This window comes from Hemitrygon akajei, chromosome 15 (genome assembly GCF_048418815.1).
Source record: "Hemitrygon akajei chromosome 15, sHemAka1.3, whole genome shotgun sequence".
NCBI classification, from domain to species: Eukaryota; Metazoa; Chordata; class Chondrichthyes; order Myliobatiformes; family Dasyatidae; genus Hemitrygon; species Hemitrygon akajei.
In genome coordinates this window covers 42,735,553-42,879,731 of record NC_133138.1, presented here as the reverse complement: position 1 = coordinate 42,879,731, position 144,179 = coordinate 42,735,553, and the positions used below count along the sequence as shown (strand labels likewise).

Genomic DNA, 144,179 nt, shown 5'->3' with positions numbered 1-144,179 from the left:
GAGAAAGTTTAGAAGAATGTTGCTGAGACTGGAGAACTAGAGTTATAGTGAAAGATCAAACAGGTTAGGACTTTATTCCTTGGAACATAGAACCCTGAACAGAGATTTGACAGAGGTACACACAATTCTGAGGGGTATAGATAAGGTTAATGGAAGCAGGCTTTTTCCACTGAGGTTGGATGGGACTACATTAAAGGTCATGGGTTAAGAGTGAAAGGTGTAAAGCTTGAGGGGAAACTTCTTCACTCAGAGGGAAACTTCATTATTCAGAGGGTCATGAGAATGTGGAATGAACTGCCTGCACAAGTTTCAATGTTTAAGGGAAGTTTTGATAGGTACATGGATGATAGGGGTAAGGGGGGGGGCTATGGTCTGGGTACAGGTCATTGGGACTAGGCAGTTTAAATAGGGCGGCATGGACTAGATAGGCTAAAGGGCCTATTCTTGTGCTGTACTTGTCTCTGGCTCGATGACTCTATGTCTCTGTTAGGACCAGATGTGGTTGGGTTGCAGAACTTTATCTGATCTGTTGATCGTGAGATCCCAGACTGATTTTCACAGTATTTTATTACATACATTCTGTCTGTTGTTTTGGTGTACCTCTAAATCAGTATGCTTTGAGTTCAAGTCATGGACCCTGACTAGGTTTCTCTTTTCCTCAGTGAAGCAGCTGACACATCATACTCAAGAACAGCTTCTATCCCACTGTTATAAGACTATGGAGTGGAATTCTTTCACAATTAGATAGAGCCTGGACCACACAATCTACCACGTCATGGCCTTGCATCTTATTTTCCTGTTTGCACTGCACTTTTCCTGTACACTTCACTTAAAATTGTATTCTCCATTCATGTGCTGCTTTACCCTTATACCACCTCAATGTACTAATGTGATAGAATAATCTACATGGTTGTAATGCAAAACAAAGTGTTTGACTGGACCTCAGTGCATGTGACAATAATAAAGCAATTTACCAATTTAATTTTGTATCTAGAAGTTTATCTATTTCCTTCTGAGAGAGAAAAGGAACTAGCAACTTGACCTCTACGGCCCACTGTGGTAGCATATTCCACTGGTTCACCACCATCTGGGTGATGCAATTTCTCTTCCTTTCTGTCCTCAGTGTCTTGGCCCATTTTTTCCGACTGTGTCCTCTCTTTCTAAATAATCAGGCAAAATACTGCCTTGATATTAAGCCTGACTATCCATACCAGAAATCTGTAAATTTTAGCTAAATTCCTTCTTATTTTTAAAAACTGGAATGAACAAAACATTATTAGATTAAATCACTCCTTAAATGTCAGCCCCTCCATTCAAGTTTGGTAAGTTTTAACCACCCTCTTATGTCAAATATATCTTTTCAAGAGATCAGTACTTCAGATGAGATCACACCAAACTGCTGTATAATTGTAGCAGGACATCCTTGCTCCTGCATTTAGAACTTGTTGCTACAAAGCCCAATATTTCATTTGCTTTCTTATCTGCTTGCTGCAGTTACATTTGCTTTCAGTGACTCATCAACAAAGATACACCATTTGAATGCCTTTCTATGTTTTCTAAGTAAATAACTTCACATTTGTCCTTAATATACCACATCTGCCTGTTAGTCAATTTTCAATCCATGCCAATATACTACTCTCAATACTATCTGCTTTATCAAACGATTCCTGAAAATCCAAGTACCACCACGACTACTGGTTCTGTCAATGGCATTCTCAGAAAGTGCTAGTCGGTGTGTCAAACATAATTTCCCTTTCAGGAATCCATGTTAATTTTATGTATCATCGCAGGTGGTCATGCATTTTCAACCTCTTCCATCCTGCTACCATTTCCATCCATTCCAGGGCTGTCAAAGTACACTAGATATTAAGCTTACAATTAGGTTGAACAAGTTAGGTCTTTATTCTTTGGAGCATAGAAGGTTGACGGGGGACTTGATAGAGGTATTTAAAATAATGAGGGGGATAGATTGATTTGACGTGGATAGGCTTTTTCCATTGAGAGTAAGGGAGATTCAAACAAGAGGACATGATTTGAGAGTTAGGGGGCAAAAGTTTAAGGGTAACACGAGGGGGTATTTCTTTACTCAGAGAGTGGTAGCTGTGTGGATTGAGCTTCCAGTAGAAGTGGTAGAGGCAGGTTCGGTATTGTCACTTAAAGTAAAATTGGATAGGTATATGGACAGGAAAGGAATGGAGGGTTATGGGCTGAGTGCGGGCCAGTGGGACTAGGTGAAAGTAAGCGTCGGCATGGACTAGAAGGGCCAAGATGGCCTGTTTCCGTGCTGTTATATGGTTATAATTGTGCCTGCAGCACAATTTCTAGGAGAAACAAAATATAGGACTGGCTAACTGCAGAGATTTGCAGGTAAGTCAGAGGTCACACTAAACAGAATGTAAAATCTGGGCTTCCAGTCCATCTGGGAATCAAATAAATGCTCTTCAGACTCCATTCTTGTAATTGAGAGCTCATTATTATGAGAAATTAGATAAGTGGTTGTTTGAGAATTTGATGAAAGAAATTGTAAGGGTCTGAAATTTAAAAATTCAAAGTAAATTTATTATTATGATGCGTATGTGTTACCATATAGTATCTTGAGATTCTTTTTCTTGCTGGCATTTCAATTGATTAGAGATTCTGTCAGTATCTATCAGATTAGAGAATTTGACAGAATAAATACAGTCCCATCCCCCACCAGGAAGGCCTCAAAGCTCTTTGTTTCTTTCTGGACAAGACCCAGCTAGTTCCCCTCCAGCACCGCTCTCCCCCGTCTAGCAGAACTTGTCCTCACCTTTAGTAATTTCTCCTTTGGTTTCTCCCACTTCCTTCATACAAAAGCTATAACCATGGGCATTCACATGGGTCCCAGCTATGCCTGCCTTTTTGTCAGCTTCATGGAACAATCTATGTTCCAAGCCTACACTGGTGTCCGCCCCCCACTTTTCCTACACTACATCGACAACTGCATTGGTGCTGCTTCCTGCACCCATAATGAGCTTGTCGACTTCATCAACCTTGCCTCCAACTTCCACCCTGTCCTCAAATTTACCTGGTCCATTTCTAACACCTCCCTCCCCTTTCTCGATCTCACTGTCTCTGTCTCTGGAGAAAGCATATTTACTGATGTCTATTATAAACCCACAGACTCTCACAACTGTCTGAACTATACCTCTTCCCACGTGTTACTTGTAAAAATGCCATCCCCTTCTCTCAATTCCTCCATCTCCACAGCATCTGCTCTCAAGATGAGGCTTTTCATTCTAGAACAAAGGAGATGTCCTCCTTTTTCGAAGAAAAAAGCTTCCCTTCCTCCCCCATCAATGCTGCCCTCAACCGCATCTCTTCCATTTTGCACACGTCTGCTCTTTTCCTCATCCTCCCAACCACCCTACCAGGGATAGGGTTCCTTTTGTCCACACCTAACGGCCCACCAGCCTCTGCATCCAGCACATAATTGTCCAGAACTTCAACAATCTCCAATGGGATCCCACCACCAAACACATCTGTCCTTCCCCCTTCACCCCCACTTTCAGCTTTCCACAGGGATTCCTCTCAATACGACTCCCTTGTCCATTCATCCCTCCCCACTAATCTCCCTCTTGGCCCTTATTCTTGCAAGCGGAACAAGTGCTACACCTGCCACTACACATTCTCCCTCACTACCATTCAGAGCCCCATATAGAACTTCCAGGTGAGGTGACACTTCACCTGTGAGTCTGTTGGGGTCATATACTGCATCTGGTGCTCCTGGTGTTGCCTCCTGTATATTGATGAGACCGGACAGAGATTGGGAGACTGTTTCACCAATCACCTATGGTCCGCCCGCCAGAAGAAGTGGGATCCGCCAGTGGCCACCCATTTTAATTCCACTTCCCATGCCCATTCTTCTATATCAATCCATGGATTCCACTATTGTCGTGATGTGGCCACACTCAGGTTGGAGGAACAACACCTTACATTCCGTCTAGGTCACCTCCCACCTGATGGTATGAAGTTCCATTTCTCAAACTTTCGGTAATGCCAACACCACCCCCTTTCACAATTCCCCATCTGCTTTTCCCTCTCTCACCTTCTTGCCTAACCATCACCTCCCTCCTTTTCTTTCTTCCATGGCCTTCTGTTCTCTCCCATCGGATTCCATCTTCTCCAACCCTGTATCTCTTTCACCAATCAATTTCCCAGCTCTTTACTTTTTCCCTCCACCTCCCAGTTTCACCTATCACCTTGTGTTTCTCTCTTCCCTATCCTCACCTTTTAAATCTACTCCTCATCTTTTTTTCTCCAGTCTTGCCGAAGGGTCTCAGCCCAAAATGTGGACAGTACTTTTTTCCATAGACGCTGTCTGGCCTGTTGAGTTCCTCGAGCATTTTGTGCGTGTTGCTTGGATTTCCAGCATCTGCAGATTTTCCCTAGTTTGAGATTAGGGATTGAAGTTATTGTCACATGTACATTGAAACATACAGTGAAATGTGTTTCTAGCATCAAATCAAATCATCAAGGATTGTGCAAGTCAGCCCAGAAGTGTTTCCACACTTCAGGCGACATCATAGCATGCCGCAACTCACTAACCTTAACCGTACATCTTTTGAATGTGGGAGAAAACCAGAGCACTGGAGGAAACAAAAGCAGCTACAGGGAGAACTTATAAACACCTTTCAGACTCAGGCAGGAATTGAACGCCAATGCTGACTGCTATGCTAACCTGCCACCCTGTATGAAAAACTCTACATAAGGAAAGACTGACAAACAACCAATGTGCAAAAGAAGACAAAGTGTGCCAAGAAAAAATAATACTGAGAATATTAGTTGTAAAAAGTCCTTGAAATTGAGTCTGTAGTGAGTCTGGAGGGAAGGTTTGCTGGAGCATAAATGCTGACAGTGACATAGAGTAAAGACAACTTGAGCCTGTGGTGCAAGTTCTATGGAATTCTAGAGAAGAAAGAAGGACTCTGTTTATGCTACGTAAGGTTTTACATGTCAACCAGGATGCTAAAGATGGGCTTCCTATTTTACGCCAAGGTCTTCATGAGTTCTGATTTCTTCAACAAGAGAACAGAGAGTTTTGTCTTATTCATAGTGCAACATGTCCTTCCTTTTATGTTGAAGAGTCTCTCTAAAATTTCATGGTCAAATTATTGACAAAGGAATTGAATCCAGAGCGTTCTGAATGGATGATCAAAGTGCTGAATTCAAACAGCAGCTCTCACTTCCATAGTCAAGGACTCTAATAAGAGTAAGAAGAACTGTATTCTTGTCTATCACTTTGAACTGTTAGTGGTTCCATCCCCAAGTCAACGAGGAATTTATCTGTATTATCAAAGCAGGCATATGCAATGGTAGAATTGAACAGGAGTATATAATCCCATTGGAAAAGCAGATCATATGTAAGATCTGAACGAACTGGGTGGCCAAAGTCTTCTACATCTTCTTGAGAACAAATATGAATTAGAATGAAGTGATGTTTTTGCCAGCAATATATACTATCTACGAATGAGTAAATGTCTTGCAGAAGAATTATTCTGTGTACTGGCTGAAGCTTTCAGGACTGAAAGTAGATGGATCTACTGAATTATGTAATGAAAGTATAATTAGTATTCATAACACTGCAGCTTGCTCTGGCCTCTAACTCTGGATCGGTATATTTGAATTAAGTACTTTCCAAAAACAATGATTGAAATTAATATTCTAGTGCAGCACTAAGGTAGAGCTACAATGTTCAAGGTGCACTCCTTCAAGAGGAATGTTGAGCCTAAGTTCCACCTACATAAAATAAAAGATCATCTGTGGCACTCTTTCAAAAGGTAGCTCGGGTTTTATCTCTGGTGTACAGATCAATGATTATCCTTTATCCTTCAATCAATATCACCAAAACAGGTTAGTCATCCCTGATGTCATTAAAATATTGGTTACAATCAATACGGATGTATTAGTGGATGGAAAAAGAGTTTATTCATTTGATTAAACTCATTAATTTTACTTTATTGAGATATAGAGCCGAATAGGCCCTTCTCACCCTTGGAGCCATGCCACCCAGCAATCCCTGATTTAATCCTACCCTCATTACAGAGCAATTCACAATGACCAATTAATCTACAAACCAGTACATCTTTGGACTGTGGGAGGAAACCGGAGCACCTGGGGTGGAACCCACATGTTCACGAGGAGAACGTATAAACTCCTTACAGACAGTGTGATGCACCATCAATAACTCTCTCTGAGATGTGAAGGCGAGATATCGGCTTTTATTGACTGGAAGAAAGAACAAGCAGTAGTTGACCACCATACTACATCCTGGAGACTGAGGGCCGGGCTCAGGCCTCAATCACCTTTATACCGGGGTCTGTGGGAGGAGCCACGGTCAGTGGGAGGCGCCCGCAGGAGCAGTCAGCAGGGGGCGTGTCCAGACAGGTATATGTAGTTCACCACACAGTGACAGGAATAGAACCTGGGGTCGCCTGTAGCGTAAAGCATTGTGCTAATCACTACACTACCACGTATCTCATTGCTTTTAGTGAGAGTTTATAGCACACAAATGTGATAGTGCATTTCATTTATCACAAGAGCAAGTGCATATCAAACAGCACATCATATAGTATGAAATGGTTTGGGGTGCGGGGTAAGGTGTTGTATAAATACTATTTTTTTACATTTATTACAATGTTTTTGTTTTAGAGATTCCAACTAGATGCATCATCATACGATGACACATCTAGTAGGAATCTCTAATAGAGAAAAATGTGCTCGTAGAGCATAGACCATTGAACAGTGCACCACTATGTTCTGCTAACCAATTCAACCTCCCCTCCCACATAGTTCTCCACTTTTCTTTTATCCATGTGCCTAATTAAGAGTTCCTTAAATGGCCCTAAAGTACCTAACACTACCATCTCTCCTGGCAGCGTACCCACCACTCTGTGTAAAAACCTGCCCTATACTTTTCTCCAATTTCATTAACATTATGCCCTCTCATATTAGCCATTTCTGGCCCAGGGACAAAAGAGCTGGATGTCTGCTCTGTCGGGGTCTCTTATCATCCTATTCCTCACTACAGCATGGATCAAGCAGTGGCTGATTGGCAGGAGGCAAAGTAGGGGAATAAAGGGAGCCTTTTCTGGTTGGCTGCCCATGACTAGTGGTGTTCCACAGGGGTCTGTGGTGGGACTACTTCTTTTTTACATTATATGTCACTGATTAGGATGACAGAATTGATGGCTTTGAGGCCAAGTTTGCTGATGATATGAAGATAAGTGGAAGGGCAGGTAGTGTTGAGGAAGCAGAACGGCTGCGAAAGGACTCAGACAGATTGGGAGAATGGGCAAAGAAATGGCAGATAGAATACAGTGTCAGGAAGTGTATGGTCATGCACTTTAGTAGAAGAAATAGAATTTGTAGTCTATCTTCTGAATGGTGAGAGAATTCAAAAATCTGTGGTGCAAAGAGACTTAGGAGTCTTCATGCAGGATTCTCTAAAACTAAATTTGCAGGTCAGGTCAGTGGTGAGGATGGAAAATGTGATGTTAGCACTCATTTCAAGGGGACTAGGATATTAAATCAACAATGTAATGCTGAGGCTTTATAAAGCTCTGGTGAAGCCTCACATGGAGGATTGTGAGCAGCTTTTGGCCTGTTATCTAGAAAGGATGTGCCGACATTGGAGAGGGTTCAAAAGAAGTTCAAGAAAATTACTCTAGCGTTGAAAGACTTATCATATGAAGAGCATTTGATGGCTCTGAGCCTGTACTCCCTGAAATTCGGAAGATTGAGGGGAATTTCTTTTCTTTTTTCTTTTCAAATCTTTTTATTATATTATTCAAAAATAACACAAGTACATTGAAGTAACAACACTTACAATGCATCAAGGAAAAAAATTATCTTGAAGATTGAAAATTTTGTGAATTAAAAAAAACCCTACTAAGCAAAAAAGTGGGGAAAAAAACCATTAGGGGTACAACCCTGGAGCCATGCATCATACAAAAAGCTTCTAAAAATAAACATCAAACCGCCAGCAAGAAAGAAAAATATATCAAAAAAATTTACAATTAGATCGTGGAGAAAATCTATCAATTAGCTCAAATGATAATAGCGAGCAAATGAGCCCCATGTTTTCTCAAAATCAAATAAAGGTTCAAAGGTTCGACTTCTAATTTTCTCCAAACTAAGACACAGCATCACTTGAGAGAACCATTGTGACAAAGTAGGAGCTGGTATATCCTTCAACTTCAACAAAATGGCCCCAGAATGAGAGGGATTTCATTGAAACCTATCAAAGCTTTCAACATTTAACAGAGTGTATGTGAAGATCATGTTTCATATTGTGGGGGGAATCTAAGACCAGAAAACACAGCTTCAGAATAGAGGAACATCCATTAGAATGGAAATGAGGAGGAATTCCATTTGCCAGAGAATGATGAATCTGTGGAACTTGTTGCCACAGGCAGCAGTGGAGATCAAGTCATTGGGTGTATTTAAGGCCCAGATCAATAGATTCTTGATTAGTCAGTGCATGAAGAATTACAGAAAGAAAGGAGGAGATTGGGACTGAGAAGGAAATAGATCAGCCATGATGAAATAGCAGATGGACTCAATCGGCAAATAGCCTAATTCTGCTCTTATATCTTACGATCTTATGGTCTATCAAGTCACCGCTACTAAAAGAAAAGACCCAGCTCGCTCAACCTTTTCTCAAAAACTATGTTCTCTATTCCAGCTACACCCTGGTAAATCTCTACTACGTTACAGTATCCTTTGCTCACTAGGGGCTCGGTGATCTTCCTTCAACTGGGAGTAAAGGATCTGTTTGTGAAGATGTGAGTTAAGCATTCGAATGACATGATCAATCCATTGGGGTTGGTGTTGTTTTATCATGATGGAAATGCTCTTCATGTTGACCTCTTCCAGTACACTGGTGTTAGTGGATCTATTCAATCCAGCTGATCTTCAAAATCTTTCATAAGGCTATTTAGTGGTATTATTCCAGGGCTTTCAGGTGTCTACTGTGGGGTGTCCATTATTCAGCTCCATACATTAACATAGGAAGTCCTTCCTATAATGAGGTGACTAGAACTGAACGCAATACTCCAAATGTGATCTAACCAGGTTTTATATGAACTTAATCCCTGAATTATGAACTCCATCTGGCATTTCTCAGCCCAGCTTATCTCAATCTTCTGTTGTAAACAATGACAACATTCTAAACTATGCACAACATCACCAATTTATGTGTCATCTGCATACTTACTAAGTAAGTATGGATAGATTCAAAGTTTGTGTGCAGTGTACAACCCTGAGCTGCTTCTTCCCATAGACAGCGACAAAACAAAGAAACACCATGGAACCCTTTCAAAGAAAACATCAAACACCCAACACACAAAAGAAAGAACAAATTGTGGAAACAGCAAAAAAAGATGAAAAACACAGAATATAAAACACCAAACCACAGAGTCATTGAAGCAGGCACATTCCTCCAACAGCAGCGAGGAAGAGGGAGAGAGAGAGACAGGTTAAATGCAAGCAGATGACACATCCACTTCCTCATCCAAGTCATTTATAAAAATCACAAAGAGCAGACATCCCAGAACAGATTCTAGTGGAATGCTTGAATGGTTGGCAAAAGAATACGCTTATTCTTTTGCCATCTTCTGCTTTCTGTTGGCTAGCCTATTCTGAATCCATGCAGCCGAGTTTTCTTGGATCCCATTTCTCCTCACTTTCTGAATGAGCCTACCTGGTAAATTTCTTACGAAAATCCATACACACTATACCGACTGCTCTATCTTCATCAATTTGTTCTGTTACTTATTTGTAGAATTCATTCAAGCTCGTGAGGCAAGACCTGTACCTCACAAAGTCCTGCTGACTATTCCTAATCAGACCATGCTTCTCCAAATATTCATAAATTCTGTTTAAAAATTCTCTCTAATAGTTTGCACACCACTGATGTAAGACCATAAGACATAGGAGTAGAATTAGGTCATTTGGCCTATCGAATCTGATCTGCCATTTAGTGATGGTTGATCCCTTTTTCCTCTCCTCAATCCCCCTCCCTGACTTTCTTCCTGTAATCTTTGATGCCGTGTCCAATCAAGAACCTATCAATCTCTGCCTTAATTACACCCAACAACTTGTCTTCCACAGCTGCCTGTGGTAATAAATTCCACAAGTTCACCACCCTCTGGCTAAAGAAATTACTCCACATCTCTGTTTTAAATGGATGCCCCCCTACCCTCTTGTCCTAAACTCCTCCACCATCCTTTCCACATCTACTCTGACTAGGCCTTTCAACATTCAAAATGTTTCAATGAGATTCCCCCTCATCCTTCTAAATTCTAGTGAATGCAGACACAGAACTATCAAACTTTACTCGTATGATAACCATTTCATTCCCAGAAGTATCCTTGTGAACCTCCTCTGGACCGTCTCCAATGCCAGCACATCTTTTCTTAGATCAGGAGCCCTGAACTGTTCACAGTACTCAAGATGAGGCCTCACCAGTGCCTTGTAAAGCTGCAGCATCACATCCTTGCTCTTGTATTCCAGACCTCTTGAAATGAATGTTAACACTGTATTTGCCTTCCTCACCACCAACTCTACCTGCATATTAACCTTTAGGGTGTTCTGTACAAGGACTCCAAAGTCCCTTTGCATCTTAGATTTTTGGATATTCTTCCCATTTAGGAAATAGTTATTTATTTCTTCTATCAAAGTGCATGATCTTGCATTTTCCAACATTGTATTTCATTTGTCACTTTCTTGCGCATTCTCCTAATCTAAGTCCTTCTGCAGCCTTCCTGTTTCCTCAACACTACCTGCCCCTCCACCAGTCTTCACATCATCTGCAAACTTGGCAACTGATCCATCTATTCCATCATCTAAATCATTGATATACAGCATAAAAAGAAGTGGTCCCAACACCGACCCCTGTGGAACACCACTAGTCACTGGCAGCCAGCCAGAAAGGATCATTTTATTCCCATTCATTGACTCCTGTCAATCAGCCAATGCTCTAACCATGCCAGTAAGTTTCCTGAAATACCATTAGCTCTTAACATGCTAAGCAGCCTCATTTGTGGCACCTTGTCAAAGGCCATCTGAAAGTCCAAATATACAACATCCACTGCATCCCCTTTATCTCTCCTACTTGTAATCTCCTCAAAGAATTCCAACAGGTTCGTTAGACAGGATTTTCCCTTAAGGAAACCATGCTGACTTTGTCCTATCTTGTCCTGTGTCACCAAGTTCTCCTTCACCTCATCCTTAACAATTGACTCCAACATCTTCCCAATGACTAAGGTCAGGCAAACTGATCTATAATTTCCTTTATGCTGCCTTTCTTCTTTCTTAAAGAGTGGAATAACATTTGCAATTTTCTAGTCCTCTGGCACAATGCCAGAGTCCAATGATTTTTGAAGGATCATTACTAATGTCTCCACACTATCTAACACTATCTCTTTCAGAGTGGTAGGTAGGGTGCAGTTCATCTGGTCCGGGTGACTTATGTACCCTTAGGCCTTTCAGCTTTTTGAGCACCTTCCCCCTTGTAATACAGTAATAACTGCACTTACCTTTCTTTCCTCACACCTTCAATATCTGGCACCCTGCTAGAGTCTTCCACAGTGAAGACTGACGCAAAATACTCATTTAGTTCATCTGCCATCTCGTTATTATTTCTCCACCCTCATTTTCTAATGGCCCTATACCCACTCACATCTCTCTTTTATTGTTTACATACTTATGAAAGCTTTGACTATCCACTTTGATATTGTTTGGTAGCTTGCTTTCATATTTTATCTTTTCCCTCCTAATGATTCTTTTAGTTGCTCTCTTTAGGTTTTAAAAAGCTTCCGAATCTTCTATGTTCCCAATATTTTTTGAGTTGTTGCATGCCCTTTCTTTTGCTTTTACCTTAGCTTTGACTTCCTTTGTCAGTCATGGTTGCCATTTGAGTATTTCTTTGATTTTGGAATACATCTATCCTGCACCTTCCTCATTTTTACCAGAAACTCACACCATTGCTGCTCTGCTGTCATCCCCGCCAGCATCTCTTTCCAATTTACTTTGGCCAACTCCTCTCTCATACCACTGTAATTTCCTTTATTCCACTGTAGTACTGCTATGGCAGACTTGACTTTCTCCCTAAGAAATTTCAAGTTAAACTCAATCATATTGTGACCACTGCCTGCTAAATGTTCATTTACCCTTAAGCTCCCTAATCACCTCCAGTTCATTACATAACACCCAATCCAGTATAGCTGATCCCCTAGTAGGCGCAATGACAAATTGCACTAAAAAAACATCTCATAGGTATTCAACAAACTCAATCTCCATTACCAATGTGGTTTTCCAAATCATGCTGCATGTTGAAATCTCTCATGACTATCATAACATTGCCTTTTTGACACAGCTTTTCTATTTTCTGTTGTAATCTTGTGATCCACATCGCAGCTACTGTTGGGAGGCCTGTATATAACTGCCATCAGGGTCCTTTTACCCTTGCAGTTTCTTAACTCAACCCACAAGGATTCAACATCTTCTGATCTTATGCCACATCTTTCTAATGATTTGATGTTATTCTTTACCAGCATAGATGTGCCACCCCCTCTGCCTACCTTCCTATCCCTCCAATACAATGTGTAACCTTGGACATTCAGCTCCCAACTACAACCATCCTTCAGCCACGATTCAGTGATGGCCACAACATCGTACCTGACAATCTGTAAAAGTGCAACAAGATCTTCCACCTTATTTCTTATACTCTGTGCATTGAGATATAACACTTAGAGTACTGTATTTGCTAACCTTTAAGATTCAACATCCTTAATGCACTGATATTCATCCTGCTGGCTACAATTTTGTCCTATCACCTGCCTGCTTTTCCTGACAGTCTGACTGAATGCTATCTTTGCTTTTTTTACCATCTGTCCTGTCCTGAGTCCCTTCACTCTGGTTCCCACCCCACAGTGAAATTCGTTTAAACTCCCCCCAACAGCTCTAACAAACCTGCTTGTGAGAATATTGGAATATTGGTCCCTCTCTGGTTCGGGTGCAAGCTGTCACTGTTGAACAGGTCATACCTCTCCCAGAAGAGATCCCAATGCTTCAAGAACCTGAAGCCCTGCCCCTTGCACCAGCTTCTCAGGCACACATTAACCTGTCAAATCATCCCATTTCTACCCTCACTGGCACTTCTAATCGATGCCAAATAATTTAAGCTGCCTAGTCCCATTTATCTGCACCCATGCTCACTGATCTATAATTCCCAGGATTATTTGTACTACCTTTCTTGAACAAAGGGATAACATTTGGCACCCTCCAATTTCTAGTACTGCTGTTGTGGCCAGTGAGGATGCAAAAATCATCAGAAAAGGCACAAAGTCTCAGTCCTAGCTGCCCATGGTACCCTACTGTTTATCCCTTTTGGCCTCCATCTTCATATTTTTCAAAAGTTCCAGCACACTCTCCTTCTCAGCATCAAAATATTCCAGCATATTAGACTATTCTACACTGTCCTCACATTCATCATGAACCCTCTCACTGTTGAGAACTTAAGCAAAGTATTCATTAATGCTCCACTGACTCCAGGCATATGTTTCCTCTTTTATACCTGATCGGCCCTAACCACACTACAGTCAGAGAATCAGAGTCATAGAAAAGGACAGCACAGAAAGAGGCCCTTCTCATCCATGCTGAACCAGTTAAGCTGCCTAGTCCCATCAACCTGCACCCAGACAATAGCCCTCCATGTGCCTATCTAAACTTGTCTTAAGCATTGAAATTAAGCTCACATGCCCCACTTGCACTGGCAGTTTGTTCTGCACTGTTAATGACCCCGAGTCAAGAAATTTCTCCTCAGGTTCCCCTTAAACTTCTCACTTTCCACCCTACACCCATGATCTCTAGCTGTATTTCCTCCCAAACTCAGTGGAAAAATCATGTTTGCATTAACGCTATCTATACCCATCATAATTTTGTAAACCTCTATTAAACCTCCCCTCAATCGTCTATGTTCAAAGGAATTAAATCCTAACTTATTCAATCTTTCTTTGTACCTCAGGTCCTCCAGTCTCAGCAACATCCTTGTAAATTTTCTCTGTACTCATTCAACCTTATTTATTCCTTTCTGCTGAGTAGGTGACCAAAACTGCACACAATACTCCAAATTAGGCCTCAGCAATGTCTTATACAAATTCAACATAACATCCCATCTCCTGTATTCAATATTTTGATTTATGAAGGCCAATGTGTCAAAAGCTTTCTTTAGGACCCCATCTACCTGTGCCATCACTTTTAATGAATTATGGACCTGCATTCCCACATCCCTTTGTTCTTCCACATTCCTCAGTGCCCTACCATTCACTGGGTAAGACCTACCCTGGTTAGACTTGCTGAAGTACAAAACCTCACCTTTGTCTGGATTAAATTCCATCTGCCATTTTTCAGCCTATTTTTCCAGCTGGTCCAGATCCTGCTGCTGGTAGTCTTCTTCGCTGAGCACTACATCCCCAAAGTTGGAGCGATCCACAAATTTGCTGTTCCAATTAATCACATTGTCATCCAGACAAACAACAATGGACCCAGCATCAATCCCTGTGGCAATCTACTAGTCACAGTCTTCCAGTCAGAGAGACAAATATTCTACTACCACTCTCTGGCTTCTTTCACAAAGCCAATATCTAATCCAATTTACTACCTCATATTGAATGTCAAGCGACTGAACATTCTTGACCAACGTCCCATGCAGGACCTTGTCATATGCCTTGCTGAAGTCCACGTAGACAACATCCATTGCCTTGACTTCATCAAATTTCCTGGTAACTTCCTCAAAAGTCTCTGAAAGATTGGTTAGACATGACCTACCACATACAAAGCCATGGTGACAATCTCAAATACATTTGTCTATCCAAATATATATCCAATCCCTTAGAATATATTCCAAAAACTTTTGTACTACTGATATCAAGCTCAACAGCATATAATGTTCTGGTTTATTTTTAGAGCGTTTCTTAAACAGTGGAACAGCATTAGCTGTCCTCCAACCCTCCAGTACAACACCTGTTGCTAAGGATTTTAAATATCTCAGCTGGGATCCTTGCAATTTCTGCACTTGCCTCCCACAGAATCTGAGGGAACACCTTGTCAGCCCTTACGGGTTTATCCACCCGAATTTGCTTCAAAACAGCAAACACCTCATCTTCTGTAATCTGTGTAGGGTCCATAACCTCAGTGTTGCTTTGCCTCTCTTCTATGGTTTCTGTGTCCATCTCCTGAGTAAGTACAGGTACAAAAATCCATTCAAGATCTCCCTCATAGATTCCTACTCTGATCTTCCAGAAAATCAATTTTGTCCCTTGCTCTCCTTTTGCTTTAATATATCTGTAGAAGCTCTTAAGATTCTCTTTACCTGATGCCTTCTTCTAGCCCTCCTGATTTTTTTCTTAAGCATTCTCTTACATTTCTTATCCTCCAGAAGAACCTCATTTGTTCCTCTCTGCCTATACCTGCTATGTACCTCCTTTTTTTTCTTAACCAGGGCCTCAAAATCTCTTGAAAACCAAGATTCCCTAAAGCTGTTATATTTACCTTTTATTCTGACAGGCACATGCAAGCTTTGTACTCTCAAAATTTCTCTTTTGAAGGCATCCCACTTACCAAATATATTTTTGCCAGAAAACAGCCTGTTCCAAACCACACTTGCCAGACCCTTCCTGGTACCATCAAAGTTGGGCTTTCTCCAATTTAGAATTTCAGCCTGAGAAACTGACCTAAATTTTTCCATAATTACTTTGGAACTAATGGCATTATTATCTCTATATGCAAAGTGTTCCCCAACATAAACTTTTGTCACCTGCCTTCTCTCATTCCCTAATAGGAGATCAAGAAATGCACACTCTCTAGTTGTACCTTCTATGTATTGATGAAGGAAACTTTCCTAAACACATTTGACAAACTCTATCCCATCTAGTCCTTTTACAGTATGTGAGTTCCAGTAATATATGGAAAATTAAAATCACCTACTATATCTTTCTTACAACAGTTTTTGATATTTCTACAAATTTGTAGCTCTAAATCCCTTGGACTGTTGGATGTTCTATAATATAGCCCCACTAACATGGTCATATCTTTATCATCTTTCTGTTCTTCACGTATGAGTAGAACACCCTGGGGTTTTCCTTAATCCTACTCATCAAGGTCTTCTCATGACCCCTTCTAGATCTTCTAAGTTCATTCTTAAAATCCTTCTAGGTTAACTTTGAACTCTCAAGAGCCTTGCCCGATCTTTGCTTCTGAAACCTTGCTTCTTTCTTCCACTTGACTATATGTTCCTCATCCCTTGTCAACTATGATTCCTTCATCCTATCATCCTTTCCCTGCCTCAATGGGTCAAACCTATCCAGACTCCATGCAAGTGCTCCCTAAGCAATCATCACATTTCTGTTAGCAACACACACAAACCGCTGGAGGAACTCAGCAGGCCAGGCAGTATCTATGGAAAAGAGTAAACAGTTGATGTTTTGAGCCAAGACCCTTCATCAGAACTGGAGAAAAAAGATGAGAAAGAAACTGGGGGGAGGGGAGGAAGAAATACAAGGTGGTAGGTGATAAGTGAAACTGGAAGGGTGGCAGGGGTGAAGTGAAGAGCTGGGAAGTCAATTGGTGAAAGAAATAAAGGGCTGGAGAAGAGAAAATATGATAGGAGAGAACAGAGGTCATGGAAGAAAGGGAAGGAGGAGGAGCACCATTCAGGGCCCCCAACAGTTCTTTCAGTTAAGGAAATAAGGTGAGAGCAAGAAATGGGAATGGGGAGCAGTGAGGGAGAGGGCAGGGCCCATTACCAGAAGTTTGAGAAACCAATGTTTATGCCATCAGGTTGGAGGCTACCCAGACAGAATATAAGGTGTTCCTCCATCCTGACTGTGGTCTAATCACTGCAGTAGAGGAGGCCATGGACTAACATGTTGGAATGGGAAGTAGAATTAAAATGGATGGCCATTGGGAGATCGCGGAGCATAGGTGCTTGGTGAAGTAGTCTCCCAATCTACATCAGGTCTCACCAATATACAGGAGGCCACACCAAGAAAACCAGATAGAGGATGACCCCAACAGACTCTCAGGTGAAGTGTCACCTCACCTGGAAGGACTGTTTAGGGCCCTGAATGGTAGTGAGGGAGGAGGTGTAGCACATGTTCTGCTTGCAAGGATAAGTACCAGGAAGGCGATTGGTAGGGAGGGATGAATGAACAAGGGAGTGATCACTGCAGAAAGTAGAAAATGTGTGGGGGGAGGGAAAGGTGTGCTTGGTGATAGGATCCCATTAGAGATAACAGAATTTACAGAGAATTATGTGCTGGGTATGTTGGCTAGTGGGGTGGTTGGTGAGGACAAGAGAAACCCTATCCTTCGTGGGGTGGAGGATGGGGTGAGGGTAGACATGCACAAAATGGAAGAGGCATGGTTGAGGGCAGCGGTGATGATAGAGGATAGCCTCCATCTGGGTAGCCTCCAACCTGATGGCATGAACATCGATTTCTCAAACTTCCAGTAATGACTCCCCCCCCCCCCCCCACCATTCCCCATTCCCTTGTCCCTCTCTCACCTTATCTCCTTACCTGTCCGTCACCTTCCTCTGGTGCTCTTCCCCCTTCCCTTTCTTCCATGGCCTTCTACCCTCCCCAGCAGATTCCCCCTTCTCAGCCCTTTTTCTCTTCCACCATTCGCTTTCCCAGCTCTTTACTTCATCCTTCCCGGTTTCACCTATCACCTACTACCTAATATTTCTTCCCCTCCTCCCCCACCTGACTTTTCATCATTTTCCTTCAGTTCTGACGAAGGGTCTTGGCCTGAAACATCGACAGATGCTGCCTGGCCTGCTGAGTTCCTTTAGTATTTTGTGTGTGTTGCTTGGATTTCCAGCATCTGCAGATTTTCTCTTGTTCAGATTTATATTACTCATTTCCTTGAGTATATCCATTCCCAATTTAGCTCCCAAGTTCCTGCTGATGTTATCATAATATAGCAAACACTCAAGTCAAGTAAAATGTTTTCTCAGCAGTTGTCTATTCAAAGTTCAAGGTAAATTTATTATCAAAGTACATATATGTCACCATATACTATCCAGAGATTCCTTTCCTTGTGGGCATTCACAGTAAATTCAAGCAACATGGCAGAATCAATGAAAGACCACAGCAAACGGGGTGGACAACAACCAATGTGCAAAACAAAAACAACAAACTGCAAATACAAAAATAAACTAATAATAATAAGTAAATAAGCAATACATATTGAAAACATGAGATGGAGACATCTTGAAAATGTGTCCAGTTCAGTGGGAACAGTTCTCTGATGGGATGACTGAAGTTGAGTGAAGTTATCCTCTCTGGTTCAAGAACCTGATGATTGAGGGGTAATAACATTTCCTGGACATAGTTGGGTGGTCCTGAGGCTCCTGATGACACCAGTGTGAAGAGAGCATAGTCTGGATGGTGGGGTCTTTGATGATGGATGCTGCTTTCCTGTGTAGATGCGTTCAATGATGGGGTGTACTTTACCTGTTATAGACTGGGTTATACTGACTACCTTTTGTAGGCTTTTCCATGCAAGAACATTGGTGTATCCATACCAGGCCATGATGCAACCAGTCAATATACTCGCCAGCAAACATCTATAGCAGTCTGTTAAAGTTTTTATGTCATGCCAAATCTTCGCAACTTCTCTGAAGGTAGAGGTGTTGCTGGACCTTTATCAAAGTGGTACTTACGTATTGGACCCAGGACAGATCCTCTGAAATGATAACTGGTGAGTTTATTGTTGCTGCCTCTCTCCATCTCTGATTCCCCTGTGAGAACTGGCTCATGGACCTCCAATTTCCTCCTCCTGAAGTCAATAAGCATCCTCTTGGTCTTGCTGACATTGAGTAAGAGGTTGTTGTGGTGTCACCACTCAGCCAGATTTTCAGTCTCCCTCCTATATGCAGATTCATCACAACAGTGCAAATTGGCAAAATTAAATATGACATTGAAGCTGTGTTTAGCTTTACAGTCATAAGTGTAAAGTGAGTGGAGTCAGGGGCTAAGCACACAGCCTTGTAGTGCACCAGTGCTGAGGGAGATTGGTGGGTCCACAGTCTGTAGAGGCTGATCCGGGGTCCACATATTCTGGTGTAGAGTGGATACGAATAAATGTTGGCTGTGGTTAGTGGCTTGGTCTTTTGCTTGTTCATTCTCACTTTTCACAGTTGCCACTTGTCCTCTGTGGCATCATCATCATCAGCAATCACTCGTAGTCGAGTATGATTCTTCCCCTTGGTGGTTGATCTGGTCACTTGTGGGTCTTGAAATGATTGAAGAGGCCGATCTGTGATCCTATTGTAGTGTTGGTAGATGTCAGTCATTGAAGTGGTGGTGGATGTAGCTGGCTGGCCTTTCCCAGTCTCTCCTTACATGGAAACCTCTTAGTCTCAGCGGCACTGTGGAGGTATTCTTCAAGCTGTACCATCCCCTCAGAGACAGTCCTTATTTAGCTTTTCCTATCCTGTGCTAATTTCTCCCATCCATTCATATTGATTTGGCACTTTCTTGGGTGGGTCTTGATATTGTCCTTGAACCACTTTTTCTGCTGTCCAGGAGTGTGTTTTGCATTCTTGAGTTGGCTGAACATGAGTTGATTAGGGAGGTGAGAGTCAGGGGTACAGATGATGTGGCCAACCCATCGCAACTAGTGCTGAGTCGTAATTGTGGTCATGGAGTTAATGTTAGCTTCTTCCAAGATGCTGGAGTTAGTACACCTGTTCTTCCAGCTAACTCTCAGACTCTTTTGAAGGCATCTTTGATGGTAAGTTTCTAGGGATTTTATGTGCCTGCTGTATGTTGTCGATGACTCTGCTCCATATAGTAAGGAGGGGAGGACTATAGCTTTATAGATCAGAAGTTTAGTGTTGGTCTTGAAATCCCAATCTTCAAAAAATCTTTCTTAGCCTGGCAAAAGCTCCGCTCATACAGCCTATTATATGATTTACTTCAAGTTCAATGTTGGCCTTTGAAGAAAGAAGGCTGCCAAGATATGGGTAATAATCAGTGTTCTCCAGAGAGATGTTGTCAGCTTTGATGGTTAGAGGTTTAGGAGCTTGATCTGGAGGAGGTTGGTGCAGGACTTGGGTTTTTTTTAATGTTTAGATCAAGTCCCAGGAACTTCTATGTTCTGGCAAAAGCATCCATTATGCACTGCAGATCCTCCTCAGAGTGAGTTATGATGGTGTTGCATATTGGAGCTCCATGATGGAAGTCGTTGACACCTTGCTCTTTGCCTTGAACTTGTTAAGGTTAAAGAGCCCTACCCCCCATCTATCCTATAGAGAATCTGAACTCTTTGTGGGAGGTCTTGGCCTGTGAGGTGAAGAATGGTTGCAATGAAAATGGCAAACAGTGTTGGGGCAAAGATTCATCCCTGTTTGATCTCTGTCTCAACTTTAAAAGATGCTGTTGCACTCATATCATTGTGTGAGAGCTGCAGAATCTTGAGGTATTTCTCCAGGCGCCCAATTTTGGACAGTACCTGCCCAAGGGCAGGATGATTTATAGAGTCAAATGCTTTTGTATGGTCTACGAAGGCCATATAAAATGGAATATTTTGTTCCTGGGCTTTCTCCTGCAATCGATATGCTGTAAGAATCATGTCAGATGTTCCTTTGGCTGGACAGAAGCCACACTGAGACTCAGGCAGGAGACCTTCTGCCAGACACGAAAACTGGTCACATAAAATTCAAGTGAGTAGCTTTCCTGTTGTAGAGAGGAGGCAGATGTTTTCTGTGGCACAACAGAAGTCGCTGTCCTGTCGCACAGTTCTCTCTTGAATAGACTTCCTCCAGGTGTAGCTATTGGGTGCAATGTCTTCCCAGTTTTTAGATACTGTGTTGAATTTCTTCAGGCTGATTTTGATGCTATTTTGAAGTGTTTCCTTTGCCCACCAGGGGCTCGGTCACCTTCTTTCAACTGGAAGTAAAGAATCTGTTTTGGGAGTTGTGAGTTAGCTATACGAATTATACGACCTATCCATCGGAGTTGGTGTTGTTTTATTGTAGCAGAAGTGCTGTTCATGTTGCCACCTTCCAGTATGCTGGTGTGTCAGTTCTTCCAGCTGATCCTAAACATTTTTTGTAAGGTTCTTTGCTGGTATTGTCCCAGGGCTTTCAGGTGTTTACTGTAGGTGATCCATGATTCAGCTCCATGCAGTAATATAGGTAGGGTAACTGCTCTGTAGACAAGAGGTCCTGTAGGTCACAGTCTTCAAAGAACTTTCTTTAATCTCGTATCGGCTCTGCTAGCACTAATCAGGCAGTGATTGAACTGAGTCAATGTCTACTTTTGAGGAGAGAATGCTGCCAAGGTCGGGAAGATAGTGTACATTTTCGAGGGCAATATCATCAACTTTTCTGGAGGGTTGGATAAAAGGCAGGTTGAGAGGTTGCTCATAAAAGACAGCTGTCTTTTTTATATTTGTGGAAGAAATTATAAAGTTAAGAATAATTTTGAATTAAGTGTTGTTGTCAAGTTTGACTAGCTAGATATTGCTCAGGACCTGGGTCATGAGATTGACAAGATAAGAGGCAGGCGCTGCCTTGCTTGTGTGAGCTAAAAATAGTCAGATATAGCTCATGCTAGCAGTGAGGTATTTTTCTGAGATTGTCTGGCAAGTAGCAAATAGAGGAACTAACTGTAGACATGTATCTGTGATTTTGTGCATTGTGCCAGAACATTAGTAAACTTGCTGATACCTAACAAGTGCTTTGAAAATTCTGACAAAGTATGTTTAGCTGTTGGCTATTGCCCAAAATTTACTGTGTAAATCTAAAATGTAACCTGACATTGTCAGAGTCATTAGACAATGGCTCCCTGTGATCACGTTTTTAAAGCACTAACTGTCTGCCGAGATCTGTGTCTTTATTTCTGTTCCCTAACAGAGTAAGGTCTCTCAAAATAAGATCCAGGGCTCTATATGCCTTGGCGAAGGCATTCGGAATAGACTAGAGGTCTTCTTCAGAGTGTGCTGTGATGGTGTTATCTTCCCATGATAGTGGTGTTGCTGACCTTGTTCTTGGGCTTGAACTGGTTGAGGTTGAAAAGCCTGCAGTACATTCTATACACGGGGATTCCCTGTGACAGGTCTTGGCAGATGATGTGAAAGGCTGGCAGGATTGAAGATGGAAAATAGAGTGGGCACCATGATACACCACTGTTTGGCAATGAAGGTTTCCAATTCAGCATCACTATTGCTGCACACTGTGGCTGACAAGCCATCATGCGGTTAGCAGCTTTATTTGTAGGTTCTTGTCAGGACAGCCTCATCTTGATTTATACATCAGAGAGCTTGCTCGTTTATTGTATCAAATGCCCATGAAATCCAAGTACAAGGGTTCCTTTTGTTCATGGTATTTTTCCTGTAATTCACATGCTGTGTCTGTGGTATCAGTCGATGGGTAGAAACCACTCTGTGATTCAGGAGACAGCAGAAGGAGTCAGTTGATAAAGAATGTCTGCAAGCACCTTGATTGTTGTTGACAGGAGGGAGTAGCTCTGTAATTGTCACAATTTTCCTTGTTTCGTTTCTTGAATATGATCACTATTAGAGTACCTCTGTGGGCAGTTGCTCCTTTTCCCAGACCTTTAGGAGCAAGGAGTGCTGGTCCACCTTCCTTAAGGATCTCTGCTGGGATCCTGTCAGTATCAGTGGGTTTGTTGTTTTTCAGGCTCCTGGTAGCATCGTGGATCTCTTTCATACTGGGAGGTCCCCTCATTTCTTTTCTCAATGGTCTCTGGAGGATTTAATTAGTAGCCTTTGATTCAGCAATGCTGTTGTGGTTTACAAGGTTTTAAAACTGCTCTCTCCATTGATTGTTGATATCCTTCTGATCCTTTATCAAGGCCTTCCAATCCGTTGAGTGTTGGGGGTTTAATCTGAAGTAACTTGGACTATAGGCTGCTTTTGTGGCAGTGAAGAAGCCCCTTGTGACACCAGTCTTTAGATTTCCAAGGCTTCCTCAGTCCCCCTAGAATTCTTTAGCTCCCTCGCCCTGCACTGGATATTTGCCTTGGCTCTGGAGTAAGCTTCCTTTTTCTGGCCTTGTTGCTAATGTTGTTCCGCCAAGCACACAGGCTTTCCTTTTCTTGGAGATAAGTTGTCCTATCTCAATGTGATTATCATTAAACTAACCCTGATGTTTTATAACCATATAACATATAATAATCACAGCACGGAAACAGGCCATTCCGGCCCTCCTAGTCCGTGCCGAACTCTTAATCTCACCTAGTCCCACCTACCCGCGCTCAGCCCATAACCCTCCACTCCTTTCCTGTCCATATACCTATCCAATTTTACCTTAAATGACACAACTGAACTGGCCTCTACTACTTCTACAGGAAGCTCATTCCACACAGCTATCACTCTCTGAGTAAAGAAATACCCCCTCGTGTTTCCCTTAAACTTTTACCCCCTAACTCTCAAATCATGTCCTCTCGTTTGAATCTCCCCTACTCTCAATGGAAACAGCCTATTCACGTCAACTCTATCTATCCCTCTCAAAATTTTAAATACCTCGATCAAATCCCCCCTCAACCTTCTACGCTCCAATGAATAGAGACCTAACTTGTTCAACCTTTCTCTGTAACTTAAGTGCTGAAACCCAGGTAACATCCTAGTAAGTCGTCTCTGCACTCTCTCTAATGTATTGATTTTTCTGGACTTGTATCCAAGAATGTTCTTGCATGTATCAAGGATAGTAGAATTAAGCAAATACCAGTGTTCTTTGGTATCCTCTGGATATGCCTGTTGGAGGTTTTCCCCAGATAAGGCCTGAAGGTGCTGTTGCGTGGTAGTGTCAAGCAGGCTCTCAAGTTTTAGTCTTGGCCTGGTCTACTTATTATGGAACTTCCCCTTTTCCATGAGCCTGATGAACATGGTGGAGGGGATTAGGTGATGATCTGTCAAACAGTCACCTGTGCCAATCACTGGGCTTGTGATATTCACATCATGGTGACCCCTAGCTCAAACAATGACATAGTCAATCAGATGCCACTGTTTAGATTGGAGATGCTGCCAAGATGCCTTGAATTTGTTTTTCTGGTGAAAGGGAGTCTTTGTGATAAGATTGTGTGCAACACATATGATGGGAAGTAGTATTCCATTTGAGTTGATGTTGCCAATGCCTTCCTTTCCTATTGTACTCTTCCAAAGGTTGAAGACATGACCAACCATGGTACTGAAGTCCCCTTGGAGAATTATATAATCCCCTTGGGGATGCTCAAAAGTGGGCAAGGGTAGAAGGCATCTTTTTTCCATACTCATGAGCCCAGAGTTGGTGCATAAGCAGTCACAAAGATTACCATCTGGATGTTGGCAAGCACCAAACAGATCATCAAGAGACATTCACTAATCCCCACGGGAAGTTCAAAGAGTTGACTGATAAGTTGGTTCCTTATTGCAAACCCAGCACCATGGATTCTGGGCTCATCAGCTGTCTCCCCTTTCAAGAAGAAGGTGTAACCACCCTTCTCTTGCCTCAGTTGCACTTTGTCCATCAGACAGGTTTCAGAGAGAGCAGCTAAGTCATACTCCTCAGACATCTGGTGATGATCACAGTTTTCCTCTCCAGTCAATCACTGGTTGCACTATTTATCGAGCGCGCACATTCCAGGCTCCAAAAGTCATGTTTCCTTGTTTCTGACTGCATATGGTGGTCCCTTTGGACATGATAATCAGCAGAATCTGAGGCAGGCTAATGTTAGGGCACAACTTCCAGTCCCTTCCCTGAGTGGGGTGAGCATGGTGGAATCATAAACTGGGCTGCTCAGTTGTGGGAGCAACTGCTGAAGTGCTCTTTCTGCCTCGGTGCAAGAGCCCAATGACTGAATCAAACGCACACGGTTCAGTGTGCCAGCTCATGACGAGGGGCTTCCAGACCTTACCATTCTGCCCCCTTCACCACTTGCTGATTGCCATGGGATGTGACAGAGGATTCCCTTAATGGAAAAAGCCTATGAGTGACTTTGTTTAATGTGGTGAGACCAATGCTTGGGCAGCCACCACACGTTCCTTGGCAGATTGGGGTCAGGGTCCAGTGGTATGGAATGCAAGATGATTGGGGACCCTTCACTACCACAGCCTTCCTCTGCCTTCATTGCCATTGTGATGTGTCATCATTTTCCATGAGCTCTACCATTGTGGTCTTGGTTGGATTGCTCTTTGGCTGGAACCTCACCCTTGACCTGCTGCCCTTGGTGACCCTATCGGAGCTAAACCCCAGACGACATCGCTCTCAGGATCTCTGGAACTCGCAAGCACCTCCACCACAACAAGGTGATGATCCTTGGAGGAGGGCATCATTATTCATCATCTCAAATAAATACTTTTCTATATCCTTTTCTAAAATGATAGTAAAGGTCAGGGAGTTGTGGTCACTGTCTCTGAAATGCTCACCCACTAAGATATCTATCACCTGACCAAGTTTATTGACCAGTACCATATCCTATGTGGTTTCTCCTCTAATTGGCCTCTCTACACATTGTGAAGAAGTCCTTCCCAGACACACTTAACAAATTCTGCTCCATCTAACCCTTTTTTCACAAAGGAGGTGCCAATCAATATTAGGGAAGTTGAAGTCACCCATGATAACAACCTTGTTTCCTTAGCACCTTTCCAAAATGTGCCTCCTGATCTGCACTTCAGTGTCTCTGTGGCTATTGGGGGTGATAGGTGCCTGTGGAATACTTCCAACGGAGCGATTGCTCCCTCCTGTTTCTGACTTGCACACACACTGATTCAGTAGATGCTTCCACCATGACAACCTCCCTTCGCAGCTGCAGTACTATCCCATATTAGCAATGCCACTCCCCCACCTCCTTTACCTCCCATCCTGTTCCTTGTATTCATGGTTTACCTTATTATTAGGTGAATATCTTGTCATAATCCATGCTTTTAACCCTTTCGTAACTTAATATATAGTTTACCTTGATAATGCTTGTTTTGCAGGTGTTTGCAATTCTTTGTGTGGTTTGTCGAGGCTTTAGTTGGCAAATCGTGCATGACAGCTGTGTCAGTTAAGTACCAAGCAAAGACCTTCTCCAGCAAAAGATATTCTAACCGCTTCTTCCTTAAAGCTGGTTTGAATATTAAATCATTTATAATCAATGTTACAATATTGCAGGAACTTATTTATGTGGAATGGCAACATAAATATTGTGACAACCAGAGCAGTTCATATACCATGCATTTTGTGACTCATCTCTTGATTCTTATTCACTTTGTACAAGGCATGGTAGGATACGACATGTTTACTTACATGGGTGACTCTAATAGCAAAGATACTTAAGGAGGTTAAAGCTATTTTAGACAATATAAAAAGTATGTTAGATTCTCAAGGATAGTCATTAACATTCACTTCTCAGCCTGCAATTTGGAACGTTGATTGACATACAGCTCCAAAAGACAGAAGCTGGAGGTATATTTAAGTACATCATCTTTAAATACTTTACAAATGTCAAGGATGAGTGTGTAAATCAACGAGATGGGGGAATGAAATGATGTGATAAAAATCCATATGTAATCCATGTCATTGTGGACTTTTATAAGCTATGTGGTTGAATTTGTTTGTTGTATAAATCTTGTATGCCTGTGCCAGTGGTGTAGTGGCATCCGCACCAAACTTTGGATAAAGAGGTGCCTGGTTTAAATCCAGTCGGCTCCTTGCACAGCTCTATGTGTGCTTCGTTAAGCGTTGAGCAAGCAACTCATCCTCATAATATAGACAAACACTAAACAAATGGCAAGATTATCACCCTATGTGCTGAAAGGCATGGGGAGGATAAAAAAAATAAATCTTGTTTCAGCTAAAAATTAGGTAGGCATTGTAGTTATATCTTGTTGAAAAAGAATTTCCTGAATGTTTCAACAATTGCACCAATTGAAAATTACATGATGATTGATATTCCCATATGTGCCAAAATTGAATCAAAAGATAAAGCTGGCAGCAGAAGTCCTACACAGGGATGTTCACAATTTTCAACAAATAAAAAAACTTTTAAAATACATAACAAACTCTACAGCTGCTGAAAATCCAAAGCAATGCACACAAAATGTTAGAAGAGCGCAGTAGGTCAGGCTATCTAAATAGATAGTCTATGTTTTAGGCTGAGACCCTTCTTCAGGACTGAGAAGAAAGGGGGAAGATGCCAGAATAAAAATGGTGAGGGGTGGGGAAGGAGGCTAGCTGAAAGGTGATAGGTGAAGCAGGAAAAGTCAAGGGCTGGAAAAGAAGGAATCTGATAGGAGAGGAGAGTGGACCATAGGAGAAAGGGAAGGAGGAGGGGACCTAGGGGGAAGTAATAGGCAGGTGAGAAGAGGTATGAGGAAGGGTGGGGGTATTTTTTTTTACTGGAAGGAGAAATTGATGCTATCAGGTTGGAGGCTATCCAGATGGAATATAAGGCATTGCTCCTCCACCCTGAGGTAGGCCTCATCTTGACACAAGAATAGGCCATGGACTGTCACATTGGAAAGGGAATGGGAATCGGAATTAAAACGTTTGGCCACTGGGAGGTCCTGCTTGTGGCAGGTGATGCAGAGGTGCATGATGAAGCACCCAGTTTATGAAGGGTCTCACCAATGTAGAGGAGGCCGCCCCGTACAAAAGAAATGACCCCAGCAGATTTGCAGGTGAAGTGTTGTCTCACCTGGAAGGACTGCCTGGGGCCCTGAATGGAGATGAGGGAGGAGGTGTATGGACAGGTGTAGCACAGCCACTTGGCCTGGATGGAGATTAGTGGGGAGGGATCAATGCACAGGGGAATCACAGAGGGAGCAACCCCTGTGGAAAGTGGGGGGGGGGGGTAATATTTATATAGAAGTAGAATCCCATTGGAGATGGCGGAAGTTGCAGAAGATAATGTGTTGGATGTGGAGGCTGATGAGGTGGTAGATAAGGATGAGAGGAACTTTATCACTTAATTGCAATTATAATAAGTAAAATATACTTATTCTGACATCTTTAATCTTAAACTTCCAAATGTTGTAACTGCCTTTAGAGATTCAGTTGATGTGAGATTCTTCTCATATTTCAATGCAGAAGCTGATATTGATAAAGTGTCATAGACTCTTTAAGAGTAAATAAGATCTGAAACTTATCCTTATGAGGATCACATTCTATTCATTTATGCAACATCAGAATTATATAAAGTAATGTGAAACAGATAAAGAAAGAATTCTCATCTGCAATTTTCATCATTGATTCAAGAAGGAAAGTTCACAATCCAGTCTTCTTGGAAGAAGGGTGTAACATCTCCAGAATCAAAACAGCATCCCTTGTGGAATTCTTTTGTGAGGCAGACAAATCCCTGCACTACACCTCCCATCTTCTGCTCTGTGTTTTATGCCTGCTGACTATTTTGATCAATTCACATGGATGAGAAGTGTACCAATGTTGTAAAATGCTGCACCACTTCTGAAGAAGATTGTTACTAAATTTAATGTTCAGTCGCAGTAGACTTCCTTTGAACAAAAGATAATGAACTGCTTTTGTACTTTGTTCATTTACTATTGGTTTTGGGTCTCAATGGTTGTGAAACTTGATTTGACTGCAATAATATTAAGGGATTCCCATAAAAAAAATTCTGTAACCCTCAAGTGTAAAACAAATGTTCTTGTGCTACCTTCTGCCTAATCAGGCAAAATTTCCAGATTTAAAAATTACTAAATTTGCAAAATATTGTAGGTGTTTTTGCCTCCTGGGCAATCATGTCTTTGCACCAAGAGATAGTAGTTAAAAAACGACAAAAGTGTTTCCTTTGTGGGATGCTGTGTTTTAAACAACTTGATTTTTGTCCCTCTTTCACTAGCTAAATGACTAATAAACAAATACTTGGAATTAAAATTGAATGAACATCTATTACATTTTCTGCTCTTTGGCTGTATTTTCCATGGTTATTGTAGTTTCCTTTTGATGTGATTCAGCAGGATGAAATCACTACTTTCAAAAGTTATATATATATTTTAAAATTACAATAGGGTAATTTTAACATCCAAAGCACTAGAAGATGAAGACCACCAGTGAATGAAGAGAGGATTTCTGTATGGGTCCTCAAGACCCGTCTGAGTCCAGCCATTCTGTGAACATTCTGCTTTTGGGTTTCCTGTCCACTAGGGCTAAATGATATGATATAATAACTGGTATACAAAGCTTTGAAAGACGCTGACAAAGGATGTGAAAATTCAAAACACACTTTGGATCCTAGAAATATGCAATAAAATCAGAAAATTTGGTAAGCATTGAACAGGTCAGCAACATCTGTGGAAAAAAAGACAGAGTTAATGTTTCACTTTGAAGGATTGCTGCTTTGAAAGGTTATTAACCTGAATCACTACTTCTGTTGCTTTTTCCACAGCTAAGCTCTGGCCTGCTGAGCATTTCCAACACTGACTTTCCTAATTAAAGAAAGATCCTACTTCCCTAAGTAGAGAGGTCAGTAATTCGGATGAATAGATTAAATTAAATGGTAAGAGGATCAGGTTTTGAGGAAATGATATTTTATTCATTGAATGCTGGAGATAGAGCTCACTGTCTCAAACTGTAGACAAGGCAAAAATCTTCACTGTGCGTGGATGAACACATGAATTGCCATAACCTGTAGCTCTGCAGACCTTGAGATTGTTACATGTGAGTATTGGGAGCCAACCCAAGTGCAAGACACAGACACTGAGATAGTATAAACTGAACTTTGTTTATTGAGAATTACTAGGAAGGCCAGGAATGAGGACACAATGTCAACATGGACGTAAACGCTGGATAACAAACCGGTAAAACCTGGACTTGACTTGGACTCGGGACTTGGATCTCGACTTGACTTGGCTTAGAACTCAGACTTGACTTAACTTGACTTGAAACTCAGACTTGACTTGACTTGGAACTCGGACTTGACTTGGAATTGGGACTTGGATCTCGACTTGACTTGGCTTAGAACTCAGACTTGACTTAACTTGACTTGGAACTCGGATTTAACTTGACTTGGAACTCGGACTTGACTTGACTTGGAACTCGGACTTGACTTGGAATTGGGACTTGACTTGACTTGACTTGGAACTTGGACTTGACTTGACTTGGAACTTGTACTTGTCTTGGACTTGGGACTTGGATCTCGACTTGATTTGGCTTAGAAATCAGACTTGTTTTAACTTGACTTGAAGCTCAGACTTGACTTGACTTGACTTGGACTTGACTTGGAACTTGGACTTGACTTGACTTGGAACTCAGACTAGATTGACTTGGACTTGACTTGGAACTTGGACTTGACTTGACTTGGAACTTGACTTGACTTGGAACTCAGACTAGATTGACTTGGAACTCGGACTTGACTTGGAACTTGGACTTGACTTGGAACTCGGACTTGACTTGACTTGGACTTGACTTGGAACTTGGACTTGACTTGGAACTTGAACTTGACTTGGAACTCAGACTTGACTTGGAACTTGGACTTGACTTGACTTGGACAACTTGGACCTCGGACTTGACTTGAAACTCAGACTTGACTTGACTTGGAACTCGGACTTGACTTGACTTGGAACTAGGACTTGACTTGACTTGGAACTAGGACTTGACTTGACTCGGACTTGACTTGGAACTCGGACTTGACTTGACTTGGACTTGACTTGGAACTTGGACTTGACTTGACTTGGAACTTGACTTGACTTGGAACTCAGACTAGATTGACTTGGAACTCGGACTTGACTTGGAACTTGGACTTGACTTGGAACTCGGACTTGACTTGACTTGGACTTGACTTGGAACTTGGACTTGACTTGGAACTTGAACTTGACTTGGAACTCAGACTTGACTTGGAACTTGGACTTGACTTGACTTGGACAACTTGGACCTCGGACTTGACTTGAAACTCAGACTTGACTTGACTTGGAACTCGGACTTGACTTGACTTGGAACTAGGACTTGACTTGACTTGGAACTAGGACTTGACTTGACTTGGCTTAGAACTCAGACTTGACTTGACTTGGAACTTGGACCTGACTTGACTTGGAACTTGGAACTTGGACCTGACTTGACTTGGAACTTGGAACTTGGACCTGACTTGACTTGGAACTCGGACTTGACTTGGAATTGACTTGGAACTTGGACTTGACTTGACTTGACTTGGAACTTGGACTTGACTTGACTTGGAACTTGTACTTGTCTTGGACTTGGGACTTGGATCTCAACTTGATTTGGCTTAGAAATCAGACTTGTTTTAACTTGACTTGAAGCTCAGACTTGACTTGACTTGACTTGGAACTCAGACTTGACTTGACTTGGACTTGACTTGGAACTTGGACTTGACTTGACTTGGAACTTGACTTGACTTGGAACTCAGACTAGATTGACTTGGAACTCAGACTTGACTTGGAAAATGGACTTGACTTGGAACTCGGACTTGACTTGACTTGGACTTGACTTGGAACTCGGACTTGACTTGGAACTTGGACTTGACTTGGAACTCAGACTTGACTTGGAACTTGGACTTGACTTGACTTGGACAACTTGGAACTCGGACTTGACTTGACTTGGAACTTGTACTTGTCTTGGACTTGGGACTTAGATCTCGACTTGACTTGGCTTAGAACTCAGACTTGTTTTAACTTGACTTGAAACTCGGACTTGACTTGACTTGGAACTCGGACTTGACTTGACTTGGAACTTGGACTTGACTTGACTTGGAACTCAGACTAGATTGACTTGGAACTTGGACTTGACTTGGAACTCAGACTAGATTGACTTGGAACTCAGACTTGACTTAGAACTTGTACTTGTCTTGGACTTGGGACTTGGATCTCGACTTGACTTGGCTTAGAACTCAAACTTGTTTTAACTTGACTTGAAACTTGGACTTGACTTGACTTGGAACTCGGACTTGAATTGACTTGGAACTCGGACTTGACTTGACTTGGAACTTGGACTTGACTTGACTTGGAACTCAGACTAGATTGACTTGGAACTCGGACTTGACTTGACTTGGACAACTTGGAACACGGACTTGACTTGGAACTCGGACTTGACTTGACTTGGAACTTGTACTTGTCTTGGACTTGGGACTTGGATCTCGACTTGACTTGGCTTAGAACTCAAACTTGTTTTAACTTGACTTGAAACTTGGACTTGACTTGACTTGGAACTCGGACTTGACTGGACTGGAACACAGACTCGGACAACAAAGAGACAGAATAACTAACTCAGAGCAGTAGCAAATGGCCAGTCCCACTCAGGCAGAGAGGCTTGGACAATGAGGAGAGAAAACCACACAACGGCAGTCCATTTGTATCTTTGCTCGGAGTGGCAGCAAATGACTAACAAGTCTCAACTGGCCACGAAAACAACAGAATTCGTACCTTACTTAGAGCAGCGGCAAACAGCCGGCAACTCAGCTAGACATGAAAATGACTGAATTCACCAAGCAGCCACAGGCACTGAAGCAACTTATAGAGTCCACGATTCTCAGTAGCTCCGATGATGGTCCAGACTTCTCGGCGGCCTGGAGCCTGAAACCGCCAACCTGGCTTCCAGTGACAAGCGTCCAGTAACTGGCTTCTGGTGATGTGTTGTTTCTGGTGACAAGCTTCTTGGTGTGAGTTTCTGATGACGGTCCAGCAAAGTAATAACTGAACACCAGAGCTATTTATGTTGCAGGCTCAAAATGAAGATCACCACACACTGCACCTGCAAAGCTAACAGTATTGTGAAGGACCCCATGCACCTCCATACAAACTCCTACCCCTCCTGCCATCTGGCAAAAGGTACCAAAGCATTCGGGCTCTCACAACCAGACTGTGCAACAGTTTTTCCCCCCAAGCTATCAGACTCCTCAATACCCAGAGTCTAGATTGACATCTACATCATTTAGTATTATATTGAAATTTGTCCTCTACGGTGCCTATTGTCTTGTTTATTATTTATTTATTTATTTATTATTATACTGCCCTACACTGTTTTGTGCACTTTATGTAGTCCTGTATAGGTCTGTAGTCTAGTGTAATGTTGTTTTACAGAGTCTAGTGTAGCCTTGAGTTGTCTCACATAGTCTAGTGTAGTTTTGTGTTGTTTCATGTAGCACCATGGTCCTGGAGGAATGTTGTTTTGTTTTTACTGTGTACTGTACCAGCAGTTTATGGTTGAAATGACAATAAAAAGTGACTTGACTTGATTTGAGGTGCCTCAATCAAGGCATGCACAGAACTCAGGGAGAAAGAAATAACCGGAATTCAGAGTCCACAGACCGGACCTTGACAGAGCTGGGATTAATCAAAAGTCAAGTTTTGGTCAGGCACACTACTGAATCACTAGTTCAGTAGTTTGTAATGGTTCCACGACAACTTCATAACTCAGTTTCAGTTCCACTATTTAAGGGTACTTTGTAAACATGGAATTTATTGTATTTTGGACACTGCACCGATGTTGTCCATGGAAAGGGCACTAGGACCCAAGCAGCTTGGCACCGGTGTCATCGCAGAGCAATGTGTTAAGTGCCTTGCTCAAGGACACAACGTGCTGCCTCAGCTGAGGCTCGAACCAGTGACCTTCAGATCACTAGACCGATGCCTTATCTACTAGGCCACACACCAACACAACTGTGGTGAGGGGAAGGCTTGCAGCTTGAGCAACTGCCGGTCTCCCATACAACCCTGCCCAGGCCTGCACCCTGGAAACCTTCCAAGGTGTAAATCCATGGTCTCACAAGACTAACTGACACTGCAGCACAACTTGAGAGGATATCAGTCCCAAATTGCAATATGAAGGCACCCATGGAACATTGGAAATTAATATAGAAGACAGCAGCAGTACAGTAGCCCCTAATCTTGGCCTTTTGGCACTACAAGTTCTTTAGTTAATGTTGTAGAGCAATATATTATGGATAAAGGACATCTAGACCAACCAGTCCACACTGACTCTTCCTGCATTCGACCCATATACCTCTAGTCTTGCCCCTCCATGTACCTCTCCAAGTGTTTCTTAAATTATATTATTGTATACACCACAACTACTATATTTGGCAGCTCATTCCATATAATCACCAGCCACTGTGTGAAAACATTGCTCCCTCCCCCACCCACTAAGTAAACGAGAGAGCTATGGATGGTGGCGAACCCAAGTGCAGAATAAGGTTTAGAATTAATAGACTCAAAATAAGCAAGACCACACAAATGAAATTCAAAGGCAAAATCACAAACAGTAGTACTAGCAATAGAACTCCTATGATTGAGCACAGAGTGCTCAGCACAAGGCCTTTAAGTATAGACTTTCCATGAAGGAATGTGGCAGGCAATAATTGGCAGTCTAAGTCTTAAAGGGGCAGCATCAGCTAACCATTGGGGAATTGGAGCACCGAAACTTGGATGCTGGCCACTGTTCACTCAGGATCATGACAGAACCACCAAACCCCACCCCACAGCCGGCTCCTGACAGCCCAAGGTGATCAGGATGGAGATGTTGAAAGTCTTCTATCAAAGTGGGGTCCAGGATGTCCCATGAAGGAATCCATCTTCTTTCTTCTGGGCTATATCCCTCTAAAACCACAAGGTACAGCCTTTTACCTCAAACAATGTGGATGCCCCAGACTGTGTAGGCAAGTTTTCCCTCAACAATTCTGGGAGGCGGAGGAGGTTTGGTGATCAGAGCCAAGATGATAGACTGGTGGAGTCTAATGAGCTCACAAAAAGAGGTGTTGCCAAAAATTGGATTAAGGCAAGAGAGTCGTTGGCCTACCAGCAACAACAAGACCAGATCAACTGGGGAGATGACAGGGGCCAGCATTTCTTCCCGGTCTGTGGGTCTGGCTCTCAACTAGAGATTCTCAATGTGGGTTGAATCCAGAAAATTGGCCCCTCATTACGTTGGCCCATTCAAAACCCTGCAACACATCAGCCCACTTACCTATCACCTCCAACTCCTGAGCACCATGCAGACCTCTGGACCAGTTGGTCCGCAGATGGAACCCCCACCTTCACCTCTTGTTCCAGGCATAATGAAGGACAATACTCAAATTGGCATTCAAAAGGGGACATCATGATAGACAAATGCTGAAGTGTGTTGTGTGCAAGGTCCATCCAGATCAACTTGTCACTCCAGATGCTAGGGCTTCCTGAGACCAGACATTTGTATGTTCTCCCTAGGTTCTGGTTGACCATTGGAACCCAGATGATAGACTGGTGGAGTCTAATGAGCTCACAAAAAGTCTTCCAAAACCTAGAGGCAAACTGGGGGCCACAATCAGACATGACGTCCTGGAGAAATCATGAATCCTGAAACCGTAACATGAGCTTGGTGGTCTGAAGCTGATGGTAATTTGTGAAGGGATCCGAAGTGGCAGGACTTGGAGAACTGGTCTACAACTATCATAATTATTGTATTACCCCTAGATGCTGGAAGACCAGTGACAAAGTCCATAGAAATGTGGAACCAAATGTGAGGGGGGCTTTGGGGTTCTAACATTTTCTGTCATTCATTCTTTGGGTTTTTGTTCTGTTTTGTGGATGTCAGTGAAGAGTAAGAATTTCAGGTATACTGTATACGTTCTCTGATAGTAAATGGAATCATTACACTATTGAGTAGGAATGCAGAGAAGCTGAAGAAGACTTTGAGACTGTGCTCGGGATCTTTATTTTGTGCATAGACATCGCATGCTAAGACATGTTCCTGTACATCTTTAAAGTGTGGCTCCAGTTGAGCACCTCCAAACAAACAGGTTCAAGAATAAAGATACATCTGAGTAGACCATCACCTGGATCTGCTCCATTTTGCTCTTGGGGTTGGTGCACCATCAAGTCTATATTCCAGCAGATGGGTGCCACCAATCTAGAGCTGGGAATTAGAGTTGAAGGGTTTGCTTCCCCATTGGGTGCTTCAAGCTGTTGAGAGAGGGTATATGGTTTTGAATTTTTGACCTTGGGCAGTAAGTAATAAGGAAGTTAAACTTATTAAAGAATAGAGACTAATATGCTTGCCTCGAATTCTGCATCCTCGGATCCTGAAAGTTCCTGAAAGTGATTTGTCCATACCACAAATGGATGATTGGACCCCTCCAACCATTGCCTCCACTCCATCAGTACCAGTTTAATGACCAACAATTCCCAATTCCTGTTTCCTTCTGCAGGGAGAAAGACATTTTGATTAGAAGGCACAGGGTTGCATTTTGTGGTCTGAGGCAGGTTATTGGGACAAGGTGGCTCCTACTCTTATGTCCCATGCGTCGACCGCCACCAAGAAAGCTAAGTCAGGGTCCAGTGGAACTAGGATACGTATGTGCAGATGTGAACCTTTGATTTATCTCTGCAAAGGCCACCTCAGTAGATTTCTTGGTGAGGTTGGTGAGCCACTGAATTGAAATTGCAGATGAACAGCCTGTAAAAGTTGGCAAAGCCTAGAAACCACTGGAATTGGTTCACAGAGGTGGTTGCAGCCAATTCTGCATGGGCTGGGTCTTATCCGGGTCCATTTGTAGGTTCCTATGAGATATAACAAACCCAAGGAAGAGACTGTGGATACATGGAATTTGCTCTTCCTGAGCTTGATGAATAGTTCATTCTCGAGAAGCCATTATAGAACCTACCGGACATGCTGACTTTGGTCTTGAGTGGACCAGGAGAAAATGAGTATATCATCTTGGAAGACAAAGATAAAGTGGTGCAGCATCTCCCAGAGCATGTCATGATAGAGGCTTGAAATACCAGTGCAGCGTTTTCCAACCCAAAAGGCATGACCCGGTATTCATAGTGACCCATAGGTATGTTGAATGCCGTTTTTCATTTGTCTCTCTCACAGAAGCGGATTAGGTTGTAGGCACTACAGAGGTCCAATTTGGTGAATATTATAGCTTCCCTGGAGAATCTCAAATGCTACATTCATGAGAGGGAGGGGATACTAGTTTTTAATAGTGATCTTATTTTGCAGCCTATATCTATGGAGAGACTTAGTCCACCATCCTTCTTATCGGCAAAGAAAAACCTGGCCCCAGCGGGAGATATGGATAGTTGAATAAACACAGATGCCAGAGCTTCTTGGATGTAGTCCTCCTTGGTTTTTCTCTCTGGGGCCAATAGAAAGTAGAGCTGTCCTCGAGGAGGTCAAGTACCCGGTAGTGTGGTGATGGCACAGTGCTAGTCCAAGTGAGGCGGTAGAGTAGGGGCCTTTTTTCTTGCAGAAGTACAGAAGGTTCACAGGTAATTTGGGAGGCATGTTGGAGGTTGTCTCAGAAGTAAACAGACAAGGCATTTCATGAGGTAACTTGGAGGTGTCTTAGGCCCCTTTTACAGGCATTTCTTTTTGCACTGGTTTGACCAGCCCAGAATGATGCCGGTTGTCCAATTGACTCTCATGTTGTGGGATGACAGCCAGGGATGATCCAGAATGAGTGGCATTCCTGGGGAGCAAATGAGATGAAGCTAGGTTGATTCTACGTGCTGGCAAAACTTGAGCTTGAGTGGGGCTGTTTGGTGGTTTATCTTCCTCGGCTCCAATAGTCTCCCATCCAGGGCCATGGCAACACACAACTGGTTGAGACATAAAATGGGGAATTTTAATTCAGTCCAAGGTCCAAAAAAATTACACCCCCCCCCCCCATGCCAGAGTTCTTAAAGGCATCTCAGGAATGTTCTTAGTCTCCTTATGAAAGCAACATGGAGAGCACCACTCCAGATGGAGATGAACAGGGAACGAGCCAAGAGACCATCAAAGCCCTCTCCGTAATGGACAGTCCTGGGAGTTTCCTAGCACCTTGGGACAAGAGGTCCAATAATGTCCAGCCTCTTCACAGTTAATGTAGCACCTCTCCCTCTTTCTTCTCTTTCTTTTGATTTGAGAGAGCCTGGTTCAGCCTATTTGCATTAGCTCCTCGAAGGCTCAGATTGGCAGCAGTCAAGGAGGAGTCCTAGCCCGGGGAATAGGAGAGGATGGAGGAGAGTCAGGGGGAGAGTCTTTTCACATTAATCCCCTTTGTCTATCCCTTCTCCTTTCCATTAATTGGTTATTGAGTTGAATCATCAGGCCCGTAAAACTCTCTCGATCATCCACCGGGTCTCAGGCCATAAGAGCATCCTTTCGCTCAGTACTCAATTCCTTATAGACTAGGGTGGTTAGTGCTTCCATATTCCAACTGCTCTCTGCAGCCAAGGTACAAAACTCTATGAAATAATCAGCCACAGAATGATTCTCCTAACACAAGTTGAGGAGCTTTATAACCCACTCATTTCCTCCTGAAGGGTGATAGACCATCCTCCTCAAAACCTCTGTAAAGAGATCTGCGCAGGCACTGACAGGCGAATCCTTCTCCCAGAGTGCATTGTCCCAGGCAAGGGCCAGTTACGACCCCACAACCATCAGGCTCCTGAGTAAAGGGGATCACTTGCCCATCCATTGAGATGTTCCCACAACCAATGCCAAAATGACAAACAGCAGTACTAGAAATGGGACTCTTACAATTGTGCACTGAGTGTTCAGTATCAAGTATTTAAGTACAGAATTTCCATGAAGGAAATTGGCAGCCTGCATCTTAAAGGGACAGTGCCACAAACCACACTCCAGGGGAATGGAGCGCTGAAACTCGGATGTCTGCTGCTGTTCAGTTGGGACCATGACACCAAGTCCCTTTTAAATCTTTCTCCTCACACCCAAAATCTATGCCCACGAGTTTTTTTGTGTCCCTGGACTGAGGAAAAGTCTGACCATCAATCTCGTCCAGATCTCTCATGATTATGAACATTTCTATAAGGTCACTCCTTATTCTCCTCCATTCAATGAAGTAAAGACCTAGCCTTGCCTACCTCTCCCTATCACTCAGTTCCCCTAGTCTTGGAAACATCCTCATAAAACTTTACTTCATTCCTTCCAGTTTAACCACATTATTCCCATAACAGGATGACCAAAACCATACCCCGTACTCCAAGTATGGTTTCACAAATAATATATACCACTGCAACGTAATGTCCTAACCTCTATACTCATTGTCCTGACTGATGAATACCAACACATTACACAGCTTTATCATGCCCCTGTCTAGCTGTGATGCCACTTTCAATGAACTGTGCACTTACGTTCCTACTTCTCACACTTCCATTACATTCCCTGGAGCCCTACCATTCATAGTATAACTCCTACACTGTTTGATTTTCCACAGTGCATTACTTCACATTTATCCGTGCTGAAATGTATTTGCCACTCCTCAACTCACTTCCTTAACTGATCAAGATCCCCAATAATCTACGATGATTTTCTTCACCAACAACAGCACCTCCTAATTATGTGTCATTTGCAAACTTACTGATCAAATCTAATCCATTCTCACCCATTCCAGTTGTATAAGTAATGAACGACCAGGATCCCACACCAATCCATGTGGCATGCCACAAGTCTCCTCTCTCCATTTTAAGAAACTCTTCAACACCACTCTCTGCTTCCTACCTCTGAGCGGGTTTTCAGTCCAAACTTTATTAGGGGATTTATCACATCAACGTAATTTGTAAACTTCAGCAGATTAAAAAACAGGAGGATATTCATCCACAAACCAAATGTATATGTTATTCCAACAGCTTCAAGCAGCTCTTATGAGGTTTACTGCAGCCAGTCACCTATTACCCCAATTGTTGGAGGTATACCTACACCTGCAGTTTAAGAACTTCCACACATCTCCATCTATCCAACAACATTCCACTTCATCTTTATTCAATCTCATGCCCCATACTGGCAATCACCAGAGATGTTTTATCTCCATCCATTTACCATTCATTCACCTCATTAGGGGATTGCAGGTGCAGAGGGTCAATAACTTTAAATTCCTATGCATTATCATATCAAAGGATCTATCCTGAGACCAGCATATATGTGCCATTACAAAGAGGGCAGAACAGTGCCTTTACTTTCTGAGAAGTGTGCGTAGATTCAGTATGACATCTAAACTTTTGACAAACTTCTTTAGATGCACAGTGGCTGGGTGCATCATGGCCTGGTATGGAAACACTAATGCCCGAGAATGGAAAAACCTACAAAATAGTGGGGCAGGATGTCAACATGTTCTCATCAAATTAGAACACTAATTGAGGATATTTTGCCTCATGCCTCCTATAGCTTATGTGTCTATATTTCACAGAGTACTGTAAGAGGGACAATGGGTCGGCACTTCATAGTTTGTGAGATCTGAATTGATAATATGATGAATACTTGAACAGCTATACTGTATATTGATGTTTGAAGGACTGCTTGAGGATGGTGAAGTTTTGAAGGAATGCAAATGAGGAGGGGTTTGCAACTTCATGTCAGGTGGATGAACTAATGGATTTTAGAAGAAACTAGCCATAATGAGCACTTACAAACAACCTAATCTGCAGTCTGCATTGTTCCTGTTGCATTGCATGGATTAACTTTCTCTTCACACATCACTTTCTCATCTCTTTGTGCCCTGTGTTATTTGAAGCAGGTGTACTGTACGCGCGTTTCGCTCATTCTGCCTCCCCTAGGGAATCTAATGTATGGTGCAGGACACTGCTGCTTGTTCATAATGGGCGTCAAGCACAAACTGAGTGGGCTTCCAGCATTCATATAGTCTGTAGTTGATATGTAAATAACTCAGGATCGATTACTGCAAAATGAAGCTGTTGAAACAGAAATAGTACTGTTGTTTAGTCATATCAAAGTAGCTGATCTGATGTCTACATTCAATGCTGAGGTTTGCTTCTCTCTACTGTTTTAGCCCTGGATGGCCAAGAATACAGACGCTGAGCTCTGTTGCTCTGGCAGATGCTCTGTGTACAACGGATAGTTACAAATCTACCAGAGTTAGCACTTAAGATATCTACAATTATGAAACATCCAGACTTTTCTTCAATGGTTATAATTATATCGTACTTGTTTCCTAAATAACAGCATCACTATTGTGAAGATAGTTCTCTCTAGGAAGCAGCTGTGAAACTGTGACATTTATTGCCAGATTTGCATGATATCCTTTCCACTCCTGTTTAGTGTCAGCAGGCTCTCATTTTGGTTTCAATAACAAGTTTCAAAAGTCTGACAAAATTTGTGTACCTTCAGTGCAAATCTCACATATCTATTCTTACCACTGTTGAACAATTTCTGTATTGAAATTGCAAGGATCTTGCTGAAGATTTTCCAGACTGACATGAAGTGTGTAAGTTAAAGGATGCATGTGTTTCCAATGCACAGACATTTCTGTTACATTTAATCCCTTTACCATTTCCACACCTGCCAGTCAAAGGAGTTCAATCTCTCTTTGGTGTCTAACTTTACTGCACTTCATAAATACACTCAGTGGTTATTTTGTTAGGTGTGTGTTAATCATCTAGCCATAACACAATGCGTAAAAGCATGTAGATGTGGTCAAGAGGTTCAGCTGTTGTTCAGACCAAACATCAGAATGAGGAAGATGTGTAATCTAAGTGACTTAGACCATGGAATGGTAGTTTGTGCCAGGTGGGGTGGTTTGAGTGTCTCAGAAATCACATTTGTATGTGATCCTGATCTCCTAGGATTTTCACGCAGAACAATCTCTAGAGAATGGTATGGAAAACAAAAGAATTCCAGTGAGTAGCAGTTCTGTAGGTAAAAATGCTTTGTTAATGGGGGAGGTCAGAGGAGAATTGCCAGACTGGTTCAAGCTGTCAGGAAGGTAACAGTACCTCAACTAACCACACATTACAAGAATGGTATGTAGAAGAGCACCTCTGAATGCACAGCACATGAAACTTTGAAGTGGATGTGTAACAGCAACAGAAGCCCACCAACTAACACTCAATGCCCACTGTATTATTAGGTACCTCCTGTACCTAATAAATTGGCCACTGAGTGTATGTGTAAAATTATTATTTGTAACTCATATCTCTGTACTTTTAGTTTTAAGAAATGCCTTTGATACATTAATTTTTTCAACCTTCAAATATAATAGATATAATAGCAAAGTACTCATTTCTTCCATGTGCAATCCGATTTTTATCTCCACCATTGTAGCTGGTGACAACAAACTGGATATTCCATTTATCAAATCACCCTTGGTTATGGAACAAACACACCATTCTTGGGGTGACTTTCATTTTAAGTATATGCGCTTTCATATCACGTTTTTCCTGGTATTAGGATACAGAAGCTGATTCACTTGGGAAATTTTAAAATGATAGTGAATGATAGGGATATGAATCACTGGCCAGAAGTCCCTTCATTAAGCTATTTTTAATCAAAACTGAAAATGCTGGAAACTGTCACTTTCTAAGTGACTAAGTCACATTCACTTTGTGCAGATCCAAGGGGGAGCCTAAAGGCAGTCACATGCGGCCAAGCAGTGGCTGCCTTTTTGTCAGATATGTGCAACGTTGTTTGCTTCAGTCATGCGCAGGCCCACTCCCCAATTTCTCCTGCAGTGTACCAACAATAGCTTTGGTGCTGCTGCTTGAATACATGCTGAACTTAAAAATGTCATCATCCCTGCAAGCAATTTCTACCCTCCTGTCACCTTCATGTGGTCCATCTTTGACTCTTCCCTTCCTTTTATGGATCTTTCCATCTCCATAAGACATTGGAGTAGAATTAGGCCATTCAGCCCATTGAATCTGCTCTGCCATTTCAGGGGATAGCCTATCCATTGACATGCACGACAGCCACAGATTCCCACAAATACCATGATTATATTGCACCTTGCCCAGTGCAAGGATTCTGTTCCATTCTCTCAGTTGCTAGAACCTCTGAAATGTCTTTCTTCTTTCAGAACCGTGGCTTTCCCCCTACCACAGAACGAGAGAGAATGAGCAATTTCAATTTCCTGGGTGTCATCATCTCTGGGGACTAACCTGATCCCAACATATCGATGCAGCTATAAAGAAGGCAAGTCAGCAGCTATATTTCATTAGGTGGTTGAGAAGATTTGTATTGTCAGCTAAAGCACTTGGAAGTTCCTATAGATGTACCGTGGAGAGCATTCTGACTGGCTGCATCACTGTCTGCTATGGGTGGGGGGGCGTGCAGGAGGGCAATGCTACCGCACAGGATTGACGTAAGCTGCAAAGAGCCGTAAAATTAGTCAGCTCCATCATGGGTGCAAGCCTCCGTAGTATCCAAGACACCTTCAAGGAGCGGTGCCTCAGAAAGGTGGCGTTCATTATTAAGGACCTCCCCACCATCACCCAGGCCATGCCCTCTTCTAATTGTTACCATCAGGTACGAGGTACAGAAGCCTGAAGTGATACACTCAGTGATTCAGGAACAACTTATTTACCTCTCCCATCGGATTTCTGAATGGACATTGAACCCGTGAAAACTACTGCACCAGTTTGTGTTTTTGCACTACTTACTTAACAATTTACTATACATTACATGCATATATGATTACTGTAATTTACTGTTTCTTTCTATATTATTGTACTGCTGCCGCAAAGTTAACACATTTCACAACATAGCCTGATTCTGATTCTGCTAAGTGCAAGATGAAATATTTGGGAAAGCTAATAAGGTTAAGATACACCAAATGAATGATAGGACTTTAGGGATACTTAAGAACAGACAAGCTCATCTTGCCTATGCTTTATCTGGTTCCATCATATGACCTACCAGTACCTGACTTATCTCTCCCTCTCTTTTCTATCTACTGACTATCATCCATCTACACCCTGGATCCTGATAAAGGGATTCAATCCAAAACATCAACTGTTCCTTTGCCTCCACAGATACTGCCCGAGAAGACACTGGACAGGCAGGATATGATTTTCTCAGAGACGGTTGAAATTCAGAATGTGTTGTCTGAGTCCAGTGTTCAGTTTCCACTTGCGTTTCATCACAGAAACATCTAGAGCATCGATGTGTGTGGAAGCCTGAAGGTATCTTACATCTCATCGTTTTGTGGCTTTTGATCAGATGTAATAGGCATTTTTAAGATCAACAATTTCCCCAGGTTAGTTTCATGAGAATGTCTTCTTTCATTACCCAGTGATCATCGAAATCCAAATCTTGTTAGCTCTTAATTCCAACTAATTTTTATCACCTTGATTGGCTGTCAGGACACTGAAGCACGGACCCAATTGCAGACCAAGTACTGTACTGAGTGGCAAATCTGGGGGGGGGGGGGGCAACAAAGTCAGCATCAAAGTTCAGGCGGAGATCAAAAATTCCAGAGAAATCCAAAAACCGGAATCGGGAAACAGGTGGAGTCGATATTCAGACGGACAGAGTACAGATACAAATGCTGGAACGGCTCAGGAAAACTCACTGGCACAATCTGGCAACAAACAGGTGAAAACACAGGACTGAAATACAGTGAGCAATAAACAGAGAGGCAGATGATAGATGAAGCACAATGAGATATAAGTGGGAACAAAACAGGTAATAATGAGAAACAGGTGAGAGACGGAGTACTCAGTAATACAGGGGCCAGAGTAGAGCAGGAGTGGGGACAAGAGCACATGGCAATACAAAACCACAGACTGACGGCTAGGGGAAAACACATAAAAGACAGTTCAACTGGAGGTACTGACAGTACCCCCCCCCCCCCTACAGATGCCTCCTGGCACCACGGCAGATGGGGAGCTGGATGCTGGCGATGAAAGTCCCTGATGAGAGAGGGGTCTGGATTGCTCCTCTGGACCGTAGCCCTTCCAGTCCACAAGGTACTGGAGGCAACCGCCCCAGCGACGAATGTCCAGCAGTTGACGCGCTATGAAGGCCTCTGACTCATCAATGAGCCGTGGGGGAGGGGAGGGGTTGGGGGACAGGACTTGGGGTGGCTCATGAAAGGCTTGATGCTGGACACATGGAAGGTGGGATGAATGCGGCAGAGAGTGGAGAGGGGCTTGAGACAAACGGCTGATGACTTTAACAATGGGAAAGGGGCCAATGAAGCGAGGAGCAAGCTTGCAGGAATCCACCTTGAGGGGCAGGTCTTGGGTTGGAAGCCACACACGCTGTCCCTGGCGGTAACGTGGAGCCTTGGAGCGATGGCAGTCAGCTTGATGCTTGATCCTAGCAGAGGCACAGAAAGGCAGAGCGAGTGCGCCTCCATGTCTGCTGACAACGGCGGATGAATGCCTCGGCAGACAGAACGCCAACCTCCTCCTCCTGGGCAGGCAACAGTGGAGGTTGGTAGCCAAGGCAGCAGTTGAAGGGGGACAGACCGGTGGACGAGGACGGATGAGAGTTTATGATGTACTCGGCCCGGGGTAGCTGCTGACTCCACAAGGAGGGGTTCTGGGAGACCAGACACTGCAATACAGTCTCTAGCTGTTGGTTGGCCCGCTCGGTCAGGCCATTGGTCTGTGGGTGGAATCCTGAAGACAGACTCACAGAGGCACCCAGATTACAGATTGCCCTCCAGAAGTTGGATGTGAGTTGAGAGCCCCTGTCTCTCACAACACCTACAGGTAAGCCATGTAATTTAAAGACATGCAGTACTAGTAATTTGGCTGTTTCTTTGGCCGAGGGGAGTTTAGGTAAAGGAATGAAGTGTACAGACTTGGAGAAATGATCAGCTACTGTGAGAATGGTGGTATTACCATCTGATGGGGGAAGACCAGTGACAAAGTCCAGGGCAATGTGGGACCAGGGTCTTTTGGGGATAGACAGGGGTTGTAACAGACCAGCGGGTGACCAGTTAGATTTCTTGCCTTGAGCACAGACCGAGCAGGCTGAGACAAAGTTGCAGATATCATCTCCCATGGAGGGTCACCAGAACCACTGACTGATGAAGGCCTGAGTACACTTGGTTCTAGGGTGACAGGATAACCGGGAAGAATGACCCCACTGCAATACCTGTGAGCGGACAGAGCTGGGAACATAAACCCGGTTAGTGGGGCATTGACTAGGGGCTACCTCGCTCTGCTGAGCAGCTTGCACCATGGCTTCGATATCCCATTGCGCTGCACCCACGAGACAGTGAGCAGGGAGGATGACGTCAAGTACTGCAGGGGTCTCTCGAGGAGGGAAATCTTCGGGAGAGGGCATCAGGTTTTCCATTCTTGGAACCGGGGTGGAAGGACAGAGTAAAATTGAATCTTGAGAAAAACAAGGACCAGTGAGCTTGTTGGGAGTTGAGACGCTTGGCCGTAGGGATATATTCCAGATTCTTGTGATCAGTCCAGACTAACAATAGCACCTTTGCTCCCTCCAGCCAATGGCTCCACTCCTCCAGAGCTAGCTTCTCATCCAGCAGCTCCCGGTTTCCGTTCCGTGGGAGTGAGGCAACGAGAGAAGGCTCAGGGGTGTACCTTCTCATCCTTGGTCGAGCACTGAGAGAGAACAGCTCCTACACCAATGTAAGACGCATCCACTCCCATAATGAACTGCCGGTCGGTGTTGGGTTCAATCAGGTTGGGGGCAGAGGTGAAACGTTCCTTCTCTGACCAACAGCAGGGGTCCAGGAGAATCTGATAGCCGATGAGGTAAGAGCAGTGAGTGGTGCAGCCAGTGTACTGTAATTTCTGATGAAGCGGCGATAGATGTTAGCAAAGCCCAAGAAGCATTGCAGCTCCCGACAAGTAGAGGGTAGGGGCCATTCGACCACCGCCTTGATCTTCTGTTGGTCCACCTGAACCAACAGGTTTACAGAAAACCCTTTCTGTAGGGTTTTCCATTCAGCTGATTGATGTTTCCATACCAGGCTGTGATGCAGCTAGTCAATATACTCTCCACCGCACATCTATAAAAGCCTGAAATTACATACCCCAGGAAGGAGATGTATTGCAATGAAATTCACATTTCTCAGCCTTCACAAAGAGCTGGTTCTCCACAAGGCACTGGAGAACTCTGCAGACGTGACCTGTGTGTTCATCAAGGGACTTTAAAAAAAAATCAAAATGTCATCAAGATACACAAAAACAAATTGGTACAGTATGTCCCTGAGAACGTCATTTACCTGGGCTTGGAAGACGGTGGGAGCATTGGTGAGACCAAATGACATGACCAGATACTCGTAATGTCCTGAGGTAGTGTTGAGGTGGGGGTGCGGACAAGATGTTAGGCATTACGGAGATCAGGCTTCGTGAAAACTGAGGCTCCTTGCAGTAGTTCAAATGCCAAGGTCATGAGTGGAAGGGGGGTAACAGTTCTGAACAGTGACTTCATTCAGTCCCCGGTAATCAATGCATGGATTCAAGGAGCCATCCTTCTTTTCAACAAGGAAAAAACCGGCACCAGTAGTGGAGAAAGACGGCCAGATGATGCCTGCAGCCAGGGACTCTTGCATGTACTTACGCATGGCTTCTGTTTCAGGTACGGACAGGGAATACAGGCAGCTGTATTCCCTAGGGGAGATGTGCCAGGCAAGAGGTCAATGGCGCATTCATATGAACGATGAGGCGGCAGGGAAGTGGCCTGAGACTTGCCTTGAGGTCCATGTATTCAGGAGGGATGGCACTAAGGTCTGAAAATTCCTCGGGCTGGAGACAAGGGGATCTGAGCGTGGCAGAGGCAGTGGGAGTGACAGAATGGGCTCCAGCCTACAATCTTGCCGCTGAGCCAGTCATTGTGGGGGTTGTGTCTGAGTAACCAGGGATGGCCCAGGACAATGGGAGCTAGAGGAGAGTCAATAACATAAAGGGTTAACTGTTCACGATGGTTGCTGGATAAACAGAGACTCACCGGGGTGATGTTAGCCAATCTTTGACCATTCAAAGCGCTGGCCATTAATGGTGACTGGAGAGCAGATGTGGGTAACCCCCACTGGGCAGCCAAGCTGGAAATCAATAAAACACCCCTCCACTCCAGAATCGACCAAGATAGAGACTGCTTGCCGTTGGACACCCCACTCCAGAGAACTAGGTATGAGATTGAGTGGCATTGAGGAGGGCCAGACAGGGGTCACGATCACCAATACTCCTCGTCCTGCTGGTGAGCGCTGGCTTTTACTGGGCAGGTGGAGATGAAGTGGCCTGGTTGGCCACAGTACAGACAGGAATGGGTGCTGATTCTCCTTTGTCTTTTAGTCAGCGTCAGGTGGGTACAGTCAACATGCATAGCCTTGGGCTCTGGAACAGGAATTATAGATGGAGATTGTAAACAGCAGGGCAATATAGACTGACAAGGAGCTTGGAAATCTCCAGTGCCCCCAGGGGCCCTCTGTAACCCCCTCCCTCTGCAGCACTGCTGAAGGCAAACATCAACATGGATGGCCAAATCCACCAGGGCTTCAAAAGTGGCAGGAAGGTCCTGGGTGACCATCTCATTTTTGATATCTTTGGAGAAGCCATTCAGGAAGGTGTCGTTCTGTGCCTCCAAGTTCCAGCCACTGGAGGTGGCTAGGGTGGGCAGCCTCTCTCCCATGTTTGGAACGATCAAACGCTTTTCTCATCTCCTCAGAAAATAACCAGAAACAAATGCATAAAGGGGAGCCTGCCTCCCAGATGGCTGTTCCCCATTCTCTCATCCAACCAGACAGTTGGGTGATGACATAGGCTACCTTGGCTCGATCAGTCAGAACTGTTGGTTGTAATTCAAAAATGAGGGTGAATTGGGAAAAAGCAGCAGGTACTGAGCTCACTTAAGTACTTTTCTAGAAGAGGCAGACAGGGCTCTTGGACAGGAGGAGTATGTGAGGACATGGAAGGCAGGGCAGAAGATGCAGTCACAGAATGTTGGTGGGCGCTCTGGGACAGCTGGAGTGACTGAGTCTGGGCCACAAGATCAGCTACATTGGCAGAAAGTGACTCAACTGCCCTGAACACAGACTCCAGCTGGTTCTGGAGTCTCACCAGCATCACCCTGTTGTTCCAGGATATCTCTCAGACAACTGGGGTCTGCTGGATCCATTCTGGCCAGATTGTACTGTCAGGACGCTGAAGCAGGGACCTAATTGCAGACCAAGTACAGTTCACACAGTGATATTTAATGAGTAGCAAATCCGGGGGGGGGGGGGGGGGGGGGGAGGGTGGAGTGTGCAACAAAGTTCGGGCAGAGATCAAAAACTCCAGAGAAATCCAAAACCAGAATCAGGAAACAGGCAGAGTCAATATTCAGACAGACAGAGTTCAGAAACAAATGCTGGAAAGGCTCAGGAAAACTCACTGGCACAATCTGGCAACAAACAGGTGAAAACACAGGACTGAAATACACTGAGCAATAAACAGAGAGGCAGGTGATAGGTGGAGCACAATGAGACAGGAGTGGCAGCAAAACAGATTAATAATGAGAAACGGGTGAGAGACAGACTACTCAGTAATACAGGGGCCAGAGTAGAGCACGAGCAGGGACAGGAGCACATGGCAATACAAAACCACAGACTGACAGCAGGGGGAAAACACACAAAAAGACAGTTCAACTGGAGGTACTGACATTGGCATAAGAAAAAACAATGTTGCAAACAATTATATTATTATAGCTCATGACATTTGTTAAATTATTTGCTACCTATCAGAATAAGCTTAAAAAGACAAAGAAAAAACCATAACCACGAGAAATTCTGCAGATGTTAGAAGTCCAAAGCAACACACACTTAAAGCAGCAGGAAGCATCTATGGAAATGAATAAACGGTCAATGTCGACTTTTGTATGTGTTGTTTTAAAAAGAAAATCTCTTGTTCTGGAAATGCAGGAGGCAGATTCAGTTTTGCTTCCTCAAATTTTTTTTCGAAATGGTAGAATAGGTAGATGAGGAAAACATAATGTCAAACTTCATAAAGAATACTGGTAATGCTGGACGACCTCAGCAAGTCAGGCAGAATCCATGAACAGTCGCCATCTCTGGCAATGTTTCATCCATACATGCTACCTGACCTGCTAATTTCCTTCAAGATTTGCAGCATCTGCAGTGTCTTTTGTGTACAGTCGCATTAACCATGGTATGATAAAACATTCCACCGGCCAGAGCAGCACACAGCAGTATAAAACACACGTGATTACACTGGAGAGGTTTCAGCTGAGACTGATTAGAATGTTGTCTGGGATGGAATGTTTCACTCCTGAAGAGAGATTCTCTGAAACAAACAAACCGCGCCTGTCTGATATATCAATAAGATCACATGTATCCTGTAGTGTAGTATACAGCTGTAGCCTATGCAAGGTTTTATGAAGTTTTACCACATCCTCTCCTGCTTTTATATTCTATGTCATGGTTAATGAAGAATTATACACGAAGTCTAGGTCTTGGTGTTTGCTGATCCAGTTTACCACATTATCATCCAGATCATTGATATAGATGACAAATAATAATGGACTCAGCACCAATCCCAATGGCACACCACTAGTTCCAGGCCACCAGTCAGAGAGGCAACCATCTATTACCACTTTCTGGCTTATTTCCATGAAGCCAATGTCCAATCCAGTTTACTTCCTCATCTTGAATGTCAAGTGACTGAACCTTCTTCACCATTCTCCCATGTAGGAGCTTGTCAAAGACCTCACTTCGGGAACATCCACTGCCTTGCCTTCATCAACTTTTCTGGTAACTTCCTCAAAAAAACTCTACAGAATTGGTTAGACATGACCTACCACACACAGAGTCATGTTGACAATCCCTAAGCAACCTCTTTGTCTGGCCCATTAGATTACCTTCCAATAACGTTCCCATTACTGATATCAGGTTCACCGGCCTATACAGTCAATTTCTGGCTAATTCTTATAACCTTTCTTAAACAACGGAACAACATTAGCTCTCCTCCAATCCTCTGCTCACCCGTGGCTAAGGATGTTTTAAGTATCTCTGCTAGGGCCCCTGCAATTTCTGCACTCGCCTCCCACAGGATCCAAGAGAACCCATTCTCAGGCCCAAGGGATTTATCCACACTAGTTTGCCTCAGGACTGCAAACAATTCTGTAATCTGTATAGGGTCCAGGTCCTTAGTGCCCTGATTTGTCTCACTTCTATAGTCTCTGTGTCCCTCCTCCAAGTAAATATAGGTACAAAAATTCCATTTAATATCTCTCCTATCACTTTTTGGCTCATGCATAGATTACCACTCTGATCTTCCAGACAATCAGTTTTGTCCCTTGCTATCCTTTTGCTTCTAATATATCTGTAGAAGCCCTTAGTATTCTCCTGCACCTTGTCTGCTAGGGCAACCTCATGCATTCCTTTAGCCCTCCTGATTTCTTCCTTAAGTGTTCTCTTGCATTTCTTGTACTCCTCAAGTACCTCATTTGTTCCTCCCTGCCTATACTTGCAGTGCACCTCCTTCTTTTTCTTAACCAGGGCGTTAATATTTCTTGGAACCAACATTCCCTAAACCTGCTATCCTTGCCCTCTATTTTGACAGGAACATACAAACTCCGTTGTCTCAAAATTTCACTTTGAAGGCCTCTGAGTTACCAAGTACATCTTTGCCAGAAAACAACATGTCTCAATTCACACTTGCCAGATCCTTTCTGACACCATCAAAATTGACCTTTCTCCAATATGGAATCTCAACCTGTGGATCAGACTCACCTTTCTTCCATATTTACTTTAAAATTAATGGCATTAGGATCACTGGATACAAAGTGTTTCCCTACATAAACTTTTCTCACCTGCCCAGTCTCATTATCCAATAGGAGGTCAAGTATCGCACACTCTCTCATTGGGATATATGTACTGATGAAGGAAACTTTGCTGAATACATTTGCCAACCTCTATCCCATCTAATCCTTTTACAGTTTGGGAGACCCAGTTAAAATTACCTACTATAACAACCTATGCTTCTTGAAACAGTCTGTGATCTCTTTACAAATTTGCTCCTCTGAATTGCATGGACTATTGTCTATAATATAATCCCATTTATGTAGTCACACCAGTCTTATTCCTCATATTCTACTCATAAAACCTCACTAGGTGAGCTCTCCTGTCTGTTCTGTCTGAGGACTACCTTGACACTTTCACTGACTATAATGCCACTCCCCCCCCCATTTTAAGTCCTCCCATTCTATCACATCTAAAACAATGGAACACTGGAACATTGAGTTGCCTGTTCTGCCTCTCCTGCAATCAAGTTTCACTAATAGCTACAATAACATAATTCCACATGCTGATCCATACCCTAAACTCACCCGCCTTTCCTACAAAACTCCTTGCATTGAAAAATACTCAGCTCAGAGCATTAGTCCCACCATACTCAACCTTCTGTGCTTAGTGTGTACTCCACTGCAAATTCTCTTCAAGGTCTGCCAACTTACTTATTTTCAACAAGTTATTCAACAAATTCCAACAATTTATTTTCCTGTTCTTGGATAGGAATTTTGGAGGTCACTTCTCATCCACTTTAGAAGGAAAAATGAAAGAGCAGATTATTATTATTATTTAAATGGTAAACATTTTCAGCACATTCCACACCTGTTGCATGGTTGTGATTCTTTTGCCTCTATAGATGCTTCTCGACTCACTGAATTTCTTCAGCAGTTTATTTTGACGCTGCAAAGTTGTTTCATGTTTCCATTAATCATCACCGTTACAATTCCTCAGCCCAACCGCAAACTCAGGTTGACTAAGTATGATTATTTTCAGCAACATTTAAATCTGTAGCTAATAAAGCGAAAGGCACTTCTGTAAATTACTATTTAATTCATTTTAGGACTTCTACATTTTAGAATTCATAACCTTAGATACTAAATCTGAAATTGAAAAATGTTGCTTGCCTGGAGTATAAAAGCAAAGGTAATGTAAAAGTTATAGAGCAGTCATCATCAAGAGGCATACTGGAATAGATTCAAGAGATTGAAAGCTTTGGCTTAATCTTGTGTTCCTCGATGAACCTGGACATTAAATTTAATCTGCTTGTTTGACTGTTTTAGTGACCACCCCTCCTTCAACCCCCCCCCCCCCCACCACCTATTTTTCTTTCCATCTCCCTCCTGTTTCTATTCACCTACCACCCAAACATTTCACTCACTGAATATGCTGCTCCACCTGGTTTCATCTGTTCTTACTTCTCACCTAATAGTTCCAGTTATCACTTTCTTTATTCATCAAATTCCAGCAATGGTGCTCATTGTATTCCTGTTTATCACCCTCCAACAGCTGAATCCGCCTTTGATCACTCCTCACCCCATCCTTTACCTCTTTCCGGTCTGTCAAATTGCCCCATCAGACCCATTCCCCTCTTGTGCCAAGATAAGGCACCTCAGGGTGGAGGAGCAATACCTTATATTCCATCTAGGTAGCTTCCATTTGATGACATGAATATCAATTTTTCCCTCCAGTAAAAAAATTCTCCTCCCCTGCTTAACTCTTAATTCTCCCTCTCCACTCTCATTCCTGATGCAGGATCTTGACTCAAAATATCTACACCACAAACCTTTGAGTTCCTCCAGCATATCATTTGATGCTCTAGATCTTGTGTCTCCATATTAATTTCTAATACTGGCATCCAAAGCATATGTTAAATTCTGGAAATATTTAGTAATTCAGGCTACATCAGTGGACAGAGAATCCTTGTAACTTCCAATGTTCGATTGACGTCAGTGGAATTGTAGTACAGAAGCTGAATGTAATGAATATCTGTTAATGTACTGGGTATTTAGCACATGAGCAAGGGCAAAGGGATCCTACCACTAAATATATCTTTACTCCTTCCCTCCCCCCACCCCCCACACACTTTCCACAGGGATCTCTCCTTCTGCAATTCCCTTGTCCATACGTCCCTCTCCACTAATATCCTTCCCAGCAATTATCTCTACAAGTGGCCTAAATGCTCCACCTGCCCATTCACCTCCTCCTTTATCTCCATTCAGGGCTCCAAACTGTATTTCCAGGTGAGGCAACACCTCACCTGTGAATCTGCTGGGGTTGTCTGTTGTGTCTGGCATTTCTGATGCAGACTCCTCTACATTGGCAAGACCCTACGTAATTTGGGGGACCACTTTGTTGAGCACCTATAACTTCCTGGTTGCCAAACATTTTAAACTGATTCCCTTTCCCTTTCTGATGTGTCAGTCCATGGCCTCATCTAGGCACAAGAGGAGGCCATCCTCAGGGTGAAGAAGCAACACTTTAAATTCCGGCTGGGTAGTCTCCAACCTGATGGCGTGAATATCAATTTCAGCCTCTGGTTAAAAAAAATCCCTTCCCCTCCCCTGTTCTATTCCCCTGGCCTCTTAACTCTTCTACTTGCCTATCTTTTTCCCCTGTGTCTCCTCCTTCTTCCCTTTCTCCTATGGTCCATTCTCCTCTCCAATCAGATTCTTTCTTCTCCAGCCCTTTTTTTTCCCCATCCACCTGGTTTCACCTAACACCTTCTAGATAGCTTCCTTCCCTTTCCCCAAGATTTTTATTCTAGCTTCTTCTCCCTTCCGTTTCAGTCCTGAAGCAGGGTCTCAGCCTGAAACGTCAACTGTTTATTCATTTCCACAGATGCTGCCTGACATGCTGTGTTCCTCCAGCACTTTGTGAGTGTTGTTTTGGATTTCCAGCACCTGCAGACTTTCTCGTGTTTAACATTTTTATGCTTAGTTTAGCTATTAAAAATATTTAAAGTTATTTAATTTATAAACAACTTGGAAAATCAGACTTTCAAAAACTGTTGAAAAGCCCTTTGTAACCAGTGACTGGAGAAATGCTGTCAGGAAATATGGCTGCAGTATATGATGCCCAAAGCCAAGTCATCTCCTGAAGCTTGCTCTATTTCAGTGGTACCTGTGAGATGCTATGGGTCAACTCATTCCGTCCTCCAGATGGAAACAGAGGTTGAGTGGACACTGACTGCAACCTGAATTGGCCCAAACTGGCCCAATGAACTCACTCACATTTCAGTCATACTGTACTTCTACTCACTACCCACTAGGTGGCTCTGCACCATAATTCGACATTCAATTTTACTTGCAAGTACTTGGTCATTTTTTACATTCTTTCCATTCATTATGTGCCGTGTTGTATGATGTGGGCTATCATGGTACTTGACCATGATTGCTTTTGGCAAAACTTTTTACATTACTTGAATACAGTATATTTCAACCGAGTTTCAACTGTTCTACTAATAGAAGGTTCCTCGAGGTTTTCACATAACCTCTGTCCTGTCCTACCGTCTAACACTTCACAACCATACCTGCTCCCATCCAGTTTTGCCTTGATAGGAATCATAGACATTCATGGGACAGAAGGAGATTGCTTAACCAACTATGTCAAGGTCAGTCAAAAAAGAGCTCTTCAGACTTCTACTCTCAGTCTGTAGCCTTGTGGATTATAGCAAAGCAGGTATGTAAGCAATTGTCTATATTTCTATCTTCAGCATCTGTCAGATGCTGAACTATAGACCCCCACCAATCTTTGGGTGAAAGGAACTTTCCTCAACTCCACTCCAAACTCTCCACAGATTATCCCACAGATTTTCTTCCCACAATGAAGGAAAACATAGCATTACTGTTCACTCAATAATGTCACAATCTTCAGAATTTCACTTAGAACTCCTTCAGTTTGCATTGTTCTGATGAAACCATCCTCAACCGAAGCAATCTTTCCTCATAATGAATGTTCTGTCCTTGTAGCATCTGGCTATACCTCCTCTGTACCACCATATTTTCTCTCCCATCATTCTGTCTTTCCAGCGTTGTTGAGATCAGAACTGTCCACAGTATTTTAAACGTGGGTTAACTAGTCTTTTATGTACTTTGTGCTTACTTGCTGTGCTACAGCCAAAGAGTATCTCAACTACCTTCCTAACTACAAAAACTACATACCCAACAACGTCAGTATTTGGCAACATGTACAACACGCTGGAGGGACTCAGCAGGTCGGGCAGCATCCCTGGAAACGAACAGTCAACGTTTCGGGCCGAGACCCTTCATCAGGACTGAAGAGGGAGGGGACAGGGGTCCTATAAAGAAGGTGAGGGGTAGGGTGGGGAGGAGAAGGCTGGTAGGTGCCAGGTGAAAAACCAGTAAGGGGAAAGATCAAGGGGTGGGGGAGGGGATAGTCAGGAAAGGTGAAGAAGGAATATAAGGGGAAAGCACTATGGGTGGTAGAAGGAGGCAAAACCATGAGGGAGGTGATAGGCAGCTGGAGGAGGAGGTAGAGTGAAACTGGAATAGGGGAAGGGAGGGGGATGGAATTACCGGAAGTTGGAGAATTCAATGTTCGTGCCAAGGGTCTGGAGTCTACCTTTGATCCCAGCATCTGCAGAGTATTTTGTGTTCAGTATTTGGTATACACTTCAAGATCACTCTATTTATCTACAATTCTCACTTCTCAGTATGCTACTATTTGACTTACTGTCCTCTCCAATACTTCACAATTTTCCAGATTAATTTCTATGTGTACTTCTGAGTTCATATACCTTGTCCATTCATATCTTCTAACAGCACAGTCCAACAATGCATTCATCAGCACAGTCAGTTTCTGCATCATCATTATCTTAAATCCAGATTTCTAAAAGTGTAATGTGAACTGCAAGGGTCTAATGAATTTTCCAGAGTAATGGAGCAACTCCGCAGATCAGGCAGCTTCTACAGAAAGGAATAAACAGTCAACATGTTTTCCAATTTTTTTAAATTAATTTACATATAATAAAAAAAATAATATTATTACATATAATAATGAGGGGATAGATAGAGTTGATGTGGATAGGCTTTTTCCATTGAGAGTAGGGGAGATTCAAACAAGAGGACATGAGTTGAGAGTTAAGGGGCAAAAGTTTAGGGGTAACACAAGGGGGAACTTCTTTACTCAGAGAGTGGTAGCTGTGTGGAACGAGCTTCCAGTAGAAGTGGTAGAGGCAGTTTCGATTTTGTTATTTAAAAAAAAATTGGATAGGTATATGGACAGGAAAGGAATGGAGGGTTATGGGCTGAGTGCAGGTTGGTGGGACTAGGTGAGAGTAAGCGTTCGGCACAGACTAGAAGGGCCGTGATGGCCTGTTTCCGTGCTGTAATTGTTATATGTTATATGGTTATATAAGAATACAGAGTACAAGACAAAAAATATATATCAATACATTATACTAAATCACATATAAAGACTCCTTACCCTATATTCATACAGTTTGATTCATTCGTAACATTGAAATATAGTAATTTTATTATATAAAAGATAACTAACCCACTACCAAGACCAAAGCTGATAAGAAAAGAAAAAAGGGAAAAAATTATTAGTCACCATCTGTGCTTTAACAGCATATCAAAGGTTTTGAAAATAATTCAGAAAAGGTCCCCACAATGTTTAAAAGTCTTGACCAGATTCAGAGATTGAACATCGAATCTTCTCTAAATTTAAACATGACATCACATCATGTAATCATTGGGCGTGAGTAGGAGGGGACACATCTTTCCATTTAAGCAAGAGAGTCCTTCTAACCATAAGAGAAATAAAAGCCAAAATGTGTAAGTCAAATGACTGCAATATAATATCCTTTCCTCCAACAATACCAAATAAAGCAGCCAAAGGATTGGGTTTAAAGTTTACTTTGAAAATTATCAAGAAAGTTTGAAATACTTCTTTCCAATATTTTCCAAGATTCAGACATGTCCAAAACTTATGAATGAGTGAAGCTTCTCCATTATTACATTTATCACAATACGGAGATATATCTAAATAAAAACAAGACAACTTATCCTTGGTCATATGGGCCCTATGGACCACTTTAAATTGTAGGAGAGAGTCAACATTTTTGACCGCGACTTTTCATCAGGACTGGAAAGCAAGAGGTAAGAAACCAGAATGAGAAGATGTGGGGAGGGGAAGGATTACAAGCTAGAAGGTGATGGGTGAAGCCATGTGAGGGGAAGGTAGGTGGTGGGGTGGGGGTGGAGTGAGAATTTAGGAAGTGATGGGTGGAAAGGGTAAAGTGCTGAGGAAGAGAGAATCTGATAGCAGAGGAGAAAGGGAAATGTGAGGGACACCAGAGAGAGCTGATAGTCAGGAAAGGGGAAGAGAAGAGGTGATGGGAAGCCAGAATCAGGAATGGAAGAAGATAGAAGGAGGAGTTGGAGCAATTACTGCAAGTTAGAGAAATTGATGTTCATCCTGTCAGGATGGATGTTGCCCAGATGAAATAAAAGATGTTGCTCCTTCAACCTGAGAGTGGCCTCATTTTGGCAGTAGAGGAGGCCACGGATGACATGTAGGAATGGGAATGGGGGTTAGACTTAAACTGATTGGCCACCAAGAGATCCTGCTTGTTGTGGACAGAGCAAAGGTGCTTGACAAAATGGCCCCCCAGTCTATGTTGGGTCTCACAAATGTAGAGGAGGCCACAGTAGGAGCACTGGATACAATAGTCGACGCCGAAAGACTTGAAGGTGAAGTGTTACCTCAACTGGGAAGACTGTTTAGAACAGTAGTGAGGGAGGAGGTGTAGGGGGAGATGTAGCACTTCTTCTGCTTGCAGGGGTAGGTGCCAGGAGGGAGATCAGTGGGGAAGGATGGATGGACAAGGGAATCACAGTGGGAGTGATCCCTGCGGAAAGCAGAGAGTGGGGAGGGGGAGGTAAAGATGTGTTTGCTGGAAGGATCCTATTGAAGCTGGCTGAAGTTGTGGAGAATGATGTGTTGAATGAGAAGGCTCATTGGATGGTAGGTAACGACAAAAGGACCTCTATCTCTGTCAAGACAATGGGAGGATGGGGTGAAGACAGATTTCCAGAAAATGGAGGAGAGCTGGGTGAGGGCAGCATCAATGGTGGAGTAAGGGAAACCCCATTCATTTAAGTAGGAGGACAGATCTGATGTGCTGGAAAGGAAATCATCATCCCGAGAACAGATGCGGCAAGCCAGAGAAACTGAAAGGAGGGAATGGCATTTTTACATGTGACAGGGTGAAGAGGTATAGTTGTGATAGCTGTGAGAATCAGCAGGTTTATAAAAGATATCAATAGATAGTTAGTCTCCAGAGATGGAAAAAGACAGATTAAGAAAGGGAAGAGATGGGTTTTACAAATTGTTGCAGTTACTAAAACATATTTCAGCCATTATATTTTGCATTCTTCCACCGACTCAATATATTATATTGAATAAATCAAACAGGGTGATTGTCTTGCAAAGCACCTACATTCTGTCTCGCAAGAGTCTTCCAATTGTCTGCCACTTTAATTCAGGAACTCATTCTCTATCTGACCTATCTGCAGTGTTACAAAAAGGCCCAATGCAAAATCAAAGAACACAATTTCACCTTCTGCCTGAGCACTTTGCAACTTTCACTGAACCCTCCATTTTCATATAAGTCTCTCTTTCTTCCCATCTAACTAACGACTGGATGTTATTAATTTTTGCCTGCCATCCTTTCTCTCCGCACCATTCTGTATAGTCATACAACATTTGACATACGCAAAATTAGTAACACATCACACTGACAAAGAAGCTTATTATCTTTCAACTTTATCAAAGAAATACCCTTTGTTTCACTCAACACCCTCCCCCACCTTCTATGCTACCTAAGCTAGCTTGTTTCCTTTTCTCAGTTCTAATGAGCAATCCCATATCTGAAATGTTTCCCCTTCCACAGATGCTATCTGACCTGTTGGATTTTCTCCAAGTTTTACCATTATTTTCTGCGTTTATTTCAGATTTCATGCATCTACAGTTTTTTTTAATTTTCAGTCAATGTTTTATCAAGTTTGCTACTTTCTTATTGAGTTAATTGTTTTTTAATCCTAATTAGTCTATGAGACTTTGTAAAATTCTTTGCTAAAACCTACATAGGCAATGACAAGTGGTCTGCTCTCATTAACTCTTGATCAACCACACTCATCTCATAAAAAATCCATGTAAATCTTTTCAATATAGTGAAATGTCACGTCACAAGGGTGACAACAGGGCTTCGGCTTCCAGATGAGCTCAGTACCTTCTATGCTGGCTTTCACCATCAAAACATGGAGGAACCATCAGAAACACCCACAGCCCCCGATAGCCCTGATTTCAGTCTCTGAGGTTGACCTGAGAGTATCCTTCAGGAGGGTGAACCCATGAAAAGCATCCAAACCAGATGGGGTACTTGGCTGCGTACTAAAGACCTGTGTTGCCGTGTTCACTGATAGCTTTAACCTCTCGCTTTGGTAGTCTGAGGTACCCACCTACTTCATGCTGGCCTCAATATTACTAGTGCCTAAAAAGAATGTGCATCCCTGCCACAGTGCAGTAGTACTTACGTCCATTGTCATGAAGTATTTTGAGAGGTTGGTGATGGAACACATCAACTCCTGCCTGAGAAACAACTTGGATCCACTCCAATTTGCCTATTGGCACAACAGGTCCACAGCAGATGCAATTTCTCTGGCCCTTCACTCAGCCCTGGAATATCTGGTCAGCAAAGATGCATATATCAGGATGCTCTTTATCGACTACAGCTTGACATTCAATACTATCATCTCCTCAAGACTAATCAATAGGCTTCAAGACCACGACCTCAATACCTCCTTGTGCAACTGGATCTTCTATTTCTTCACCTGCAGACCCCAGTCAGTTTGGATTGGCAACAACATAGGGGGAATTAAAGTTGGAGAGTGTCAGCAACTTTAAGTTACTTGGTGTTATCATTTCAGAGGATCTGTCCTGAGGCCAACTCAAAAGTGTAAATACTAAGAAAGCATGGCAGCACTTCTACTTCCTTAGAAGTTGACATAGATTTGACATGACATCTAATACTTTGACAAACTTATATAGAAGTGTGGTTGAGAATATATTGACTGGTTGCATCAAAGCCTAGTGTGGGAGTACCAAGTCCCTTGTACAGAAAAGCCCTAAAATGTAACAGATATGACCTAGTACATCATGCGTAAAGCCCTCACCACCATTGAATACATCTACTCAGAGCGCTGTTGCAGGAAAGCATCATCCGTCATCAGGGACCCCACCTCCCAGGTCATGCTCTCTTCTTGCTGTTGCCATGTTGGAGAAGGTACAGGAACCTCAGGACTCACACTACCAGGTTCAGAAGAAATTATTACTCTTAAACATCAGGCTCCTGAACCAGTGGGGATAACTTCATTCAACTTCACTTGCCCCATCATAGAACTGTTCCCACAACCTGTGGACTCACTTTCAAGGAATTTTCATCTCATGTTCTCAATATTTGTTGCTTATTTGCTTGCTTGCTTGCTTGCTTGCTTATTTCTTTCTTTCTTTCTTTCTTTCTTTCTTTCTTTCTTTCTTTCTTTCTTTCTTTCTTTCTTTCTTTCTTTCTTTCTTTCTTTCTTTCTTTCTTATTTGCACTGTTTGTTACCTCTTGCATTTGAGTTGTCTGTCTGCCCTGTTGGATGCGGTCTTTTACTGATTCTATTATGGTCCTGGGATTTACCCAGTATGCTCACAAGAAAACAAGTCTCAGGTTGTATCTGGTGACATATATGTACTTATTTGTGTCGCGGATCTGCTGGGAGTATATCAGATGTGTTGGCATACTTCCAGTGCCCACAATTTACCTCCCAACTTCTATATTCAGTGCCCTGATTTATGAAAACCAGCACGTCAAAAGACTTCTTCATCACCCTGTCTACTTGTGATTCCACTTCCAGTGAGCCATGTATGTGTACTTCAAGTTCTACAGCACTCCCCAGGACCCTGCATTTCTCTGAGAAAGTCCAACCCAGATTTGACTTTCCAAAGTGCAACACCTCGCACTTGTCCATTTCCCATTCATTTGTCCACTAACTCAGCTGATCAAGATGCCCCTCTAACTTCTGATAACCTACGTACTCCACAATACCGCTGGGATAGAAACTGTCCTCAGGGCTGTTTCCATTTCAGGCTTCAGAGAAACACAGTCAAAATGCTGGAGGAGCTCAGCAGGGCAGGAATTGAATAAACAGTCGACAATTCAGGCCAAGATCAGTCAGGAAGGGAGAGGACACCAGAATAAGAAGGTGCAGGAAAGAGAAGGAGTACAAGTTAGGTGAAGCCAAGTGGGTTGGGGAGGGGATATGAAGTAAGAAGCTGGGAGGTGATAGGTGGAAATGGTAAAAGGCTAGAGGAGAAGGAATCTGATAGGAGAGCAGAGCAGACCATGGGAGAAAGGGAGGGAGGAGGGCACCAGGGGAAGGTGATAAGTAGGTAAGCAGAAGAGGTAAGAGAAGGTCCATAGTGCGGAATAGAAGAAGAGGAAAGAGAGAGGGCAAAGAAATTTCTGGAAGCTGGAGAAATTGATGTTAATGCCATCAGGTTGGAGTCTACCCAGATGGAATATGAGGTTGCTATTCCAACCTGAGAGTTGCCTCATCATGGCAGTAGAGGAGGCTATTGGTCAGCATGTTGGAATGGGAATGGGGATTGGAATTAAACTGGCCAGCAGGAAATCCTGCTTTTTGTGGATGGAGCAAAGGTACTCGACAAAGTAGTCCACCAGTCTATGTTGGGCCTTACCAATGTAGAGAAGGCCGCATCGGGAGTACCAAATACAGTGGATGACCCCGACTGATTCACAGATGAAGTGTTGCCCCACTTGGAAGGGCTGCTTGGGGCCCTGAATGGAGGTGAGGAAGAAACTGAATGGGCAGGTGTGGCATTTAGGCCACTTGCAGGGATTATTGCCAGGAAGGAGATTAGTGGGGAAGGACGAATGGACAAGGGTATCATAGGGGGAGCGATCTTTATGGAAAGCGGAGAATGGGATGGAGGTAAAGACAAGTTTGGTGGTGGGGTCTCACTGAAGTTACAGAGAATAATGTGTTGGATGCGAAGGCTCATGGGGTGGTGGGCGAGGATGAAGAACTCTATCCCAGTTACCGAGGTGGGAAGATGGAGTGGGCATGGAAGTCCAGGAAATTAAGGAGATGTGGGTGAGGGCAGCATCAATGGAGGAGGATATTCTTTAAAAGAGGTGGACTTCACCTGTTCTGGTTGCCTCACTACAGGAAGGAATTGGAAGCATAGAAAGGGTGCAAAGGAAATTTACGAGGATGTTGCCTGGATTGGGGAGCATGCCTTATGAGAATAGGCTGAGTGAACTCGGCCTTTTCTTCTTGGAGCAACGGAGGATGAGAGGTGACCTGATAGAGGTGTATTAGATGATGAGAGGCATTGATCGTGTGGATAGTCAGAGGCTTTTTCCCAGGGCTGAAATGGTTGCCACAAGAGCACACAGATTTAAGGTGCTGGGGAGTAGGTACAGAGGAGATGTCAGGGGTAACTTTTATACTCATTGAGTGGGCTGCCGGCAATGGTGGTGGAGGCAGATACGATAGGGTCTTTTAAGAAACCTAGTAATTTCTAAGGTAGGGACCTGTTTGTGGGCCGAAGGGCCTGTATTGTGCTGTAGGTGTTCTGTGTTTCTATGTTTCTATCTCAGATGTCCTGGAAAAGGAAGTCTCAGCCTGGGAACAGATGCAACAGAGTTGAAGGAACTGAGAAAAGGGAATGGCATTTGCACTTGAGGCTAGAATGTGGGAAGAGATATAGTCAAGATAGCTGAAGGAATTGGTAGGTTTATAAAATCCAGCAGTAAACAGTGAAAGATTTGGACAGACTTGGGGGTTAACAGTTCATTGCACATTACTAGATCCTGTCAATCTAGACTTATAAGCAAAGTAATCGTGCTATGACCTTTCAATGGGTATTACACTACCTCATCACATTTCCACAGCAGTTGTGTTTTACATACACCTCCTCATGGGCTTTTCAAAGAAGTTTCTTCATTTCACAGGAGATCTTGGGGGTTAACAGTTCATTGTTTTGAGTTTGCTCACAGTTTGTGTGAAACAGGAGATCAGGAACCTTATACAGAAAACCCTGAAATGTACTAAAAAGTTAACTGAACTGAAACGTGCTGACATAGATAGGTCATAAGGTGGATTGACTTTCGAAGAAAATAAGTTGACTTTGAAATACTAATGCTGTGCATAGATCTTTAAGCTTCAGGCTCCAATATTCTATTGCACATAATACTCAAAGAATCTTGCACTTATCAGTGTAAAGGGGACTTTATTTCCACCAGACTGCATTATGCTTGAACAGCAGTGCTGGATCTGTTGTTAATTCTGTGAAAGTAAACTAAGGATCTATTCGGTTTAATGTTAGACACAACTGTCTTAAAGATTATAAATCCTCCATTTAGTTCTGTTCTAGGGCAGGCAGAACACTGGCTTTGAATACATAAAATTATTTGTCAATCCTTAATATATAGTTCAGTCATTACAGAATGATTTACATACACTTAAAATAACATTATTATTTAAACGTGAGGTGTCAGTACTCTGTTAAAACAGATTTATTAAAATAAATGTTCCATTATGTTGCAAAAAAAAAGAAATATAAGGTTAGTATAAGGGTACTTTAATAAAAACTAAACTTGCAAGAATTATTCAGGTCAAACAACATGCTACATTAATTCCCCATCCCACTCCCACTCTGACTTACCTGTATTTTTATACACTGTTAAAACAACATCAACATAAAGTTGAGGAGTAGTGCCTTATTTTTTGCATGGCGCTTTGTGTTCTTCCACACTCAATGCTGAACTCAGTAGCTTCAGCTAACTTTCCTCTGTCTTTATCAGAACCAGTATAGATCATTCACCTTTAAATTAGCTCAGAGTTTAGCAATGCCTGACCTGCTTACCATTCCCTACTGCTCTGCATTTTGCAGTTTTAGAATTCCTTTGATTGTGCTTCCCTAATTGCCTCCATCTCCAAATGTTTAAGTCTTTGATAATTAATACATAAATCAGTTTATGCCCTTAACAACTTAGTCCTCACAGAAATCTGGACCTGCCTTCACTGTAGAGATAACATTTGGCCTAGCCAACCCTCCTCCACCCTCTATATAATTTGAAACTGACTTGTTTTCCCCCTTTTCCAGTTCCTTCCATTGATAATGATATTTAACTATAATACAGCTCATTTTACCAATCAGGAAATCATAAACCATTAATATAAGATAATGAGCAGAGTCATAGTCATAGCAAATCAGTTTCAATTTTGCGAGCTGTTACTATTGTTACAATTTTATTCCACCTTCACCTTGATAGCTTAATTGTTATCTAAAGCTTAGATTTACGAACTAACCTCTTCTAAGATTTAAAACAAAAACAAAAAGTGCTTCAAACATCATTAAGATATGGAACTCTATGGGCATTTCAGATGACTGAGAGAAAGAGTGTGCTGTAACAGCCAAAACTAGTTATCAGTAATTCAACAGTAAGTTGTTCAATCTTTAACAGCACTTTATCTCATGTAATGTACAATGATAATAACTGATAACTGCTGGGGCTAATGTGCCTTTCCAGCATTCTGAATCACTCTACTTGCAGAAACTACTGAGAAGTGCATGTAGTTCATTGGCCTTTAACCCCACCCTGTGTGTCCTTATTAGCATTCAGCAACAGTGGAAGCTTTGGATCTACTGCTCTTCACATACTCTGTTTCCTTTGTCCTTTCATTCTGTTGAACAGAAAGGAAAATGGTATGGGTTATATAATATAATTAATCCATCCTACCTGAGCAGGAGGAGTGCTGGCAGACAGATTCGGGAGAATGATGATGACTGCATGGGAAAGTGCTGTGTCTGCTTAGCATGACAACATGTCCATTAACCCCACACTAACAGTGCCCATAAATGTAGGTCGGCCTAGCTTTGTTGAGCTGCTCTAATCTGTCACCATTAAAGTATATAGACATGCAATACCACCCACTAAGATTGTCTGAGGTATCTTTAATGTAATGAAAACAACAATCCACCTCTATATTGTTAACCCTATACATTTGCCTTTGTAGGAAAGCAAACAAGGAAAACCAAGCCAAAGGAAAATAAAAAAATGAATCTTAGTACTCCAATGTTTTTTTTAAGTTTTAGGGAGAAGCCCCAGAAAGCTGGACTGAGGACAGGTAGTTGAATGGTCACATAGCATGGAAAGTGGTGATAGAATCACCAGTTCCCCATCCTAGCTACTCTTTTGCCCCTTCCCTTTTCCTCACCTCCCTCTGGCATCCTTCTTCCTTCCCATTCTCCACTCTCCATGGTCCACTTTTGCACTCTTTTTTTCTTTTTCTCCATAGTCCACTCTCCTCTCCTATTGGATTTCTTCTTCTTCAGACCTTTACATTCTATACCTTATCACCTACCTGCTTCTCAGCTCTTCCCCCACACCTGACTTCACCTATCAATCTGCCAGCTTGTACTCCTTCCCCCTACCCCCACATTAAGGCATCTCCGCCCGCTTCCTTTCCAGTCCTGACAAAGGGTTTCAGCCCAAAATGTCAACTGTTTATTCCTTTTCATAGATGCTGCCTGACCTGCTGAGTTCCTCCAGAATGTTATGTGTTGCTCTGGATTCCTAGCATCTGCAGAATCTCTTGTGTTGGTGATAAGAACTACAGGGCCACAGATGACTTGGAGAAGAGAAGAAGGATCAAATGAAAACTTTTAACTTGGCTGCATTCTGACACTCTGCAGCGTGAGTTTCTACATCTCCTTCTCTTCTCCACTGCATCTGCAAAGGAAACAGCATTATGAAGGACCCCATGCACCCATCATACAATCTCTTCTCCTTCCCGCTGTCTAGGAAAAGGCTCCAAAGCATTCAGGCTCTCACGACCAGACTATGTAACAGTTTCTTCCCCCAAGCTATCAGACTCCTCAATACCCAGAGCCTGGACTGACACCTTGCCTTATTGTCCTGTTTATTACTTATTGTAATGCCTGCACTGTTTTGTGCACTTTATGCAGTCCTGTGTAGGTCTGTAGTCTAGTCTAGTTTTATCTGTGTTGTTTTTTACGTAATTCAGTCTAGTTTTTGTACTGTGTCATGTAACACCATGGTCCTGAAAAATGTTGTCTCATTTTTACTATGCACTGTACCAGCAGTTTTGGTTGAAATGACAATAAAAGTGACTTGACTTGACTTGACTTGTTCTTTTTTCCTTTTTCTTCCCACTATTCAGGACATTTAAAAGACAGGTATGTAAAAAGGGCCCGAAGGATCATTGGGGATCCAAGTCACCCCAACCACAAACTGTTCCAGTTACTACCATCCAAGAAATGGTACCGCAGCATAAAAGCCAGGACCAACAGGCTCCGGGACAGTTTCTTCCACCAGGCCATCAGACTGATTGATTCATGCTGACGCAACTGTATTTCTATGTTATATTGACTATCCTGTTGTACATAATATTTATTATAAACAAATATTATAAATTACTATAAATTGCACATTGCACATTTAGACGGAGACATAACATAAAGATTTTTATTCCTCATGTATATGAAGGATGTAAGTAATAAAGTCAATTCAATTCAATTCAATCCATTGTTTCAGATGGTAGTAATTTAACCTGATGTCAGTGTGGGAAAGCAAAGACTAGCTAATGAAGCAATAAGTGAGCAGTGAGAGTTTAAAGAGGAACTATTTTACAGACAGACTGTTGTAAATATATTTTCAGAGCGAGGAAACAAAGGCACCCAAAGCTAGAACTCCCCCTCCCCTCAATCACGTTAAAAACTGGGAGTAAAATGAAACAAAGCTCTGGTAAATATTGTATATGTAGAACAACTGAAAATTTCTCCTTGACCCATTGGACTAGTCAATTAATATAATAAAATTGATGAGACTTTGATTTTATTCTGCTTATTCTGCTCTTATGTCTTATGGTTTTATGGTAGCAGCTATGTGATATACTTTGCTTCTGAAACTGAAGTTCCACTGAAGCTAATCATTAAATTGTTTTGAAGTTACATACAATTAGAAATTATATATAGGAAGTTGCGTATAATAGGGAGGTATAAGGTATATTACTAGCACATGCTTAGTGCTAGTAATCAAGACAGCTTTCAGTTTAGTGGAGAACTTTGAAAGCAACACTAGAATATAGTGTTAAGTATAGACCAGTAAGCTTAACGTGTATCGTAGGTAAGATAATGGAAACATTCATGAAGAATGAGTAGGAAAAGCAGATGATAAGAACAGTCATGTTAACAGAAAGCCAGCATCTGTTCAGAAAAGGGATATCATGTTTAACTAATATGCTGGATTTCTATGAAGAGGCAACTAAAATTTATGAAAGGAAGGCTAATGGAATGCTTGGCTATATAATGCACTCTGTGGAGTTCAAGTCTAAAGACATTGTCCTTAAGGTTATTATGCGCTGGTGAGGCCATACCTGGACTACTGTGTACAACTTTGGTCCCCAATTCTTGTGAGGGATGTGAAGGCACTGGAGAGGGTTTAGAGAAGGGCGGTGAGCTCATTCCAGATCTGCAGGGTATGAGCTATGAAGAAAAATTGAAATAATTTTTTTTTTTTAGCTTAAGAAGATGTAGAATGAGAGGAGACATGATAGAAGTGTTCAAAATTGTTTAAGTTATAAGTAAGGTGGATGCCAGCTGCTATTTCAAAATTAATCCATCAACACCAACATGGGGCCAAAGGTGGAAACTGATTGAAGGGAGATTTCAGGCTAACATCAAAAAGCATTTCATTACATGGCAAGCTGTGGATACATGGAAAAAGCTACCTGGTGGTGTAATTGAGAGTAGTACCCTAGAAACTTTCAAATCTAATCTTGATAGTTATTTTAACACACTATGTGAACAGGAATTTGGCAATCTTTGTTGGGCTGAATGACAAAAACTTTCTAATGTTCTAACAAAATATTAACATCTGTTTCAAAACACTTATGTAATTTCAAACATTGTATCTAATTTGGGACTGAAAGGATATCCTTTGATGGAACTAGAGAACCTGGTTAATGTATTATATGTGCACTTTGTATTTATAATGATAAAAAAAAGAATTCTTCCAGTGTCACACTGTGGGAATTTCAGTTAAAAATTGATAAAATAAAGTTAGCTTAAATAAATATTCAATAAACTGATGTACAGAGGCAGAAATGTTATCTACTTTGGATGGGATGCCCTGTAAACTGGTCAGAAAGGTAAGATAGCTTTTTCCAACCCTTTTTGGGAAAAGAGCGATGTCAGAAATCTGAAGAATTGCAAATGTTACATTTAGTTCCTAAAAGTGTGAGTGAAAATATTATTAACAACCAGTGGGTCAGACTAACATTAACCATGGAGTAACTCCCGGAGATTATAATATGGGACCAACAGGAGTACATCAGGGCAAGGACTGATGTAATGAAGATTGCTGCTCAGTACTATCTCCTCAAAGCTGATGTGAAATGAGCAATGAAAGCTGATTTTGCCAATAACACTCAGATTCTACTAGTGCATAAAATATTGCTGATCTCCCATGCTATGTACATTTGAGCAATTACCCTTCTTTTGGTATATTTACTTAAAATCACTCTAACAAGAATTAATTTGTGCTGTAACTTCAAAGCAAGTTGAAATTTAACCTTAAGTATTGCAAGTTAGCTAACTGTCAATCAGCTACTATGTGGTTATGGTGTGGCTGACAAACTGAAGGCTCAGTATCTGAAAGATTAATAAAGAAAGTAATGCTAGAGTCAGTACAGAGGTTTCTAAAAGTATAAATAGTAGAAAAATGATGGAAATGTTGTTCTCAGATGATATCTGTGTACAAAGGAACAGAATCAACACAGGTGTAGTATCCTGTTCCTTCTCATATTTGTTAAACATTTTTATGTTTCTAATGGAGTAAGAAAGAAAAGAAGTGGGGTGGGGTGGTCCTGCTAAAGAAGAATCTCAAGTAAAGTGTTAATTATTTTTAAATGAGGATGGTAATCTCTAGATTATTCATGACGTAGAAAAAACAGATCAGGAAATAATGTTAAAGTAAATGAACAGATCAAGCTTGGGAAGAATAGGTTTCAGTTCGAGAATGGGGGAAGGAGCTGCCTGGGTCATGGTACAGCTAGAAAGGATAAACAGTACAGCAAGTGTAAAAAGGATTTAAACCAATGCAACAGGTAATGATCAAGCAGAAATAATAGTAAAAATAATTATATTCTAAGATAAAATAATCATGGATCAGAAGGTGGTCAAAGTACAAACATCATTAGGTTAGCAGAAATACTGAAGCAACTGGAAAAATGTTCAGCAACAGAAATACCTCTTCAAAATAAAATAAGGAAGAGTGAGATAAATTACTTGCAGAGTCATGTGTAACAGCAAAGGAAATGTCATGCTGAAGGGTGTTACGTTACTCCTGTTTAAGCATACTATGGGTTAACAATGAAGAATCATATTCTGGAAGAATTAGAGAACTTTAATTTACAGTAATAAACAAGCACGTCTTAACCCAGCCACGTGCTGGAACATTCTAGCAATCTTGCACATGCTCAGTGCTCTGTCCAATCATGTACTGGCACATCATTGCACGTGATATCACCACATCTTCCTTTCCTTAAAAAGAATAAAACAATTAACAATGTTAATCAATACACATCTATATCAGATAACTGAAACTCCGAAGTTGGCTCTTTCTTAAGCACTTTGCGATTTCTTCTTAACACTGCTCTCTCCTCTGCTTGGACCATGTATAATCTGGTCTGTGTCCATGCATTCATTTTATTTTGTATCCTCGCTTTGTGTCCTTGTCCTTCAGACAAACGTCTCCTTAGATCAGTCAATTCATGTTCCACTTCCATTTGTAATGAAATACGAATCTTCTTTTCTTCATATAATTCATTCATTAATTGTGTAATCTCTTTTTTATGCTGAGACTTCATCATTTCAATAAAACTTCTCAATTCCTTCACTTGTGCTTTCACTCTTCTTTATACTGTGAACATTGTGAGCGTTCTTGCTCTAGACAGTGATGAAACTGGATCTCATATTCTCTCAGTGTCTCTTTCACTATGGCTTGCATTGAAGCAACCTCCTCCTGCCATTGCTTTTTCACATCATCAATTGCCTCCTGTTTGGTCGTCTCAGACACTGCAGCTACTGCTTTTATATTCTCCATGTCAGCATTTGCCTCCATGAGCTGGCCCTGCAGTCGAGTTACATCACCTTCTGCTGACTGTAATACAACATTCTGTCACCTCAGCTCTGTATCACCATCCAAGACTAAAACTCTTTTCACCAAATTAAGTCTTTCACAGGCAGATAAACCCAGAATTGACCATACAGTTTTTGGCACGATCACAAATGAAAGCGTGTGCACAATATTTTTGTGTGATACCTTTGCCACGCATGTTCCTTTAGTGGAATGTCTGCACCTGAATACCCAGTCACTTTCATATTTGTCTGATGTAACTTCTTTAAAGCATTAAACTCAGATTCTGCAAGAACATTTACTTGCGCTCCATTATCAAGTTTAAACAGAATATTGTTTTGATTCACTTGCAACGGAATAGCCCAGTCATTCTTACTTTGTTTATTTTCACAAAGCACATCGATATAAAATTCCTCACATTCATCTTCAAGCACAGCATTTACTTGTTACATTTTATTTTCCTTCTTTCTACATTTACAACAGTGTGAAAAATGATTAATCTTACCGCAGCCATTGCAAGTTTTGCCATATGTGGGACACTGATTTGGACGATGTTCCTGCGCACAGCGATCATATGACTTTTTTCTTTCAAATGCCATCTTGCTCTCTGTCGGTTTTGTCAATGTATTATTATATTTCTTAATATATTCATGCTTTTTTACAGCATTTACATTGCAGTTTTCGACAAAAATCTCTTCAGCCTGCAACGTCAAGGTCTCAGAAGCTTTACAGAGTGCCAAAGCTTTTTCAAAATTTATATCGTGCTCTCTCAACAACCTTTCTCTCAGAGGATTATCTCGAGTGCCACAAGCGATTCTATCTTTAATGCGAGAGTCTGTAAGCAATCCAAATCGCATGTTCTACTACGCTTTCTTAACTCAGTAACATACTGATCAATTGTTTCAGCAGCTCTCTGCCCACATGTGAAGAATTTATATCGCTCATATGTTAAATTACGCTTAGGTATAAAAAATACTTTAAATCTTTCCATTATTGACTTTGAATTGAAATTATCTCCATCTTCAAAGACAAAATTATTACATACCTCTACTGCGTCATTCCTAATTACATGGAGCAGAAGTGCAGCTCCGTTTTTTTCCGATTTTTCTTCATAATTGATCACTGATAAGTACAGTTCAAACTGTTGCTTGAATATCCTCCAATTCTCAGCTACATTGTCAGTCAGCTGAAGTTTTTATGGGGTTGTAAACCTTCGATTTTTCTGTTTACAGTTTGAACTTTTTTCTTCTTCTCTTTTTCTTTTGATTATCTTTGATTCTCAATTCTCGATTCTCATGTATTATTCTTCCAGAACCACTTCTGACACCATGTTATGTTACTTCTGTTTAAACGTACCTTGGGTTAACGATGAAGAATCATATTCTGGAGGAATTAGAGAACTTTTATTTACAGTAATAAACAAACACGTCTTAACCCAGCCACGTGCTGGAACGTTCTAGCAATCCTGCACATGCTCAATGGTCTGTTCAATCATGTACTGGCACATTATTGCATGTGATATCACCACAAAAGGTGAAATAACACATTAAGAGGGCACATGGATCAACCAAGGACAATTATTTGTATAGGAATGCTCTATGCAAATATATACATGTAAGAAGGAATATGCAAATTTACTCTGCTTTGCACAAGCTTATTGTGTGCCAAATTCCATAACCAACTATCTCAGGGTGTATGTAATGACATATGATCATAAATATACTTTGAACTTTGAACTTGTCAGTGTAGTCACTGTGTAACATAAGAAATGCAGTTGCCAATTTTATTCTATGATTTTTTATTTTGTTAGTTTGATTATGCAGAGCAAAGTCCACAATGATATAACAAATGTACAGATCATTGGTGAGAATATGGTTGAGAAATAAATATAATCAGAATATTGGCCTCTCTTCAAATAGCCCTCCTGATTCATCGGATGGAGTCACATGTGGTGAATTGTTCCTCAATGGAAAGCTATTGTGCTCGTGAAGTCCCGGGAATGCTTCTTGAAAAAGTGATTTTCTGATATCAAAGCAAGAATGCTGCACCTGAACCAATATTAATACTTACAAATACATTTGACGTATAACTTCAGCTTAAAATGAATAATGTAGATGCGATTAAAAAGAGACAAGGTGATAAACAGACAGCATTGACATTAATATATTCAGGATAGGTATGATAGTATGGATGAAGGAAACAATCTTCATCAAAGTGCAGGTTTTCATAAATATAATGGTGTAAGGCAGGGGTGTCAAACTCATTTTAGGTCACGGGCCGGATTGAGCAAAATGCAGCTTCATCCGGGCCGGATCAGTCAGACGCGTGCGAACGCAGCTTTCGTTGCCTCCGTTTTTTCAGCCTGCTCTCATGTGTCTCAGTCTCTGCTATAACTACAAAGTGTTTCACTTTACAAATTTCGTTTCTTATGAAGAAGACTGCCGAATATACACTAAAAACCCTGAAAACCTGGTACCTGAATAAACTCAGCATTAGCCATATCATACGCCATAGGCACTTCGATTACTGGGGCCAGCTTTAATAGTAATTAGGTATTATCTCGCGGGCCAAAGATAATTCCACCACGGGCCGGATTTGGCCCGCGGGCCTTGAGTTTGACATATATGGTGTAAGGCATTTTATATTTAAGAACAACTGTAACAATTCATTTATTGTACTTCAAACACTGAACACAGAAAGTGTGGTAACAGAACTTCACATAATACTTCATCATGTCTGATCAGCCTCTTAAAGTGAACCCCAACTCAATATTGGTCGTTGTGAATTATGTATGTTTCCACAAATAACATTACCCTACAATAGTACCCAATTAAATTAAATGAAAATGGGATTCTAGGGAGTCCGCCAATGGTAAAATATAACCTAGAAATTCTATTTTATAGAACAACATTTGTAGAGCATCATTTGAATCACCAAAGTTAATCCTGCACAAAGTGAACTTCTATAAATTCTATCCAGACCTTCTATAAGCATAAGGCTTCACATTCATGAAGATTGTCTGGCAATGATGTTATTCAGTGTTCAATGAGGTCATGTGCATAATCTTTTTACTTGGTAATTTTCACTGGAAAGTTAACTGTAGTCCTCCATTACCTGGAGGAATGGCCCCTATTTGAACTTCTGCCAGGAAGGCCACTAGTGAAAGTTTTTGAGATGACACCAATCAAAAATGCATTCCTGTTTTATCTTCACAGTTGGCCTGTTAGCCCATTCCTTCAAAAGGCTTTCTAAGCCTCTCCCTTTTATTTGTCGTCTAATGCTTCCTGAATTCCTCCCCAGCACTTCTTCCCACTAATGTTCTCCCAGAAAGAGCCCACCTTTACCTCTCCCTAAATTTCTTGGCACCCCTGTGATCTCCTCCGTACTACTTGACCATCATCTTATATCACTCTTTCCCTCAACACCACATGTTTTTCCCTGCTCACTCTCAATTTCACTACCTCTCCAATCACTTTTTCTGATAAATTACCCCTCCACTGAAGACCACCTTCTTGCCTGCAACCCCCCGCCCCCCCCCCCCCCCCCAGTTTGCTCATGATCTTCCCCTTAGCCATGGTGGAAGATTACAAAGGAAAAACCTTTGTAAGCGTGTGTTCCTACAAGCCTGAGATCTGCTCCTCATGGGCAGTTGAAGTAGACCATAAGACTTAAGGTGTAGGAGCAGAATTAGTCCATTCAGGCCATCGAGTAGCAGGCAGTAACATTGTGTTCTCCCAACATGATCTCACCTGCCATTGAGTAATTCCACTTCAATGCATGAAAACATATTGGAGAATTTCTAGATTTCTAAACTAGTGACTACAACAAAGGATACAAGAATTCAGTTGAAACTGTTCATTGAACCACTAGCAGTAGTGATATCATGGCAGAGAGAGAGTAAATAGGGTACAGGAGTCCAAACTAGGGTGCTTAAGCTTAGGATGAAAGGGGAAAGATTTAATAGGGACCTGAGGAACAACTTTTTTCATGCAGAGGGTGGTGAGTATATAGAATAGCCAGAGGAAGTGGTTGAGGTAGGTACAATAATATGATATAAGAAGTACTTGCAGAGACCCCTGGAGGGGGCAGGACTTAGAGAGATATGAGCCAAATGCAGGAATTGGATTACCAGCTGGGCTGGCACCATTGTCAGTAGGGACTCGTTGGGCTGAAGGGCCTATATCTGCACTGTATTTCTCCATGACTCAAATGAAGTAGAAATCAGAGAACTTCCAATTGAAGCAATGTGAATGACTTTAACTTTCACATATACCAAGAGAACAGGCAACACATTTTTCATACATTTGGAACAGTTTTCTGTAATATCACATTTAACAAACAATACTGAACAGAACAGAATAGTTAATTAGAAATAATGAGAATTACACCAAGTGTACAGCATTATTACATGTCATTTAATCAAACTGCTCTATTTTGCTGTTTGTAGTTCCTGTGCCTTTCAGATCTTTCAATTCATCTAACCCTGTCATTTGATCTTTGCACTGGTTTTTACACATTCAAAGAATTTAACTCGTGGTAATGGCATACACAGAATATCTGAGGAGTAGCTGATATGATGGTTATAGAATAAACACAAGCACTCTTCATAGAACCATAGAACACTACAACACAGAAAACAGACCATTCGGCCCTTCTAGTCTGTGCCGAAACTTTATTCTGCTAGTCCCATTGACCTGCACCCAGTCCATAACCCTCCAGATCTCTCCCATCCATGCATCTATCCAATTTATTCTTAAAACTTAAGAGTGACCCTGCATTTACCACGTCTGATGGCAGCTCGTTCCACACTCCCACCACTCTCTGAGTGAAGAAGTTCCCCCAATGTTCCCCCTAAACCTTTCCCCTTTCACCCTAAAGCCATGTCCTCTCATATTTATCTCTCCTGATCTAAGTGGAAAGAGCCTACTTGCATTTACACTCTCTATACCACTCATAATTTTGTAAACCTCTATCAAATCTCCCTTCATTCTTCTACACTCCAAGGAATATAGTCCTAAACTGTTCAATCTTTTCCTGTAATTCAGCTCCTGAAGACCCAGCAACATTCTAGTAAATCTTCCCTGCACTCTTTCAATTTTACTGATATCCTTCCTATAGTTTGGTGACCAAAACTGCACACAATACTCCAAATTTGGTCTCACCACTGTCTTATTGAAGACAGAAATGGGTGAATTTATTATGGGGAACAAGGAAATGGCAGATGAGTTGAACAGGTACTTTGGATCTGTCTTCACTAGGGAAGACACAAACAATCTCCCAGATGTAATAGTGGCTAAAGGAACTAGGGTAAAGGATGAACTAAAGGAAGTTTATATTAGGCAAGAAATGGTGTTGGATAGACTGTTGAGTCTGAAGGCTGATAAGTCCCTGGGACCTGATGGTCTGCATTCCAGGGTACTTAAAGAGGTGGCTCTAGAAATCGTGGATGCATTGGTAATCATTTTCCAATGTTCTATAGATACAGGAACAGTTCCTGCTGATTGGAGGGTGACTAATGTTTTTCACTTTTCAAGAAAGGAGGGGGAGAGAAAACAGGGAATTATAGACCGGTTAGCCTGACGTCAGTGGTGGGAAAGATGCTGGAGTCAATTATAAAAGAGGAAATTACGACACATTTGGATAGCAGTAGAAGGATCAGTCTGAGTCAGCATGGATTTATGAAGGGAAAATCATGCTTAACTAATCTTCTGGAGTTTTTTGAGGATGTAACTATGAAAATGGACAAGGGAGAGCCAGTGGATGTAGTGTACCTGGACTTACAGAAAGCTTTTGATAAAGTCCCACATAGGAGATTAGTGGGCAAAATTAGGGCACATGGTATTGGGGGCAGAGTACTGACATGGATTGCAAATTGGCTGGCTGACAGGAAACAAAGAGTAGCGATTAACGGGTCCCTTTCGGAATGGCAGACTGTGACCAGTGGGGTACCACAAGGTTTGGTGCTGGGACTGCAGCTGTTTACAATATACATTAATGATTTAGATGAAGGGATTAAAAGTAACATTAGCAAATTTACTGATAACACAAAGCTGGGTGGCAGTGTGAAATGTCAGGAGGATGTTATGAGAATGCAGGGTGACTTGGACAGGTTGGGTGAGTGGGCAAATGTATGGCAGATGCCGTTTAATGTGGATAAATGTGAGGTTATCCACTTTGGTGGCAAGAACAGGAAGGCAGATTACTATCTAAATGGAGTCAAGTTAGGAAAAGGGGAAGTACAACGAGATCTAGGTATTCTTGTACATCAGTCAATGAAAGTAAGCATGCAGGTACAGCAAGCAGTGAAGAAAGCTAATGGCATGCTGGCCTTTATAACAAGAGGAATTGAGTACAGGAGTAAAGAGGTCCTTCTGCAGCTGTACAGGGCCCTGGTGACACCACACCTGGAGTATTGTGTGCAGTTTTGGTCTCCAATTTTGAGGAAGGACATTCTTGCTATTGAGGGAGTGCAGCGTAGGTTCACAAGGTTAATTCCAGAATGGCGGGACTGTCATATGTTGAAAGATCGGAGCGACTGGGCTTGTATACACTGGAATTTAGAAGGATGAGAGGGGATCTGATTGAAACATATAAGATTATTAAGGGATTGGACACGCTGGAGGCAGGAAGCATGGTCCCGCTGATGGGTGAGTCCAGAACTAGAGGCCACAGTTTAAGAATAAGGGGTAGAACAGAGATGCGGAAAAACTTTTTCACCCAGAGAGTGGTGGATATGTGGAATGCTCTGCCCCTGAAGGCAGTGGAGGCCAAGTCTCTGGATGCATTCAAGAGAGAGTTAGATAGAGCTCTTATAGATAGCGGGGTCAAGGGATATGGGGAGAGGGCAGGAACGGGGTACTGATTGTGTATGATCAGCCATGATCACAGTGAATGGTGGTGCTGGCTAGAAGGGCCGAATGACCTACTCCTGCACCTACTGTCTATTGTCTATTGTCTATTGTCTATTATGCCACCTCACCATAACATCCCAGCTCCTATACTCAATACTTTGATTTATGAATTCCAGGATGCCAAAAGCCTTTTTTATAACACTGTCTACCTGTGACGCCACTTTCAGGGAATTATGTATCTGAATTCCCAGATCCCTTTGTTCCCCCACACTCCTCGGTGCCCTACCATTTACTGTGTATGTCCTACCTTGACTTGTCCTTCCAAATTGTCTGCATTAAATTCCATCTGCCATTTTCTGGCCTATTTTTCCTGTTGGTCCAGATCCCTCTGCAAGCTTTGAAACCCTTCCTTGCTGTCCACAATGCCTCTAATCTTAGCATCATCAGCAAACTTGCTGATCCAATTTACCACATTATCATCTAGATCATTGATATAGACAACATACATGGTCCCAGCACAGATCCCTGAGGCACACTAGTCACAGGCTTTCAGTCTGAGAAGCAATCACCCACTACCACTCTGTCTTCTCCCACACAGCCAATTTCAAATCCAGTTTACGACCTCTCCATGGATACCTAGTGTTTGAGCCTTCCGAACTAACCTCCCATGTGAGACCTTGTCAAAGGCCTTACTAAAGTCCACGTAGACAACATCTACAGCCTTTCCTTCATTTACTTTCTTGGTAACCTCCAAGAAAAACTCTACAAGATCTGTTAAACACGATCTACCATGCACAAAGCCATACTGACTATCCTTAATCAGCCCTTGGCTGTCTAAATACTTGTATATCAGATCTCTCAGAACACCTTCCAAAAATTTACCTACTACTGATGTCAGGCTCACTGGCCTGTAATTACCTAGTTTACTTTCAGAGCCTTTTTTTAACAACGGAACAACATGAGCTACCCTCCATTCCTCCGGCACCGCACCCGTGGCTAAGGACATTTTAAATATTTCTGCCAGGGCCCCTACAATTTCTACGCTAGTCTCTCTCAAGGTCCGAGAAAATATCATGTCAGGCCTGGGGGATTTATCTACCTTTATTCGCTGTAAGACAGCAAGCACCTCCTCCTCTTTAATCTCTGTATGTTCCATGACATTGCTGCTTGTTTCCTTCCTTCCATATACACTATGCCAGTCTCTCCCACTCTCCCATCATACCTGTACCTCGTCTGTACCTGAAAAAATTAGATAAAGTGTTTTATGTATAATTTCGACACTATTACTTGCAATTATGTGTAATTTTATAATTATGAGGACATTATCATAAAAATATGACCTCTTGTGTTAGCCTTTTTCCAAGGGCAGAATTGGCTAATTAATATGAGAGGACATAATTTTATTGTGTATGGAGGGAAGTGTGGAGGTTGATGGCAGAGGTGTTTTCTTACCCAGAGAGTGGTCGATACATGAATGTGTTGCCACTGGTGGTGGTAGTGGAACTTACAGTACATTAGAGACATTCTTAGATAGACACATGGATAAAAGAAAAATAAAGGGCTATATGAGAGGTAAGTTGAACTTTGGGTAGCTTAAAAGGTCAGCGCAACATTGTGGATTAAAATGCCTGAACTGTTTTGGGTTCTACAGTATGTTCTCGAGTAATTTGATTACTAGTGATTGAACTTTGATCAGGCACGTTCAGCATTGTGAAACCTAAGATATGTCTATCAAATTCAAATTTACGATTGCCAAGGTGAGAAAAAATTAACTAATCAGAGTAAGAACAATTTCCCAATCTAAAGGCCATCAGTAAACTTTCAAGAAACCCTTAGCTCGTTATATTTCCATGCCATGTTGTCTACAGTATATAGTATAAAGATATAGTATAAAGAACTGCTGTACGTTAACTGCCTGAGAGAGAAAAAAAATCAAGGCTGAACACACACAGAATTTTTTTCAGATGTAATTAACAGAAAAAGATCAGCACAAACTTAATGTCTGGAATGTAAATTGGTTAAAAAAAATAAAGCTATTGATTGGAAACAAAAGAGATTCTACAGGTGTTGGCAATCCAGAAAAACACACACACACAATACTGGAGGATGTCAGCAGGTCAGACAAAATCAGTGGAAATGAATAAACAGCAAATGTTTTGGGCTAAAACCCTTCGTTGGACTAGAAAGGAAGGGGGAAGAGGTCACAGTTCGAAGGTGGGGGTGGGGAAGGTGATAGGTGAAGGCAGGTGAGTGGGGGAGGGCGAATGAAGTCAAAAGCTGGGAGGTGGAGAAGAAGGAATCTGATAGGACAGGATAATGGACAATGGAAGGAAGGGAAGGAGAAGCGACACCAGAGGGAGGTAAGTTTCTCCTTCTTCTTCAGCTCTCTACCTTTTCCACGTATTACCTCCCAGCATTTTACTTCAATCCCAGCAGCCCCCTACCCCATCCACCTGGCTTCCATGGAAGTTGTCTGACCTGCTGAGCTACTCCAGTATTTTTTGTGTTTTGCCTGATTGAATGGAACATTTCTAGGTGGATTTGAGCATTTTGGTGGTGTGGCTTTCAGGGACAGTCATTGTAATGTGGTCAGGACTGTTAATGGCTAATTTACAAACACAACAGATAGGCTGATATTATAGGAAACAAGTACACAGAGAGCAAATGCTCTGTTAAGCATTCGAGGAGAATAAACAAAAATAGAGGGGAAATTGTTAATCCAGCAAATTGGTGAAGCTACAGAAATCATCAAAAAAAGGTGTTAATGTTTATAAAAAATCATTAACAGGAAATGTTAACTATGAATGAAAACACCATAAAGCCAGAATACTGGTTAGTCTATAATGGACAGTGAGATGGTGGCAGATTTATTAACTTTATATCTTGCATCTATTTTCATGGTAGAAATAGGGACCATAAAAAGCAGCAAAATAGAAATGAATGATAAGCTAGTGGTGACAATTTAATGAATGTAATAGTTCATAAAGAGAAATCAATAGGACTTCAGACAGATAAGACTGCAGCATAGAACAATTCTTCATAACAGAATTTTGCCCTCCAGTTGAGGAATGTGCCTTTTGGACTGGGAAATTCCTACTGTAATTATTTAAGAAATGGGAGAGGTATAACTCAATAAAATAGCAAACATTTCAGTTTAATATTATTTTTTGGTTAGTTGTTCAATCAATTATCAGATCAAATGGAATATGCAATATCCATGTCTGACTAAACTAGCTGATAAATAGGATAGGAGAGTGAGGAATGCCCAGAGGGAATTCAATGAGGTTGTATAAATTTAAGTGATATCATTGGTTTAATTATAAAAGGTTGCTAGCTGGATGAGTTGAGATCTATAATAATGTAAAAGGAATAATGTCAAAATGCCGTACACGAGGGTGCTAAACAGAACAGACCCCTTGGTATTATAGGAAAGATGGAAGATTTGTTGACTGGCAGGAGGCAAAGGGTGGGAATAAAGGGGGCCTTTTGTGGTTGGCTGCTGGTGACTAGTCTTATTCCACAGTGGTTTGGGACCACTTCTTTTCCTATTATATGTCAATGATTTGGATGACAGAATTGATGGCAAAGTTTACAGATAATACAAAAATAGGTGGAGGGGTAGGTAGTGTTGAGGAAGCAAAGAATCTGCAGAAGGACTTAGAATTGGAAGAATGACAAAGAAGTGGCAGATGGAATTTAGTGTAGGAAAGTGTTTGGTCGTGCACTTTGGTAGAAAGAATAAATGAATAGACTATTTTCTAAATGGGGAGAACATTCAGAAATCAGAGGTCCAAAGCGCCTTGGGAGTCCTTGTGCAGGATCGCCTAAAGGTCAATTTGCAGGTTGAGATGGTGATACGGTAGGCAGATGCTATATAAGCAATCATTTTGAGAGGACTAAAATATAAAAGCAAGGATGTAATGCTGAGGCTTTATAAGGCACTGGTCAGACTGTAATTGAAGTATTGTAAGTGGTTTTGGGTCCCTTATCTCAGAAAAGTGTGCTGGCATTGGCTAGAATCCAGATGAGTTCACAAGAATGATTCCAGGAAGGAAAAAGTTAACGTGAAGTATAAGGAGTGTTTGATGAGTCAGGGCCACTAATCGCTGAAGTTTAGAAGAATGTGGGTGGGAAATCGTTGAATATTACAAGGCTTAGATAGAGTGGATGTGGAGATGATGTTTCCTATAGTGGGGGGGGGGGGCAAAGAGCATAGAAGGACGTCCCTTTAGAACAGAGATGAGGAGGAATTTCTTTAGCCAGGGGGTGGTGAATCTGTAAAATTCATTGTCTCAGACGACTGTGGAGACCAAGTGATTGGGCATATCTAAAGCGGAGGTTGATAGGTTCTTGATTAGTGAGGGTGTCAAAGGTTATGAGGAGAAGGCAGGAGAAATGTGATTGAGAAGAATTAATAGATCAATCATGATGGAATGGCGGACCAGATGATGAACTGAATGTCCTAACACTCCTCCTTTGTCTTATGGTCTCATAATATAACAAGTGATGTGCCAGAGATTTATACCACTGCCTCACTTGTTGTCATTGTTGTCAATAATTAAGAGTGAAGAATGAGGAAGCTATAAATATAGTTTTGAAAGTGATGTTCGTTGTGTATTTAAAGTTTCAATAATATATGAGTAATCTTGAAGTACTGTATATTGTTTGATTATGCATTCGTGTTAGTTTAAATAATTAATTATGGGTTATCTGAATAAATACGTGAATTGCATATGTCATCATGCTACCATGTGATAAGTGTGACCACATAATTTGACCCGCATTTCTGACCCCTATGTTTTCCTTTGAGCCAGATTAATGTTTGGAAGCTACAAAACATATGTGGAAGGAAGACAATTCAATCAACAGGAACAGATTACATGATAGCCAGCTGTATATTGTAGTGAGGTAACCCTCTTAAGGGAGTGAAAAAGTGAGAAATTTCAAGTTTCTTGATATAAATATCTCTGAGGATCTAACCTGGACACAATATATTGATACAGCTTTATCTCATTAAGAGTTTGAGGAGCAACACACACAAAATGCTGGACCCTTGACGAAGGGTCTCGGCCCGATATGTCGACGGTGCTTCTCCTTATAGATGCTGCCTGGCCTGCTGTGTTCCACCAGCATTTTGTGTGTGTTGCTTGAATTTCCAGCATCTGCAGATTTCCTCGTGTAAGAGTTTGAGGAGATTTGGTTTATGAACTAAAAAACTCAAAATTTCTACAAGTGCACAGTGTAGAGCATTCTGAATGGCAGCACCACTGTCTTGTCTGGGGGGGGGGGGGGGCCTTCTGCACAAGGTGTAAATAAGTTGTAGAAAATTGAAAATTTAGTCAGCTCCGCATGGGGGTTTAGCTCCATAGTATCCAAGATATCTTCAAGGAGCAATGCCTCGGAAGGCTGTGTCCATCATTAAGGACCCCACCACCCAGGACATGCCCTCTTCACACTATTACCATCGGGAAGGAGGTACAGAAGCCTGAAGGTACACACTCAGTTATTCAGGAACAGCTTCTTCCCCTCTGCCATATGATTTCTAAATGGACATTGCTCCCATAAACACAACCTCACTACATTTTTATATCCACTTTTTCTTGCTCTACTTATTTTAACTTAACTATTTTATATATATCTGTATATGTCATAAAGTTAACAAATTTCACGACATACGCCAGTGATATTAAATCTGACTCTGATTCTGATTCTAATACGGATTAAGAACAATTTAATTTCTTAATGTTTTGAGAGAGTAAGAACTGTGAAGAAGTAATGGGATTTGGAAGTCTTTTTTGGACAGATCTAAGAAAGGGTGAGTGCATTTACCAAAAGAAATCAAAAAGCCAAAGGAATTTTAGTCAACATCCAAAGGATTGTGGAGACCAAAAGCAGGAGTCTTCATAAAACCACCTAGACTTGCTGCATATAAGGATTTCAGGAAGGATATGTAGAAGGCACTGCAGAGACCTCCTGTTGGGATGATACTTGTACTTGGAGTTAATGGTGAGGGAAGATGTATAAACATTTTTTGTGTTCCTTGACTTCAGAAGGTTGTGCTGTAGTTTAATCTAGAAAAGTACTAAAGGAATTTGATAAAATTGATACACAGAATCATTCACAGAAACAATTAGTGAAGAATCTGTTCATCTTAATGTGTCTATATCAGCTCTTTGATAAGCTAAATAATTAATCATAGCTCTTTGTTCGTTCCCAATATATCTGCAAAAGTTTCACTTTAAATAATCACGCATTTCTCTCATAAAATCCATATGTATTGAATCAGTTTCTAACATCTTTTCAGAAAATAATATTCTGTGAAAAAAAATTGTTTTTCCTCAGGCAACTACTGGATTATTACTAACAACAATGAATCTCCGTCCTACAGCCACAGATGTATCCTCCACTGGAAAAACTTTCTCCTTATTTACTCTTTTAAAACTCCTCATGATTTTGAACACCTTTATTGCTAGGTTTTGTAACTGCAAAACATTAAATTAATTCAAGGGAAACACGATAGTCCAAAAATACGGGTGTTACTTCATCTTTACATTAAGTGAGGCACGCACCTTTCATGTAGTAACATGATAATGTGTACAATTAACATATGTTTACATATTGAAATATTAAATATATAACACTCCTCCCTGCTAAGCTATAAACTCCAACTGAGTAGAGAATGCATCTGAACAATATGCACAATATATTATAAAATGCAACTACTATATACAGACATCCACAGCATAGGGAATTTTTGAATTGTCCCATTTGGGACTAAATGTTTAACCACTGTGGAGGATATCTTGGATTTCTTACTCTTGTGGGATTACATCTTTCCGTACAAGGTTGGGCAGGGGTGGTCACTCTGCTTAGCAGATGAGATTTGTGACTGTGAAGCAACCTCCATTGTAGTTGTAAGAGTTGACTTTGAGACTGCAAGAAGTGGCTCTGATAGTGGTAGCCAATTTTCTTCTCGATCAATTGACTCTGCTGTCCTCAACTGATCAATGTGTTGTCTCCAGATGATATCAAACTCAATCTCCACTGTGTAAGGAAGTGATCCAGTTCTGATCCTTAATCTTTCTGAATACCTGATTTTGATCACCTCTGCAGTCCAATGCCATGACTGTTTGTCCAGGACTGTAACACCTTGCTTGAGAAGTCTGTTATAATAATTGACAAATCTTTAATAAAGGACTGCAATTGTGACACATCCTTTAGCCTTGACCTATCCAGCACTGCTTGAATTTTCTCAGCACACTTGTATAAATCTTGTGAATCAATGGTGTGACCACAGTAAGTGATGCTTGATTCAAAAGAATGCACACTTGTTGCACTGCGTTCTAAGCCCACAATCCTCTAATCTTTTTAATATTGTCTTGAGATTTTGGAGATGTTCCTTGTCATCCTCATAGCTAACAATGATGACATCCAGGTAACACTGAGTGTCTGGGCAGTCTTGCAGCACCTGGTCCATAGCTTTCTGCCAGAGTGAAGATACTGATGCTACTCCAAAAATAAGTCTATTGTAACAATGAAGTCCTTTCTGAGTATTTATGGTGAGAAACACTTTGGACCCTTCTTCCATTTCCATTTGTAGGTAGGCTCAGGTAAGTCTACTTTGCTGAAGTGTTTCCCTTCAGAAAGGTCTGCAAAGACATCCTCTATCCTGGGCAAAAGGTATAGATCTACTTTAAGTACTGGGTTGATGGTGACCTTCCAATCATCACAGATCCTTACAGTCCCAATCTTCTTAGTTTCTGAGACCACTGGCATTGTCCATGGATTCTGACCAAACTTGGAAAGAATTCCTTCAGCCTCCATGTAATCTAGCTCACTGGCTACTTTATCACAGATGGTATAGGGAACTAGATGGGCTTTGCAAAAACTGGGTGTGGCATTTTCATTTAACACTATTTTATCCTTGATATGTTTGAGTTTTCCCATGCCATTCATGATCACTGGTGTGGCATCATCAGTATCTTATTTAGTTTGCTTTCAGTTGATCTATTGCAGCGATGTGGCATGCAAACAGTGGATAGATCTCCAATTAAGCTGTAGTTGACTCACCCTATCATGCCCCCATAACACTAGTCCATCTGTTTTTACCACATACGAGGGGTGATTGATAAGTTTGTGGCCTAAGGTAGAAGGAGTCAATTTTAGAAAACCTACACACTTGGTCCAGCAGTCGTGGAACATACGAATCCTTTCTTCGTAGAACGAGAGCTGTATAACTCATTTTATAACAATGAGTGACACAGGAGGTCCAAGATGCCAACTTCTACAAAGGAGGTATCCCTATGCTCCATAACCGCTGGACTAAGTGTGTAAATGTAGGAAAAACAAATGTGCTAGGTTTTCTAAAATTGACTCCTTCTACTTTAGGCCACAAACTTATCAATCACCCCTCGTATAAGCTCAGCGTGACTTATTTGCTGTTCTTCAGTTTAGTATCTTTGAAATGCTGTTCAAGCACATTTTGTGGAATGACTGAATCAGCCAAATCAGCATCATTCCATTTTAATTAATTTACTATGCACTTCTGGTGTAAACCATATTGCTTATCTATTGCTGATATTCACACTGTAAATCTCAAGATTATACAATCCAGTGTCCCTCTCATCATCATCAGATTTTTCATCTACAGCATGCAGATTAGTGCCTTTTTTGAAACTGCAACTTGATTCCTTTAGCATTTCTTGTCCCTGCACAGTCCGTATATTTTTGTCTGCCCAACATACTCTTTGTACATGTCCTACTTTGCTGCATTTTCTGCAAGTTTTGCCTTTAAATCTGCATTTGTTTGGTGTGTGTGAGCCCCTGCCACAAAGGTAACATAATTTGTTCAGCTGACTGCTTTTGTTCACGCTCACCTTCATTGCTGACTGCAACTCATTTGGCTCTCTGTCTGCAGTTTCCATTGAAACAGTGATTTCCACTGCTCACTTCAATGCAAACTGAGCTGCAATTAGGAGCTGTTTTTGAATGCTTTCTTGAATTCAAACTAAATGATCTCTCAGTGTATCATGAAGCCCATTTCCAAACTGACAATCCCTTCAATTCAGCCACATATGCTGAAATGGAGTCACCTTCCTTTTGATTCCACTTATGAAACCTAAAGTGTTCTGCAAACAACAATGGCTTTGGTTCTAATGATCGGCAAAGCTAATGTCTGACGGTTTGGCTGGAGCAGTCAAACTTCAAAGCAAACTGTATGCCTTTAAACCCAGTTCACTTTGCAAAATTGGCAATCACTCCTCATTGGTTATTTTATTGGCTCAAGATACTGTTCCAATTGTTCAGTGCACATGAGCCAATTACATGTTGTTTAATTAAACTCCTCAATCTTTCTGTCATAGCCAGACATCTATGATCTTTTTTATGATTATTGTCAGCTGGTACCCCCTCATTATGAACCTGTGAATTCTGCTTTCGGCCTTATTTTAAATTTGATCATATCCACGTGCTGGGGTTTATCACTTGCCGTTTTTTTTTAACTTCAATCATCATACTGCACTTTAACAGGTTGGTAGCCATGTTGGGTTCCTTTTAAAATGCCTTGTTATCGATGTTATGAAAAAAACATTATATTAATTCAAAGGAAATCACACCTTTCCTTAAAAATCTCTTCTCCAAAAGGAGTCATAGATTTTCTAAAAACAATGAAGTATCTCTGTATCTTTCTCTCACTTATTAACTAAGGTACTAAAGGATAACTAATTGCTTAAATGAACTAAGTGCTTTGTTAACCAAAAGACGTTGCAGAGTTAAGCATTGTTTCTGCTGTGTATTTAATATTTCAATAATATTTGAGTAATCTTATAAGTATGTTGTTGATTAAGCATTCTTGTTTGTTTGAAATAATTCATTATGGGTTAGATTTACAAAGATATTAATTGCTTACATCATCAGGCTATCACAAAATATGTGTGTGCCACACTTTAAAGTCAAAGTTACACCTGCATTCCCAGACTCACGTGTCTTTCCTTGAATTAGTTGAATGTTTTGAAGTTACAAAACATAACAGTTCATGCTGTTTTTCTAGAACTACAGAAACAGGAACTTCTTGTTCTGAGCACTGTTGCAATATGTACATTGTGACCAGCTGGCCACATAGTCCTTAAAGATGTACATATCCCACATTACATGAATCACATATATGATACCATGTAAGTTAATGAATAACTCCTCTGCAGTGCGAGTGCATATATTAATTTTTTTTAGCTTGGATTCCATTCAACATCTAGTACTTTTTGTTCCGGCTCAGTGCAGTTTCTCAATGTTGTTTCAGATGGCAATCTGGGGTTGGATCAATCTTCATCTAGCATCTCATCACAGCCATTCCAACATGGGTGACCCCGAGTTGGCATCACCCCAATGGAGTCCTCGAAGCGTGCAAGACTCTACAAGACGTCAGCGTGTTGTTCCAGGTTGTGGAGGAGTTTCTGTATGAAGGTCTATTGATCGGTAAACTCAATCTCAACAATATTACATATATACCCCATCCTCTCAGTACAGATTAATTGCAGAACTTTTCAAGAACTAGAATGATTGGTTAGCCTGTATAGAATATCTGAACATAGAACATGGATCAGTTCAGTGCTAGAACTGGCCCTTCTCTCACAATGTCTATGCCAAAGCCAATGGCCAGCACATGGTGTATATACCTCCATCTCTGCCTGTTCGTCTACCTACCTAAGTGCCTCCTAGGCAATGCTGTTGTATCTGCTTCCAGCACTTCCCTTGGCAATGTATTCCAGGCACCTATCACTCTCTTTGTAAAAAATCTCCCTTCATAAAAGCTTTAAATTTTTACTCCTCTCACCATAAATTGATGCCCTCTGGTATTTGGCACTTCTGCTTGCCTACCTATGCCTTTCCTACTCTTTTCAGATTGTCCCTCAAAATCCAACATTCCAGAGAAAGCTATCCAGGTTTGTCCAATCTGTCCTTATAGTAAATACTCTCTCATCCAGGCAAAATCCGGGTGAACCTTTTTTCTAATGTCTCCACATCCTTCCTGCATTGCTCTGACTTGACTGCACACAGCCTGTCTAACCAAAGTGTCGTACAGCTACAATATGATGTGCCAGTTCTTAAACACATTTAACTTTAATATTTGTTAGATAGAATAGATATATAGATGTTTATCCTCAGTTAGAAATCAGTAATATTAAATAAGGGTGTTTCCATGCAAATTCTGCAAAGAGGACACAAAATACTAAAGAAAAAGGATGTGATTGAATGAAACTGATAAGTGCACTGGTAGCTTCTTTTAGGTTTCAGTCAGACCTTTATCAGTCAGGCCTTCCTGATAGGTATTCTTGATGGGTAACGGGGAAAAGGTGAGAGAATGGAGCTGAAAATAACATCTGTCATGACTGAATGGCTGAGTAGACTTGATAGGCTGGATGGTCCAATTCAGCACCTATACCTTGTAGTCCTCATAGTCTGCAGCTAACTTATTTCAGAGCAACAGAATTACACAGTACAGAATTTCATAATATCAACATACAGTACAAGGATGAATTAAGACAAATCACACATCAACATTGATGATACTTGGATATTTTATCAGCAGTTACTCTCTGAAAGTGCTCTACCAGTGTCCAATTTAGTTCTTGGAAATGTCATTTGACAGGCAGTAATTGAACCCAAATACTTTCCTGTTCCCTGTAATTTAGCATTTTCTAGCCATGAATGACTGATTAAGCACTGAAAAGCTAAAAACAAAATCTATCATGTTTAGATGGTGGAGTTGTTAACAGTTACAAAATAAAATAAAGGACATGTTGGTATCGTGAGATGTAGAAAGTGGAATCAAAAGGGATTACTGGAAATACTTAGCAGATCAGACAGCATCCATGGAAGGCGGAAAACTGGGTCAAAGTGCATGACCTCACAACAGAACTGTCTAGGAAGCAGGAAATGCTGCTTCTCTGAAATTGTTGAATTCAGTGTCCCACCAGCTGTATTCTGTCTGCATGGAAGATGAGATGCTACTCCTTGGGCTTCATTAAAGCATTGTTTGAGGCCAAAAGTAGAGAGGTCGGGGTAGGAATAGAATGGGAAATTCAAGTTATAAAGATATAAGTGTCACTTCTATGAACGTCGTTGACATGGAACACTAATGCTTTACCTCTCTACTCAGTTGCTTTTTGACCTGTTGAATATATCCAGCACTTTCAATTCTTATTATGGTTGGGCCTAGGGTATAACCTCGAAGAACTCCCGCAGAGAAATTCTGTGGGTGGGGTAATTACTCACCAACAACCGTCATCAATTTCCTTTGTGTGAGATATGACTCCAGCTACTGAAGTTCCTTCCCTTTAACACCAGTTGACTTTAGTTTTACTGGGTTATCCTGATGCCACAATTGATCAAATACTATCTTGATGCTAACAATCATCACTGTCACCTTTCCTCTTTTCTAGAATTCAGTTCTCCATGTTTTGACCGAGAGAGTAAAAGGTGAGCTGTAACCCACATTGGTTTTCCATGAGTAAATGTCACTGATAACTGTTTAGCTGTTTGCTTTTTTTTCCCATCTTTTATGAGGCCTGAATTACAAAATGGCTTCCTCAGCAGACAAACTCATTTGTGGTGTGAATCACTTCAGAAGGCATCTTAGTTGTTCAGAAGTAAATAGCATAACATTAATTAGCACCAATTTTGCATCTACCCCTGAAATCAGATTAGAAGATCAAATGATTGCATGTCCATTAAACAGTACAAAGGATGTCAGTCCAACATCTTGCAAAAGGAGCAGCATCTACTTTTCAGGTAAGTTGCTGGCTGATTTCTTGGTTATGATTGCTATAGAAGTATAACCAACTCATCCTTGCTTATGACTACAGAGCTCAGGGGATCAATACTCAGCACTCTATCCTGATCTGTAAGCTTCTCCCTCCTGCCATCTGGCAAAAGGTACCGAAGCATTTGGGCTCTCACGACCAGACTATGCAACAGTTTCTTCCCCCAAGCCAGTCTAGACTGACATCTACATCATTTATTATTATATTATAATTTGTCCTCCACTGTGCCTATTGTCTTGTTTATTAATTATTGTACTGCCCTGCACTGTTTTGTGCACTTTAAGTAATCCTGTGCAGGACTGTAGCCTAGTGCAGATTTTATGTTGTTTTATGTAGTCTAGTGTAGCTTTGAGTTGTATCACATAGTCTAGTGTAGTTTTGTGTTGTTTCATGTAGCACCAGGATCCTGGAGGAACGTTGTTTCATTTTTACTGCGTACTGTACCAGCAGTTTGTGGTCGAAATGACAATAAACTTGACTTGACTTGAACAACTTACTCCCAGATATAGATAATTTGGTTTTAACATAAATGAGAGATGAAGAAGAAAGAACTCAGATGAGAGAATCTGCAGAAGCTGGAAATCCAAGCAGTACACACAAATTGCTGGAGGAACTCAGCAGGCCAGGCATCTATGGAAAAGAGTACAGTCGACGTTTTGAGCCGAGACCCCTCATCAGGACTAAAACAATGATGAGAAGTTAGAGGAAGAAGACAGGTGAGGGGAGGAAGAAATACTTGTGGTAGATGATAGGGAAAACCAGGAGAAGGGGGGGGGGTGAAGTAAAGAGCTGGGAGGCTGATAGGTGAGAGATAAAGGGCTGGTGAAGGGGGAATCTGACAGGAGAGGGTAGAATACCAGGGAAGAAAGAGAAGTGGGAGGAGCATCAGAGGGAGGTAATAGGCAGGTAAGGAGCTAAGGTGAGAGAGGGAAACAGGGACGGGAATGGTGAACGGGGACAATTACCTGAAGTTCTAGAAAATGATGATCATGTCATCAGGTTGGAGGCTGCCCTGACAGAATATAAGGTGGTGCTCCTCCAACCTGAGTGTGGCTTTATCACAGCAGTAGAGGCGGCCATGTACTGGTATGTCAGAATGAGAATGGGAAGTAGAAATGAAATGGGTAGCCACCAAGAGGATGAAGTATAGGTGTTTGGAGAAGTGGTATCCCAATCTACATCATGTCACACCGATATACAGCGGGGCCACACCAGGAGTGCCGGCTACAGTAGATGACCCAGACTCATAAGCGTTGCCTCACCTGCAAGGATTGTTTGAGGCCTTGAATGGTAGTGAGGGAGGAGGAGTAGGAGTTGGTGTAGTAATATTCCACTTGCAAGGATAAGTTCCAGGAGGGAGATCAGTGAGGAGGGATGAATGGACATGAGTCGCATAGTGAGTGATCCCTGTGGAAGGTGGGGGATGGGGGGGGAGGGTAAGATGTGCTTCATGGTGGGATCCCGTTGGAGAAGGCGGAAGTTATAGAGAATTATGTGTTAGACACGGAGGCTGGTGGGGTGGTAGGTGAGGACACGAGGAACCCTATCTCTGGTTGGGTGGCAGGAGGGTGGGGTAAGAGCAGCATTGATGGTGGATGAAGGGAAGCCCATTTCTTTGAAGGAGGAGGACATCTCATTAGTTCTGAAATGAAAACACTCATCCTGAGAGCAGCTGCAGTGGAAATGGAGGAACTGCGAGAAGGGGATGGCATTTTCACAAGTGACAGGGTGGGAAGAGCATAGTCCAAGTACTGTGAAAGTCAGTGGGTTTATAAAAGAAATCAGTAGATAAGCTGTCTCCAGAGATCGAGAAAAAACTCAGAGCAAAATAAGCTGTGAGCGGTGGAACAAAAGTCAGAAAACAGAATTCACAGGTTCATAAAGAGTGAGTACTGAGTATAATCCCAAAAAAAGAGCAGAAATGGCTGGCTACAGCCAGTAATATTGGCATATTTGATTATGCAAAAGATAATTGGATTTTATTATTCAAATTGAACAGTATTTTTTTTAAATGAAATAGTCAATGGGAAACCAGTACCAATTTTGCTGAATGCATTGGGTTTAAAGGCTTCAATGTTTGACTACTACAACCAAGCCAGCAGAAATTAGCTTTGCTTATATTGTCAAAGTAACAGTACACCACTCCAATTAAGGAATCACTCTTTTAACTGTAAAACAGAAACAAATTATCTGTGACAAAAGCATTGGGAATTGAAATGTCAGGTGTTATAGACAAAAGCGTTCTATAACGGATATTGCATGACGTTTCAGAAATAAACTTGGAAATGAAGTTGCCTGTCACTATAAGTGCATTATTCTCAGCATTTCACAAGACTACATTTTTGCCTACAAAATTTTTAAAGTAAAATAAAGAAACTGATAGACCAATGAACAAACAGGATAATAATGTTTTTGGCTAAATTGTTCTTTATTGCTTATCACTTTTATAATTTAATTACTCATGGCATTTCACTCACAATGACCCTGATCCCACCAAATGCACGTCCTACAGTCTGGTCCATACCCCACTGAACGTGCTCCAGTACACCACCACTACATTAAAAACCAAGCAGCAGCAGTGTTGCTCCTTTTCCATTTGATGTCTGCCATGGATGTGAATAAGGACGCAGCAGACTGATTAAATGTTTGTCATTTAGGATCATAATGCCATGTGCAATTTTATGCACAACCTATAGATAACAACATGAAAAAGAAATTAAAATTGCAATCAGAAAAATAATATATGACATGATTAAGTCACACCTTCCACACAGAAGGTTCACTGCATCCTCCTCCGGCCTGTAACAAGCAGTATTATTATCTCTATTCTACAAAACAGATACATGGTATCTAATTTACAATGGATAAAATAACTTGATAGAAACATTTTATCTGCTCATTTAAAGTACTTGGTCACAGATCAAAGAATAATCTAAATGCTTCCGAGAACAGCAATTAAAACAGTGAAATGAAAAGTTTTGTTTAATGTTTTGTAAGGCTATGCATAACTATGAGAATCTTCAGATTTGTAGAGATACTATTCACTTTGGAACCTGTTTTGATTCTCATTTGGCATTGTGAACATATTTCACCAGAATACATTAAATAATCTCATTCTGCTTTTTTACGGTTCATGATAATTAGCTGTGAAGAAAACACATAAGTTAACATAACCACAGTGGTCTTTGACTTGTGCTCCAGGAAAAAATATAGATAAAAATAACTTGCTGTGATTAATAACTTCTCTATTTCAGATATAGCAACCCTATTTCCAAATACCCACAGTTGCATTTTAGCACATAGAAACAATGTAATAATTACTTGGCAGCAGAAAGTGGCTTGTTGTATAACAGAATAAAACTGGGCTTCTGTGCAGTGCCTGTGCACCCATTTAAACTCAATTTAGCAAAAACAAAATTTATTGGCTTGGTACGTGTCAGGGAGTCGGTTAGGTCCAGAGTCATCAGCCACAACTAGTTTGTGATATCCACAAATGACAAATTAGCTTGAAAGCCTGGACCAATTCCAAGAACAGATTATGTTTTCAAACAAATCACCTCTCTCACATCCCACTTCCCTTCCCCAATTGTTACTCTTTGTTATTTAGCTATTGTCACTTTAGCACTGGGGTTCATATGGAGGCTTATCATTAACTGAGAGGTCCATGGACCCCAGGTTGGGAACCCTGGCTTTAGCATTTCTTTTTGCACTACTTCAGATCACATTTCCTTTGCACCATCCTGTTGTTCTGCGCTCACTACTGTACAAAGTGTAGTATTTATTACTTCCATGTATATTCTTTGCACCGTAAGCTTCACATGAACAAGGTATCCTGGTGTATAAGACAATAAACTAAAACTGAATCTGAATCTGCAAGGTGTCTAAGATTCTCCTTTCATTGATCCTCCAAGAAGGCCTTTCAGCTAATTATACATCTGGTAAATAGTTGTACATTATATATTTAAAAAATCAGAAGATTTTAAAAAAGTCAGAGAATGGGGAAAGAGCAGGATAGTGGAACTAACTGGGTCGCTCATTTAAAGAGATGTAGAGGACCAGCAGAATAATCCTGAGCAGTATGATTTTATGAAGTTCCCTCAGGCTATTCTGCTGAAAAATATGTCCTGCAAACCGATGGCACTAATTCCTCATCCACTACCTCCACCCTTAATACTTCAAACTGGCTTCTGAATTTTTTTCCTATTCCACATTTAGTCAAAATTCTTTTACTTGAATGCTCAGCAAGTCAGTAGAAAACCAGGAGTTTGTTGGCTGAAGTTCAGTAGTCTGACTTCCTAGGGAACATTGCATATAAATTTTGAAAATGCACCATCAGGGAGAATTTCAGTGTTGTCCAACAGTAAGTATTTCTGTCAAGAGCGTTGACTTCAAGAACATAGGAGATAACAGAATAATTTTGCTCATATATCTAACCAACTGTTGATTGAGGCGAAGAATGATGCGACTGGACAGATTTGATGAATGTCAGGAAGGAAACACTACATTCTGCTTATTGACCTCGCAGGATTTTCAGTGTGAATTCATATCCCAGAAACATGGCCGCACTCATTGGGAATCCACGAATCGCATTCACTGCTGCTCCTTTAAAAAATACCTAGTAAGTAAACAAATAGTAATCAATTCCCATACATGACAATAGTTTTACATGTATGCATCCTGTTTATTTCATTACTTTCAGCGATAACAGTATGTGCTTTGGTTGGGGATGTTTGTGATATCCCCAAACAGAAGAATTAGCCATAAACCTTCTCCATAATGAAGCCTGTGACAGAAAGCTGAGGTCTGGACTTACAGCCATGAAGAAGCTGTAACTCATGAGAACTCTCAATACTGTTTTATCGCTCTGCTACTAAATTCCGCATATTTATTTTTTTTTAGTTTAAGATACAGCACAGTAACAGGTCTTTCTGGCCCAGCGAGCTCTCCAATTACACTCACATGACTAGTTAACCTACTAACACGTATGTCTTTGCAACGTGGGAGGAACCCACAACACTTAAGGAAATCCCAGCTGTCGTATGGAGAATGTCCAAATTCCTTATGGGCAGCAGTGGAAATGAACCCAAGCTACTAGTGCCGTAATGGTAACTACAACATTACTATTCTCAATTATATATTATCTGTTCCAGCTTATGCCAAATCAAAATGTGCCACGAGATTTTGGTTGACTATCTCTGTTGATAATGTGCTACACTCTTATTATTGTAAAAATCCTCCTCTCTGGGAAGAATTCTCACAAATTTATCCCTTCCCTTTCATTGACAAAACCTGACGGTGGAGCTCAGATGGAAATACATGACAAGTCTTCCAGTTCCCTTAAAAAGTAACAACAGTCATGATCAACATGAGGTGAAGTGAACATCCATCACTGATCCTTGAACTAAGCCAACAGATTTGATGCAAATATTTGTTTTAAAGTGTTTATTTACCTCCTTTTATCCCAAACAATTACAAAATAAGAGCAGTAATTTCCCAAAATTGGAGCCACTTATGTACTGAATATTTCTCTTGTGTAATTTATATAAAATGATACCATGATGTTGATGGAAATTGCGGAGTGAAGAGGAACGTATTAAAATGCTCGAGCGGTACTTTTCGGGTTGACCTGCAGTCATGTCCCTTTCTGGGTGCGATTTACCTCTTTGCAAATGAGGTTTGTCCAATTCCAGGCCCACATCTAAGAATCATTCAATGCACAGACACCTCAAAGGAATGAACTATAGCAGTTAAAAATCAAATAGCAAACCCCTCAATGAACAGGTAATGATCACCAGCTGCCTATTTCTATACCCCACTTCTGCTCACAAGAAACATTGTTGTGTCTGGGATCAGTGACTCCTTGATGAATTTGTATCTCATGTTGCAGGTAGGGGGTCACACTATGATGTCATGTCAAAGGGGGGTGGGATGAGTACTGCCTTTGCTTCCCATCTCCATCACCTCCTTATCCTCTCCAAGGAAGCTTCTGCACTTTGCCAGAATGAGTGTCTTTAAGAGTTGGCTTCAATCCCACTGTTCAGGGTAGCAGAGACACAGCCCCTGTGAGTCTACAACAGCTGCAGTAACATTTTATTGCATCATGCAGGGGAGGCATTAACTTATTCCCATGAGATTGTGTTCACTAGGCTTTGTTTAACAAGGCAATGGGTTACCTGAGTGAGTGCATGCATTACACTGGACCAAACAGTAAAGTGAACTCCAACTTCTAAACGACTGATTTAGGATCTGTCTGCGAGTGAGTCTTGGGAAACACAGATTATAGACTAAGCTGTGATCTTAGTCATAGAATTATACAGTATGATACAAGCCCTGACCCACCAAACACATGGTGACCAAGTTGTCTACCTGAGCTGGTCCCATTTCCCTGCTTTTGGCACATATTCCTCCAAACATTTCCTATCCATAAACCTCTTTAGAATCGAAAGCTCCTCTAGCACCTCGTTCAGTACGGCCACCACCTCTGTGTGACAATGATAGCTCGTCTGATTCCTTCACAAATTTCCCCCATTCACTTTAAACACATGCCCTCTGTAACCATTCACTTTATATATGTCCCCTCACGACTTTCTGAACCTCTAGTAGCAGTATTGCGATCATTTGAGTTGAGGGATTCACTGATCCTCCACATTGCCAAGAGTCTTACCATTAATATTATATTCTGTCTTCAAATTTAACCTACCAAATCAACCACTTCACACTTATCTGGGTTGAACATCCCTTGGGATGTAACTCCAATCTAATTTTCCAAACCCACCCGCATATTGAAACGCCCTATGACCATCGCTGCCCTCTTTACATGCTTTTTCTATCTCCCACTGTAATTTGTATCCCACATCCTGACTACTGTTTAGAGGCCTGTACTCCGATGTTGAAACTTTCCTACATCCTTTCCAGCATAATGACATCCCTTCTATACCTGACAAGCAGAATTGCACGCAGCTTTGCAAGTACGGTCTCACCAACATCATTTACAGCTCCAGTGAAACCTTATACCTGCAGATGGGATGTTTTGGATTTTATTTTCTCTCTTTGGCACTTACCCAGCAGACAAGGCTCTATGTTTAAGTCTTAAAAACTTGCTAGCATTCAAATGAGTGGACCATGGCTTAGATCCTATGTACTTAAGCTTACTGATATTGAAAAAGTAATCTGGTAATCATACAGGACAATTTAATTCCATCCTGAATATACCTCATATTTTATCTGTATTAAGAAATATTTCACTCCAAATGATCTATAGCCGCGAGCTCCATTTACTGCATTTCTTTTACTTACATTTAACCCTTCCTTTTGGTAACTCTGTTGAATACAGTGCAGTATTCCCTTGTACATTCTTTCATTAACTCCATCAGCCTGAAGACGACTTTTGACCACATCCATGGGAGTTGCGGTACCCCATGAAATCGTTCCTAAAAAAATCACAAGTTCAAACATCAATATTCGTAAAGTAGCTATAACACTCAGCTTTACATAAATGACAGTCCATTTAATATTCTGTATTCTATCACAGGATTTGCAGTTGGTGACCACACAAGGAAGATGTAACCGGAAGAACTCACTAAATTGTAACTTTTTAAATCAATCGCATGTACTATATTTTGATGACTTTCTCTTGTTGATGTCTTCCACTTACTGATTCATGGGTCACTGACTCACATCAGTTGCAACTTAGCAGATACAAAGAGGCATTAAACAAATTGTAATCATCAAGGTCATCAACTGAGTTGGTTGCAGAATGAGACCAAATAGTTGGCAAAGAAGAGGTTCACTGCACTGGTGGTCAACCTACACACTAAAATCACAAACATCTAAAGGTTAGGCATCAGCTAGAGAGGAACAGAATTAATGTTTTAGTTGATGGCATTTCAGGTTTAATGTGGTTTGACAAGTTGAGTATTCCTGGTATTTTCAGTTTCTATTTAACTAAAGGAGAAAAGTGTTTTTTTTTCCCCGATGGGTTCTGTCAAGGATGAGTTTGATCACTACATCTGCTTACACCATCAAGGTGTCATGTCTTTGTGGGCCATAACATACTCTGTACCTTGGGACTGAGCTTATGTGCCTTAAAAAGTGAACAATTTCACTGACGTCATGGTGTTGTTTCATTTTGAGGTCCATTTCCTATAAGTAACATAAAGAAAAACTTCCACTTCATATTATATAGAATGATTTGATCAATGTCATTTTCTGAACCTTTTGATTTAATATTCACACTTGGAACAATTGCTCTTCTGAAACTACTGAGGACTGTACTGTGATTCCATTTTGGATATGCGGAAGGTGTTGGTCAAATATTCAAATTATGAAACTCGAAGGAAAGTACTTAATTTTACACTTGGAAGTTTTGCTTTGTTAGCATTTGCTTGTCAAAATATTTAGAGCTTCATCAAGTCAGCCAGGCTTTTCAGTGCATTACCAGCAAATATGGGTGTTAGGGCAGAAATGTTGCTGAGTTGTTGGTCAGTCATGTGACTGATTTCACTCAGGATTTATGCATAATTTAAATCCTCTTCAAGGGAGTTTGATTTATTACTGGATAGTCTGAGCTTTTAACTTCACAAATACTTTCCAATTCAACTACTCCGGAAATGACAGCTTCTGCACACCTGCCATGTGCTTCCCCTTCTCATCGGTCATTCCATCTCTATTCTCTATAACCAGTCCTACCAACAACCAGTCTAAAAATCACGGCTGCCACAAGCCAAATGTCCAAAAGGATTTCAGCAGAGGGTAAAGTTGAAACACTTCACATTGGAGCAGCTTACTTCAATAAACATCCAAAAGCATTAACAGACTTCCAGCAGCTCACATAGTGTATCATTTGCCCAGATCTCACTTGGATTAGGCTCTGTATGAAGTCCACTTTCATTCTGGGTAATGACTGAAAGTAAAGACCCCTGCAACCAGACATCGTCTAGGCCATTTTCTCTTGAATCTTCCAGGCTTCCATCTAATTAGCATGGCAAAGTCTGATAAAAATGGTGCTCTGACCAAAGAGGATCAAGTTAATTTTAACTAGCTTTACAAAGTTTTTATTTTTTTATGCAGCATTATATATAAAGGCTATTGATGTTGAAAGACAATTAATAAGATTCATATTTATGGATTTTATTGAAATCCATCCTCAATGCTTTATTCATGTGATTTAACACAATTTACTTTTCCCAAATGTTATAGGCTGTTTCTTACACCCAGGATCTAAAACCAATCCCAAGAACTCTTTGGAAGACAATAATGTGATCACCACCAGTTTCCCATACAGAAATAAGAATAAGCTCCGTGTTGATAAGCAGGTCCAGGTAATGGTTAGAACAGCACACAGAATGGCATCAGACTTCTGTGCAATGACATCATCCTATTCCAACAGTAGGATATGGTATTGATTAATGCATAATTTATTTCTTTGGATTCCATAAATCCAACATCCAATTGAAAGTAGTCTTTGATATGAAACGATCAAGTTTTGATGCTAAATAAATGCTAAATGCAAAACACAGACCTTCCTCCTTTTGATTCAAAGCATTTACTTTTCAATCCCACCTCAAACTTAACTGTTTCAACTTAAACTTCTTTCTGAATAGTAAGAGTTTTGAAGGATTATTAGTATTTCTTGTTTTCAGTTCTATGTAACTTGGAATTTGCTTCCTTTAGATTTGTAATATTTTAAAACTTTCAGCACATAAACATTGTTATCAGTCTCTTTTTTTAACATGGTGTTGGTATTAATTTCAGTTGGACAAAAGTTTTAAATGTTATAATATGATTAAGAGAGTTTGTACATTTTTAAACTCAATTATTCCAGCTTTTGAAAACAGTCATTGCTCAATATAGGCAAATGAATATTGTTTTGCTGTATCCTTTGTATTCATGATTCACTAGAGATCAGTTACTCTTCCGCCAGCCCACCCCCAAGGGTACTTTAAACTTGACTTCATTAGCCTATCTGGAGTACACAATGCACACATTAATATCACATTTATGCAGACCAGTCAATCAGAAATAGTTATTCTGCATCAATTTACAATAAAAGGAACTGGAGGATTAATGGATACATGGTCATCTTGTAAAGGGCTTGCAACGCTTGTAAAGGGATTTTTCAAAATATCAAAGTCTTCAAAAGGGTCAGTTTTTGGTATCAGTGAAATGGAATTTGCTAGCAGCAAAGAACAACCACTGATATACCAATAGTGTTCACTCTCATTCAGGTCAGAATGCATTACGTTGACTGGCTTCTAACACCTGTTTACTGCTAGTAAGATGCTTGAAACGTTTGACTAACCTTTGCCATTTAATTTATCGCAATGAAGTTATCCTCCTTGGTTACTTTGCTGCTCCCTTCAGTTTACGAGGGGTGATTGATAAGTTTGTGGCCTAAGGTAGAAGGAGTCAATTTTAGAAAACCTAGCACATTTATTTTTCAATGTAGTCCCCTCCTACATTTACACACTTAGTCCAGCGGTCATGGAGCATACGGATCTTGAACCTCCAGAAAGTGTCTACAGCAGGGATAATTGATAAGTTCGTGGCCTAAGGTAGAAGGAGATGAGTTCTACAGCTCTTGTTACAAGCACATGCAGGTCAACTCTTTGAGTGATTATGCAAAAAGTTTGAATAACTCATCTCCTTCTACCTTATGCCACAAACTTATCAATCACACCTGATGAGTTATTAACTTCAAACGTTCTGCATAATCAGAGTTGAACTGCACGTGCATGTAACGAGAGCTGTATAACTCATCTCCTACCTTAGGCCACGAACTTATCAATCACCCCTGCTGTGGACACTTTCTGGAGGTCCAAGATCCGTATGCTCCATGACCGCTGGACTAAGTGTGTAAATGTAGGAGGGGACTATGTTGAAAAATAAATGTGCCAGGTTTTCTAAACTTGACTCCATGTACCTTAGGCCATGAACTTATCAATCACCCCTCATACTATAGCTCCAGATAAACTGAAGCCATGCAGATTTCTCTATCTCCAGCAATGTGTTTGCTGATACTTGCATTATTGCTATTGATATTTATTTTCTGTTTTATCAAATAATTCCTTGCAAGAAAGAAGAAAGTTTCCATAATGGATAAAAACATATTTTACACTACACATAATACTTCACCAGCGAAGACACTCTATTCATAAAGTTGCATCCACCAATATAATTATTATCAACTGTTATTACAAATAAAGTCAATTATATTAAAGTGAATACAAACAATGGAGAGAATTCAATACCACCACCCCCCACCCCGGCCATCCATCCCCAGTTTTCACAATACTTTAAATTGATGAATGGAACGAGGGATCAATAGCTCTCTAATTCTTTGCTAAAGTAGAAAACCTTCATGCTTGCATCCATAGAAGGAATCAATAGCACATTCTTCTATATGGGACTGAAAGGTAAGATTGATTCTGTCCTCATCAAAAAAGATTTGGAGAGATGAGTTAATACTTGAAATGAGCTCCAAAGGACATAATCTAAATGGTAAAACTAACTTTCACTTTTGGGTTCTAACAGCTGTTACATATTTCCTTTGACTATTTTGGGTTTATTTTTTTCAATCTGAGCTCAATCCTGAGTATTTCAGACACTTGCAGCTCTCCAAGTTATGAACAACACCTTATATACCAGCTGGGTAGCCTCCAACCTGATGGCATGAACATTGACTTCTCTAACTTCCGTTAATGCCCCTCCTCCCCTTCTTACCCCATCCCTGACATATTTAGTTGTTTGTTTTTTCTTTCTCTCTCTGCCCATCACTCTGCCTGTTCTCCATCTCCCTCTGGTGCTCCCCTCCCCCTTTCTTTCTCCCTAGGTCTCCCGTTCCACGATCCTTTCCCTTCTCCAGCTCTGTATCACTTTTGCTAATCACCTTTCCAGCTCTTTGCTTCATCCCCCCCCCCCCCACCCCCCGGTCTTTGCATTTTGCATTTCCCCCTCCACCTCCTACTTTCAAATCTCTTAGTATCTTTCCTTTCAGTTAGTCCTGACGAAGGGTATCGGCCCGAAACGTCAACAGTGCTTCTCCCTATAGATGCTGCCTGGCCTGCTGTGTTCCACCAGCATTTTGTGTATGTTGTTTGAATTTCCAGTATCTGAAGATTTCCTCGTGTTTGCTCCAAATGATGTCACTGATTTCAATAAATCCAATTCAAACTTACTACTGCCCAACCCAGCAGAGGAGAGCTACTTTGGTAAAGACCAGTAATCAGACTTGACCCTTTTTTTATGCTTGAATATGTCAGGGGAGCCGTGGTGAAAATAATTCTCCACCCCTCCCCTTAATAATGAGCACGATATCTGGTGTATAAAGCAATGACAAAATGGGACCATAAGCATAAAACAACACGAAAGGACCGCTGGAAACCTTAAGTACTGAGAAAATAAATGGTTATTCGTTTTTCACTGCATGTGTTAAATAGAAATGAATAACTGTCACACAGAAATGAAAGCAAAGGACAATGTCATAACAATATGACATTGTCAATAACAACAACTCATTTTAAGTATGACAGACTTTCAAGGTTGAGTAATTTTATAGTTATCACCATTGTTGAATTGTATATAAATGTAAGCATTAACAAATAAAGATACTTGTAGCATCCAAAATTAAAGAGTTCTAATCAGCACTTGAATACAAATGCATTTGTTGACTTGACAAACTGGCAGCTGAGCTTGAAAGGACTCTGCACTCAATGTACTTTCACACAATCACATTTACCAATCAAGTTACTGCTCAGTAATGAAAAAGAACTGTAGATTTCCATTCAGTCCTTTGTTGGTCATCACCTAACGGGAAAAGTGGAGCAGTGTGACTTATTTCTCCCCAAAGATGAAATACACAACCAATCTACTGTCAGAAATAGTCCATGTTATAAAGCATCACAGAATGGTACAGCACAGAAGGGTGCCATTTGGCACATCGTTCCTCAGCTGACTCTTTACAAGAGTTCTCCTGTCAGTGTGCGTTTTGGGTATTGCCATTCTGCTCTGTGTCATTTTAATGCTATTTTAAAGGTGGTAATGGTACTGGTAAGATCTACCTATGTTATGGAATTAGATCTGAGTATTCCTTGATTTTTTTTATGCCTTTGCTGATATTTTCAATGTTGGCAAAGATGTTCCCATGGAGACCCCTGCCACAGATGTGAAATCCAGTGCAACCTTAACACAAGACCTGAATCACACATCTATCTGTTCGGGGAGCTACCATGTTTTCAGCCCTAATTAGTTACCTTTCGTCCCTCAGGTGAGACAGTGATGCAGCTGAGTAGGTATCAGAGGGACTAGGTATGGAGGAATCATTTGTAGTGGTATAAAAGTGTATTTTCCACAAATTGGCCAATCAGTATGCCTGCTTCAAAAGGGAATCAAAAATATTACTTTCTTTCCTTTAAGCACAGACAGGGAACATTGTCCCTGAGTGATTACTAGGGAATCCAGTGCAGAGCCAGAATGGGGAATGGAATAAGAGAGGAGTGGTATTCTAGAATATCTGGAAGATTAAAATTATTCTGGAATATCACTTTTCTCTTTTTACATTTTCTATTCTGGCTTCCCTCTTACCCCTTCTCTTCACCTCACTTGTCCACCAACTCCCTCTGGCACCTCTCCTCCTTCCCCTTCTCTCATGGTGCACTGTCCTCTCCAAACAGATTCCCTCTTCTTCAGCCCTTTACCTCTTCCATCTCTCACCTTCCAGCTTGCAATTTCATCCCCCTTCCCCCACCTACCCAGCCACCCACCATTTCCTTCCACTTCTGTCATCTTTTAGTTCTCACTTCTTCCCCCTTCCTTTTTGAGAAGCCTCAGCCCAAACATAAGACCATAAGACATAGGAGCAGAACTAGGTCATTTGGCCCATCGAGTCTGCACTGCCATTCAATCATGGCTGACCCTTTTCTCCCCTCCTCAGCCCAACTCCCTGGCCTTCTGTTTGTTTACTGTTTATTCCCTTCCATAGATACTGCCAGGCATGCTGAGTTCTTCCATTATTTTGTGTGTGGTACTTAAGATTTCCAGTATCTGCCAAATCTATTGTGTCTAGAATACCACCATTTCATGGTAATTTTATTCTTTGCAATTGGAGAGCAAGACTACTGTATTGTAGTCTCCATGCTGACTGTTTCCTCTCCTCAGGTCGTATCCTTTTGGAAATCCATTGCAATGTTAAATATAGATGCATGGTTTGCAATTGATATGTTTCCAAGAGCACTTAACAATTCTAAGCACTTCAAAAATTTCACTTCAGTTTCAGAAACTGATACCCAAGCCTTTTAATTGGTTACTGAGAGATGTTGGCAAGGGGTGAGTACTTGAAACTTATGATATAAGGTAATAGAGAACCAAGTGTTATTTGATAAAGATGTAAATTCTTTGGTAGCTTCTAGTTTATTACCACTTATTTAACGTGGGGAAACGGTTTCAACTAAATACAATTATAAATTTAATTACTTGGTTAACATTCATCTGATGTTCTAACTTAAGCACTGCAGGGAATTTAAAATACTGTATATTGGAAACTCACCAGTAAATGGCCTAAGTCACTGTTCAATGGAAACGTTTTTATACCTATCTTATTCTGAGCATCTGTGGGGAAGAAATTATCTCAGTGTTTTCTAACTGACAGGATATGATACTGCTCTGCTGGTAATGATCATGAAGTAGTTTAGTTGCTAAGAGGTGTGCAGGTGTAAATAATACCCATTAACCCTCAAGTGTAGTCATACAGAGTGATGTCCTGTCTGAGGCTTCCATTGGTCGGGGATCCCAGCTGCTCACACAATATGCAAGCCAGGGCAGTACAATATAGAGAACACACTCATGCCCATATGGCAGGCACCCCCTCTCCACACAGCAAAAAAATGGCAGAGACCGATACAGTTTGGCACCAGTGATGTTGCAGGAGTTGCCAGTCAGTATTGAACTATGCGTAAGTGCCTTCGGGACTCCAGCTCCAGGTTCTTCCTTGGGGTTTACTCCTGAAGGCTTCCCTATGACTGGGCATAGACACAAGGCTGCAGAGGTTGGAGATTAGAGCTTTCCTTTTAGAAGAGCTGCCAACCACTGCTGACAAGCCCCATCTACCCAAAATGACTGTTTTGAAAGCACCAGTAACCCACCTTTGCCTCTTCTCCTGTCAGTAGAAATGGGCCACTGGACTCAGTAGCTAAGACACACGTGAAGGCCAGGAGCTGAACTTGGTTGTCAGAGGCTATTTGAGGAGCATGCCATTGGGAGCACTTAATAGATAGTGGGAGCTTATCCACACTACCACCCCAGAATATAACGATCTTAAGGAAAGAGTCCTGCTACTTCAAATCAAATTGTTAATCCAGTAGTCTGCAAATAGCTGTATGGTATTGATCTCATTTTGTATCAACTACAATGGAAATGTAACTATACTGTATATAGATAACTACAGCTTTCTTCTGCTGGATATGTTGTATAAATGTAACCAGAAGAAATATTCAATGAGGAATTACACTTTTGGAAAATCTGCTAGTGTGTAAAAAGCATATATTATTCTTGTCACTAACACCTGGGTACTATCTAATCTGTATCAATGTATACCTGAAAAACATTGAAGTCTGATTGCTTTTCATGCAAACACAAGACTGCTCAAAACTGGACGAATTAAAGGCTTCCTTTCACTCCTGCTTAATAAATATACAAATAAAATGGAATTAATTCAATCAGAATATTAAAACAGATTAGAAGAGAACAACACTTCAGTATCTAATCTGTAGATCCAAAATTAACCATGTTTGACAGGATTAAAAGCAAAATGCCCCAGGGTTTCTCACAATTAGCAGCTATTGCTTTGAGGAATAATACGTACAAACATTAAAGGAACACAGTACACAATGTGTAAATTGTGCACAGTAAAAAAATACTCAGTTACTCCGGTCACTTGATGGATTTTCTGCCTAAGGATGGTGTATGATCTAAAGAACCCAAGAGAACTAAGTTAAAAACTGTTTTCTTTCTTACAGGCAGCAGAAATGAAATGGGCTTAGGTAGTCTAAATGAACTTTTATCCAGGTGTGAGCTCACTGTGCCAAACATCTTGGATTAGAAATGATATTCCATAACGCAATGTTATTGTGTGTCATGCTGCAGAAAAGTATTTGAAAATCATCAGCTAATTGCAAGAGGTAACCCCATTTGTGCATTGTGACTTCAGGAAACTGAAGCACAGTCCTCCATTGTATTACAAGCTTACCCATACATGCCATTGGTTGGGACTGCCATTATAATGTTCCAACAACATACTGACTTGAGAATCAGTACAGGTCTTAGAGGTCTTAACTAGAGGGTGAACAGCTTTTTCTGGCATTACTTATTGAGTCTATCCCTAGCTGTCACGAAATTGGATTGTCAGTAACAATGTGTTTCATTTACGATGGCCTGATTCTAAATCCTCACAATGTAACGGTGAGCGGTCACAATGATGACAATCCCCGCCTGAGTGTCCAACTCCAACAGTAATATCCCATCAGCCATCACTGGTTAATGCTGCCCATCCCCATCACAGGGCAAATCTGCACGTACTGTTTCTTACATTATGCTTGTCTGAATATGAATTGTCCTTTGAAATGAAACCTGTGTGAGACCCTGGACGTGTTGTTTTGATGCATGCTTCTCCCTGCAGAACCTTGCTTTGAAAATTATTGATACTGCAAATTGAAAGTAACAAGAGATTCCTATTCTGATATTAATACTACACAATAATGACTCAAAGACGGTAGCCCAAACCCTGCTTCCTCAACTTCCTTCTTTAGAAATGTTACTAAATAAATGTGTAATATGCATGTTCTTAGATTGAAAGTAATCTTACCTGCCACACCACCAGCCAGCAACACAGAATATAGATTAGGTGTTGTACTCCCTTCAGGCATCATCCAGTTACACAGCAACATGTAGGGAACAAAATACAAACAGTATCCTGGAATATCCCTGAGATACATGGCTCCGACCCCTCGGTACAGTCCAGCAATTCCTTCTTTCCTCAGGATTCTGCTAATGCAGTGCACGGGCCCCCTGTACAGAGGCTGATTATTCAGTGCAAGCGAGTGCATGGAACCAGCACCAACCAAACTTAATTTAGCTGTAGGAGTGTAAAAAATATTTAGCAATTCATAATCATTGTTAACATCCCTAAATAAAAATTATCAGAAGTAAAAAGCTGCAGGAGACAGCATAGTAAAATCTAGGCAGAGAAAAATCAATCCCTACAATTACTTATGGCCTCACTACCTCACTTTTTTTTCTGTTTTTGCTCTATTAATTTTAAAATTAACTATTTAAAAATATATATATATAAACCTCATTCTGATTTCTGATTCTGATAGGCATAGAAGAATCAAGCCATTTGATCCATCTGACCTGCTCCACCATTCAATTACAGCTGATTTATTATCCATTCAACCTGAATTCTCCAGCTTTCTCCCCTTAGTTAATCAAGAACCTACCAACTGCCGCTTTAAGTATATCCAATGACTTAACCTCCACAGCCCTCTGTGGCAAAGAATTCAACAGATTCACCATCCTCTGGTTAAAAATGTAATCTGATTGGAACCTCTTAACGGTGGTTTACTTTTGAATCCAGCAGGCAGTTTCCAACATCCAAAGGGAACTGAGGATTTTAATAAGGTAACAACGAAGAAATAGCAATAACCTTCAAACTCAGGATGGATTTTAACTTGGATGGTTACTTGGAGGTAGGGATGCTCCATATGCCTGATGCTCTGCACTGTCAAGAGAACAGAGACAAGAGTTTGGGAGGGAGAGGTGCTGTAAACACTGTATGGGGTCTAGCGTCACTGTACAGCAGAGTTCATTAAGTTGGCTGCTTCCCTTTCTGATATTTCAAATCAATGACACAGGCTTTCAGGGCCAAATTTCAATGGTCCCACATGGCCTACAAATACAACCAGTGGAATGGATAATGGACCTGAGGATTATCCAGACTAATAAATTGAACAATGATCTCTTTTACTCGGACAAATCAAGAGAAGCTGCTTCCAGTGGCAAATATGCCAAAACTTTGACTGAAGTACTTAGAAGATACTGAAGTTGTTTACAATGAAGATTGTAATCCACTGCCTGGGGTGGTGGGAGAAGCAAATACTAAGGGACTTTTAAGAGAAGTTTAGATAGACACATTACCATGAGGAAATGGAAGGACGTTGACATTGTTAGTTGGCCATTTGATTACTAATTTAATTGTCTTGGCACAGCATTTTTGGATTGAGGGGCTTGTTCCTGTGCTGGACTGTTCTATGTTCTAAGTAAATCTGATGTAAAGCACCAACTTTTGGAGATAATTCAAAATAATTGTCAAGAGGCTGGATAAATATTTTCAGCCTTAGAAAGGACGGGGAAATGGGATCAACGATTAGATAGCACTTCCAAACAGCCAGCAGAAACCTGAAAAACCAAATGGTCCCCTTCTGTACTGCTCATTCCACGCCTCTGACTATGTTTGCCTAACTCACAGTATCCTACCATACAGACACACCTGCAATAGATTGGCATAAGCAGACAGCTATTAAAAAAACTCTAAACCCACAAGAGTGATGTCTGTGATAAGAATCTAACGTCTCCAGACTCGTGAAATGGCTTGCAAAAGATTGCAGTACGTATCTTATTTTTTAAACTATGCCTAAGAAAATATGTACTTAAAATAATGCAGAAGTAGGCAAGGAGGAAAAGACAATGGGGAGAAAGAAAGTGAGATGTCTAATAATAACAAAAACTTAAGTTATCAATCTGTAGGATTTTAATTAAAATTTACTTCTGAAAATAATTATTTAATTACTCAAGTCCAAGACCTACCTTTCAGAATGTCACAGAAAGCACGGGAACGCCTCTGCAATATGGCCTACTTGTATAGTACATATGCATATGGTGCTCAGATGATGCCATTGGAAAGATATTTACTTTAAATTCCTTTGCATTCGTACAACTCAAGGTGTGCATTTTATTTACAATCAAGTCTCATGATATGTGACTTCAGGAAATAAAAAGGTGATAATTCAAAATAAAGTGGCAAGATTCACAAGCCTTCCTGTCCAGGTAGACCCATTGTTTCTGCTTGTCTCTGCCCCACTGAACTCGTATCTGCATACCTCGACTCAGTTTTATCCCCCTGGTTAAGCCCCTTCCTACCTGTATCAGTGACACTTCACACACTCTTGATCTTTTCAATGATTTCAAGTTCCCTGGCCACAATCATCTTATTTTCACTATGGATGTCCAGTCCCTGTACACCTTCATCCCCCACCAGGAAGGCCTCAGAGCTCTCCGTTTCTTTCTGAACACCAGACCCAACCAGTTCCTCTCCACCACCACCACTCTCTTCTATCTGGCGGAACTTTCAATAATTTCTCCCTCGGCTCCTCCAATTCCCTCAAACAAAAGGTGTAGCCATGGGCACTCACATGGGTCCCAACTATGCCTGCCTTGGAACCAGTGTATGTTCCAAGCCTACACTGGTATCACTCCCCAACTTTTCCTACACTACATTAGTGACTGCATTGGTGCTGCTTCCTGCACCCATGCAGAGCTCATCAACTTCAATTTTGCCTCCAACTTCCACCCTGCCCTCAAATTTACCTGGCCCATTTCCGACACCTCTCGATTTTTCTGTCTCCATCTCTGGAGAATGGGGGTGTCTATTATAAGCCCACTGACTCTCACAGCTACTCTTCCCACCCTGTTACTTGTAAAAATGCCATCCTCTTCTCTCAATTCAACCTTCTCCCTGCATCTGCTCTCATGCTAAGGCCTTTCATTCCTGAACGAAGATGTCCTTCTTCTTCAAAGAAGCAGGATTCCCTTCATCCACCAGTGCTGCATCTGCGTCTCTTCCATTTTGTGCATGTCCGCCTTCACCCCAACCTCCCACCTCCCCACTAGGGATATGGTTCCTCCTGTCCTCACCTACCAGCCTCCGTAAGCCTCCATGTCCAGCACAGAATTCTCCGTAACTTCCACCATTTCCAACGGGATACCACCACCAAGCACATCTTACCCTCCCTCCACTTTCAGTTTTCCTCAGGGATCGCACCCTACATAACTCCCCTGTCCATTTGTCTCTCCCCACATAGCTCCCTCCTGGCATGTATCCTTGCAAGCGGAACATGTGCTACAGCTACCCCTACACCTCCTCCCTCACTACCATTCAGGGCCGTAAACAGTCCTTCCAGGTGAGGTGACACTTCACCTGAGAGTCTGTTGGGGTCCTATACTGTGTGCGGTGCTCCTGATGTGGCCTCCTGTATATCAGAGAGACCTGACGTAGGTTGGGAGACCGCTTTGCTGAGCTCCTATGCTCTGTCTGCTGGAAAAAGTAAGATTTCCCAGTGGTCACCTTCCCATTCCCATCCTACATGTCAGTCCACAGCCTCCTCTACTGTCGCGATGAAGCCACACTTGGTTGGAGGAGCAAAACATTAGCCTCCAACCCAATGACATGAACATTGATTTTTCAAACTTCTGTTAATGCCCCCACTTCACCATTCGCCATTCCCATTTCCCGCTCACCTTATCTTCCTGGCACCTCCTCTGGTGCTCCCCACCCCCCCCACTTTTCTTTCTTCCATGGCCATCTCTCCTCTCCTATCTGTGTCACGGTCCGGTCCGTTTATTCCTCATTTCAGTTAATTTCCTTTTCCCCATGTTCTACCGGGTTCCTTGATTAGGGCACCTGTTCCTCATCCAAACCGGCAGCATAAAAACTCCGACTTAAATCTACTCTAGTGGTCACCAACCTTTTGAAGCCCAAGATCCCCTACCTCGGCCTTAGTGAAAGGCAAGATCGACTCCAAATCGATTAGTTACACGCATGCGCATCGGGGCGGAAAAGACCGGAAGTAAAACCCCGCAACCCATAAGTAGAAATAATGTATGAACCCCAGGGGTCACCATCCTTTTTTTGCATCGCGGACCGGTTTAATATTGACAATATTCTTGCGGACTGGCCGATGGGGGGTGGGGGGTGTTAAACACGACTGGAATACAGCGATACTTGAAGCAGGTTCCTTATGTCCAGTCAATTCCACAATTTACTTTACGTGGCTCTCAGCACTTACCTGCTGTCCCACTTGCTCACGTTCTTAACGCTGGAAAAAAACTCAGCGGGTTTGTCTTTAAGTGCAGGGTGCTTGGACTCAGGGTACCGAAGCAGTTTTGATGACTTCATTGCCTCATTAGACAGCCTCCGGGCCTCAGATACAGCTTCCCGCCCACCCGTCTGCCGCCTTGGCCAGGTGCGTCTGTTCCCGTGTTGGGGCTGCGGCGGTCACAGTCCAGAGAGAGCGACCGAGCGAGGAGTGCAACAGGACGTGCCCACCCCCCTTGTAGGATCGGCCAATGAAAGTTTGTTTCAGTAGATCGCAGCAAGGTAGCTGCTCTGCTACTTACGAAACCCTGAGCCTGAATTATGTCGTCTGCGAATATTTTAGCACCGGGTTTCCGATGAACATTTGGTGTGCTAAACAGGTTTAAAGGCGGTGCCCATCTGTCCGCTCTCCAGGCCGGTAGCAACAGCACATCTCGCCAGTCGCACAAAGCGGCCGGTTACCCAAGGCCAACCAGTGATCCCTGACGCACTTGGGTAATGACCTCATGTGGGTTCAAGTTCAACAGTCGGCGTGACAGGGAATGAGGAAAGGTGCAGCTGACTCATCGTTTCCTCATGGCCCGGTGGTTGGGGACCAGCGCGTGGCGGGGGAGCTACACGCATGCTCACTGGGCAGAAAGAACGGAACTAAAACCCCACAATCTCTCAACAGTATTTGTGTACTTCTTTTTCTTTTTTTTTGGGATCTACTGGGAAAGTCTCAACGATCCACGGGTTGGCGACCACTATTCTACTCAGTGCTGGATCATCACCTCAGCCAGAGTGGGCCGCTGAGAATGCTGGACCGTCACCTGAGCCATTCCGGCTATGCACGTTCCGGCCCATCGACAATAGTGGACTCTAAGTTGCTTCGGAAATTCTGTCGTCTCGTGTCCAGCTGAGGACTGCAGGCCGTTTGTCGCTCTTCCGAGCCAAGATACGAATCGTCTGTTGTTGTTTGGTTTTGTCGTTATAAGTCCGAGTCCCAGCTCCGTGTCCAAGTTCCTAGTCCCGAGTCCGAGTCCAAGTCAACTCCGAATCCAAGCCAAGTCCAAGTCCAGGCTGTGTCCAAGTCCGTCTCCATGTCCAGACTCTGTGCCAAGGTCCCTCCTGTTTGCTGTGCCACGTTCAAATCCGCCTGAGAATCCTAACCCAATCTCCGTGCCTGTGTCCTGCATTTGGGTCTGCTCCAGCGCTCATTGCAACAATCAGACTCTCCCTTCTCCAGCTCTGTATCTCTTTCACCAACTTCACAGCTCTTTACTTCATCCCTCCCCCTCCCAGTTTCACCTTTCACCTTATGTTTCTTCCTCCCCTCACCCCATCTTCTTACTCTGACTCCTCATCTTTTTTTCTCCAGTTCTGATGAAGGGTCTCAGCCATGTTTACTCTTTTCCATAGACGCTGCCTGGCCTGCTGAGTTCCTCCAGCATTTTGTGTGTGTTGCTTGGATTTCCAGCATCTGCAGATTTTCTCATGTTCGTGATTATAAAGAAACGTCCGGTTTAAAGATATCAAATGAGAAAAAAAAAATATAGACCAACAGTTTAAACATGGAATCAGGTTACTATTTTGTATCCTGGTAGGTTTTTCCCTTAAGCTATTTTTGAAAGGCAGGATTGGATTTAACAAATACTATATTACAAATAGAGCTCATGATACTGAACACCATTTGCACATTGACTATACAAGTATGCTATATTGCAGAGACATGCCTATGCTCGTTCAAGGAACTGGGCCCAAACGGAGGAAAGGTGAAATCGTGAACCTTACCCGACCCCACGGACTGTGTTTGCATCTGTAGCCTTATCTTGACCAGATCCACCGGAGCACCAATTGCAACCGTGACTAGCGCCACCACAGCACTCGCAGCAGCCACATCAGTCAGTGCAGGACCCCGGTGGCTCTCCTCACCGTAACGGTACTGACAAATGACCCTCTGAGCATTGCCATAGACGCCGAGCGCCACCGAGTTGTACACTGCGATGCTGGCTAACGGAAAGGACAGACCTTTGAAGAAACCAGCAATCTGGAAAGAGATTGAGGTATAATCAGCGCGCCTCCTTTATTGTCCGTTAAGAAAAAATAAATAAATTGGAGTTTAACAGGCAAACTTACGTGTTCGTGTTTAAATATCTTCAGCGCACATTGGACTGTGTTACTGTAACCATGACCAGCTTGCAGGCGAGTCTGAAAAATAATTAACTTTGAAAAGCAAGGGAAGACTCGGCAGGAACATGTGAAGTATTTTCACGATCGGTTCTTTGGATGTCCACCCTTTAGCAACTTAAAAAGAGGCCCTGGTGAAATACAAAGATAGTGGTTTTTTTCCACAGTTCAAAAGCGCTCTACAGTGTTGAAAATACAAATGAAAAGAAAACATACCTTTACTGTGTCGAGGGGGTGGCCAACGATCACACTCGCCGCTCCTACCACGAAAATAAAAATCGACTGAGTCACGATAAAAAAGAAACTTTCTTCCACTACAGTACCAGGGAGATTACACTTCAATGGTACTTCAGTGGCCGTGAAGCGGTCGCTTTCCGACGTCCCGAAGCCCTAAAGACGCTACATAAATATAAACAAGTTTATAAAAGTGATTTAAATTTATTTTACACTTATATGGAATGTGAAACGTAAAAACCAGACAAAGAAAGATGATCCCGAAGTACCGCAGGCTAAGTACATTAACTCGAGCAAAAGTTAGCAGAAGTTCCAAGTTGGATTTACACCGGGAACACTCTACCTCCGATCCATCCAGCGATGAAATCGTCTAACTGAACGCTCCCCATTGAAAGGCTAGCGAACGCAGGGTACCCTGGCACCGACTTGCCCCCGGGTTCTGATTTGATAAATAAATCAGATAAAATTCGCTGACTGCAGTCACACTTTGCCCTTTCCAACTTCACTTTTGAGGAACTTAGTGCAAAATCAGGACAGGACGGTGTGTGGAAATCTGACTCCGCCTCCTCTGGTTTGGAAACAACATCCCGGTGATCAGGAGGATACTTTGTTTTGCGAGAGGGGCGGGAATCCGGTGTGGCTGCCAGCCGGGGTCAGTGAGCAGGGGAGGGCTCGGTGGCACACACCAATGAGAGCGGCAGCGAGGGAGGAGTCGCTTATCCCCGCGGCCGCCGCCCACGTTGCTTGCTTTCAGCTCAATGTCTGTCTGTATTATCCCACAGCCCAAAAATACACCCCTTCCCTCCAGCTTCCAAACACACTGATTGCTTTTAGGGAAGAAATATCTGATCTTCGGGCGTTAACTTGCATCAATAACTCCGATATTCAGCGATAATGTTTTCGAAGCGTCTGGTTATGCATGGCGTCCGATTCTATTCCTGAAGAACATTCCCTGGCGCCAGCTCTTTCGCTGCACTGATTGCTGATGAAGGCGAAACTACCACAGGAGCTGTGGTGGTGGACTTCCCTGCAGAGTCCAACACAGAGCGAGGATTTCCCAAAGCGCCAGCCAGGAATTTCCAGCTGTAGTTCCAGCTGAAAGACTTCTTTCAACCATGTTCACAAGGGATTCTGCAGTTGCCGAGATTTTTCAGCACCACACACAAAATGCTGGAGGAACTCAGCAGTCAGGCAGCATCTACGGAGTGGAATAAATGGTCGACGTTTCCAGCTGAGACCTTTAATCAGGGCCCTTCAATCATGCTGTTTCCCTTCCAAATCAGTATGAAAACAACATACCTACATTCGTAATAAAATAATAAACAATTGTTGCATTATTGAATTTCTGCCAGGAAATCTCAGTATTTTTCCAAAACATAGTATCTGATAATGCATCACTGTAATGGTAAATGTTCATGTGATTATACATGTGTATCATGGGGAAATATGCCGAATGGGAATAGACCGCATAGCTTCAGGTGTTTCTCTCCCCCTCCCATAAGATTGTGACCTCAGTTCACCATTTCCACCTACCATAGTAACCTTTAACCCCATACTGATCCAGAGTCTGTCCACTTCAGTCCAAATGAAGGGTCTCCACCAGAAACATCAACTTGTGCATTTGCCTCCTCAGATGGTGCCTGACCTAAGTTCCTCCAGCAGTTTGATTTTTGTTCTAGTGTTCTAGGGCCTTCAAAATATTAAATTAAAAATTGTTTCAATTGTTCCTCATTGAAAAGAGTTCCTGTGCTCATGCACTTCTCGAGAGAAGAAAAATCACTTCATCCCTGTTCTAAATGGGTGACTCTTCAATTTTATAAATGCCACCTCATTATAGTTTCTTCCACAAGAAGAAACATCCTCTTCACATGAAGACTTCACATCTGAATCTTAAATAATTCAATCCCTACACACCTTTCTAAACTCCAGCAGATGAAAGCCTAGTCAGTCTAACCCTCCTTCATATGGCACCTTGGTGATTCCAGGTATTAAGTTTGTTCACCTTTTCTGAATCTTCCTTAAATAAGGAGACAAATGATAGTAGTCCAGAAGTGATCTCACATGTACCGTACACAAAGGTCTTTATACCAACTTCTCTCTGCTTCTGCTCAATTTCCTAAATATTTGCTGCAATTTTAAGGGTCAAGGATCAACATTTGCCATATACATTTATATGTATTAGGAATTTGCTGTGGTGTGTTGGTCAGATTGTGACATGCGACAAAAAACAGCAACATTCAAAAATTAAATAATTGTATAAATAATAAAGATTTATATGTAAATATAATAATGCTATTAAGGTTAGAATTAAAGGATGGCTATGGAATAAAATGTGTGTAAATAAATATATAGCAGCATGTATTTACAATGTAGCAGCATTATAAAAGTACTTTGAAGGGTTCACAGTGCAGTGCAACAACAAGGATAATAGATAGAGGAGGTTGGGGTGGGGGCTAAATAGAATGGTTAATCAGATTAACTGCCTAGGGGAAGAAACTTTATACTGACCTGTTACAAATCATGCACCGGAACTGGTAATCTATGCATCCCATTCCCCAATCTGCAAGCTCTCACGGAATAGATAATTGCTCCTTTAAAAAAAACTGCCAAAAGGGATAATTCCATTCATTAACTTCATTTGCTAGGCCATTTCCCATGTACATAACCTGTCCATATCTACTTGTGTGTCTTATTTATAAGTTACCTTCATACCTATTTTGTTCAAGTTTAAGTCTCATTCAACTATTCACATGTATACAGCGAAAAGAAACAGCATTCCTCTGGGACCAAGGTGCAAAACACAGCCCATGCAGTCACACACAGCATGTGTACAGTAGTTAGGATAGCTCATAAACTCACAGAATGCAATATTAGCACAAGTCCCTGAGTAGCATAGCCTGAAAATGGATGGTGCCTTGGAGCCATGTAAGAGCAAATGCACAGCAGTTCCTAATCTCACACTGGTTCAGCAGATGATAGCAAATCAGCCTGAATTAATCAAAGCTCCATTTATGTACAGTATATTACACTCCATGTTCCCTGTTAGCCAGCAGATCTTCCTTTCATGCCAGTAGCTATTTTTCTTTTACAAAAAAAAATTCTGTGTAATATCTTTTGATGTAGTAGTTGATCAAATGTTTTCTGGAAATCTGACCTTCATCCACAGAACATCCTTTTTAAAGAATTCCAGTATTTTGTCAAATACGATATCCCTTTCACAAAACCACGATGACTTTGCTAGATTTCCATGAATATTTCAAACAGTCAAACATCTGCAAATGCTGGAAATGCAAGCAATACACACAAAATGCTGGAGCAAGTCAACAGGCCAGGCAGCATCTATGGAAAAGAATATAGTCGGCGTCTCAGCCCGAAATGTCAATTGTACTTGTTTCCATAGATGCTGCCTGGGCTGCTAAGTTCCTCCAGCATTTAGTGTGTGTTCCAGGAGTATTTCTACATGTTCTCCCATAATATCTCAATCTGTCTTTGAATGAAAGAGTTATATACAATATTTTTCAGTCCAATGCAACCTTCTTTGAATCTAGAGAATTTTAAAAAAATCAAAATTAATGCATAACTATTAGGTGTTTCTTTTATTGACTTGTTATGAATCCAATCAGCACCTGCAGACCTGTCAGCCCATACCACCAACAATTTCCTTAGCACCACTACTCAGGTGATTATAATTTTCTTGAGATTCTCTCTCCTTTTGCATTTCCCCCTCCCCCCACTACTTTCAAATCTCTTAGTATCTTTCCCTTCAGTTAGTCCTGACGAGGGTCTCGGCCCGAAACGTCGACAGTGCTCCTCCTTATAGATGCTGCCTGGCCTGCTGTGTTCCACCAGCATTTTGTGTGTTTTGTTTGAATTTCCAGCATCTGCAGATTTCCTCGTGTTTGCTCTAGACAACATCCAATGTCTTGCCTTCAGTAGCTCTATAACTCATTGTCTTTCCTTGAGTAACTCTATAAGATTGGATAGGCATGACCTACCATGCACAAAGCGTGATTATCCCAAATCACTCCTGATCTATCTGAATACTAATACATTCCGACCCTTAGAATACCTTGCAATAACTTTCCTACTACTGATGTCAGGCTCAGCGGTATATTGCTGGCTGTTAAACAACGGAACAACATAGTGCTCTCTTATATTCCTCAAGGATCCCATTTGCTCCTTCCTGTCTATACCTGCTATGCATCTTCTTCTTTTGCTTAACTTGAGCCTCAATATCTTTAGAAAATCAAGGTTCTCTAAACCTGTTACCCTTGCCTTTTATTCTAATGGGAACATACAACTGCTATACTCTCTGAATGTCACTTTTGAAGGTCTCCCACGTAAGTACACCTTTGCAAGAAACAACCTGTCCTAATCCACACTTGCCCAATCTTTTCTGATATCATCAAAATTGGCCTTTCTCCTGCTTTGCCTCACTTCAACCCAAAGACCAGATCTATCCATTTCCACAATTACCTTGGAACTAACGAAGCCATGGGTTTCCAAATGCTCACATATTCTATCCCTAAGAATTTTCTCCAGCAATTTCCCGATGATTGACATGAGACTCACTGGCCTATATTTCCCAGGAATTTCCCTTGTTCCCTTCTAACATAGAGATACAACATTAGCCACTTGCCAGTCCTCTGGGAGCTCACTTGTGGCTAGAGAGGACACACAGATACTGGTCAAGGACACAGCAATCTTGTCTCTTGCCTTCTTCAATATCCTCTGGTAAATCCCATCAGGCCCTGGGGACTTCTCCACCTTAATACTCATTAGGAGGCGCAACACTTCCTCCTCCTTGATCTCCAAATGCCCTAACATATATATACACTCAACACTGTTCTCCTGATCCTCCATATCTTTTTCCTTTGTAAGTACTGAAGCAAATACTCTTTACATACCCCACTCACATACTCTATATCCAAGCAAATATTCCCCCTTTATCCTTGATTGATCCCAGCCTCTCCCTAGTTACCCTCTTGCTCTTGATGTGTTGTATGTATAGAATGCCTTGGGATTCACCTTAATCCATATATGTCAAACTCAAGGCCCGCGGGCCAAATCCAGCCCGCGGTGGAATTATCTTTGGCCCGCGAGATAATATCTAATTACTATTAAAGCTTGCCCCAGTAATCGAAGCGCCTATGGCGTATGATATGGCTAATGCTGAGTTTATTCAGGTACCAGGTTTTCAGGGTTTTTAGTGTTTATTCGGCAGTCTTCTTCAAAAGAAACAGAATTTATAAAGTGAAACACTTTGTAGTTATAGCAGAGACTGAGACACATGAGAGCAGGCTGTAAAAACGGAGGCAATGAAAGCTGCGTTCGCACCCGTCCGACTGATCCGGCCCGCATGAAGCTGCATTTTGCTCAATCCGGCCCGTGACCTAAAATGAGTTTGACACCCCTGCCTTAATTCCATTTGCCAAGGACTTTTCATTGCCCCTCCTGGCTTTCCTAATTTCCCTTCTTTAGTTATTTTCTGGCTTCTTTATATTCCTCATGTGCTTTGTTTGATCCTAAATTCCTAAGCTTTACATACTTCTCCTTTCTCTTGTTGACTAAATTCATCACTCTCTGGACGTCCAAAGTTCTCTTATCTTTACAACCCCGTCCTTCCTTCTAACAGCAACATACCTTTCCATACTCCGCAACTGATATTTAAACACCCTCTGCATATCTGATGTGGACTTGCCAGAGAAAAAGAAGTTCCCAATTAACTCTTCTTAGTTCCTGCCTAATGCCGTCGTAATTTGCCTTACTCCAATTTAACACTCTCCCACAAGGACCATATCTATCCTTATCTCTAGGTATCCTGAAAGTTAAGGAGTTGCCACTGTTCCGTAACTGCTCACTCACCGAAAGGTCAATCACCTTCAACTCCCCCGCAGAACAAAAACAGTGACAATAACATCAAATCTCCAACCTCCAGAGAAAAGAACAGTGACAATAGCATCAAAAACCCCAGCTCTTATCTCTCACACACAAAAGCTAACAGATCACCTACATAGAAAAACACCAACAGGAACATCAGATCCCTAATCTCCAACCCCTCCCTCTCACAGAAACTAACACATCACCCAGACGTCAATTGGCCACAAGAAAGGAAACACCGAGAAACTGAAGACCAATACAAAGTACAGTGCAATAATCACAGAAGTCTCAGAATATCGAAAACATCTTCCCGTCAGCACGCGAAGAGAGCTGCTGCACCATCTCTGTCCTTCCGTGAAGAGCGTCCTTCACACTAGGCCTGATCACCGTCGACCTAGTTACCGACCATTGAGAGTGCTCACTAACCCCCTTCACATTCACCTCGAAATGGGGTCATTTGTGACCCTGGTCTCTGGTTGTCTCCATGTGGCAGCTCTCCAGGCACAACCAAGAGTTAGAGCATTCGATCGAATTCCAAACTACATGTCCCAGACTCCATGTTCATCACCCTTACCCATAATACTCCTAGCATTAAAATATAGACACTACAAACAATCTCACTCATCATACCTCTTACTTCAATTTTGTCTCTCACTACTTTTCCTAACATCTACCTTCTGGTCCAATCCTTCCTAGGACTCTGGTTCCCAGACCCTTACAAAACTAGTTTAAACTCTCCTGAGTAGCATCAGCAAACCTCCCAGCCAGGATATTGGTTTCCCTTCAGTTCAAGTGCAACCCTTCCCTCCTGTACAGGTCACCCTTTCCACAGAAAAGGTTCCAATGATCCAAGAGCTTGAAGCTCTGTCCCTTGCACCATCTCCTCATCCACTCATTTTCCATGCTGACACCCCATTCCTACCTGGCGCAGGGAGTAATCCGGAGATTACAACCTTAGAGGACCTTCTCTTCAGCCTTTTCCTAACTCTTTACACCCACCCTGTAGGATCTCTTCCGTTTTTCAGCCTCTGTCATTGCTGCCAAAATGCATCACGACCACTGGCTGTTCACCCTCCCCTTTGAAAATATCCTGCAGCCACTCCAATACTTCATGGACTTCCAGAGGGCAACACACCATCCTCGGTCCCCCTAACTATTGAATCTTTTATAACTACCACAATGCCTGACTTTAGCCTTCCCTGTTGAGCCTCAGAGCCTGCCGCACTGCCACCAGTCTGGCCCCAAATACCCAGCAGTATCCACAGAGGTATTCTAGTTGCTGAGGGGAACGGCCACAGGGGAACCCTACACTAACTTCTTAATCCCCTAACCTCTCCTGTTGGTCACCCATCTACTGTCCGAAGCCTGTACGCTGGGTGTGACCACCTCTTCAAAAGTCTCATCTGTAACATCCTCAGCATCCCAAATCCAACTCCAGTTCCAACTCCTTAACCTGATCGGTCAGGCGCCGAAGTTGGGTGCACTTCCCACAGATGTAGTCATCAGGGAAATTAACAGGTATCCTGAATTCCCACATCTGACAGAATGAGAATGAGAATCACTTTACTGCCAGTGAGTGAAACATACCAGAATTGATCGTGCAACACACACAAAATGCTGGTGGAACACAGCAGGCCAGGCAGCATCTATAAGGAGAAGCACTGTCGACGTATCGGGCCGAGACCCTTCGTCAGCGTTATAGATGCTGCCTGGCCTGCTGCGTTCCACCAGCATTTTGTGTGTGTTGCTTGAATTTCCAGCGTCTGCAGATTTCCTCGTGTTTGCGTTTGAGAGTTGCTAAGCAATTTATAACAATTTACAAGACAATAGTGCGAACAGCCAGGAGCAGTCAACAATTACCAGAACAGTCACATGTGTAAATGTCAATAATCAAACTTAAATAAATGTGAATGCTTCAGCAAGTTAAATAACTATCAACAGGACAAGAAGATCAGGAAAAACCATTTAATGGATGTTGTGTAATCCAATTAACATGGAGAAAACCTGTTCTTCTGGTTTCAGGTGAGGCTGCAGAAGCTCAGCAACTACTTATCAGTGGCAAACAAATCAAAGAAAATAACTATATTACAAACAAGAGAAAATCTGCAGATGCTGAAAATCCGAGCAACAGACACAAAATGCTGGATGAACCCGGCAGGCCAGGCAGCATCTGAGGGAAAAAGTACAGTCGAGGTTTTGGGCCAAAACCCTTCGGCAGGACCCATTACTAATAACTAAATAACCAATTACTTTATTAATAACACTTTTCTGTGGGCAACAATCACTGCAAACAATAGCCCGTAAATTCTCTTTCGCAGTTGAGCTTTTAGATCGCCTGTATGACCCGGCATCTTTGGTGTGTGAACTGGTGTCGAAGGTGCAGGGCACTTGCAGAATGATTGGCCAAATTGAGGTGGCTGGGCCGTGCCCAAGAGCGGGAAATGAGCCAACGTTTGCTCATTGCTGGAATGGTCTTGGAGGCAATTCGCTGCGGTAGAATCAAGGCGAGGAGAGAGGAGACAAGGTCAACAGAGGCGAAGCACAGTCAATGCGGAGCGCCCGCCCAGGCCAGAGAGAGAGGAAAGACCCGAGGTATGATCAAGCTGATTTGGAAAGGTTGGGTACAGGCCAAATCGAGCAGTGAGGCACCGGACTGAGAGCATATCGAAGCATCGGGCCATGGGTCCGAGAGCAAGGAACGACCTGACGTCTGGATGACTTAAGTGCCGGGCCAGATTAAGAAGGTCCGGGTGCCGGGGACGAAGGCAAGGGACGCTCAGGATTCAGCTCACTGCTCAGTGATGTTTATTCCACTTTGAGTTGAACTGGGACGGTGGCCTGCTCCTGAATTGGTTGCGGTGATGCCTGGCTTCATATCTGTGGACTCACTTTGCTAAACTTCAGCTCTGAATGCGATTTGCTTACTTTTATTGTTTGAATATTGGGTGTTTGACGGTCTTTTCTTTAAATGGATTGTATTGGGTTTCTTTGTCTTGTGGCTGCCTATGAGGAGATAAATCTCAAGGTTGTATGAAGCATTCATACCTTGATAATAAATGTACTCTGAACTTTGAACTTTCTGCCCATATAGTATGGGAGTCCCAGTCAATAAGTGGAAAGTTAAAATCACCTACTAGCACAGCCTTACGTTTCCTGAAACAGTCTGTCATCTTTCTACAAACTTGCTCCTCTAAATCCCACAGACTATTGGGTTGTCTATACATAATCTTATTAATGTAGTCATACCTTTTCTATTCCTTAATTCTACCCATAAAGCCTCACTTGACGAGCTCTCCAATCTGTCCTGTCTGAGCACTGCCGACATTTTCCCCGACTAGCAACGCATCCCATCCCCTTTAATCCCTCCTGCTCTATCACATCTAAAATAACAGAAGCCAAGGATATTGAGCTGCCAGTCCTGCCCCCCCCCACCCTACAACCAAGTCACACTAATGGCCACAGTGTCATAATTCCACATGCTGATCTATTCCCTAAGCTCATTTGTCTTTCCTACAATTCTCCTTACATTGAAATATACGCAGCTCAGAGCATTAGTTCCACCACACTCAACCTTTTTATTCCTGACTTTGTATGTAGACTTGGCAACACCCTTCTCCACAACCTCTCCACCAGCTGTTCTGGTACTCTGGTTCCTATCTACCCTAGTTAAACTACCCCCCCCCCCCCCACTATGTAGTACTAGCAAACCTTCCAACTAGGATGCTAGTCTCCAACAGTTCTCCCACAGATTTACCACTCTCTGACTAAAGTAATTTCTCTGCATCTCTGTTCTAAAAGAATACTCTCCAATCCTGAAGTCGTGCCCACTTGTCCTAGAATCCCCTACCATGGGAAATAACTTTGCCATATCAAATCTGTTCAGGCCTTTTAACATTTGGAATGTTTCTGTGAGATCCCCCTCATTCTCCTGAACTCCAGGGAATACAGCCCAAGAGCTGCCAGACATTCCTCATATGGAAACACTTTCGTTTTTTGGATCGGGACAAGAAAGGCAGCCTGAGAGCTAAATTCTGAAGGAAGGCATTTTTTTACAAACTTCTCCGAGTACAAGAAGGGCGAGACTGCGCAGGCATGTGACGTAGACAGGAAAATGCGGAGAGAAGACCACCCTATACAGTGGGCAGCGGTCGGAGCGAGCAGCGGAGTGAGTGGCAGCAGAGTGTAGGGCTTTGGCTTAACGCGCTTAGGCGGTAATGGGAAGAGGCAAGAGCGAGGCACCAACTCTTTTTTTCCCCTTGGCGAATTGGCCCGGAAAGACGGAGGAACAGCAGGACTCACACAGCTAAAGGTTTAAAACGTTCGTGTGTTTGGCAAGGTAGGTGGGTGAGTAGACCTATTTTTCCTTGTTTCATTCCTGTAGAATTAGGTAGCATGTCTGCAGGGTTAGTGCTTTGTTCAGGGTGTCAGATGTGGGAATCCTGGGAGACCTCCAGCCTCCCTGATGGCCACATCTGTGCCAGGTGCACCGAGATGCAGCTCCTCAGAGACCGTGTTAGGGATGTGTTGCCTCCCAGGTGCCAGGGTACGGGATGTCTCGGATCGGGTCCAGAATATTCTGAAGGGAGAGGGCAAGCAGCCAGCTGTCTTGGTACATGTTGGTACCAATAACATAGAGAGGAAAAGGGAGGAGGTCCTGAAGAGAGATTTCCAGGAGTTAGGAAGGAAGCTGAGAAGCAAGACCTCCAGGGTAGTAATCTCAGGATTGCTACCTGTGCCACGTGCTAGCAAGGGCAAGAATAGTAGGATCAGGCAGATGAATGCATGACTGAGAGACTGGTGCAGGGAGCAGGGCTCCAGATTCTTGGATCATTGGGATCTCTTCTGGGGGAAGTACGACCTGTTCAAAAAGGATGGGTTGCACCTGAACCCGAAAGGGACCAATATCCTGGCGGGAAGGTTTAATAGAGCTGTTAGGGAGGGTTTAAACTAATTTGGCAGAGGGACGGGAACAGGAATGATAGAATGGAAGAGGGGGAAAACAGAAATAAATCTAAGATAATGAGCAGTAAAGGACAGGCAGGTGATGGGGCAAATTTGCAGCCATTGGGATGAGTTGCTGTGCAATAAAGTTGCAGTGCAATCACAGCAAAAGTACCAAATACTGGACTTAAGGTGTTATACTTAAATGCACGCAGCATAAGGAATAAGGTGGATGATCTTGTTGTACAGTTACAGATTGGCAGGTAGGATATTGGGCCATCACTGAGACGTGGCTAAAGGATACATGTCTCTAGGAGTTGAACATCCAAGGATACACGGTTTATCAGAAGGATAGGTAGGTAGGCAGAGGGGGTGGTGTGGCTTTATTGGTAAGAAATTATATTAAATCATTAGAAAGAGGTGACATAGGATCGGAAGGTGCAGAATCTTTATGGGTTGAGCTAAGAAATTGCAGGGGTAAAAAGACGCTGATGGCAGTTATATACAGGCCTCCTAACAGAAAATGATGATGGAGAAATTGTAATGGGAGATAAGGAGATGGTGGAGGAACTGAACAAGTATTTTGCATCAGTCTTCACTGAGGAAGAAATCAGCAGTATACTGGACACTCAAGGGTGTCAGGGAAGACAAGTGTGCACAGTCACAAATACGACAGAGAAAGTACTCAGGAAGCTGATTAGTCTAAGGGTAGATAAATCTCCCAGACCAGATGGAAAGCACCCTCGTGTTCTGAAGGAAGTAGCTGTGGAGATTGCGGAGGCATTAGCAATGATCTTTCAAAAGTCAATAGATTCTGGCCTGGTTCCGGAGGACTGGAAGATTGCAAATGTCACTCCGCTATTTAAGAAGGGGGCATGGAAGCAGAAAGGAAATTATAGACCAGTTAGCTTGACATCAGTGGTTGGGAAGTTGTTGTAGTCGATTGTCAAGGATGAGGTTATGGAGTACCTGGAGGCATATGACAAGATAGGCAGAACTCAGCATGGTTTCCTTAAAGGAAAATCCTGCCTGAAAAACCTATTGCAATTTTTTGAGGAAATTACCAGTAGGCTAGACAAGGGAGATGCAGTGGATGTTGTGTATTTGGATTTTCAGAAGGCCTTTGACAAGGTGCTGCACATGAGGCTGCTAAACAAGATAAGAGCCCATGGAATTACGGGAAAGTTACATACGTGGATAGAGCGTTGGCTGATTGGCAGGAAACAGAAAGTGGGAATAAAGGGATCCCATTCTGGTTGGCTGCTGGTTACCAGTGGTGTTCCACAGGGGTCCGTGTTGGGGCTGCTTCTTTTTATGTTGTATATCAACGGTTTGGATTATGGAATAGATGGCTTTGTGGCTAAGTCTGCTGATGATACAAAGATAGGTGGAGGGGTCGGTAGTGCTGAGGAAACAAAAAGTCTGCAGAGAGACTTGGATAGATTGGGAGAATGGGCAAAGAAGTGGCAAATGAAATACAATGTTAGAAAGTGTATGGCCATGCACTTTGGTAGAAGAAATAAACGGGCAGACTATTATTTAAATGGGGAGAGAATTCAAATCTCTGAAATGCATCGGGACTTGTAACCTTAAGATTAACCTCCAGGTTGAGTTGGTGGTGAAGAAGGTGAATGCAATGTTGGCATTCATTTCTAGAGGAATAGAGTATAGGAGCAGGGATATGATGTTGAGGCTCTATATGGCACTGGCAAGATGTCACTTGGAGTACTGTGTGCAGTTTTGGGCTCCTTATTTAAGAAAGGATGTGTTGACGTTGGAGAGCGTTCAGAGAAGATTCATTAGAATGATTCCGGGAATGAGAGGGTTAGCATATAAGGAACGTTTGACTGCTCTTGGACTGTACTCCTTGGAGTTTAGAAGAATGAGGGAGGACCTCATAGAAACGTTTCAAATGTTGAAAGGCATGGAAAGAGTGGATGTGGAAAAGTTGTTTCCCATGGTGGGGGAGTTTAGTACGAGACGGCATGACTTAAGGGTTGAAGGGCGCCCATTCAGAACAGAGATGCGAAGAAATTTTTTTAGCTAGAGGGTGGTGAATCTGTGGAATTTGTTGCCACGGGCGGCAGTGGAGGCCAAGTCATTGGGTGTAGTTAAGGCAGAGATTGATGGGTATCCGAGTAGCCAGGGCATCAAAGGTTATGGTGAGAAGGCGGGGGTGTGGAACTAAATGGGAGAATGGATCAGCTGATGATAAAATGACAGAGCAGACTCGATAGGCCGAATGGCTGACTTCTGCTCCTTTGTCTCATGGTCTTATGGTCTTTTCCCTGGAATCATTCTTGTGAACCTTCTCTGAACCCTCTCCAATGTCAGTATATCCTTTCTAAAATAAGGAGCCCAGAACTGCACACAATACTCCAAATGTGGTCTCACGAGTGCCTTATAGAGCCTCAACATCACATCCCTGCTCTTATATTCTAGACCTCTAGAAATGAATGCCAATATTGCATTTGCTTTCTTCACAACCGACTCAACCTGGAGGTTAATCTTTAGGGTATCTTGCACAAGGACTCTCAAGTCTCTTTGCATCTCTGCATTTTCAATTCTCTCTCCATCTAAATAATAGTCTGCCCATTTATTTCTCCCACCAAAGTGCATGACTATGTACTTTATAACATTGTAGTTCATTTGCCACTTCTTTGCCTGGTCCCCTAAACTATCTAAGTCTCTCTGCAGGCTCTCATACACATAAAAGAAGTTCATAGATGTAGCAGAAATATAGAATTGACCTTCAACGAAGCTAAAGGTAAAAAGCTTAGCAGGGCTAAGAGGTGTGAGCACAATGCTCTGGGATAGAAGGAAGCAGTCCTTAAGATGGGGATGGACATTAAGTTCGAAGTTCAAAGTAAATTTATTATCAAAGGCTTCCAACAATACACAACCCTGAGATTCATTTTCTTGCACACATTCACAGTAAATGCAAGAAACACAATAGAATCAATGAAAGATTGCACCTGACTGGACAGACAAGCAACTCATGTGCAAACTGTGCAAATACAAAAAGAAACAAGAATGAAATGATAATAGTAATAATTATAAATAAGCAATAAATATCAAGAACATGAGATGAAGGATCTTTAAAAGAGTCCATAGGTTGTGGACCCCTTCAATGTTGTCAACAGCCTAATTCGCAAACATGAGAAAATCTGCAGATGCTGGAAATCTGAGCAACACACACAAAATGCTGGAGGAACTCAGCAGGTCAGGCAGCATCTACAGAAGAAAGTACAGTTGCAATTTGGGCCGAAACCCTTCGGCAGGATCGTTTTGGCCCGAAACATCAACTGTACTTTTCTCGTAGATGCTGCCTGGCCTGCTGAACAGTCTAATTCGGTGAAGAATAGAGGCCAAAGGAAGCAATGGAGTGCTGCCATCCATAGGCGAAATGTAAGCTGACACCAAATATGGTAATAATATCCTCATTAGAGGAGGAAGAAAGGTCAATGATGGGTGATTGAAATCACTCCATGGTTGTGGGGATGGGGGCTGGTTGAGAAATGTTTGAAATAAATAACACGATTGGAAACTGTTATACACTGGATTTTTTGGTACTCATTTCAGGAAAATACAGAGCTCATAACTTCCCCTCCTAATCTGCCCTCCTGTCTTGTGTGTTGTTCCAGCTTTCATTGCTATCAGATTTCTAACTGATCTTGGTGTATGTTATCTCCTTATACACTTTCTCAGACCTTATTCAAAAGAAGTGAAAGTTTTAAATCATATTTTTCCCATGTGCTCTCATTTGTCACCTCTCAAAGGCATTCTTTACCCTTCTGAATATTCTTAAAAAGCATATATTTATAATGGACAATACATTGTATTACACAATGAATCAATGAAGATAGTTTTCAAACTCAGGATGGGCATCCAGTGAAAGCCATTGTGTTCACAGCAGTGTGATTCACCCACTAAAAATGAGCTGAGTCTCGCACAGGATTACTGGACAGCTAACCTCCTAGCAGTATACATTCCCGCTAAGGGCTCAGCTTCATTGGAATTCTCTGGTTATTACAGATGAACAGGGAGGGAATTGCATGTTCATTTCTTAGTCTGAAATCAAAATGGAAAAAAAGAACCCTCTTTGTTAAGAGGTACGCCTTGATGGTTGAGGTGTGATCGGTACTATTGTTCCACTTTGGACTTGTCCATTTCTGTCTCTGGGGTAAGACTTCTACAAATTCCTGCTCTAACCCTCATTACCTGATCTATGCTGGCACACAGGCAATAGAAAAACATTTTATAGTCAGTCCACCAGGCTAGTAATCTCTGGAGAAGAACCCATTTAATTTTGGTTAATTTTAACTGACTGAAGCTAAAAAGAATGCATTGGCTGTAGACCATGGAATATAATTAGGGAAATTCTGGCAAAAAGAACAAGTGGGAGTAGAAAAGTGATATATTCATTTCAACAATTATACTGTTACTGTTCCAATCAAATGAGTCAGGAAGGTAACCATGCAGCTCCTAACATGATTAAATTCTTAAAATAGCATAACAAGTTGAACAAGCAACACACACAAAATGCTGGAAGAACTCTGCAGGTCAGGCTGCATCTATGGAAAAGAATAATCAGCCGATGTTTCAGGCTGAGACCCTTCATCAGGACTGGAAAAAATGAATGAATTGATCACAGTTTTGAGTATTTTAACAGATCATGCAGCATCAATGGAAATAAATAAACAGTCAAAGTTTCGGGCCTTGGACTTTTTTCAATGACGGCCATTGCCTTACAAGCAAGAGAAAATCTGCAGATGCTGGAAATTGGAGCAACACACACAAATGCCGGAGGAACTCAGCAGGTCCGGCAGCGTCTAAGTACAGGTGTCCCTGCTTTACAAATGTTTGCTTTACGCCACTTCGTTTTTACAAAAGACCTACATTAGTAACCTGTCTTCGCATTACAAAAAGGATTTTCACTTCTATGAAAATTTTCCCTGTAAATTAATGGTTCTTCACTTTACGCCATTTTGGCTTAAGAAAGGTTTCATAGGAACACTCTACCTTTGTAAAGGGGGGGGCACCTGTAAAAGAGTACAGTTGACGATTTGGGCCAAGACCCTTCGGCAGGACTGGAGAAAAAAAAAGATGAGTAGAGATAAAAGGTGGGGGGAGGGGAGGGAGAAACACAAGGTTATAGGTGGAAATGGGAGGGGGAGTTGTGATTTAAAGAGCTTGGAAGTTGATTAGTGAAAGAGATACAGGGCTGGAGAAGAGGGATTCCAATCTGAGAAGACAGAAAGCCATGAAAGAAGAAAAGGGGAGGAGCTCTAGAGGGAGGCGATGGGCAGCAAAGGACATAAGGTGAGAAAGGGAATAGGGGATGGGGAATGTTGGAGAGGGAAGGGAGGGGATTACCGGAAGTTCGAGAAATCAATGTTCACGCCAAAGATTGGAGACTACCCATCAGAATATAAGGTTTTTTCCCCCCAGTATGAGTGTGGCCTTATCGCAGCCATTGTTAGGCAAATCGGAATGGGAATGGGAAGTGGAATTGAAATGAGAGTCCACTGGGAGATCCCAGTGGGAAAGTTGCAAATAAACGGAATTGATTATTGTGCAGTCAATAAACATCACCACTCCTGACTGATAACGAAAAGAAATCCATTCACAACCTAATGTGCGATTATCAGTGGATCCTGGGGTCAATGCCAAGGATTGAGGACTGAGTCTGGAAGTCGAGGCCTGTTGGCTAGATCTCGAGTCTGTGAATCTCTGCCAGTCCAGTGTTCAAGTACACTGGAGGCTGAAAACGGCCTGTCCTGGGGTTGGAGGACTGTGTATTTGCTTGGGTGGAAGGGAGGAGCGAGTCTTGTTTGGTTTGTTGTTTTGTGTGTTTTTCTGCCGAGCATTGTAGACATGCTACGTGTGGTGACACTTGTGGGCTGCTTCCAGCACACACTCGGGTGTGTTGGTTGTTTCTACAAATGGCATATTTCACTGTGTGTTTCAATGTACACATAATTAATAAATTCAAATACTGAATCTTGAAACTTGACCTAGTTCAAGAGCAACTCCTGCAGCCCTGTTCAGGGTCAGGGTTTCAACACACCATCTCCACTTCCCCTCATGTGAGGTACCCGAGTACCTTGCACAAACACTGCCTTGGTATCAAAGGCAGCCATTCTCATTTCACGTATGGAATTTAGCACAGTGCTGAGATATGGACTTGAGTGGTCCTGGTAAATCCAATCTGCGTATCAGGGCGGAAAGTGATTTGTGAGTAAATACTGCTTGAGAGCATGTTGACAATTGTTGACAGCACTAATGCCATTAGTGTGGAATGCACAAAAGTCTGGTTTTGGACAAATACAGAGTTATTTTGAGATCTTAGGCAGGGTGGGTTTACAGGGGATAAGGAAGGAATGCAGGAATTTAAACAATGAAATGGGAGTTTTAAAAACAAGCATTGGAAGGCAATGCCTCTACTGTTCACTACTGCAGGAGTATCTTTCTAATTCAATCTAACCCATATGTCTAGAATGGTTTGAAGGAGAGAGTGCTACAGGTGAGTGACTGCTGCTGAACTGTATGGTTAACTTTGAGTTGAGACCATACTAACGATGGAAATGGTTCGGTATAGTTTAAGATATGGGCATAAAATCACGTGTTGAGCTCAAGGTAATGGAAGGTGGAAGATGAAAATGTGGTCACTTTTTCTGGAAGTATTTGAAGTGTGGTTGAGAACTTCAGCACAATCACATTGGGATAGGAAAAGAGACAAAAGCAGAAACTGATGGGTTCTCCTGTGTCAATAATCACCTCCTTGGTCTTGCTGACTATGAGAAAGAGGATATTGCAATGGCACCACTCTGTCAGATTTTTAATCTCCCTCCTATATACTGGTTCATCATCACCTTTGATCCGACCAATGACAGTAGGGTTGACAGAAAACCTGAATATGGCATTGGAGCAGTACTCAGGCACACCGTCATAAGTGTAAAGCAACTAGAGCAGAGGACTAAGCATGCAGCCTTGTGGTGCATCTGTGTGGATGGAGATTGTGGAGGAGATGTTATCGCCTATCTAAAGTGACTGGGGTCTGCAAGTGAGGAAATCCAAGATCCATTTGCACAAGGCAATATAATCACCATAATTATCTTGAAACTGTTGCCATTATGATGGCTAGATGCAAAGTGTTCCCCTACACAAACTTTCGTCACCTGTCCTATCTCATTTCTTAACAGGAGATCTAGTATTGTACTCCCTCTAATTGGGACTTCTATATATTGATTAAGGAAACTTTCCTGAACACATTTGACAAAGTCCATCCAATTTAGTCCTTTTACAGTATGGGAGTCCCAGTCAATACGTGGAAAGTTAAAATCACCTACTATTGCACCCTTAGGCTTCTTGCAACAATCTGTGATCTCTCAACAAAATTTGTCTTTTAAATCCTGTGGACCGTTGCCATTAATGGCATCATCCCTTTCTTATTCTTTACTTCCACACATACATTCTCAGTAAGTGAGCTGTCCAGTCTGACCCTTCTGAGCACTGCTGTTAGATTTTTCCTAACTAGCAAAGCCACCCACTCCTGCCATTTTTAATCCCTCACATGCAATCATGTCTAAAAAAATGGAACCCTGGAACATGGAGCTGCCAGTCCTGCCCCTCCTGCAACCAATTCTTACTTACGGCTACAATGTCATAATTTCACATGATGATCCATGCCCTAAGCTCAGTGGCCTTTCCTACAATGTTCCTTGTATTGAAATATACATAGCTCAGAACATTAGACCCTCTATACTCAACCTTTCAATTCCTGCCTTTGTATGGAGGTTTAACAACATCTTTCCCCATAACCACTCTGCTATCTGTTCTGGTGTTCTGGTTCCCAAATCCCTGTAACTCTAGTTTAAACCAAACTATGCAGCATTAGCAAACCTTCCCACAAGGATATTTGTTCCCCTCCAGTTCAGGTGCAAACTGTTCCTTCTGTACAGGTCCCACCTTCCCTGGAAGAGAGCCCAATGATCTAAGTCTCAGTAACAGCCACAATGTCATAATGCCAAGTGCTGATCCATGCCATAACCTTATTTGATTTGCATTGAAATGTACATAACTCAGGCCTTTTGATTCCTGATTTTGCATGCAGGCTTAACATCTTTCTCCGCAAACACACCACTATGTGTTCTGGGGCTCTGGGTCCCACCCCTCTGCAACTCTAGTTTAAACCCCCTGTGCAGCATTAGCAAACCTTTCCTCTAGGATACTAGACTCCCTCCAGTTCAGGTGCAAACCATCCCTTCTGATCAAGTCCCACCTACCCTGAAAGAGAGGCAAATGATCCAAAACACTGAAGCCCTCCCTGCTGCACCATCTCTTAAGCCATGTGTTAAAATGCATCATCTTACCATTTCTGGCCTCACTAGCACGTGACATGGTTAGCAGTTCTGAGATCACAACCCTGGAGGTCCTGCTCTTTAACTTACACCCAACTCCCTGAACTGACTTTGCAGGACTTTGAGGTTTGGGCAACCCTCAGTGCAGACCAAGGCTAGCGAGGTGAGAAGAAAGTCTTGCTGTTCCCCCTCTAAGTGAGCACCATTCAGTCTTTGCAAACGCACCAGTAGAGGTCACACTGGTGGCCACATGGTCTCAGACCTGGCAAGGATACTGCCAGCCATTCGTCCATAGAGCAGGGGGAGGAAGAGCAGCAGACTGAGGGAGAGGAACAACAGAGTGGTTAGTGAGATGTCTACCATCAGAGAGTTCTCTGCTACGGAACTGGTGGAGCTGGGAGAGAGGAATAGGCTGAAGCCAGGGAAGCTCACATTTCAAACAGGTTGAAGTCCAGGGGTGGGTCATGGAGTCCAGCATTCTATGGGTGTGCCATGTCCTCTACTGGGTAGGCAAGGTTGATTGAACACATGAACGAGCTGTTGAAACAGCAGATCAAGTTATTGACCCCCATTGGCACCTATCGGTGTGGCTGAGTGTGCTGCAGCAGGTGACGGACAATTTGAACTCCCGGCCTACAGGCCCAGGAGGGTCCCTGATGAACCGGCACTTGGCTGTGTCACATCCTCCGAAAGTGGACAACCTGGAGCTGGAGGAGGAATTGGGGTACTTGTGGGTGCAGCATTCACAGTGGCTATGAGAGCACGAGGAGACTGTGGCACATGGACTGAGGAATACGTGATGGGTGGCGTTACCAGGGGAACAGGGGATAGTCAGTCTAACTACCCAGCGACTAACCAGGATGAAGTGAGTCTGTGTCTGAATGGCAGAATAGTGGATGCCAATGGCAGTGCAGATCATGATGGTCAGTTTGAGATCCTACTACACACTCCTATGAGTGGTGTACGAGTATGTGAACCACGCCAGCTTGTTGGATCTGCATGAGGTTGCTACCCCATGTTGCAGAAGGGGTGCCATTAATACTAATTCCCTTTATTGAAGCAGAACTGGACCGTTGGAGGAACCAGTTCAGCTTCTCAGGTTTTGGCTTTCTGTTTCGGGGGAAGCTGGAAGGAAGTACTCCATTCCAGCCAACTTTGTCCCAGAGTATGGCAAACAGTCTCAAAAAAACTAGAGTTTCAGTAACCCCCCAGTGGTCTAAGTGTTTTAAGGGCTTGTACTCCCCTGCTTATGATTTGTCCAATCCCAAGTTTCTGACTTGGAGAATAATCCCTCTGCCAACAGGGAAGGGGAAGGAGTGTTGCTGCAGGTCAGCACAGGTCCAACCAGCGAGTGTAAGTAGGAGCAGTCTGGGATGACTACATCGACGTTGGATGGTGCTGTGAAGGTGGGCATTCCTCGGATGCTAAACAGTGCGTACTGGATTTGCAGCACTCAGGCCTACCCACGGATCCCTGTGGGATGGTACAGCTGCTACTATCTGGGGTACATAGCCCAGATAAGCAGCCTGCCTATGAGAGTCAGCACAGTAAGAGGGGTATCCCAGGGGTAGAAAGCTTTTGGATGATAGCCTTTCCCCTGTGTGGTACAGCCAGGCTGTCCTGGCAACTGATACACATGGCCTCTGTGATGGAGAGGCTGGCCAACAAGATGGTCGAAGTTCTCAGGCATACAGAGGAAGCACTGACCAGATGTGTCAGCTGAGATGATGGCTATTTGCATGGTGGCCCTGCAAAATCGTATGGCCTCGGACAACCTGTTCATGGGGTAAGGTAGCTTCTGGACTATAATTGGTCAGGTGTGTTGCACCTACATCCCCGACGAGGCTGGGAATGTTACTCACCCGGTTGATCGTACTCGGCAGCCAGTAAATAAGATTAAGAGAGTAGGGGGCCAGCTCCATAGCTACTGTACACCTGGGGGATGCTCGTGGCCTTTTAGGGTGTTGGGAGGCTGGTGGACTATGAATGACACTGGGAAATAACTGGAGGGTTGCTACTTCTGGGTATTATAATGTTACCTTTTGTGTGTAGTATAGTGGGATGTCCGCGGGGTTATACTAGCCCGAGGGCCGAGTGCCACAGTGTTATGACCTTTGAGGGGTGGAATATTGAAATGAATGTCTAACTTCCCTGCTCATCAAAAGCCACTCTCCTGTGGCAACCAGGAACTGGCCTGTGTAAGGAGCATTGCAGCTACTGCCAATAGCTTCAGCTTAGCTGCTGATGTCACGGTGCCGGTGGGGTTTAAATCTAGTGCATGGTTACCATACGGTCTCTTTTTGCCCTCTGGGTTGCTGTAGACCAGGCGGGGGTGCCATGGAAACAGTAAACAGTGGAGGTGTGCTACAGTAAGGAGGGCCCGGGTGCACACTGTAGATAAGTATTTGCCACTGCGTGTGTGTTTAGTGTCTGTTTTGTCCTGTCACTTTGGGCATTCAGCTTAGATAAGTATCTGAAACTGAGTATAACCTGAAAGGTTACGTCTAGTCCTGTAAATAAATTGTTAACCTGCAGTTAACAATCATTAGTAAGGTCTTCTGTCCCTACTTACTAAACTCCTGATTCTGATTTCACACAACACCACCCCTACAGTATATCTGTTGTTAAGGAGAACAACTACGGGGGAACTCTGCACTGGCTGCCTATCCCTTTTCTCCTCTGGATGGTCTCCCAGATACCTGTATCCTGCACCTCGGGTGTAACTATCTCCTTGTAAGTTCTGTTTATCAACCCCTCAGCCTCCTGAATGATCCGGAGTTTATCCAATTCTAGCTTCAATTCACTAGCATTGTCTGACAGAGGCTGCAGCTGGATGCACTTCCTGCAGGTGTAGTCATCTGCCCTTCCACAACCTGCAAGAGGAGCATCCACTATCCTGTCTGGCCTCCCCACCGCTCTAACTGTGTAATAAGAATGAAAGAATAAATTAAGTGAAAAAATCTACCTACAGCCTTTGTCTCTTCTCACCAAACCTCAACTCCCCACTCTTACACAGGCCCACGTACACAATGGGCACTCTGCTTAAATTTAACTTCTTTGTATTGGGCCTTGCCAAGTGCCTAATTATGCACATTCTAATGTCTCCTCTGGAACTGTGGCATGCAGAATATCTCCACTGCCCCTGCTTCCTTCTTTCTAACCCTCTCTCCTGTTATGCAATCCATTCATGAGAACTGTAAAGGAAGGGAGCAGAAGCCAGAGTAAGATGGGGGAGGGAAGGTTTAAACTGACAGGTAATAGTCCTGATGAAGGGTCTCGGCCCAAAATGTCAACTGTTTCTTCCCCTCCTTAGATGTTAGCTGACTTTCTGAATTTTTCCAGCATTTTGTGAGTTTACTCAAGATTTCCAGCATCTGCAGAATCTCTTGTGTTTTGGAACTTAAACTATCTTGCCTGAACCCAAAAGTAACAAACCTTTCAAAACTCTGATTTGACTGTGAGTTCTAGAATGAAAAATGTGATAAACGTTGATGACTAGTTCAATTTATATGCTGCACCATCAGAGATGTGTCGTCAAGTAAAAATTCACAGTAGGCCAGAGGACCAAAAGCTCGATCACCGAGAAAGGGGTTTACAGAAGAATCTTAAAGGAAGAGAGCCAGTAATGTTTTGTTAGGGTATTCTAGAGCTTAAATCATTGGCTGCTGCAAGGCCATTTGTCTCTTCACTCATTTCTGTTACGTGCAGGGAGGGCATCATTTATAAAGGCTTGCTGGCCCTTGAGAAGGGGTAAACTGTTTGAATTATTGGGCTGTTGGGTACAGAATGCCAGGACTTAGAAGCAGGGAGAATGAAGGATCGACAATATATTTCCAAGTTAGGACTGGGGTGACTTTCACATATTCCTGCTGCTCTATTTCTTCAGGTAGCGGAGATATTGCTACTTATACATTACATCCATCATAGACAATATTGAAAGCAAGGAATACTTCGAATCCTTTTGGCTCAGACATAGTTCTAAATGAAAAATATTTTAACGTAGGCATATCTCATCTTTCTTTAAGAAGTGTATATGTGTGTTAATTCTATTTTAAGATGTACTTTGTCTTTAATGACAGCCAATGAAATTTTAAGATGAGATGTGGAAACTGGATTTGGTGGTATTATCTATAATTGGCCAATTCAGCCCATCGAGTCTCCTCTGTCAATCAACACAGCTGATTTACTATCCCTCTCAACCACATTCTTCTGCCTTCTCCTCGTAACTTTTGACACCCTTATGAATCAAGGACTCATCAACCTCTCCTTTAAATATACCAATAAGCTGTCTGTGCCCATGAATTCTACAGATAATACAGTACTGTGCAAAAGTTTTAGGCACCCTAGCTATATACTGTGTTTGTGCCTAAGACTTGCAGAGTGCTGTACTTACAGTCCCTAGATCACATGGTTCCCATTCCTGAGAACAGTCCATAAGCTTATTTTTCCATAACAGAAAAAAAACAATTTTAATGAGAGACAATTAACAGTGTACATTTATTTATTGTTTTCAACAATGTAGCTGCAATAGTACAGGATCAGAACATCCCACATCCAATGGCTAATTTTGGTGGCCTTAATGCATCAATGAATGTTACGTTGTTTGATAATATATATTTTATAAGTATCATTAAATAAAATTTGCCTAGTTCATTTCCCAAACAAATTTCTTAAGAGGTCTTCTGCTGCGTACTTGCAGCTACGTTCTTGCAGACAATCTATCTGGTAATTGCAGGGAGTTGCATGTAAGCTGTTTTTATTTTGAGGACTGGTTGCTGTTTGAATTAACTAACTGCTGTCAGGAAATATAGAGGAGGCCTGACCCAAAAGCTGAGCAACGGAGATGACTTAGTGGATGGAGTTTAATAATAAACTGCAAAATAACAAGCCACAAGGGGTCCCAAAACCAGAGAAAAAGGATAACATAACAAGATAACTGAAGGCTAGGAGCAACTGATTGAGGCTGGCGGGAGAACAAGGAATGTGGATGAGAACTGGGTTTAAGTAGGCTGCAGGTGATGAGTTGGAAATGAATGGCAGGTGACTCTTGTTAGCTGGGTGGAGACTGGGAAGTGCCTACCTGTGCAGGCCTGACAACTGCTGGCCATATTCTGTAACTTCTGAACAATTTTGCATTCCTATAATTAACTGCCTTCTCTTGAAAAGTGCTTTAAGAATTTTTGTGAGAATTGCATAAAACCAGTTTTCCGTAATTCAGAACTTCCTATGGAGCCCATGTACCATGAAAATTGAACTTTAAGTGAACTCCCTGCTGGAATATTTTTGGCAAACTGCTGACAAAATGTATTCACCCAGAGATGTTTCATATCTGTTTCTCTTTCCACAGATGTTGCCTGACTGCTGAGCAACTACATTTATTTCATGATTTCCAGCAACTGCTTTTTAAAACTATTTTTGAAAGGAATATTCTAAAGGATTTCTAAATAAAATAAAGAAAAGCATTTGGGAATAAAAGCTTTGGTATTATTCCAGTATTGGAAGTTTACTGCAATTAAAATTGACAAGCTGTAGACATAATAATGCTTGGTGTGACCCCTGGAATGAGCATGCCCTCAAATCTGTTTGTAGACCTTTCTGGCTGCCTAGAGAGTTCATGGCTGTTATTATCACAGCTGTATATATTCCACTGCAGGCTGATACTGACCTGGCTCTCAAGGAACCATACGAGAACATCAGCACCCTGGAGGCTGCGTACCCAGAGGTTGCTGATGACTTCAATAGAGCGTCACTGTCTAAAGTCTCTCAGAAATTTTGTCAACACATCCAGGTGAGCACATGGAGAGATAGCATACTCAACCGCTGTTACTCTCCTTTCCACAATGCTTACAAAGCGTTTCTCCACCCAGCGTCTGGAAAATCCGATCACTCTTTGCTCTTGCTTCTGCTGATGTACAGGTAGAAGCTGAAACAAGTGGTGGACATTATTAAAACCGTCCACTGTTGGTCCGATCAATCAGTCTCCATGCTACAGGACCACTTTGATGACATCAGCTGGAATGACTTTCATGATGAGGATGTCTCCGAGTTCAGGGAAGGGGTCATGAGCTTCAGCTAGAAGCGCGTCAAGGATATTGTCCCCCAGAAATCAGTCAGGGTCTATCCAAACCAGAAACCCTGGATTAACAGTTCCGTGCGAGCAGCACTTACCATGCAAGATAGAGCTGACGTTGACGGTGATCAGCTAGAGCTCAAGTAATACAGCTACTGTCTGTGCAAAGTCATCAAGGTAGCAAAACGACAATACGGGGACAAGATCTAGACACATCTCTTCACCAACAACACACACAGCTTATGGCAAAGTCTGCACACCATTTGCAGACTTCAAAGCTAAACGCAATGGTGCTGCGAACATCACTGCCTCTCTCCCAGATGAGCTGAATCTTTTTTACACTTGGTTCAACATTGCCAACATGGAGCCCCTGAGGAGAGCTTCCGAAGCAACCTGCACCTTGGTCATCTCTGAGGCTAAGGTACGCAGGTGTTTCCAATGAGCGGACAGTCACAAGGCTGCGGGACTGGACGGCATCCCAGGGCGAGTACTCAGGATGTGCGCGGCACAACTGGCAGGGGTGTTTACAGACATTTTTAATCTCACCCTCGCCCAGAGTAGAGTGCCCTCCTGCATCAAAATATCCACCATTGTCCCTGACCTAAAAAGACCAAGGTAACAGGTCTGAAAGACTGGCATCCTGTCACACTCACCTCAGTAATAAGCAAATGCTTTGAGAGGCTGGTCAAGGACTAGGTCTGCAGCTTCCTACCACCCACACTGGACCCCTTACAGTTCACCTACTGACACAACCAATCGACAGATGACGCAATAGCCACAGCTCTACACACCGTCCTTACAAATCTGAAGAATGATGCTTATATGAGAATGTTATTCTTAGACTAAAGTTCAGCATTCAACACCATAATTCGCTTCAGGCTTGACAAGAAGCTCAGAGACCTCGGCCTTCACCCTGCCTTTTGCAACTGGATCCTGGACTTCCTGTCAGATCGCTGGCAGGTGGCAAGAGTGGGCTCCCTCACGTCTGCCCCACAGGGCTGTGTCCCAAGCCTCATCCTTTACTCTCTGTATATGCATGGCTGTGTCGTCATCCACAGCTCCAATCTGCTAATTAAATTTGTTGACATTACTACATTGATTGGCTTAATCTCAAATAATAACGAGGCAGCCTACAGAGAAGAAGTCATCAACCTGACACAGTGGAGTCCAGAAAACAAGCTCTCCCTCAATGTTGCAAAAACAAGGAAGCTGGTTGTGGACTACAGGAGGAATGGAGACAGGCTCACCCCTATTGATATCAATGGATTTAGGTTTCAGAGGTTGAACAGCTTTAAGTTCCTCAGCATACACATCACTGAGGATCTCACGTGGTCTGTACATACTGGCTGTGTGGTGAAAAAAGCACAACAACACCTCTTTCACCTCAGACGGTTGAAGAAGTTTGGTATGGGCCCCCAAATCCTAAGAACTTTCTGCAGGGGCATGACTGAGAGCATCACTGCCTGGTATGGGAACTGTACTTGCCTCAATTGCAGGACTCTGCAGAGACTGGTGCAGACAACCCATCTGTAGATGTGAACTTCCCACTATTCAAGCCATTTACAAAGACAGGTGTGGGAAAGGGGCCCGAAGGATCACTGGGGACCTGAGTCACCCCAACCACAAACTGTTCCAGTTGCTATGCAAAGCAGAACCAACAGGCTCCAGGACAGCTTCTTCCACCAGGCCATCAGACTGCTAAATTCATGCTGACGCAACTGTATTTCTATGTTATGTTGACTATCCTGTTGTACATACTATTTATTCCAAATTACTATAAATAGCACATTGCACATTTAGATGGAGGTGTAACAAAAAGATTTTTACTCCTCAGGCATGTGAAGGATGTAAGCAATAAAGTCAATTCAATTCATTTTGGGTTTATAAGTACTGATTCAAGAAAGTCTATGGCAGTAAAGCACTTAGTGATATGTGAATTTAATTAGTGGCAATGTACCCAGCAGGCTTTTTTAATCAAGTCTTCCATAAAATAGCAAAACCACAAACTCTATGTTTTCCACTTGTCTGCAATCCAGCAGAGTTCATCTGCTAGAAAGGAAATACAATAATGCTTAGACACACACACTTTGTAACCTGGAGCAAATCAATTGTTGGAGGAGCTCAGCAGGTCATGCAACATTTGTGGAGGCAGAAGGATAGTCGACGCTTCAGGTTGTATCCCTGCTGCCTGACCCACTGAGTTCCCCCAACAGTTCGCTTTTTGTTGTTTATAGCATTACCTTATTCAAATTAAAATAGTTTCTTCAGCCTCGGTGGTTCACTGTCAGGTTCTGAGAGTAGAGATTTTCTAATCTCTTCAGTTCTGCACGTTAATCACAATTTAAAAAGCAGAATGCCAACATCACATTGCTACAACAATTAAACAGTGATTAAAACATAAAAAGGGATTAGCATATTATGAGAACATTTGAAACAGGAAGACTTCTCAACTGAGGTTTTAAAAAGGTTCTGTTCTTTTGACAGAGCACTCCTATATACATCTAGAAAGAAACCGTCAATTGCAATGATCTCTGTTTAAATCGTTAGCAAGTACCCAACCTGTAGTCCAATTGAGAAGACAGATGTCTCTGCCATAATGTATCCATTATAAACCACATAATCATTGTGTTCAAATCAACTAAAAATGGACATTAGGTTAATTCACTGCATTGTTGGCATTTTGTTGATCCACAGACCTGCAGATTATGACTCTATAGACTAATCTGGAATCATCTTAAATATAGTGAGTATTTTGCTTTTACTGCTCTTTCGGATCACTCACTAAAGTGATCTATGAACTTTGAACTTTGAATAATTCTTTTTCACTGCCCTCCAGTTCTTCTACCACTTAACATATATCTATACATCTGGGTATTGCCAAGGGAAATATATTTTTGCTGTCTAACCTTTCAAGGTATCTCACAATTTTATATACCTCAATCAATTGTCCAACACACAATGGAACCGAAGGAATTCAACGATTAGGTAGGCAGGATTTATGGCGGGAAATGAGCAGTCAATGTTTTGGGCTGAGATCATATATCAGAAAAGGAAATTGAGGAGATAGCTAGTCTAAAAAGATGGGGGAAAGGGTGCTTTAACATTGACTATCCATTTCCCTCCATAGAAGCTGCCTGACCCGTTGAGTTTCTCCAGGTCCTTTTGGTGTTGCTTCAGATTCACAACATCTGCAATCCCTTGCATCTCTTTGTTCAGTTCCCTTTGTTGCGAAGGAAACAACTCACCAATGTTTACTTCTCCAGTCCTGCAAACTCCCTTAAAATTCTTCTCTGCATCCTCTATTATGCTCTTACAAGTGGAACCAAATTCATCTAACTCCTTCTTTAAAATGTCAGGGAACAAAAAAATTACACTGTTAAGTATTCCAAGGTAAGTAGTTCATGCAAGCCAGTTTTGAATTTTTAGAAGTACTCAATCTTCAGAAACAGTGCAAAAGGATGTTTTTTGGAATGCGATCTATAAACAGCATTGTTTAATGTAAATACTTCAAAAGTCGAAGCATCAGTCCCAAATTACAGGCGGCCACTGTGATCTGGTTACACAACAAAATTACGGTAGGTTTAATGAGCTAGAGTGACAAGAGTAGGAATGTAGGAATTTACCACAGGAAGCACTGATCTAAACACACGTAGATATTTATGCAACGAGGGAAGAAATGGAATCAATTTCATTTCGTGTGGAGCATTGACACTCTTTTTACCTCTCAGTGCTTGCATTCAGACTTATATTTTCACCATAACTTATGCAAGTCAGTATTCCATTTCTGAATTGCTGCATGTTATTGTAGAACTTGTTAATGCAGCAAATTTCAGTCTCTGGATTGTAGCATAATCCATGTAACTCTGCAGGATCTTAAGCAGCTGCTTATATTTTTGACAAATAGTTAGTGCACAAAAAATCTGTTCTATTGTTCTCAGACCTTCCCAATACCCAGCTGCTTGTGGCCAGAAATTAATCCTTAAGTTGTGAAATTCTTTAAAATGCAGTAGACTCAAAGAAATTCAAAGAAAACCTGGGGTCAGCCATTTTGTATAGCACTTGGGAGAAGAGGGGGAGCAGGGTGTACTGTTCACAATGGGTTCAATACAACAGGTGATCAGAAAACTCTTATGTAGTTGGTGAAGGTAGCAATATGTAAATATGAAATGTCTTCTACATTTACAGGGGCACCACTGAGAGCATCCTGACTGGTTGTATCACCGCCTGGTACTGGAACGGCACCAAACTTGATCGCCGGGCATTGCAGAGAGTGATACTGGCAGCCCTCCATTGAGGATGTTTACAGCAGCAGGTGCATAAAGAAGGCCTGGAAGAGCATCAGGGATGCCTGTCACCCCAACCACAAACTGCGTCAGCTGCTTCCCTCTGGCAAACAGTACCACAGCATTAAAGCCAGGACCAACAGGCTATGGGGCAGCTTTGTTCTACAAGCCATTAGACTTACAAATTCACATGTCTCTACATTGCAACAGAGTCATAACGCAAATACTTTAACTGCCTCACATTGTGGGATGGATGTTAGATTTAAATAAATTCAAATTCAATATCGAAGTGGTGAAGAGATCCGAGTAAGAATGAGAGCATAAACAATGAATGTGGAATATAGAGCAGTGTAGCAAAGAAGCATGATACTGAACAAAGTGCTAGACTAAACTAATCTCTTGCCTGCACATGATCCATTTCCTTCAGTTCCCTGCATGTTTGGTGTCCATCTAAAATCCTCTTAATTGTGATACCTGCTTCCACCACTCTCTCCGGCAGCCCATTTTAGGCACCTACCATTCTGTGTAAAATATGTGCCCTTAAACATTCCCCCTCTTGTTTTAAATGCATGTCCTCTAGCATTTGATATTTCTACTTTGGAACAAAACAATTCTGTCTACCTTATTGTTGCCTCTCTGAGTCTTACAAACTTCCATCAGGTCTCACCTTAGCTTCCAATGTTCTGGAGGAAACAATTCAAGT

The 144,179-nt window shown here is 42.0% G+C and overlaps 1 protein-coding gene and 2 long non-coding RNA genes across 4 annotated transcripts; 1 reads left to right on the top strand and 2 right to left on the bottom strand.

The window, feature by feature from the left end:
- Nucleotides 1-35,655: 35,655 nt before the first annotated feature.
- Nucleotides 35,656-64,347, bottom strand: LOC140739291 (uncharacterized). The gene is made up of 3 exons (XR_012101595.1): nucleotides 64,227-64,347; nucleotides 36,016-36,158; nucleotides 35,656-35,919 (listed from the first exon to the last, which is right to left on the bottom strand). It is a non-coding gene; the product is annotated as an uncharacterized lncRNA (long non-coding RNA).
- A 4,334-nt stretch (nucleotides 64,348-68,681) lies between these two features.
- LOC140739292 (uncharacterized) lies at nucleotides 68,682-90,050 on the top strand. The gene is made up of 3 exons (XR_012101596.1): nucleotides 68,682-68,737; nucleotides 87,871-88,046; nucleotides 90,014-90,050. It is a non-coding gene; the product is annotated as an uncharacterized lncRNA (long non-coding RNA).
- Nucleotides 90,051-92,801: 2,751 nt separating this feature from the next.
- slc25a48 (solute carrier family 25 member 48) lies at nucleotides 92,802-114,475 on the bottom strand. 2 transcript variants are annotated; one of them, XM_073067448.1, is made up of 7 exons: nucleotides 114,283-114,475; nucleotides 113,922-113,965; nucleotides 113,655-113,726; nucleotides 113,310-113,565; nucleotides 107,250-107,519; nucleotides 97,691-97,824; nucleotides 92,802-95,009 (listed from the first exon to the last, which is right to left on the bottom strand). In XM_073067448.1, exons 1-7 carry the CDS (start codon nucleotides 114,326-114,328, stop codon nucleotides 94,905-94,907), a joined length of 927 nt encoding a protein of 308 aa, XP_072923549.1. In that variant the 5' UTR covers nucleotides 114,329-114,475; the 3' UTR covers nucleotides 92,802-94,904. The 2 variants fall into 2 exon arrangements, with proteins under 2 accessions (XP_072923549.1, XP_072923550.1); XM_073067449.1 differs by lacking the exon at nucleotides 107,250-107,519.
- Between the last annotated feature and the right edge of the window lie 29,704 nt (nucleotides 114,476-144,179).

Excerpts from the sequence above, each read along its gene's own strand:
- slc25a48 (XM_073067448.1), bottom strand. The coding sequence starts at position 114,328 with ATGGGGAGCGTTCAGTTAGACGATTTCATCGCTGGATGGATCGGAG. Across the intron at positions 97,825-107,249 it reads GCTGGCTGGTGGTGTGGCAG|GAACGATTTCATGGGGTACC; the intron begins GTAAGATTACTT and ends TGATTTTTTTAG. Across the intron at positions 95,010-97,690 it reads ACCAAAAGGAAGGGTTAAAT|GTATTTTTTAAAGGAGCAGC; the intron begins GTAAGTAAAAGA and ends TTTACTTACTAG.